The following is a 144,179-nucleotide window of genomic DNA, read 5'->3' on the forward strand; positions in this document are numbered from 1 at the left end:
ATCCAAAACAAACTAAGCAACTGGACCTTCAACCATCTCATGCTCTTCAAAAAATAATGACAGCTTTGCTGTCTCTACTGACCAGCTCTGTACCGAAGTGCAAAAAGCTCTGTGTATGTAATAAGGACCCAAAGATCAAGGTAATGAGTATGACATAAAAAATGATAGATAGCTGGATGGACAGATATCTCTTTATCATTTCTCTGAGCCATCCAGTTTCCCCAGGCACAGAGTACACCCTGGAGAGTTTGTTTTAAGGCAGAGAAAGCTTTACGCGATGGATTGAATGGTAGTGTAAATATGTAAATAAAGAACAGCTCTTTAATTTTTTATGAGGAGTACATTTTAGAGTCCTGTTTTGGCCTCCTTACTCAGACAAAATTACTACCTAAGAAAATGATAGTCATACCTGAACAAACGTAGCTACTGTCTACAAATAAAATATCTGTATAAAAATTAACTAATGACAAAATAACTGGATAGTATGAGGAAAAGAAAAAAAGTAGTGCTGAACATCAGGCAAAAATATCCTGACCTATGAAGTGCATTAGACTATGGAAAAATATTTTACAAGGCCAAATGCCACATGCTCACATGCTTGAATTCTAAAAAAATACTCTTCACATGAGGAAGATAACGGGATTCAAAGGTGAGCAGAATGTCAGAGCAAACCTATAGACATAGACGACACATCTTGGGGGAGTCTGTGAGCAGTGGTAAGGATGGCCAGTATATGAGACCAAGCTTTTTGGCGATGGGATTAGAGGTGTGTCTGCATTGAGTAGGCACCTAAGTATTGTTAAGATGCTGGGTCTTTGGTATGGCTTCACTGTGCTGGGCAGTGCGGTGAAGAAATGCCTGAGGTAGTGTTTAAGCAACAAGCTCCCCAGCTGGAAGCACCAGTGCCGCGCTGACACAGCGAGAGTGGGGCCCGACCTGTTTTGTGCCTCAGTCCAGGACATCCGTACCTCATGTCTGAAATGAACAGCTTGTGCCTCAGCGCACTACCTCAGCTGTCTCTGGTGCAGCTGGGCTTCACGCAGTCAGGTGTCTCCCATACAACTGTCCTCCTCTGTCATGTCACAGCTCAGTCCCTCGTGGCACAGAGGAGGCGGCACGCTCCTGCCTGCCTCCCTTCCCACATCCTGTGCTACCCTCACAGTCGGAAACCAGGACGGGAAGGTGGCCCCACAGAAGCAATGAAAGACACTTGGAGAGCTGCTTGCAGCAAGAGTGGCTGAGGTAAAGCAATGCAAGCAGCTGGGAACAGTCCTGAGCTGGTAGAAGCATCTGCTCACATGGGCTCCATTCCTGCCTCCCCCATTATCTCCAGCACAATATGAAATATTTCACACACTGATGACCATCATTCAAAGGAATTTTTTTTTTTGTCAGAGCTCTGGCTTTGCTCACTTTTGAGAAAAACCTCAGAACTGTTTTCCTGCAACAAGCCCAAGTGTAAATATCATCTACTAGGAGACACTCTGCCATTAAAAACATCCTCGTTTTGTTCATACCACCAAAGATACAATGTTCTGCCCAACTAAAGGTCACAAAACAGCTGAAATTTGAATATTCTCTATCCAAGAGATTTCATATAAAGCCTGTAACCCATTCAGTAAACACATATGCATACATACACATACATAGATATTTATGCACACATATATAATGAAGAAGGAACTGTTTTCTTTCATAACACTACTCTGTTGTGCGATAGCCTTGTTCAGGAAAGGATTTATTAATGAAGTCAACAGAAGCTGAGTAGTGTTTGCTAAGGCATTGAAAACACCCTTTCCTCTTTTTTCAGCTGAAATGAAACCCTCACATACCATCCCCACTCTCTCTCACAGTGTTTAGGTGTAAATAACACTTGGTGTGTACAAAGCTCCCCCTTTCATATTCATTACTGTCATAGCTCTGAAAGGAAAAAAACAGAGGTCATTTATTAGAGGTTACTTTTCATGCAAAACACCCTGTGGTTGCTGTCATTCAGAACTACTTAGTCTACGCCCTCAGTCATCTATTAGCAGGGCTTCAGGTCATAACCTTTAGTGGCATTTGGAATTCCAGAACCTCTGATTAGTGCAGAATTTACATATCCTTCAGTAAAAAATGTTCCGCTATAGAAATGCATGAAGTGTTGTAAATTTGTTTGGCCTTTTGTCTGGAATACATATGAACTCTGCATTCAAAGTAGGGTGCATTAAACTATATTTGTTTGTCATGTTATAGCTCCTCTATTAACATGGCATCAGTTAACCCATTAAAGACAAATTGCCCTTTCAAAATGGGCTCATAATTGAGCACAAAGAAGAGGTGGACTCTGGTGCATTTAATAGGTTCAGCTTACATGAACAGCTAGCATTTCTTTAGGCCTGCTATATTTTTCTCAGAGAGCTAGTTCTGTCTCTATCGCGTTTGATTTAATGGTCTCTGCTGGGATCGTATGGTGAGAATTCACTGGAAGGTGTGGGAATACTACAGAATTGCTGCATCAGCAGATACTAGGAAAATGTAACCAGTCATGCACTTTTTGAGCTTCGGTAGCACAGAAATATTGTTAATTTGAAATACAGGATCAATGCTTTTGTTGTTGTTGTTTTTGCTGGAATTTGGAAATAAAGCCAAATGACATTGTTCTTCTAATAGCAATAGCCTTATCAAGCATTAGCATGACTAATTGGTTGATTTAGCTTGGTAGGGAGGATTTTTCAAAAAGAACTAAATTGGTTTCCTTGATATTCAAGTATTTGGTGTGCTCCTCTTCTATATGCTCATATATTTGAAGGAAAGCAAATTTAAAGAGGAATAACATTCCCAGAGTACAACCATAATCAACCATTTGTGCATTTGAGAGGATCCAGCTAAATTCCTGAGTAACAGATAGTGAGAGAAGATCCATGTTTTATTCAATGACCTTTTTACCTGAATGTGAATTGCAATAACCATATTAAAAGTGATGGACTGGTAGTCAGTGCTCTTCTATGCAGTCACAGAGCTTGCACTAAGAAGGTGCATTCTCCAGGATGTCCCAACATCTTAGACAAATGAAATTCTACATGAAAAATGAGTTAGTTGGTGGTTATCCTACTGAGATAATTAATCCAGATGCCAGTGAGCTCCAGTACAAAGCAATCAGAATAAGACATTTTCCACATGTTCTGACTTTAGATGTCTCCCCAGCTAAAGCCTGAGACAGTTTACGGAACATATATTTAGGCTCTATCTGCTCACCCTAAATTGGCATGTGGTCATGCATACAAATTTGTAGGTAGGTTTGGCCCTTGCTCCCTCTCAACCTCAGTTGAGACATCATGAACTGTGAAAAAAGGAGAAGAAAGGAAATTGAGAAGCCAAGAGACAGACAAGCAAGGCATAACAAACCAGTGGTTAATGTTAAATGATCTTTCTATTTTACTGGGTTTTAGTTGTTGTTGTTTTTCCCTTCCATCTCCTGATAAATTATAGCTAAATTTCAGTGTCTCCCAGCATTGCCTTACACCTAAATGTCAGTCTCAAAGAAGTCCTTTGTTCAAGTAGTAATTTCAATCATTTTCCTGACAAATCATCATTCATGGATATTCCAGTTAGAGTACAATGTTTTGGGAATTAAATGCAATTGGAACCCCTTTATGTCCTGCAAATATCAAAACTGAAGACAGTCTTAAGTGATGCTCCCTGTGTGAACTGAGCTTTGACAGATCGATCTATCCTCAAAAAACAGGACTTCCTCAGCAGACTTATGATGTGTCTTAATACACAGCCAATTGTCAAGTTTCGTGGGTAGCCTTTGACTTGTCTGCAAGAAGCTGAGAATGCCTGAATGGCACAGTCTCCTGAATATAAAATTTGACTTCTGATACCAAGGCCATGCATTGTTTCATCCAGAGGCTGCAGTCCTGGAGGCAAGAGGTCTGAGGAAGAAAACATGTAAATGTGTCTCCTGGTTTACATTAAACTGAGTTATAAAGGGCAGAGAGACTCCCTGTTTGGATAATTTGCTGCAGTGGCTTTGAACCAACAAACCCTGCAGGGGAATGGGAAGGCACAATCTTACCTCTAAACTGGCAGTAATGAGGAGAGATTGCCTGCATATGAACTCTATCTGAGCTGACAGTAAACTTGATTTTTTTCAATTCAAAAAAGTATTCCAAAGTATTAGGGACTCGTAATGAGGGAACAGATTTAGTCATATCCAGTAAGAAAACCTTTGACTGGGCTAGTGAATCTGACTGAGCTCTCCATACTCTGTCTCTCTTACTGAGCAAGGGCTCTGCAATTGTAAGAGCCACCAAAGATTGCATTTGTGACAGGCAAAAGTCTGAAATAAATATCTACCTAGGAACTGTCCTTTTCCTGCAACATCAGGCCTGGTGGGTATGTTCATTGGTCTGGCTTCATCAAATTCAACCAGGTAGAATAATGTACACCTCATCTTATTTTACCTTTTACATAGCCAAGTGAACAGGAGAACTGGAGGAAAGGCAGAGAGAAATCTTCCATTTTGCAGGATCAAAAAAGTATATGATGCAGAGCCAATAATCATATAAGTGAAGGAGCAAAACTGCAAACCTTTCCTTTTGGAATTTGAAGAGGAGAGTGATCAATCATAGGGCATCCTCAGATTGAAAATAGCATCAGGGGTCTACTGCCTCTCCGACTTGTGGTTTGAAAGCCTAAAATGATGGAGATTCTCCAGCATTGTATTCAGGATCATAGGAGGCAGGACACTGCCAGGTGAGCATGACATATGGTACTCCTGATTCAGACAGGGTGGTCCTCAAGGATCCCTACTAGTCTCATCCACAGCCAGCATGGTCTCGTGCACACGTGAATCCTCAGAGTAAACAAAGCATAAAACATGCACCACTAGATGTTAAGGTTGCTCTGCAGGGGCATAGATGCAAGTAGGTTTTCTGCGCTGTTACGAGATTTCAGAAAAAGTTGCTAATTACAAAAGAAGTTTCACTCATGGGATGGTGCTCACCACTTGCAGAATTTGAGTCCTGGGGGAGATATCAAAGGTAAGAAAGGTTTAATAGTGAAAAGTAAATAGAGAAAAGCAACAGAGAAAGTAAGGAGCAGCAGAAGACAAGGAATGGGATCAAAGCAGTGAAACCAAGCAGTGAAATCAAACTAAACTCGTTCTCACATCGCTGGCTGAATGGAAACAGATGGCATATAGACACCTCTTGATTTACATGGCTGTTTGTCAGCATAAGTAAGGAGGCTAACGTAGAGGTACCTATGAGTCCGACAATTTCTGCCTGCCTGTGGCACACATTTGATCAAAGTTCAAACAGACAAGGGACCAGCACTGTATGGCAGAGGTGTTTCTGGTGATGAGAACAAAGAGAATTGGGCTGACACAACAGAGCCTATTCCACATGGGTCAGTTCTGTAAAAGATGTCTAGCCTCAACAATTCGTAAGGAAAATCAATTTCTGTCACTCGTTAAGCAGTTAAACCTCATTCATCAAAGCTTTCACACTAAACTTGGACTGCAGGAGATCAACAGGTCTTTAGTCTACCTTTAGTTAACCTGGAGGAAAAATGTTTTGCTAAAATCTAAGGAATCTTTTTACACAGAAATCAGGTTATGCCCTCATCAGTTATGCCATCAACTTCAGAAAAAAGAAGACTGGATCCAATGTTGCACTGTTGTAAACTGGATGAAAAATAAAAGGAATTTAATTTCTAAATTATTTTATTCAGATAAATATGGTATTCATGGTATCTTATACAAGTAAATCTTTCCGACTATCCCATTGACTATTCTTATCAATAGCCAGTTATATAAAACTGTAATATTCAGAAGAACATTTGATATAGTGTTCATGCTTAAAATGAAAATGATAAATAAAGTCAGGAGCTGGATAGTCACTGCTATTGAATGGGAGGCACGATGGCTGAGGTCAAAACTGGGAAAAATTTGCACAGGAAATTCCACAGAATGCTTAACATGTCCCATCGGTTATTCACAAATAGCAATGATGAATTTACCCAAGAGACGATATTTGTAATCATTTTCTCTTGGAACTTGAATGTGATTCAAATACCCACAATTAAATTAAAAATTAAATTCAATCCAATTTTGATTTTGATTACAGTTTTCTCCTGTAACTGGAAGTTTTGTGCCTGTATATGCAAATACATAACTCTATATTTATACATACAGTGTTTAGTGGACACTTCCAGTTGTGTATTTTACAGCTGCAGCATGTATGTTGTCTTTAAGAGCACTGTGACCTTCCTTCATATAGAGGGCTGTGAATGCAAGAGCAGAAGATATGTCCAAATGTTCTGTGCTTTTCCTGCCTCTGCTTCAGTACTCCCCATAGTTTGGCAATTGCTCAGACAGGAAGGTCTGATACTTTGCCTGTTTCACAGGTTAAGTCAGCTTACTGCATCACCATTCTCCAAAATTCACCAACCTGTCTGTGTTTCCACTGCATTGAAGTTAATTAGTTTCTCTGATCTTGGGTTCCATACTTTTCAATCCTTAAACTCTAGAGTCTAAGAGGCAAGAAGTGTCTTTTACTCCGTGTTTGTACAATGAGTGACACAGTAAGGCCTTATTAGTAGCTGAGATCTGTAGCTATTATGGCAACACCGCAAGTGCTGCTGTCATCTTAAAATCAAATACTCTACCACAGATGCATTTAGCACCTGAGAGTCAAATAAAGCAATAGGTCATTGACGTGCAATCAAGACTGGATTTCACTTGAAACAGTAACACTAAAGAAGGCATTCAGGTGTGGAAACTGGAGCTGACTTGAAATACAGCTTCTGTGATGTTTTGCAGGTGTACCCGAGCATTTTCTGCCTTTCATCTGAACTGCCCCATGTGGCTTTTTTGCCCTCCCACCAGATCAGCATGCACAAGACCGCATCAGTGCAGCGAGCAGCAGCTAATGTACCTTCAGGGACCGTTAGCTCAAGCTAGCTGTAGCCCTGTGTCTTTGGGCAGCCCAGAACATAGGCAGCATAGGCAGCATGAGTAACTCCCCAGACGTTCTTTACTAGGTTACATTTGCAATTGTCTTAAATTATCTCAGTAAGGAAATGCCTCTTGGCAAGCCAATATTTGCGAGCCCTCAAAAGGTAGAGTTGATTTTGGTGTGCCCTCCACTGATCCAGTTTGTGCTGAGTGCCAGAGCAGGAACCTGAATCCTTCTGAAGGTCTGCCACCCACCAGAGCTTCTTTCCTACCTAGTGGCAGTTTCCAACACACATCTACTGTATTGGAACAAACACACACACTGTTATGTTTATGCCCTTTTCTTTCACTATTCACAAAAGCAAATGCAGAATAAATAAAAAATCCTGCTCAAAAAAAAAAAAACAGTGACAATGCTCAGGAGTTATCTGCTGTTGTTTCCCCTTTGTTATACCCATCACAGGCTGGATAACAGGAAGGTGAAGATGGGAGAAGAGAGAGCAGCAGATGTTTAAAAGCTCCTGGCCAAGCGGTCTGGAAGATGTTTCACATCTGGGAGGGAAAATATTCATGTATGAACTGCAGTAGTTACTTAATCCCTATACCAAGAGAAAATTGGAGGAGAACATAAAGACTGAGGCAGCTCTGTTTGTTTCTATTGAAAGCCTCTGTTTTGGCAACGAAGAACTGAGCCTAAGTTGATATGTCCCATTTCCTTTTCCCCTTTCCCCCTCTCTCCATTTCCACTTCCCACTGATTTAAACTGGAAACCAGTCAAATGTTCTCCTTAGGCCTGCAAATCCAATTCTTTGTAGCTGTGTTTTCAGATGAAAACGCCTGGTTATGTGTAACATATGGGTTTTATAAAGGTGGCTATGTATTAAAAATAAAGTAGAAAAAGAAGGAATAAAGTTTATTATTTTATACAGTGAAGTGGACACCGTATATGGCTAATTCTTGAATTAAATGAGTTTTCCAAGAAAATGTTTAGTCTTTCATTGAAAAATTACTTTAAATACTTTGCCACCAAGAAACTAAGGCAGCGTAAGTTTTATGAACATATATTTTTTCCCTTCACAGAAACATTTGCTTGACTGACCCCTTATAGTTCCAGAAACAAATATGAATACATTTGCTTAAAATAACAAAACCACACACAATACTTAAGTCATTAGGATGATTTAGCAGTGGTTCAATATTTCTTTTGGCTGAGTGCTCTGGATGAAATCCCATGTATACATTTTTGCATTTTACACTGATACTTTTACTTCAGTTTATACAGTAATTTCTGTCAGACACTGTGCTTCTAGTAGTACAAAAAGATAGTTGCTTATAGACTGTCTCTGTCACAAGGGCATGTGCAAGATATAGATTTTTTAATTTGAACTTCTTTAATGCATTGCACTTTATGGGTGTTACCTCAGAGAATTAACTGAGATGGTCAACTTATATTCCCTACCACTTAAAGAATAAACACAGCCATTGGGTAATGGGATATTATGACAAATGTAAGGGGGAAAAAAATGCCTCATTTCTGGAGAAACTGCATCAGAATGTCCTCTTCTTCTTCATGCCTAACATACACAGAAATAGTATCTGCTAAACTGTAAATTTAATTACAAGTAACCACATAAAATGCACTAGCACAGTCTCTCTGTATCAAACTTCTATTGGCTTCACTTTTTACATGCCAGAATAATCCTTTGTGAGATTTCACCTTAACTATCTTTAGTTTATGCCTGTGTAGCTGACACTCATACCTAGCACCCTTGCAGTATTAAGGCAGCTGATGTAGCCCAAGTATTGCTGCACAAGCCTTTCCATCTGTAACTCACCAAATCCCCTACTATGATCCCGACACTCAACTGTCTATTGCTCAAGACCATGTATGTACAAAGACATTATTTTGCCTGAGGAAGGGTGGCAGAGCCTAGCCCTAAAGAGGCACATGTATTTACAGGTCTTAACCCATCCTTCTACAACTGTCTCCTGGCTTAAGTCTGGCTGGCTTAAGTACGATGGCAAGGCAGTTTCTAATTCTTCTGGTCACACTTTATTATAGTCTGGTTATTAGACATAATAAGCTTAAGTTTTCCCTTGCTTTTAGTAATTTTAAAAAATAAAGTAAATTTGTCCAGGAATGAGCTATACACTGAAAATAAATCTATCTTTTTTGTCAAAGAAATTGTTAGCTGGGGCTGATAATTTCTTTGTTCAGAGCAGATACGGATATTGCCTTGGCCTTCTAAATTGGTACGCCATGCCCCATGCTGTCTGCAAGTATCAGTATGGAGCCAGACACCGTAGATGCTGAATATACTATATAACGGAGAGGTCCCTGTCTAACAAAAAATTCTTTTTTTTTTTTTTTTAATGAAAGAGAAATAATGAGACAACCTCACAGCATTTTAGTCCACATTTCTCTATTTCCTTCCCATAAAAGGTCTCAAAGAAATGCAAAGCACCATTGAAGAGTTCAAAGACATACCTCAGAATGTGACTGCACATTCAAGGCACACTGACATATTTGAGATTGGATAGCTCTACTGGAGAAAAAAAAGAAAAGAGAGAGAGAAAAGAAAGAAAAAGGCTCAGCATACAAAATACAATACACAATATCCAGTTCTGCTGTGTGAAACTCAATGCATTCATTTTGCTCACTGAGCAAACTAGGTCCCAGAGCATAACACATACAATAAATCTATCCAGTTTTTCCATAGGACTGATTTCTAGAGAAGCTAAAAATTAGTTGGTGTAAATGATGCAGAGACTGATGCAGTCCAATTTATAAATTGGGTTGAAAAGTTTGACATGCTGAACCAGATTATACAGTATAATGCATCACTATGTAATTGATAAGTACATTATGTTCAAAGAAAGCCCTGCTAACTCAAGTGTAACTTATTTATTTATTTATTTATTTTAATCATTGTGTAACTTGGTCATCAGTTCATTGTCAGTTGCACAATTTTTCCAAAGGAGATTTGGTCCTTTATTAGCTGTCTAAAACTGAAAGTTTGTTATATTCTGGTACTCAAAAAAGAATTAATAATAATAACAAAGAAATATATTAGAGCTTTTAATGTCCATTTTGGGGGCTTTTTCCACTTAGGAAAAAAGTTTTCCCTATGTTTGGTGAAGAAATGTAAAAGTCCAAATGAAATATATGTGATGTTATCACCAGTTGGAGAGGTGATGGGGAATGGGAGGAATATACAATTTCCAGTCAGTCCTCAGTTAAGAGAAAACGAGGTATAACAGAGTTCATAGAAAGGTTCTTGGAGAAGAAAAAATAGAAATTTTAAAAAATACTCCACCAAAAAAGAAATCTTGATTTCATACTAGCTATTCAGTATATTTCAAATCTTCCACTGATGATCTGCATATATTTCAAAGGAAATGAAAGCGTTCCCTCTGTAATTACTAGAATATGTGCCCTGATCCAATGCCGATTACAGACAGGGTCTTAAATCTCTGTAATCTGTCTGAAATGTTATTAAATATTAGATTTCAGTGTGATTTGTTTTCTTATCAATTTACTTGTAACTTTACTGCCATTCCCTGCCAAGGGACCTTGAACTGGAGGCTGCTGCTTTAATCTCAATTTACTATACTATAATGCAAAATTAAAGAAAAATGAAGAAAGTTGAATATTACCGAGGAATGTGATTGATAACTTTGTGTCATTTTTGAGTTGTAATATTATAAACTGAATTTTATGATACTCTACCCTAATAGTGACATATTTAACATTTTAAGACTGGATATTATAATTTTATGGGGCAAAATGGGTATTGTTAGAAGATTATACTGTAGTGCTTTGTCAAATCCTTGTATATTAAATACCAAAACACTATGATAAAATGATGGTAAGAGTCTGACATCCTCTCAGAGAAGCAAGATAATCCATCCTTAAGTCTCATTTCTGCTTTGAGATGTCATAGAGGTCTCCGGTCAGTGAGAACTGTAACGCACAGCGTTTGCCACAATACTTAGCCATTAGGAATAATGAACATTACTCTTATGGGAGGGGGGTGGGTAATGGACATTAAAAGCTTTCAACAAACTGGCAGTTTTAACTGGAAAATGACAAAACAGAGAATATTTTTATATCCCTGCAAGTTCTGTTTTTCTCCTGGGCAGTTCCAGTTTGACATACACCCAAAGGATGCATATCAAAAGCGAACTGCCACGAGCGCGCTTATGGTTGCTTTTTCCTCCTGCATTTTGTGGTTGCAGCCTGCTGCTCAGACTTCTCCACATCTAAGCCCACTGATGCATTTCTGGCTTGCTGCTGATGGTGGTGCTTGTTGATTTGTGAAACATTTTCTTCTCTTGTTCTTTTCTCTACCTCTCTTCCTCTCAGTCCATCTTTAAACTATGGGAACCTGGAATACAAAGGAACAAGAGAGCCTAGAAACATGAGTTTTAGAGCAAGCTGCCTCACGGAGGTGCAGTATGGCATCGCATCATTTTAACGCTGGCACGCAGCTATTTTAGTACAGGACGACGAACTTTTGCCCTTCTGGAATGAGAATCTGGAATTGTATCCTAGAGTCAGGAATCTAAAGCTTAGATAATGCCCAAACTCAAAACAAAACCAAACGAAAATAATCTCTAACAGCAATAGACGGTATGACTGGAGCATGCAGTATACAAGTGGTATTAACTCTGAAAGATGCAACATAATTAATTATATGTGCAGAGTAGGGATGTACAAAGGGTGAGGATAGCACAGGATCTGCAACCTTGGAAATCTTCAAACTGGGATACAAACTAAGCAATTCCAATGTGTTTTGCCTGCCAGATCACTGTTAACTATCATCCAAGCAATGTTCCTCCTCAACAGGCTATCCCTAAAGTGCCTATAATAAAATGAGGCCACCGAGACTTGTACGTGTCTGGCTCTCTCTACTGATTGTAATTCACTAAGTAGAAATGTTGCACAAGGTCAGTTTATGTGGAAAAATTCATATCAGCAGAGGCACATGCTGACCCTTATTACAGGACAAGATGATAGGATTTCAAATTTGATTTCTTCATTAGCAGGGTCCCACAATCAGAATAAAAAAGTGGTGACTTTTTTTTACACCTATGTAAAAGATAGCAAAAGCTTTCAATACCAGTCTCACGGATTTGTTATTTATATAAGTCTCCTCTGGGACTGTGGATTTCAGAACTCACAAATTAAAAGGGCCGTGAGGTATGAATGAATTTTCAGACCCACTCTAAATGTAATAAAAACGGAGGATAAGGGTTTACACTTTGGATATGTCTGAATATGAAAAGATAATCTATTTACATTAGATGTTCATTAAAGGGTTAATCTTAGAGTTGGCTGCTTTAGGAAGTGTAGCAGTTCTGGTGACGTAGTGCTGCAAGCATGATAATTTATTCCTTAAATTTGTCATCTCTTGCTAGCAAGATTTAAGGACAGACTTCTACTAAGATCCTCTCCTCCAAATGTAGCTCAGCAAAGTTCTCACTAACTGATATGGTTTTTGAGCTTGCTTTCAGGTTCACATTCCTAATAATATCCTAAGCCCTTGACCATCTTCCTCTCCCTCCCTCATTGCGTTTTATTCACTTAAATACAAAAAGGGAAACATCCTTCATTTTATCCTGTCAGCATTTGTTTTCTTTTCTTTTCTTTCTTTTTTTTTTTTTTTTTTTTAATTCTAGAGAATCTTAGAATAGCAAAATGTCAGAATAAGATTTGGGAAAACTTGTGAAATAGTCTCCATCATGCCAATCATTACCAAGAGAATTAAACTAGAGATTGATTCATCTGATGTGAACAGTTTAAGCCCGTCTGAAATCCTAGCAAATGTTAAGGACGAACTTCACTGAGAATAGTCTGAGGAAGTTAAAATTCCTCCATCCATAGACAGTCCTGTAAAGAAAGGTCATGACCACATTCAAGATCAAGTTCCAGCTTCAAAATAATTTCTGAGACATTAGTTTCTAAAGTGTCTATTGCCATTATTGCCATTATCTCAGGTCTCAGTACAGAATAGAAATATTTATTTAAAAGAAGAGAGTTTTGTTCAAAGTGAAAGGCCATTAAAAATACTTTCATAAAAGAAATGGATAGCAATCAAAAAAACAATCTACATTTATACAATGAGAAGAGAAATAAAGCCTATCTGATCATACTGAAAAAATATGTGCACAGTTTGTTATCCAAAGCAAAGAAATCAAGCTGGCTAATACTCTGTGAGTTTTGCTTTCTCTCTTTTCATTAAAAAAAAGACCAAAAGGAAACAAAAAAACATGGGTGGAAAGCTGAGGGGAAAAAAGCGGAAAACCTAGCTAGAAAGATTCTTTTAAATTCCACCTTCAGAGATGTCAGCAAATACAAAAAAGATGCAACAGCAACAGACGAAATTATTACAAATATTAGGAGCTGTATATTTTGCATCGGGCAGAAGTCCCAGCAGATTTGCAATACCTAACAAGAAACAGCAATGAGCACTATGCAGGTCTACTGCACTGAAGCCATGCAGCCCTCACAGAGACATTTCACAGGAGTGCAGGGTGGCCAGGAGCCCAGGAAGGGCTCGGGATGGCCTCGGGATGGATTGCGCACTGTCTGCTCAGTGCACCGGCACTGCAGCGTGAGGAAGAGCACTCTGTGTACCCAAACACTGTAGGGTGCTGTTCTAAAAATGACTGCCCCTGACATATGATTGCTGTGACTTGGCTCACTTCTCTATCAAAATCAAAAAAAAAAAAATACACCTAATGGATGAGGTTTTCTTCTAGAAGAAAAAAGAAATCTGGTTATGTTTCAGCCTGGCAATACATTTAAACAGAAAAACCAAAACACCTAAGAGGCCTCTTCCAGGGCTGGGTACCCCAGCAATAATTAAAGGGAACATTTTTATATTATGACACAGTTGTGGCACAATACAGTCACAGTGTTTGGACTTGTCAAAACAAACAAACCATATTCAGTGAAATCTGTTGCACAAAAGAGCTAAACAAATTATGGGGTAGAGGCAAATGTGGCCACACCATCAGCATTCAAGACCTGAAGAAAAGAGTGGAAACTTTCAGGGTCTGAATGCAAGAGTGGAAAAGCTAATTGAGCACAAATGAAAGGATCTATTACGGCTGAAAGAATAAGTGAGAGTACAGGCAGGACAATACTCTCATTTATGATTCAAATATCCGTGGATAGTGGAGCACAGCTTTAAATACAATTTACAGCCTTGATTACAAATGACTATGTGCATCAACTTGGAAGGAATGCAAAGGCTATGAGCAAGAGAAAGAGCCAGCCTTGTCTGAAAGGAGAGGAAAGGGGATAAGTGAAGATAGAACTGGGCTGGACAGTCAGAGCAATCCGAATGTGCAGAATTATGAAATAGCGCTTTTAAAAACCTGAAGATGAACTGATTAGTGGGCAAGAAGGCTCACATTTAAAGTAACTGAATTGCCCAGCGATAAGATTATAAAGGAAGATTTATCCTAGATAATCGCAGCGAGATCATGGGAAAAGGAGTATCATTCTGTCCTTGTGTCTTCCAAAAGCAAAATATAAAATTATGAATGCAGTAAAAATGATAAGTACTGAAAATGAAGAGCAAGGGCAGACTTCTACTTTTATGGAAAGCAGCAGCAGTTTTCTTCCTTGACCTGCAGAAGATCTGAAACAGGTTTCAAACCGCCCAAGGTATGGATTACTTTCTATCCAGAATCTCCTTTCTATCTTCACTGTTCTGTTTCTAAAAGAGGCTTGAAATTTTATGGTGCAAAAATTACTTCTATTTACTTTTCTAAAAAAGTTTGAAAATTCTAAAAGTTGCATTAAATTTCTTTCAGGAATTTTGTTGTGTAGGAATAAAGTCAGGCTTTCACGGATGGTCATGAACTCCTAAGCTTTCACCTTTAGAGGTGATGGTCTCATCCTTCGTATCCCACATTCACCTCAAGCTCTCAAGGACATTAAGCAGCACAAAAGCTTGTAATTCTGAGAAAAAGTGTCGTCCATCTTCCACAGGTCATTGTTTCGCAGTTCTCCTGGAGCCTTCATGAAATCAGAAATTCACTAAATATCAACTGGTGGAAGCTGTATCTTGGTAAGAAGGAGATACAGAGAAGCAGAAGCAAACAGAAAAAAATCACGGCCTTCACACCTGCAGAACATCAGTTTGAGCACAAAACCCTTCTAAAGTCTTTACTGGGGCTGGCTCTATGAAGAGTAACACATAGAGATTCATCTACCTCTTCCTCTAGATGGTCCTAAAACTTTTTTTCTTCCAAGTGGGAATTACTTAAAATCAGGCTAGTTACTAGCTATGCGTCGTGAACACAGAAATGAAACCTAAATTTATAAAGCTTTCACTCCTAGTGCAAAATCCTGCAGCCCCTCAAGTCCATAAAATTAAGGCATTGTATGGTCATCACTAACAACATCACAAAAAATACTTCAGCTACCACTGGACATATTTCAGGAGTCATTTTCTAACTAAGGATGCTGCATCTTTCATGACTTCTGCATGTGAACGATAATCTATGAGACTATAACCTGAAGCAAAAACAAATGGTTCAAGACTATGGATCCCTCATTCATGAACATTAAAAGTAATCACAAGGACAAAAGCAAAGTCTTGCCCATTTAGTAGGTTTTCTTCATCACAATCATTAATTACGGGGGACAATAACACTGGGGCAAGTGTGGGCATTTTTACTGCTTTTATAAGGGTTCAGCTGTGACCTTTCTTGAGCAAGGCAATTAGCCAAAATAGTCAAACATACTACTATTTTCCCTTTCTTAAGGACATTGGTTTTAATATGAAACAAGAATGATACTATATAGTGTGTGCTCAATTTGGGTATGGAAGAAAATAATGGTGACACACTGCTATACAATTAGGCCTGTCTTAGAAAGGAATCATGTTGATGCTTTTCTAAGAAATGCCAGGTGGCTTATTCACCAAATAATGAAACATTAAATGCATCTGAAGATTCTTGGCATCTGGTAAATGCTTACCTTGGACTCCCTCTTCCACTCTCCAAGAAAGGGTTTGCTTTTCCCAAGAGTTTTCTTAAACAGCTTCTCAACCAGGATTAAAAACAAACATCAGTGGACTGAAGATTAGTTAACTTATACTTGTTTATTGATACAGCTAAGAGAACTGTAAATGCACATAAGATGCAATCTCTCACTGATTTAGTAAACAGCTTCAATCACCAGAAGACCTTGTTTTCAAGGCCCATAATTCTCTTTAAAAAAATGGGTTTTGTTTAACTTTTCCGCTCTTGATTTCTGCCAAAAATCCCATTAAAAATAATAATTTTTAGTAACATTTTTAGGAAGAGCAACAAAACATTTTTTTTTCTTTTAAATTACACTACATAAAAAAGAATGACAAACTCAGAAGTAGAAACACTTCTAGGAGTAAAACATGGCCCATGTCCATGACTGGAGTTAGTGCTCAACAACAGCAATCAATGGGAGATAGTCTGCAAACTTCTGAAGCTGAGAACAAAGAGGAAAGCAAATGTTGTGGCAGATCTTCTGCAGCTTCCTCACTTTGCATTTATGGCAATGAAAACCCTGTTCGTGTGGGAGACGGACATCAGCAGAAGAGCTGGAACCTGCCCTACCCCAATGCAGTTCTGCAATAGAGGGGCCATGGAGGTGGTGCCAACAAAGCCAGCTGAGTCATTGGGAGATTTGTCATGGAAATCTCCTAGGCTCCCATTAAGGATGAGAGTCCCGAGCTCTCGTAGAGACCATGGAGGAAACATCATCTCAACCAGCCCACTAGTCACCATGAGTTTCGCTGTACTACAGCCTCCACTGTGCTCCCCATCCCAGCATACTGCCCCGCACTCCGCTCAGCAGCTGAGTCCGCTCAACGGGGAGGAAGGCGCTCCAGCTCCAAACAAAACTAACCTGGAAATGATGCATCTCATATATACACACACAGCAACATAATGGAAAAGCTTGGGGCTTTTGAGGTAATCCTTAAGCGAAAGCTTCCCTGTTTTTCTCATGGCTTTAAATCAGTACACTGCATCTGCAGGGATGGGGTAAGCCCCATGGACCAGTATCCAAGTCAAGTGAAATATTAGCACCCAACTCAGTAATAGCAGCTGAATGTAATTCGGGATTAAGGGTCTGCAGAAATCTGTGATTTCATAAATACCAGGAGAGGACAAATTATCTGATGAATTTTTCTTCTCTCTCTCTTTTCTTTTTCTTCCAACTTAGGGAGCAAGAAAACAAACAAACAAAATAACAAAGTAAAAAAAAATATGTGAATAATTCTTCGTTCATAATCTCCTCTTCCAGATTTCTGGCATTTAAAATTAGTATAATACTGCTTTGGTCACCTCAGACCAAAGATATCTCTCATTTCAAGGAGATGACTACTCACTGTGAATATGAATTGGTATCTATGTAAAATTCTACATCCTCAAATATATCTACATAATAGTTATTTTCTAGAATATTCCCAATAACTCTAATTTTCAAGAAAAAAACGATTTATAACTCCAAAATTAGTATTTGAAGAAAAAATTGAAGCAATGCTCTGGTCTCATTTAAATATATGACAACTGTCTTTATAATGTGCAGAGCATTATAACCATTTATTCATGTGCCAAGTGATATATTACCAAGCTGAACCTAGAGTTTCCTTTTCTTTTGTTCCTGGTTCATAACCTTGCTGTATTATCTTCCAGAACTTTATAGCCTTGCTAATGCATAATTCAAGCCTCTTTATTGACAAAAAGCAGCAGAAAGAATATTTCAATGACACTTTCCCACGTAGATAGTATTGCTTTCACTTCGACTGATATCATTTCCATACGAAAGCCAAATCTTTTAAAGTACATTAAGTATCATTTTCATTGCCTCTTCATAGTTAATTCACTGGGACAACTACACCTGTTTACCTCCATCTTCTGAGACTGCTTTATTTCAAGTAAAAAAAAAAAAGGGGGGGAAGAAAAGGAAGAGTTTCCTGCCAAAGGCACAAGGTTCGGTTAAAATATTATGAGCCAACGTATGACATCAGCCTGCAGCTAATCTCTTGATTTAAATACAGCTCAGCTTCAGAGTTGGTGTGACAGTTTCCTCAGATGTATGTAGAGAGTAGGATCATTTTGGATCATTCTGCAATCCTTGTTCTAATTCCTTCCCTTCACAAAATAACTATGTAAATAGGCATATATTGAGTTTCAGTGCATCACTTACTGTAGGTCAAATTTATCCTCAGTCAGCCATGTAACTATGCAAAAATCCCAGTGATATTAATGGAGCTGCTAAGAAAACACTCAAGTGGGAAAGAGAACAGACTTTGCCCTTTTTCCATGTTTGAGAAAGACAGTAAGAACTGTGAAGACTTTTATCGTCTTCTTAGGAACAGCTTTCCTCTTCCTAATTGTACAAAAAGGATATGAAATCATAGATAGGCAGAATAATTTAAAAATGTCAGTTTAAGGCTCTAGAAACAGTTGTGTCAAACTCTCCACATCATTATCTGGGCAGGTTAAGACTGTTAAGACCTGCTCTCATGCCTCCGCAGACCCCCATAGAGCCTCCTTGCCTAATGTCCAGATCTATGTTCACCTGAGCTGTGAAATCCTCATCTCCCACATCCACATCTAAATTCTGTGCGTAAGCATCCTGCGCTGGGGCTCAGAAGCCAGACTGCCTGCAGATCCCACCTGCCTCATGATGAGCAGCGCCCATGACCCAGCCAGTATTATTTGTTCAATAACTCGGTTACAGTAAGGGCAGGTTGACCGAAGCCAAGAGTGCCAGGACCCATGAACATAGCAGGCAAAACGCCTTTAGAGCGCCATGCATGTCCCCTGTGCGTGGCACTTCTCAGAGAGGCAGCTAGCTTGCTTTACTGCCAGGGTCTGCGAGCAGGAAAGCAAAGTGGGCAGAAGAGGAATTTGCTTTCAAATCCATCTCAGGGTCATTTCTGCACAGCACCCTATGTGCAGTGTTAGCATGAGGAAAGGTCTCTTACAACGCAGTGCCTACACAGACGGGACTCTACCTAAAGGACACAGGGGAAACTGTAAACTTACAAAGAAAATTATTTTGCCAAAAGCAATGTGAGAAATGATCTTAGGAGTCCCTAAAAGAGACCTGTATTCCCTGGAATCACCTGCCATTCACCAAAATAGCTTTGGTAACAATATGGCCATGTCAGCATACAGCTGGGTCAACATAAAGCTAGGTTTACAGCCTCTGTGCTTCTTCCCGTGCCATCAAACCACCCATTTATTTCTTTCTAGTTCAAATTCCCAAAGCAGTGTGGTTCTGGCTACAATCAAAATATTTCTCTAAACTTATGAGCTTGTTTTTCTAAAAACTCGCAAAGTTGCAATAACGACTCATTTTCTGCAAAACGCTCACCCAGAAAATACAACTCCAGAAGCAGAATCCAAGAGGGTTTAATGGAGCATCCAGCTGTGCCTCATTTTAAAGTCACTGTTTATTTAGTAGGAAAAAAAAAAAAAACTCAGTTACCAAATAATTTCATGTCACACTCAGAAAAAGTAGTAGTTTGGGGCTGCTATACTGCTGCCACTTGGACTATCCCACTTCTGCGTCACCTTTAAAAGCCATGCAGTTTCTCACTTCTTAGGCCGTTGGAGGAGACAATAATAAAAAAAAAAGTTATTTTGCAGGGAATTCCTTAGATGTTTCTTACCTTGAAAGCACTAAAAATTCCAGGGGCAGTGTAGGAAATGAAGTAGCCTATAAACAGTGTGTCATGAAGTAAATCATCAACCATTCCAGCAGCAAGTGAAAAGTCTATGTCTTTTTTCGACGCTTGCTCACAACCTGCCCTTCCTGCTACCCTGAAGACTGTGGTAAATTGCCTTGTCAAACATCATGTGCAATGGTGAACAAAGACACTGATCTACAAAATCATCCATCAAATTATCTTTAGCAATAAAAAATAGTGAATTCACTGGAATTTCTCTTGGCTCTGTTTGGATTTAACCCTCGTGCTTTCATTAACCTATCTCAAAGTTCCCCCAGGCTTCCTTAGTATAACTCATGGACCCAAAGAACCTCCAGCCAAATGTTGTGAAGCCCTTATTGGCACATGGTGCAAGCCCATCTTAGACAGCAGGGTCCTTTGAGGTTCTTTCTTGGTGGACATGGCTTGCAGGACAGCTGGAGACGGCCGTCCCATCTGGTCACAAACGGAGAAGGCAAGTGCGGAGAGACAGGCATGCAGGGAAGAGGGTTACAGAAGTGTGTCACCCTGCTGGGAAGAAATCACCCTTCCAATGGGCAACAAGAGCCTGCCAGATCCCAGCTCACATTTCCAAATGCTCATTGTAAGCAACTGGAGTGCCAGGCCCTAATTCCAGTTAGCAAATTTCCACTAATCCTCCACTTGCAGAAGCAGCTAAAGCTGCCTGTAGACCTGTAGTTCCTGCTTCTGTGAAGTTTGCTTGGTAGTGCTCCTGCACAAAGCTTTTTTTAGACTGGTGCTGCATGTAAGTTACTATTATCATGATATTTGAAAAGTAAAAAGAGAGGATAAAAAAAGAAAAAAAGTAATTCCTACACCTGTACCTGCAGGAGGACACATCTGATTTGCCATCTGACACAGCTAAGGGGCAGAGGGCATGGGGCTTTTGGGAACTCATCCCGACATAAACTGTTCCCAGCTGCAGTCTCCACAACCCCATGAGAGGTTTCACTTCCTCAGTTGCGCCAAGGACCCGTCTGTGGCTGTGCTCGGAGGCTGGCAACCTCTGCAGGGAAAGGAAGCAATAAACATGTGGGAAACAAACAAACTGGTTGGTTGTAGCCAACAAACTGGTTACCATTTAACAGTCCCATCAAAATGGTCTTCCATGGGCAAGATGACTTCCCAACACTGGCTGCCATCTGGGAAAACGGATGTCCTGTACGCACAGTGCCAGTCATAAAAATCTCATAATGAAAGCAGGAACGAGTTCAGCTTGCACCCTACTTTCCTCGAGGAAGACCTCTAGCAGAAGTTTGGTTTCCAGAGTACCTCTCTGGAGCTCTGTGGCAGTCCACAGGTCTCGGACACCAAGCGAGACTGGTATTTGTACAATCCAGGTGGGCCACAACCTTTCTGTTTCCCAGAAAAGTAAGCTGAATTCCAGCTGACTTCAGAACTGAATTCCAGTTCATTCTAGAATGAACTGAAGGCTCTTCCTTGCCCTTTATAACATACTAGAACAAATAATATTTAGAACATAAATATTTTTTCTTTGCCTAGAAAAACATTCTAAAATTCCTATAGTACTTGGGTTGATGATGATGAAATACAACTCAGATATTTTCACTTTCAGAAAAGGGACATAGATACCTCAACATTTTCTAAACATGTGACAAGTAACTCACCTTTGTAGGTAGCACTGATGGCATGGGAACAAACAAATCAAGCCATCCATATCAATCTTACATACTTCATAATCTAAGTTTCGGATAAAAAGGATTTCACAAAGCAGACATCCAAGTTGATGAAGCCTTTTTAACAGTAGATATTTTTTTCTTAACAGCTTGGAGCATCCCCAGCTCTTTTATCCAACATACTGTGAGGCATCTTAAAATATGTTCTGTTAGAGAAAGCTATCTGAATGCACCCTCTAGCATCCTCACAGGATTGCTGCAGTTCAGCATCTGCTTAAAACACTATGCCTTCCTTCCTGGCTTTTTTTTTTTTCTTTCCTCCCTGTCCTTTTTCTGCTTTGGGCTAGTTAATAACATGCTCATTTCTCAAAAAGAGTAAATGATTTTGAATCCCCCGTGGGCATTGGAAAGACCCTTCAGTCCAGCCTCCGCCACTCATAATTACAGTCCTAACAGCGGTTCACTCACAGTCAAGAGGATACAGATCGAGAATGGCATTCCCTTTCTTCTGCCACATCACCACTTCGCCTCACACCACTGCAGAACACTTCCCAGAAAGAGCAGAAAGACTCACCCAGTTTGAACTGAAGTTTTCTAAGTTTCCGATTTGGCCATCGAAAGTCGCCCTTTCATCCCTTCTCTCTTTAAGGAGGACCTTTTCCAACAGGTATTTCTCTTCTAGTTAGGTTTCAGTTTCTGCTGCTTCTCCACATCCTTTGACCTGTGGATGTTGCCCTCCTTGGCAACTTTTCCATGCAGAGAGGACTTCTAGTCATTTACTTACAAACCTCTCTCCACTCCTGGTTTCCCCTTGCCCTTAATTTTGGCCATTGTAGACATTATTTTCTGTCTGTGAATTTGAGAGGGTTATATTCCACCCTTTCATGTGCTCTTTCCATATCTCTTTCCCATGGCCCCGCCAGCAACGTCCACCTCGTTATTCAGACCCATACAGGTGGGGGCATGGAAATGCTCTTGATCCCTTGTCCCAAGCTATACCCACAGCACTGTCTCTGCTATTCTTCCTACTGCTGTTTCTTCCTACACAATATCCTTTTCTATCATGCTCAATAGCAAAAAATAATCCCTCATTCTGATCAACAGCAGCAAACAGGAGATCAATTTAGAAATACTTGTTTCTAATAGTACCTAGTCTCGTGCCTTTTCCTTTTCCCATCTACTCACTCCTGCTTTGGCCTCATGAAGGAAAGATCAGCTGGTGGGGGAGGAAGTGAAGGAAAAGATCTCCAAAAGTACTATGAATTGAGCTGAATAAATAAATTTATAATAAAAATCACAATAAAAGACACATTCTACCCTGAGATAACCAGACATCAACACAGTTACATGGCTTCTAGAGCATGCAGCATATATTCAGCCCCATTGAAAGCAGGTCATAAGGCAGCACACATCCATGCTTTTTCAGCCAACTGTCCCCTTCTGTTTTATGGCTCCAGGCACAATCGTTTTATAATTCATGAAAAAATAAAGGCTAAGGTTTTCTTTGCATATATATTTATATATATTAACACGCTCAATTTCATTTTAGTAGCTCCCAATCTGGGGGACCAATGAGGCACTCCTCAGGTACAAGTTCTCAGCCCAAGTTTTGCCCCAAAATATACTTCAGTATGTGATGTCAGACCCATATTGACCCACAGCAAAAGACAGTGGAGAGAGCACGAGAGGAAGGTCACTCTACAATCCAATGCTTCGCATAGAGCTGCTTAAGAAATACTGGCTTCTGGGGGACAGGTTTGACGTAAAATGACATTTTTCCTAATTTTAACCCAATACATTTTACACAGCAGAAGACCAGTCATCCGCTCGCTTCAGACTTTGTTCCAGGCCTTCTCTGGCCACACACAGGCCTTCTCTTCCTTTCTTACAGGGGAATCAACTCAAGAGAAATTCCTATGAGTGTCAATGTACTCTAACAATGTACTCTAACAAGTGCAGATACACTTTAAGTAGCTCAACACCAGAAAAGAGCAAGGAGAAACAAAATAAAGCATGGGCTTGTTTGTGAATCCCTTAAACACGAAAACGAGAAAATAGGAGAAGGCAGCGCTCCCCAGCAGAAGGACATGGTTTCATAAAATAGTTCAAAACGTCAACTATACTCTGAAGCACCGAGCATGAAGAATTTACACATGCAGTGCAAAACGCACACAAAGTACGAGGAAGGCAACAAGTTTACAAAGATTGGCACAAACTATGCATGATGTCAAAGCCTGAAAAATCACTCAAGTGACAGATTTAAAGTGACAATTAGCTAACAGTGGAAAGCTTCCCCCTCCCACCCCCCCCGCCCTTACAAAATGCAAGCTGCTATCTTTCAAAGGATAATTTTCTTAACTAGCTGTTTTCATATAAGTGGTGTCTACCTACCATAAGACGGGGGCAGCAATTTACTAAGTACTTTAAAGTGGTTTTAAAATGCAAAACTAAAAACTGTTGGGGCTTTCTAATTTGCTTTCCATTTTGCAGTACACAACAGTTTATTCATGACACATTTGACAAAGAATTTCAAGAATGCAAACAGAATTATGACAATACGGGAGCTGATCGTCTCCGTGGGGAAAACGTTTCTCCAGGTTTGACTTTTGATCCGTGCAGAACACTCAGGAAACAAAAAATATCATGGCAAAGAAGGTCTTTCTTTCACCTGCTTTTTAGCTATAATAAAAAAGACAAAAACAGAAAGAGAGAGAAAGAGAGATGGCAGATACACTGAAAATCTGCAGCGTAGATAATCAAACCCTTTATTGTCTAAGTTACATTAGACTTGCAACACCATAAAAACTGTTAAGAAGAAGAAACAGTAGATTGGTAGAGGTAGTAGAAAGTCCCTGTAACAGTCATAAAAGGGCTTTACAGGAGTGTGTCATGCCAAAAAATTATCACGTTGTTTAAAAGAGCTGATCAAAGCCCATTGACTAAATAAATAAGGAACACAACTCATTTTAAATACTATGGCCTCACTAAAATAACAAATCAATAAGATACAATGAGAAAGAAGAAAAAAGAAATCATGGGATTCATTTCTGAAAACAGCTGGTCTTTAAGGTTGGCTTTCCTCCACCCACACTTATTTCTTGTTTAATTAACTGAAAATCTCATTTCTGTGCTATACACAGCATATAATTATTTAAACTGATTTGCCCTACTGTTGTTCTTCATGTAGCTAAATTATGATTGTAAACTTTGCTGATTAGTACCCTGGCAATAGCAGTGACAGCACTAGCTTCTCTGTCAGATATTCTGGAAAAAAAAAAAGCTCCAAAAAGCAGCTTTTGGCTCCAAATATTAACCAAGTTTTTCTATAACATCTTGAGAAAAAAAAAAGAGAGAAATTTTTAAAAAAGGAGAAATTACAAATGTACACTACACTTTGCATGCCATTTTGAGTACAGAAGAGTTTTTAATAACTAAAACACAAATAGGCTAAGCAACTAGCTTTTGTGCATTCCTGAACTGTTGCCATTACTTTCACTCATGGAAAATATGACTCAGAAAAGCAACAAAACAAAACAAAAAAAAAAAAGAAAGAAAAAGCTAGTGCAAACCCAAAATGATGATCAATCGTAAGCAACACAGCAAAATATTTCTTTTTTTTTCTCCTTTTTCTTTTTTTGGTGTACAATGGAATGTGTCTATGTGACCTCCCTCAAAATAACTTCACAAAACAGTTAATTACAGTCACTTGTAAGTATTTGCACAGACATTCCTATCTACACCAGGATTTACAGAGAATTCTGGTATACATCTGGTGTAATAGTATAAGGAAAAACTAGTAAAAAAATACATAGGAAAGTTAATTTGCATTGCTGCAAGTGTTGCAGAGTAACAAAAACTGTCAAGTAATTTTTAAAACAGGTAACAAGTACTATCCTGAATCAATCACTGACTAGATTTTTTTTTAAAAAAAAACACCCCCCCAACCGTTAGAACAGAAAGATCACGCTTTTTTTTATTAAAACAAATTTTTGTGTAAGAAGCCCATTTCTACAAAAACAGCACTATTCCATTTCTGTATTAAGTAAACTGTTGCTCTCACCTGTATTAAAGGTTAGCATCATTTCTGTACATGTAAAATTATTGCTTTTTTGAAAAATATATTTAGCATGCTAGGGTTTTTTAATCCATTTCCTGCCTTTACAAAATGTTACAAAAAAAAAAAAAACTAGTAAAGCTTTTGCAAAATTTTTCACAGAACATTTTCTTTCAAGGCAGCAGGTAACTTTTGATAATGCATAAAATTATATGTGCAAAATCTGAAACTCTCAGAAATATTACCATCACACATAGTGTCACAGCAATAAGAAAAGAAAATATTTATATCTGTGGAATACATTTTTTAATTGCTTACACTGCATGGTTTAACAACCTGTTATGTGCCGCAACCCCACCTTGAAAACTTGCAGTTAGAGAGTTACTGTAGAAGAGGTATATAAAGCTTTTTTTTTTTGCCTTTTTTTTTTCCCCAACACCACCAGTGATCACTAAGTACAAGACATGACACATTACAGGAACATTAACCTTCCACCACAAAAGAAGTTACTCGTCTTTCTGAGAGCATCACCAGGCCCAGAGGGGATGGGCAGCCAAGCAAGATGCCGGAGCTTGTGGTATCTCGAAGGCCAAGGTCTGCCTGAACTTGTTCAGTGACTCCTTTTTCTGTTATAAACATCTGGATCAGTGGCTTTCAACAGCTGAGCAATATTTATTAATGTTTTCTATACGCGAAGACTTCTTTTGTGATCAGGTCGAAGAAAGTAGCCCTGTTACAAAAAAGGTCCTGAGAGTAAAACACAGAAACCTGTTTTCCTTAGTGTTCAACTTGCTTTTCTTTTCCAAAGCAGAAGAGAAGCTGTGCTGTGGAAGTGTTTCAATTTCCATATTCACATACTATTAATGGTGCGCAGTCAAGAACAAGAGCACTAGAAATGCAAGTGGTCCCCAAACTGTAATGAAACAAACCATTGCAGAATGACGGTCTTTCTCCTTAGTCCCTTTAATCCTTCATCAAGCATTGCTTTTTCAGCACCAAATGCCACCTTTTCCCCACACCCACCCCTGCTCTTCCTCTTTTTTAAAAAAAAATTTGCTTTTCAGCGTGACAGGCAGTGGCAGTTTCATTAATTAATACTTCTCCAGCCCTCGAATCCACCGCTGTTTTTCAAACGTATCAAATAGTCATTGTGAGCATCAGGGAGGTTTTTGTTACAGTGCTTAACTTCTTCATGCTGTCCAAATCACATGAAGTTTAATTTTTTCCAGTGTCTCAAACTTCTCTTGATTAATATAGATGCCTTGTGCTGCCACAGTGCTTGCCAGCTCCACTGTTTATTATAAAGGAAATAAGGAACCAGGGGACTGATTAGTACGTCAATTTATATATATCTCGTGTAGCATCTTCATTTATTTCAACGTGATTAACAGTGCAGAGGCGATCCCCCTCGTCGCAGGGCACGGAGCGCTGCCGCCCGCGGGCCCGGGGAGCGCCGTGGCCGCGGCTCCGGCGGGGACACCCCGGCGGGGACACCCCGGCGGGGACCTGCCGCGGCCGCTGCTCCTGCTCCCGCTGCACCTCGGCCCTAGGTCCCCTTCCGCAGAGGCACCGTGTGGACAGCGTCCGCGCTGGGGTGGTCTCTCCCCTGCCAAAGAAACAGAGACGATAAGTAGGAGAGCTCTGTTCTTCTCGGCCTCCTTTCCCTTCCCTTTGCACCTCTGCTCCAGGCAACCCACCCCTCACCCCGAGCCTCTTTGGGGCATCAGTCACCTTTTATTTTCCTTGTGCGTGCTAATTGCATGTTAATTTTCACCTGACACATCATACAGATCATGCAGAGCATTATAAACATATATTTTTAATAATAATCTCCACCGAGAGCAAAGCATAGCAGGCCCCTATAACCTGGTGGACGGACTAACGTAGCACGGAGTGGTGTGCGAAGGAGCAATTCCGCAAAGGTTATGAACACTGAGGGAGGGAAGGCGGCAGGGAGGCCTCCCAAAAAGCAGAATTTTGTGTCAGCCGAAAGGGATTCGTGACAAGATCACAGTCTTTTAAAAAGACTGAAGTTTGAGGTCACAGTGACAGCTAAGAGAAGAAAAAACTTGAATTTTGTGCAGGTCTGTCAAAGGCTAAGAAGCAGGGCTCCCCACCACCACCTTCACTTGTCATCTTTATCTTTTTTTTTTTAAGCCAATTTCCATGAATAATTACTGTGTTGAAAAAAAATAGAAGGGATATTCTAAAAATCAAGTGAAATTAAAGATAAAATCGTGAATAAGTGGGAGCCTGCAGCTCCCGGGAGAAGCTTTAAAATGACATTTAGAACATCACTGTCGGAACAATGCAGTTTACAATCCTGATCCTAAAACAACATGGCAAGATTAATCTTACATAAATGCATTATCCTTAAGCTACAGTCTTGATGAAGTGAAACAGACCATTTTAAATTAATGCAACATAAAATACGGCACCCATGTAAAATCCAAGCAAGTTTCAAGCTGTGCCTATGGCAGCCCTAGAAATAGCTAAAGAAAGCCCAGATCTGGTTGACATAATGTATTAAGTGCATCTCTTTTGTTAATAGATTTAGAAAATTCCTAATTAAACCTGGCCCAAGATTCATGACATTTACCAGTCAAAGTTTGGTCTAAGTCGGAAAGATTTGCAACAAAATTAAAGCAAAAAAAAGCCTCTGTACAGATCGCAGTATATTTGAAATGTAGGAAACAGTAACTGAATGAGAGATGTGATAAAACTTCCTTAGTTGGATGCTGAATTTCCTGCAGTAAACTCGGGAGGATGCTTTACATTTTTGCACGGCTGCATCGCACCTGAGAGGCAGAGCCACGATCCCGTGAGGAGGCATTTGTCACCACAAGCTCCCTGCCGCCCGACCCTGTGGGACAGCAGCCCGGGAAGAGATGAGAAGAGGGACTGCCACCCCACCGGGAAACGCGCCCGAAACCGGGGCGAGCGGACAGCGACCCTGCGGCTCCCTCGCGTGCGTTTTCTCGGTATCTTCCCTTTTCCAAAAGGGACCAAAGCTTTGTTTTCCAGCAGGAAATTAAAACCTATTGCTAAACACCTGGCTTAAGCATACAGGGGTGTGCGAGCCTGTGTTTGAACCACCTCACAGACACCTGTACTGCGTTTTTCCTGAAGTGAAAATTTACCGCTGTGAAACGCAGGTTTTCTTCATTTTAAGAAAGGGGTGGGGGGGAAGCACAGCTGTTCTAGTAAATAAAACATAGAGCTTCCATGCCAAAACTGTCTCCATACTGAATTCTGGGGGATTTCACTAGTTAACTGGAAAGAGGATGATTTCACTTACGGCATTTTAATGCACTAGAAGCGGATTAACATGTGCCATTTAAATAAATAGCAGTGATCAGCTTGGAGCACGGATACTTTAGTGGTTTCTAGGCAAGGGGAAAACATTGGGACGAGAGCTGGAGCTCTGTCCACAGTGCTCATAAGCTAAGGGACACACAGTACCTACACCCTGCTCAAAGCCCAGTAGAGCCGCCTCCAGGATGCCTTGATTGTTTGCACTGTAATCTCCATATGTATGAACGAGACAAATTAGGTTGCCATTTATTTGTTCATTATCTATTATTTTGATTAATGGAATTCTTGTTCTCAGAATAACTATTTAAAAATAACATTTGCAATAATGAGGACTGAACTATTAATCATGATCTTTAAAAGAAACTCCACAAGAAACTGGGGCAAGATGCTTCACATGAACAAATGTCATAAATAGGACTTCAAACTGACAGTGTTAACATCTAAAAATGAAAAAAAAAATCAAAACAAAATGGAATAACCAGAAACCAATGGTTTAAAAATCTTTTTACTGTTTTTTCCTTTTCTTTTCCCCTCTCTCCCCAGCTAGGGGACAAGCCAGTACTGCAGCTGGCCTATATGAACATTAAAGGTAACGGATGTCCTCAGCCTTCCCCCAAGCCCCTTCACAACCTATATAGTGTTTTCCTGATGGTTCTTTGCAGTCTGTCTATTCCCTAAATTCTGACCCATTTACATTCATGTTATTTCAGCGCTGAACATTACAAAAATATTTTTGAATTGTTATTCTGCTGAGAATGAGGGCTTATGGCTCTGCTTCCTTAATGAAGATTGTATACAGCTCTCCTAACAAACTGTTCTGCTGTCTCTTTCAGTTCATGAGCTTCCAGAACTGTGCTATTTCCTTTTCTTTTCACTTAAAAAGAGTTCCCCTACATTCTACCATAAGAAGAGCTTCAGTCTGAGATACTCTGGATATCAATAGCTATTTTTCTCCTGGGCTCTAGCTCTTAATTGCTTTTTTTTTGGCAAGTTTCTTTTTTTTTTTTTTCTGAAGGGGAATAGGTTGGAGGTTTTTCTTTTTTCTGATTGCTTCACTTGCATAGAACGTGTATCTGAACAGAGAAATCTTTGATTGCAGCACTGTAAATAGACTTCACATATATATAGAACCCTAAGAAGATGAGCAGTTTTCATTGGTGCTAACCAGTAAATCATGGGCTTTGGAAAACCCGATCACTTGCCCTTTATAAACTTTAGCACATATTGTGCAACATAGCAGAGATAGAGGTTAAACTATACTATATATATGTATATAGTATATAAACTATACTCTCTCTATATATATGTATATGTATGAAATAGGCCAAGATTGCATGCACTTCTGAAAACGTAACACAAGGCACATGTCCTAGAAACTGTTGTTACCATTTTGTACAAGGAGACCACAGGATGGTTCCTGTGCCACGGGATGCACCTGGGAATTTGGCTTCTAGCTGCAGAAGCAGGTAACTCCTCTGAGAATGGAGAATTTTGCTCCGAGCATCACAGTGGCTTTGAGATGCATGCAGTCACAGGGACCCTTCCAAAAGGGAGCCAGCATTTGTCTTCTACTGCATAAGCAATTCAAGTGCTTCCAGAATTCATGCTTACTAAATCAGGTCTTTGGATGCTACTTAGTGTATTCCAAATTAAGATACATATTCATTGTGGATAAGCAAGCTTAATTATGGATATAGTGGGATATTTAGCATTTATAAAAATATTCAGAATATTCAGTACATCTAATATGGCACGATTTCAAGAGACTCTGCATGCCTTTGCACAGACTGTATTGACTTGGGGTATATAATGAGCATTTTTGTCCTTCAGAGACAGATTAGAAAATATTCTCGAGCTCAAAGCAAATTTATTTGATGGAAAGAGTTTGACTTTTTTAAGAATATTCAGGTGGAAGGGGAAAGCAGAAAACACTGCTATAAGGCAGACAACCATCTTATGTCCTATTTTTGTGTACATTCCATTGATGATAAAACATGAAATACTTCAATCCATTGCTATATTATTAAAATTGGATAGTCTTCTTTACACACCCCTATATGTGGCCTAGTTTACAGTGCTGCTGAACACCTGCATCTCCTGCTGGCGGTTCATTGCCCTAAATTAGGTTTCCTATTTAGATATCTAAATATAGATTTAGCTGGCTCGTTTTTGAAAAAGCCTGATTGTAGACCTTATTTTTAACATGTTGGATTTAAATTACTCTGTGAGAAGACAGCTGTATAACGTAGCACTGTTGTAAGCTACTATGCTAGGGAATTTTAAAAGCCTTATCTAATGTTCTAATGAGGGAAACCTTTGGAGGAGACCTTCTCTTGACTGCTGAAGGAAATGGGGGAACTATGATATACTAATGCTAATATTTTTACTCTTTAACAGACTACTCAAGGGAATATATTTTACCTGTAAGGAGGAAACATTATGCAAAACAAATCACATCCACTTAATGTAAAAGTACCCTTCATTGTAGCGCTACCAGCCGTGGTAGCTGTTGTTTCTTGCTGGGAGCATGTGCATGGCACTTCTGTTACTTGAACTGACTCTGCACTGTAAACTCTCATGAACAGATCTGTCCCCAATTAAGAAATGAAATGAAGACACGGAGTGACAATGTTTTAAGTGGGAAATAGTTATGTTACTAGAATGCTGCAGGCACTGTTCCCGGTGTGAGCTGATTTCTGTGCTTCTAAAGCTGCAGGTAGGAATGAAAGTATTCCCTTCGTAAAAGGTAGGGACTGTGTGGAGTCTTCTGGGGGAGCGTAAAGCCTGTTTGCTAAGAGAACAAGAAAAACAGCAGACAGCCGAATAATTTTAATTGACATAGATGCTGACAAACTGAGACAAAGGCTGAAATTAAAGAATGAACAAGACAAAGGAAGGAAACAACCCCCTGGATCATGCTGCAACTTCTGTGAAAGAAATGCTGATTGGCAAGAGAGGAAGCAATTCATGAACCTAACCTCCACCCAGTACCCTGCTGTACTGAGAGATGTTGTGATTTAATCAAATTCTTTGAAGACAGATTGACATGCCCTGAGACTGCGACAGCAAACTATGTTTGCTGTGGAAGAGGTTAGTCAATAAATTCTGGCATAGTGGTAGCTTACAAAGACAAGATTATGAGTAAATTTATTGTGCAGTAATATAACCTGAACTGTAAAAAGACTCCAACTGAGTTGTCACATCTCTCTTTGGACAGATATGGCCATTTCAGAATTCTCTGGAAATGTTTTTTCCAATTTTGACCTTACATTGTCTTTCAGAGGGCCAAAGCTCCAAAAACATTTCACCCTGCTATATGCTTTTACCAGGAAGGATGTCCTAGCACCATTTTATGAGATAAACCCCATAAAGAGAGCCCTTTTTGATGGGGCCAATTGCAGTCTCGCTCTCCTGTTCTCCAACTGCAGCGTAAAACTTTCCTGGTAGTGTCCCACAAGCACAAAACCAAGAGCCCCCACAACAACAACTGAGGAGCTGGGTCACCTTTGCAATACAGAAGTTCCAATTCAGTAGTAAAGGTCAGAAAACACTGATCCCATTCAAAACTCTACCACATATAGGAAATCATATTAATATTACAAAGAATTTGCATTTTTTTCATTAAGGTACAAACTCAATAAATAATTGGGAGAAGGGCATAATTAAGGTAGAAGGAACTTTCTGAAAAAAAGAGAATCACATGTAGGGGAAAGCAGTTATGAAAATAAATTTAAAATCAGAGCCTAAAGTCATGTTTCTAGTAGGTAGCACTATCTTATTTGAATGAGGAATAAAACATTAACATTATTTTTCTCAAGTTTCTCATGTAAATTCATTGTCATTAAAGGTGACCCCCTGACAGCACAAAAGAAGGAAACTCCAGCAGAGTCCAGGCAACAGCAGTACATCCCACCACACTCTAGTCTGAAAAGCATCCTTGGAAAGATTCAGGATTCATAACCATTTGAGGCTTCAATTCCCTTGCTATTGCTAATAAAAACACCTATTGATATTGGGTTTTGCAGTTCTTTAAAAACTGGAAAATGGGCTCAAACTTATGCCAAGAATGGTGAAGACCAGCCACACTCACTGCTTTAAGTCATGATAAATAACTATGTCGCAATGCAACACCGGATGTTCCTGTGGCAAAGGCCGGGTCTCCAGAGAAGCCTCCGGATGCCCAGGGGAAAGAAGAAAGTAAAGCAGGGAGGCCGCTTGGAGTCTCTATGAAGGACCTGGGCAAGGCAGTGGCATCTGCAGAAGATGCCTAAGGAGCAGCTCCTAGATCTCAAGAAGGCTCAGACTTGGACTAGCACCAAGCTGCATCCTCTCTAGGCATGGCCAAAATCATCTGCATTTGTTCAATAAGAGACAGGAGCACAGGAAAAGTGTGGTAGTAAAAAGGTAGTAGAAAATGTGGAAGGCAGAAAAGCAAGTGATACTTAAGGCACTCCAGAATGAAAGAAAACTGCCTACAAGAAGGTGTGGCCTAAAACCTCTTTGCCAAGTTGAAGATGGAGTGAGAAGGTCTATGTTATGACACTGGTCTCCAAAGGCATTAGGGCTACAAAATAAATTCAGTTTAATGGTTTTCTACGTAACAGCTTTGCCATGTATAATTCAGAGTGCTGAGAAGTGTTTGTCAAGATAGGAAGTGCTGTATATAGACACAGGAAAGCACATCACCACACAGAATCTGAGAACTGAAAGATATGAGTCTTTCAAAACAAGCTACAGGATATTGCAATAGGAATACTCCTCAGAAAAACACAGATGAGTGTTAACTGTATTGGTGCAGCAGACAAGAGATGAGTTGTAAAAGCAAATTATTTCCATAAATTCCTAAAATGCTATCTCAGTGTTATGTATAATGTGCAGTTACCTTTCCCACCCACTCCCCAGTAATCCAGTAACATCTTCATCTAAATAGCAGTTACCTGGTCTACAATTAACTGTCTCTCTACATAAGACTTTGATAAAAGGCTTAAAAATGTTACGAGCTAAAAATCAAGCAACACTGTTATTTACACATTTGATATAAAATAGTGCTTTACCGATGCGTATCACGGTGCAACTTTTTCCCAGCTACCCCATTAAAAACCAAACACCCAATTAATTGTAAAACATACCTGTTTTGGGGCATCTGCGGAGGTGGTGTGAACTTCAGTACCTCGGAGTCCATTAGACTCAAATACCACTGTGGGAACAAGGGGGCTTGTTAGCAGATGAACATTCAAGCTTCGTTAGTGTGTGTACATTATTTGAGACCATTACAGATTAACCACGTTCAAAAAAAGACACCAGCTACTAGCCTGTGGCCGGAAAATACCAATTTACCGTAACACTTACTGTAAGAGAGTGTGCTAATGGCAGCCTAGGGCCACTGCCCTTTTTAATTCAGACTTCAGTGCTGAAGAAAGCAATCACTGACAACATTAATTATCAGTGTATGTGTAAAGGGACCCTCTTCTTGCATTACTTACCATTTGGCCTCTGTCATTTTGCATCAGACTGGCTTATGTATGCATCATTCACACTTCCCAGGAAGAACCCGCCAGTCCCACTGTCTTGTGTAACGCTCAGGAGGTATCTCCACACCGGTAGCTTTAGCTTCCCACATTCCCAACGATTCACCACTCCCGGTTAAAAAGGGCTGCCAGGGGCTTCAGATCTTTGTAACTGACCTGTCTGGGGGAAATCTAGTTTCCTACAAAAACGTCCCTGTCAACAGCGATGATCAGGCAAAACAAAGCCTTATGTTCTGCTGAAAGGGGTACTTTGATTTCAATTTGTGCTGGTGGCAACAGAATTCATTAGCATATTCATTTCTGAGTAGCCTACTCTCTAATTAAAATAAAACATTTGCGAACAGACTTATCTTAAATGCATTGCAATTTTAGAGAGTCCAGGGATGGAGGGGGGAATCAGGTAAGGAACGTGTGGAGAACAAGAGCGATAGCCATAAAAATAAAGAACTAGCGCGTGAGATTTAGGTATTGGAATTACTTGGGTTAACATGGGATGTAAATGTTAATTCCTAGCATTTTGTTAGCTGGGTCAGAAAGAAGGAATGCAGGAAAGAGAGAGAGCAAGGAGGAGTGAGGAAAGCTACCTGCGTGAGACCTCTGGTGAGTCCTGAGGTGACTGGGCTGGTTAAAGCATTTTCCACATTCTCTGCAGACACAGTCTCCTTGGCGTGTTTGTGTCCTAAGCATCCCTGTAGTTGATAGGAAGGGAAGGGAGGAGGGAGGGAAAGCGGGAGGGGGGGGCGGGGGAGAGAGGAAAGTTGAGAAGAAAACATTATGCCAGAAGAAAACATCATTAGTATGTCTAATGTGTCATTATGTGAGGCTACCTTCAGGCCCTGGATGACAACTGTCAGCCTTCATCTAGGCACTGGCTGACAGGCCAGGCACACACAGGACTGCAAGAATGCATAAATTACATTGAATTAAAAAACGCTCCCCGTGATGTGCCCGCACCAGGACTGGCATGTCAGGTGTGCGCTTCTCCGAGCAGCTGGATCCACTTTTCAGCCATCACCCAGCTTTGTCAAGCAGTACATCAGGCAAATCAAAGTGACTCCAGCGTGGCGGAGACAAGTCACATGGATAATAGGAAGTGAGTAGGACCAGAGCCCGACTGTCCCCCCCGGGCGGCAATACCTTGGAGACAAATGCAGAGTGAGTGGAGCCATCACAAACTGATCAAACCTTTCGCCCCTGCCTACCTGCCTGCCGGTGCTGCTTTGACCTCGGACCTCCGAGGCACAGACGAAAGACATCTGTGAATGAAAGTGTCATCCCGGACATTTTGAGCTAGTTGCAGCACAGCAGCCTCCTACCAGCCCTCGGTAAACATGTTTTCTAGGCCATTAGCATTTGTGGAAAACCACTCAAACCTCTCCTTTTTCTCCAAAGGTCAGTTTACAGTATCTGACTTAAAGGGCTGGTCTTTGTCTTTTTACTGCTGATCAAAAAAGACACATTTGACTTTTATTGGGCTTTCTAAAAAAAAAATGCTTGAACATCATCTTTTTCTATTTTGGTAAAATGCCCTCCTCGGAAAGAAAGACTTGATGTTTTTATTTGCCATCGGAATGCTTTGGCTTTTAAAGAAATTCTCAGGGGCTTGTCAGTGGAAGTCAAGTTTCAGCTCTCCCTCCTGTGTTTTAGTAGAGTAAAACTGTGAACAAAAACTGGCAAAAAAAGGCAAAGCAAAAAAAAAAAACACCCCAAAAAGACAAAACAAAAAAACAACTGCAGGGCACACAGGGCTCATCCAAACTACAGACTGCTGTACCTGAGAAGGAAGGGAAAAGAAGCTGCTCTGCCATCTACCCTGCTGGTATGGCACCAGTGTCTTGTGATGGTTTCTACCACCATGTAAATTGTAAATAAACGTCTGTCTGGAAAAAAAAATCCTATTTATCTTATCTCCTTTTATAACAGCACCTCCTGTAGATGGCAGTACAGTCTGTATAATGCAGCCTAGCAGAGCCACTTCCAAGAATTGTCTTCTAGCAGTTGAATGCAAGAAGATCCATGATTTAGGGCCAAATCCAGATGCTCTATGCTCAGCAAAAAATAAAAATAAAATTAAAAAAAGGAAAAAGTGGGAAAAAAGAAGAAAAAATATCACATCAATTTCAATGATGACTTCAGAGAAATATAATGAGACGGATTTTCCCTAGTAGGTACTGCAGATTAAAGCAGACTTTCTGGCACATTATTAGCATCTTTGCTAACAACAAAAGCAGAACAACTACAACTGCAAGCTTGAAACCAAAGCTGAAAGAAGTGCACGAAGGGACCAGAACCAGGCCCTGTGACCAGCAGCTGAGCCCAGCAGCGGAAGGGCCAGGGCATCTCTCAGCCCAGGGACTCCCCCAGGTCCCGGAAGATTTAGGTTCCCCAGATGGCTCTGTGTGACCTCTGGAAAGGCATTTCCCCAAGTCTCTGCCTGTGAAAGGGGAAAATACTTTCACCAAGCCTTTTTTTTTTTTTTTTTTTTTGCAAAAATTCTGTGATAAGACTTGTTTTTTTTCTGCTGCCAAATGCAGTAAGAGCTTCTATTCACAGTCTTCTCTACATGTTTTACTTCAATAATAGGAACAAAATACACAAAGGCCTATAGAAATGGTCAGGCCTTTTCGCTGCTCAATCCGCACACCCTCTTCCTGGACGCCCATGACAGTAACTCACCACAAAACACCGCTTCTCGGAAGCCTTTAAATCTCAGTGCCCCTGCAAACTGGGGCGAGAGGTTAACCGACTAACTGACAGCTGCTAAGGGGCTAAAGACAAATACTGACTAGCCTGGTCCATGCTGCATCCCTAACAGGGAGGGCTTAGAGTATCGGCCCAAGCCACCTTGCGCTACACAACTGCAGAAGGTGAGAACGGGTCAGCACTTTCATCTTGCTCCCCCCTAGCACATATGTGGTGCAGTTATTTAGGAAACAGGTGGAAAAAATGGATCGCTTCCCGGTAGGTTTGCCATTGTTGTGTTTCCTAAGGAGCACCATAAGGCTTTTGGTATTTCAGAGCTTTGCTCTGTGGGCATCACTGCTGCAAGGCAATAACCCCGTGAGTCACTCAGGATATACTGTATGGGAACAAAAGAGGGTGGGTGGCTACAGGTGGTAGCAAATTAAGGTAAACGAAGGAGAAGGTGACTCTCTGAATGGGAACTCCTACGAAAGCAATATTCAGAGCTGGTCTCAAAGGAGCCCCAGGGAAAGCATGCATCTGCTGCCATCCTTTCCGAACTCCACAATTCATGAAAAGAATCCGAACATAAATAAATAGTCACTGTAAAATACGACAAAAAGATTTTCCCTAGAAGTGTTTTGGAAACAGTGCTAAACAAACTTAACCTCAGCACAGAAACCTTTGTGTTTGCTACTGGGTCGCGCCACTATTTACCACTCTCTTTCCCAAGGACACTAACCCTCTTAAAGAAAAGCACAAATGTATGAGGACCCCACGAAGAAACCCAGCCAATATGAAGAGAGATGGAAGCAAAGGTCACAATCCTGCATTACCACACGCTAAAATACCCTAGCATGATCCAGGACGGGGTAGTGTACTGAACGCTCAAGTAAAGTCAATCGGGAACGATCAGTTGGGAAAAGACATGCAACTAAACCTGTACTCAAGCCTTCCCTCAGACTTTTGGTTTTGTTTTTCATGTCATGATTACCATATTCATATTGCCACATGAAGACTTATTTGTATGATGCACCCTGACAAAGACTCAGAGGGCTCAGTCGAGGACCATGTGTTATTTCAGCAAGGCTCCGTTAGCCTCCTGCATTTGGGAGGGCAGGACCCTGATCCTTTGCCTGCAGCAGCTTTTTATTCTAGCATTATGAAAAATAGTCATCATGCCAATTGGTCTGAAAAGCCATCAACCTGGAAGTTGTATATACCATGAAGACAAGTTGCATAAACAAAAGGTTTCCAATTCTGAAAACGTGATGGCTATAAAAGCACTCTGAAAGAAGAGATTTTAAAGCAAAGATGAACACTAAATATCGTGTCCTGTCATAGTGATGTCTTTGGAAATCACTCCCCCCCAAAAAGAACTATTTGACAATAAAATCTGTTTTAATAGCAGATAAGCAGAGAATTCCTTGAATATCTTGCCCTTACACTTCTCATATACTTTCTGACACCTGTATTCATTGAAGTCAGCTCCTACTGCTTTTCTCTATCCCTGTTAACACAGCTGGGAGCTCACCTGACCAGTAAGATTGCTCTGAGCAGACTGACATGATGCACTATTAAATAACATCAGGGAGAGTTCACCCAAATTAAGGTACCCCAAAGTGATGGAAGAACAATTAGTTTTACTTAGGGCAGGCACAGTGATGGCAAAAGGAAAATCAGCTGTGGATTAATGGACACAGAACAGAGAAATACTTAACACTTTTCAGAAACAGAAAAGGTCTTTGTCTTGTGTATTTTTTTTAATAGGAACTGCATGATAGCTATAATCCATAATCTCCAATACCTGCAAAATGATACCTTTAATAATAATAAGTAACAATCAACTTCATTAAAAATAACAATTGCGCTCAAACTTCTCAAAACAGCAATACTTTTAACTGATGCTATAGTGGCTGGAAGTCCTTCCTCACGGACTATTTCGGATCGATCCTGCCTCCCTGCCTTCTCCAGAAGGCCTCCAACAAAGACCCGCCTGAACATTCACAGCCTTTCCTTGCCTCCCAGCTGCCGGAGCGGTCAGCTTGCAAGCCTGCACACCTGCTGGGAACTTGATCCCAACTGTCCTTAGACGATCAGCTTCCCAGTGTCCTGGCTCTCATCCCACTTACAAAAGACACTCGCAAGCTCCATTTCACACATTCCTTTGACAAGGCAGGTAGAGAGCATCACGCCTGCTAGGGATACTAGATGCTTGTAGGAAGAAAGGTCTGAAATGACTGCTCTGTGTACGTGGCATTAATTTCTTGCACAGCTTCTACTTTGACAGAAAGTACATGAAAAAAAGGTATGGTTTACAAATAGCATTGAGGTGGGACTGTGGTTCCCTTTCTCTGCCCCCACCCATCTCAGGAGTAGTAGATCACTGTGATTTTCAGTTTCCACTGACACAAAATAAATCTGGCAGATAGTCAAAAAAGCATGGTTTCAAAAACAAATGCATGTGTTTATTTATTTATTTATATTTTTAAACTTGGCAGCTGACTAGCAAGAGACAGACGGAGAGCTGCGGTACTCTTTTTAGTCCCTGAACTTTAAACCAGCTATTTGCATGATTGCCATTGCTGCTTATGTGAATTTGCAGCCACCTATCTGGCTTTGCCTCTCTTTAATTATAAGCATACAAACAGATCAAAAGCATCATCTGAAAAATACTATAGTAGTCTTTGATATGGACAAGGAAGATCTTAAGACTTTTGTCAAGAAAGACAAAGGACACTGACAAGTGATTATCTCTCTCTGTTGTTGGAAAACTTGTTTGCAGAGGAAATTGAACAAATCCTCCAAAATAACATCACAGATAAGCCCCAGAGGATGTTTATTTTGCCTGAAGCAAAAAGATTATGATGTGTGCCAGCACCAGCGTATCACGGGGATCTTCGTGTGACAGAACATCTGTGTAACTCCAGCCTGCTTGAAGCGGAGGGACAAAGGAGCAGCAATACGCCAGGTGGAACGAAATACATTTGACCTGTGATAGAAATGTCACCGTGCGTGAGCGGGGATGCTGCAACGTTAAGAGATACATAAACAAATCTACTCGAGCCTATCCAGCGATGGTAAAACAAGGAACTTACAATCCCAGCAGTTAAAAGGAGAGAAGGAAGGAAGAAACTGTAAAAAACACGTTCAACAGCTCAAAACAAAAGAGAAGCAAGCGAGTCGGCTCCACAGCGAAGCGGGGCCTGGGAAATCATACCTGCGTGATCCAGGACAGGGCTGTTGGCACCGCAGGTTTGGTACAACGAAGCAAGGTCCTTTGGAATGTACGATTTAAAAATATTTAAAATGTCCAAACGCTTTTCATGCCCGTCTGGTCCCAGTTCCTGCTTGCTGGAGTGTAAAGCCGGAGAGACTCCTACCGCGCTCGGCGGGGGCTGCAGGAGCGGACTTGCTCGCGCCACGGCACCGCAGTTTGCCAGTGTCCTCAGCTCATTGCCAGCCCTGATGTGGGACTCCCTCTGCGGCACGGGCGGCTCTTCGTGCTTGGCGTAGGGCTCGCTCTTGCACAGCGGGTGATACTGCGGCAGGGGGCTGAATTTGGCCTTCCCGGGATCGGCTGCGCAGTGCTTACCTGAGGGGGTAAAGCTGCTACTTCCTTGGGGAACCACATACTTTTCCACTGGCTTACTGTTGGTAGGCTGTGTGCCAGGCCTGGATATGACTGTCTGAGTAGGCGTTATGCTCCTGCCAAAGGCTCCCATTTGCATAAGTTTGGAATTTGCTTCATACTTATTTTTTAGGGGAGGCTGTTGCGCTGCTATGCCGTATTGCTCCTGGGAATGGTTTAATTTGGGCTGCCTGTAGCCATCAAAACCTGATACGCGTGGACCACAGTGGCCAAATGCATGGCTGTCCTTGGGCTGATGCATGCTCCCAGACTTAGGGGTCATCCCAACGGGAAGGGAGCTGCTTTTGGATCCTGGCAAAGCACCTGGCACTTGAGTGCGCGTAAATCTGGCGACAGGCAGCGGTTGGCATTCTTTACCCCCGAGAACAGGAGGGGGGCCCGTGCGCCCACTCCTTGCCAGAAAAACCAAGTTGTTCTTAATACTCTTGAATCCGTTCTGTTGGACCCAAGGGGGAACCATGGAGTTACAGCTGATTTTGTGCAAAATTCTTTTATGCATCCACAGGACTTCAGGGTAGTAGGTCTTGTGACTGCAGAAAGGACACGGGTAGATAATTAAAGCAGCCTGCAAGGATGTGTTCAAATTCTTATTGCATAAATTATCCCTTGTTGATTTTTCACTCAAATCGAGTGGGGCTACCTCTTGAGCTTCAGCACCCTTTTCTATGAAACGATGCTCCCTGCATAGGTCTGGCAAATTTTCTTTATGGCGACCAGCCTGTATTTCAAGCGATGTTTTCAAGCCCATGGCTACGTTTGAAGATGTTTGGCTCACACCTGGAGCAAAGTTAACAATGTGACTGGAGCAAGGAAGCCCTTGGCTGTGGTGAAATGCTGCCATCTTTACATCTGCAGAACCTTTCAGATCTCGGTATTTTGAAAACGGCTCCTTGATAACATTCCCCAGTGCGGACACCAGTGCTGGTATCTCTGGTTTAGACTCACTGGCATCATTTTCTCTGACATTGTGGCTTCCCAGCTTCGGAAGTTCATCCACCTGAGATGTTGCCATAGGTGTCTCCTCTTCAGAAAAATTGCAGTGGTACGGCTTTTCATCTGAATGGGAGGAAACAAAAAAACACAGTTATCGTTTCACGTAGACAGTAGCACAAAACACCAAGCAAATTTCAAGATTGAAATAAAATACATGCAGAAAAAACAAAAATCTAGTGTTAGTATCATAATGACATACTACAAACTAAATGCATGGTATAAGCAAGGAAATCACAAATGACACAACAGTTCAATTTACTCTTAGAGACCACTGCGAAGTTTGGATAAACTCTCTAATGCGGCATGTTTGTGACATTTTAAAGGAAAAACAATTCAGTAATATACTCACGCTAAAATTCTGGGAGTGTGAGAAAAATAAACAAATATGCAGCCATTTAATGCTTTAACAAAAGCAAAGATAATGGAGCCAGATAAGACTGACCTAGTTAAAGGTCTGTCAGCGTTTCCATTACAAGCCCCTATTTTCAAAAGGTTTATAACTCAGCAATAAAAACTGGCTCCACACTGAAACCAAGCATATAAGCAGATACAGCATACAGAATAAATTGCTCACTTAATGGACTTTTGCAGTGGCCCAATATAAAAGATGAGTTATGGAGAATATAAATTTTGAATTTTCTGTCTGTTAGTTTAAAGCAGATACACTTTTATTTTAACATATGTTTGAGTCAAACTCAGGTAAAGTTTATGACTGCTCAGCCCACTGAGAGACAGGGAATTCAACATTTTCGACTATTTAAATTGCTGAATTCAGACTTTCAATCCTTTCAATTTTCTTCTTCTCTTCTCAGCTCTCCTGAGTAATCTTAGCTAACACATGTCCTAGAAAGGCAACACACTGGGCAGTAATTAAAGCGGTTTGGGGGAAGCAGAACAGTACGATCTGTTTTGCTCAGAACAGGGCCAACCTCCACCGCTTCTCACAAGGCCGATCTCTCTGAGCTGCTGATGAAGTCGTTGAATCCCTCCAAATCAGTTCACAAATCAATTCCACCGAGATTTTCACCACAGCAGTAATGCTTACTTCACTGAATCCACTTAACATGTAACTGAATTGAATCATCTGACAAACTTTCAGTTTCAATTAACGTGCAGTTAATGAGCCACTGCCAGGCAAGTGTAAGGAGACTGCGTTCCATCTAAAATGTCACCAGTCCAAAGTGATCATGGTATCCGCAGGATGGGAAAGGAGTGAACTGCTCTGTAGCTGCATATCCTCTCGCATCAACTCATAAAAGCCAGTGCTTTAGAAAATCAAGTACTGTTCCCTAATAGAAGGCAGTGCCACGGGCATTATTCTAGACTGCACAATGGAAGTAGTATGTCTTCTGCTGAAGTTTCGCTGCAAATAAAGTCTATTTAGCCTCATTTTCAATTCAAGAAAAAAAAAAACTAAACTTTTGTTTAATTCAAGGTAATTAGGTTAAAAATAACCCATAGATTTGCAGTCTTGCAGGGCTGAATGTTCACTCTGATAAGACAATTTTCCTTTCAAAGTCTCTAAAGAGGCAAAGTTGGGGGAAAAATAACCCCTTATTTTTCTCATGTTGCAGGGGGAAGAGCCTTGGAAAAGCACATGCCTGGCACTACTAGTTAAATTTACAGTTCGAGACAAAGACACTGCATGCAGTAGTGAAATTTGACACTGCACATCTGTGTTATTTTCAAAGCACATCTGTCAAAGCCCCCCAAATATTTGCGCTCTTAAATAAGATCTCAAGGCTTCCCTTTACGATCACAAGGAGTGGGTCCTTTGATCATCGCAGTAAATAAGAAAGGAAAGCCAAAACAAATCATTCAATCGCAGCAAGCGCGCGGTGGGGACCGAAGGGACTAGGGGGCCAAGTGGGGCGCCAGGCGCGGCAGAGGGCAGGCCCGAGCGCAGGCCGAGCCTGGTTCGCAGCACCCACCGCGCTGGGTCATGCTCGGCACCTCTGGGCCCCAGCACACGTTTTGCTGGTACAAAGCATGGCAGGCTGAAGCTTTTCCCTAGCCCTAGCCCACTTTTTAACCAGGGATTTGGCTCTCCAGATGCCAACAACCAGGCTGAAACGCTGCAGAGCACTGTGCAGCCCAGGGTGGGCCGCGGCGAAGGCAAAAGCAAGAGGAAGGCAGTGCACGATCTGGTAATACAGTCAGAGCCTTTTTAGAAAAATAGTTTGAATTTATTTCTGCTTGCTCCCAGCCGCTTACCCCAGCCGAAAAGGGGTACTAACCATCCTTTTAAATCACTGGCATAAAATATTGCTTCGACCAGTGCAACGCAGGCATTACTGTCACCAGAAACTTTCGAGATTTTATTATGGCCAGGTCAAAGAAAAAAGCCATGAATGGGATGCCTTTTGCACGATCCCCAGGGACTATAACTCACAGTCCCCACTGAAAGAGTTCTTGCTCAGCATTCTCACGCTTTCTTTCCTTCAGTCTCTGTCATCATCCCATTTCTGTCTTAATTCCCTTGTTTCTTGCCCCAAGCAGTTGTGTTACCTGCTGTACTTCGAAGGACTTCTCAGCATTACTTTCTTTTCTTTTTTAATATGTATCAGTGATAACTGAACAGCAATTAAACCAGAGGAACCCCCTCAGGCCTCATCTCACACCTTCGGTTTGAACAGAGCTTCAAACACTGATGGAAACCCAGATCACAGGAGAGCAGAAAACATGGGACTTCAAGGGAAGCCCAGGTCTAGGAGCATAAGATCATTACAGATTTGACTGGCTCTTAAGAAACACAGAAAACTGCCATCACTTACACATCCTAGCCAAGCAGGTAAAAACTACTTCCCTTTCCCCTTCTCCTTCTCCCTCTCACATACATAAACTCCACTTGCTTCCTCTCCAGCTCTGTTCAGCACTAAACCAAAATTCAGAACGGGTTGCACAGCTGTTTTAATTCACAAGGCTTCCTATAAAGGAAAGCAGGCTAGAAGTCCGAGGACAATGCAGCCATGATTTCTATTCAGAAGAGCAGAACTGGCTAGAAAGTGCCCCCTCACACACCCTTTTTTTTTTTTTTTTGGCTAGCAGTACAAAACTGATGAAGGGAAAAGAGCAGATGTGATGTGATTGACTTTTAGGAAACATTTGATAGTGATTTGCACTTTTTTTTTCCTGTAACTTGATTTGAAAATCGACTGAAAATAAATTCTTTTAAATAAAAAAAAAAAAAGCAAAGGATAACATTAGAAGAAATAGAAGAAGGTACAATATTACAAAGAGCTATATGAGGTTCTATTTCACTTGATGTTTTCCTTAATGATCCAGAAGAGACTCTAGACAGCATGCTAGCTTAAATCTCCAGGAAATCTCCTCACATTTGGAGGAGCCAGAATAATAATGGGGACACAGAAATAAATGCACGGGGACTTAGAGAAAATAGAAATGCAGTCTGAAAATAATCAAACAAGATTCATTCTGGAAAAAAGCAGACTAAGACAAGAAAAGGGAAATGATCCAAAAAGCCCATGCAGTGGGAGGGCGAAATCTGGAAAGCAGCAATGTTGAAAATAACAGATGTTACAGTAGACACCAACTTAAATACGAGTGTATTCAGCAAGCTTTTTCAGTTTAACTTTCAGAAATAAAAGCACATTTTATGAAGACAAAACTACCCCTCAGAAGAAGATGCTTACATGATAACCATAGTGCTCACGTTACTATGCATATTAACTGCCGTACATATATGACAGTCAAGGGCAAAGTGTAGAACCTGAACTAAGTACAGCACAGCATGACACGGCAGGGGAAACAGGGAGGAAGGCAGGCCTATAGCACAAAATTGAGGTTATTCTATCAGGTGAAAGGAAGGCCCAATAAAAATATGCCAAACACCCAGAATATCTGTGCAGATCTGCAAATGCTGACAAGTTGGAAGGAGTTCAAAGAACTGCGACAGAAGAGCAAAGCAACAGACTAGAAAATAAAGATGAAGAGTTAAACGCCTCTAGCATCGCTCAAGAAGACGGCAGGGTGATAGGCCAACCGCCCGCAGACTTCTGAGGAGTGCCAGGTTCCCAACGAGAGAATTATGTCATCCGGAGCGCTGGAGTACATCGGAACAACCACACGTAATTGCATGTAGGAAAACTCGCAACGAACGGGGAAAACTTCCCAATTATGTATATTTGTAGCTTGCGGAATAAATGTCAAGGGAAGAGGTGGAACACCACATGGAATTTAAAACTTAGACAAACACTAAAAACCTATGAGAAAAAAAATCACTCCTTTTCATGGGATGTCAGAAAGCATGACCTGCTCTTCCCCCTTGCTGTACCCCACAGCAAATCAAAGCCCCTCATTAATTAATAACCACACACTAGAATTTCATTCTAGATCTAAGTCCAAAAGACTTCCATACTAATTCTTCTTTCCATACTAATTCCCAACACAGTTAGCAAAGGAAAGGAGTGCTGGAGAATTCACCCGTGAGTCTGCTTAGCAGTGGGTTTATCCTCCGGGTAGAGGTCAGGCTGCTCAGAGATCTGATCTCTCTGCTGCAGAGGATGGTTTGTCCTACACTAACTGTGGCCTCCCTCTCAAGCTCCTAGGTCTCTGCTTTTCTCACTCCACGTCCTCTGCTTTCTCCTCTCCGGGGTATTTTACAGCACAGCTCCCACAGTGGGAGAGCAGGAGCACGGTGAGGGGCACCTCCTACCCACCCTCTCCAGCTTTCTTACATGACCAGGCCATTTGCCGCACGCAATAGGAAAGCTCAGAGGAAAAGTGACCTGGTTTTAATAAGAGATGCTTCACTGGAGAGCTACACCAGCTCCCCAAAATTCAGAGGTGCAGCAGAAAGGGAAGCAGACTGAGGCGATGTAGGACGGGGCAGGCTCGCAGAGATGCGGGCAACACCGGGAGGTGAAAAGTGCACGATCAACTAATATTGCTGCTTCCTCCCGAACTAATTTTAGAAAGATGATGAGTGTTTCTGGCTGAGGCTTGAGGTTTTTAACAGTGCATAAACTGAACAAAGCTCTTAAGAGTCAGATGTTGACTAAAATATGTTTTATCAGTTAACTTACCCCTGCAGTGATTTTAATGCAGTTATATTAAAGGGAAAAAGGCAATAATGTAGTCCCTGAGACAGAGCCCAGGAGCATACACAAAACAAGTCCAAGGCTCTCCAAAAGCTCCTGCCTTCCCCCATCATCTGGTCACGAAGCAGAAGTTTGTGTTTTACACACAGCAATGCTTTTCCATATTACTTTTCTGTGATATTTTTCTTTCTGACTAGATATTAGGGAGTGACCTTTTTATTTCCAAGCTATTAGCTGTATAATATTTATAATAACAGTATACTTTCATCCTTAGCAAATGCATCCAGATGTCTGGGCAAAGGGAATGCTTGATTTTTCTTAATATGGGCATATTATTTTTAACAGATTTACCCCAAATAGCTGCCTTTTGTTTTCAGCCATGCTCGTGGTCTCCATTCTCCTCTTACATACTTAATCTTAGGAACGGAGAGTTCCTAAAATGACTTCTCATTTACTTTTTAATCTCATGGCTGACAACTTCAGGACAAGGATACATGACAGTGACTGTCAATTTTTAACCAAATATTTCTTGGGAAAGTGTGCTGACTAAGAAAAATTATGATCTCACAAGTACAGAGAAAGGGCTGTAGTTTCATATCACTTTTTCTTAGGAGCAGATCCAGGGAGGGAAAATTCTTATGTGACCAAGGCAATTTTAAGTCTTTTAGGAATCTTTCAGTAACAATATTTGGCTTTTTCCTTTCCATTCTTTTCTTCCCAAACATTATTAACACAGTTGCCAGGATGATTAAATGACTAATGCTTGGATCCCTTAACTCTACTTTTGCCATGGTCTTGTTATTTTTCAGTCATTTTCCTTGCACGTTTGTTTTCAGGCTTCACCCACGAGCTCCTTTTTATTCCAGCTGCCGAAACACTTTAAAAACGGCGCTGGCCAAGCAGCTCCGCAGTAACCATACCCCAAGTCTGGAGATAGCTCCGGCAGCCCCTTGTGCAGCTCAGCTCATTCTCTGGGCAGAACTGCGAAACATTCCCCGAGATGAATGAGAAAAATGCCAGCCCCAGTCACCACTCATAACATTCCCCCTTCCCAATCCGACTAATCTCCTTCGCTTTGTCCGCCAGGACACCTGCTGCTTGTGAAAACAAAACCCACTGAGCCCTCACAACTGGGGGAGGGAGCCCTGAATAGGCAACCATCAGACTAATTCAATCAAGTTTGTTCAGTTCTGGGCTGCCTGTGCTGATTTTTTTTTTAATTATTTTACATTATGATGATTGCAAGACTGACCGCGCCAAGCTCATGTTCTGGAAAGAGCCTGAAAGGCAGCCGAGCCAATCACAGCAAAACACAAAAATTTTAGTGGGTTAAACTTGAAACTGAACCTCTTAAGATGGGTGAAATCCAAAGCTGAGAACAGTTGTAGTGCAGCACACAAAAGACTCCTTCTACAAGGTATTTCCTAGCTCAGTAAAATTACAAATTCCTTTGCACAGCAGAAATGCTTTAGAGTTATGTCACACTTCAAGGATCACATTATTTTTTAAAGGGGCCTGAAACCATCCTCCATCCACATAGCTCCAGACACAAAAATCAGCAGGTTTATTAGAATTTGAAGCATAACCATCAAATATGCAGCAACAAAATAACTAGGGAATTAAGCGGGGAAGGGTATCAGCTCCAAAATCTGTCAGGCTGAAGCACATGTAACATTAGATGCTGGGAGGCGTGACGAAAAACTAGCCTGATGTTTATGGTGAACTGTTGCTTTCCAGCTACTCGCATGCTCTTTTTCCTTGAAGACTATTTGGCTCAGCTATCCAGGATCCTGATGCTGCAATCTCTCAAAGGCCGAGTGACTTCAAGAGCAGCTCTGTGAGCAAATTCCTCCATCCTCTCCTTGCACCCTGAACTTCACACAGGTGCCCCGCGTGTGTGATACGCTCAGTACTGAAGCCCTGAGGCCAACTCGCTCCAAGTGCTGGGTACTCGGGCATCTGTCTCCCAGCTCTCAGCCTCATCAGACTCAGCAAGGTGCTTAGGGAGGGTGAGGGCCAGAAGGCCGAGCTCGCCATGAAGCAAAAAGCGCGTGTGGGCAAAATGGCCGCCGCTGGAAGCCTGCCATCGCCGCTGCATCTTCAACACTTGCAACGCCTCTCCCTGCAGCAGCAGTGGGACTGTTATTGTATCATTCTGTACACGGCGCACAGTGGAGCCAGGGACATGTATCAATCCCTTCACCTCTGTGGTAGTCACATGGAGGGGAGCAAGGGTTGATCTCTGCCCATCAACAGAGAAAAGCGTAGTGAAATAACGTTCATTCGCCTTCTTTGCCCTATGAGCAGCGACCACATCCCACTCTCGCAAAAGCGAGGAGCTGCAGCTACAGCCAGGCAAAGGAAGGTGCTATGAATTCTAAGCGAATTACCACTCTCACAAAAAGCTTTCCGACTCTCACCCCCATGCCACATCATTTCAGACCTGTTTCTCTTCCTTTAGGAAACATAATAGCAAAGCACAGCGCTGGCCACCCAAGGAAAGGTCCATGAGTCCTGCCTTCACCGAGGGTGAATGCAGCAACCCAGCTGGAGCGGTACCACTGCGTCAGTTCAGAAATTTTAGGAGCCTTGATGGTCATTTCACCTGCTTGGATGGTGATAAGGAAATGCCAAGGGCTTATCAATGAACTATGGGTAAAGAGAGAAATGAGAATACATATACAGAACCCACACAAAACCACTTGCAGAGTCTGCTTGCCAAAATTAAAGCTGTACAGTTTGGCATTGCCTTAAGCATTGCTGATCATAATATACTTAAAGAAAACTATGGGATATAAAACCCCTGGAATGTTCTGCAAAATTAGGAAGTCATTAGGCCACATGGTATGAATTTACCTCTAACACAGCTTTGTCGCAGTTCCAGAGTGAATAGCAATAATGTATGAACTGGTCCAAAACCTAGGCCTAATACTTGCAGTAGCAGCTACTACATAGCTGCTAGGCATTTCTTTGTGTGTGGCCCTGCTTGTTAACTTTGGAGCAGGTAGAAGGAAGGAAGAAAAAGGAAGGGCATAAGATCATTAGCACAGAAGGATGAATAATTGAATTTGAGAGGGTTGGATTTTTTTTTTCTTTTAAATTCAGGCACAGAAAGAGAAGTCCATTTGGTTTTGATGCATGGAAAATACTTGCAGAGTTGATGGAAAATTATGACTCTTGTTTGTTTGTTTGTTTTTCAAAGCAAGCAGCAGACTGCCTGTACAGCACTCCAAACAAAGAATCAAACAGTAGTGAATCTTAGAGTTTTTTCTCTTTTATTCCAACGGTCAGACATGCCACCAAGTCTGCTCCAGAGCGTCTTCTTAACCAACACCTATTGTTCTTCCCTAAACTGCATCAAGGGAAAAAGGTCTTCCAGGCCCATACTGTGGACTGGCAATTAGAGCATGTAGCTTAACATTCTTCATTCAATATTTCACTTATTTCTCCTACTATTTGTTAAATGTTGACAGCATACTGCAATGCATCTTTAAGATGCTTACTAGAGATGCTCCCAAGCCAAAAACAGAGGGTACAGCTGTGCTGCACCTGAGCTATAGGCAGCGAGTTAGAGGGGAAGCACAGCTTTGGAAATGAAAAGCAAGCTCTGCATGGGCTGGCTTATGCTGTTTCTCCCACTGAAGGCCACGCCACCATGACGAGCACTGAAGTTCACCCACTTAAACATAGCCAAAGCCTCTGGCGACTCAGCGTGTCAGCTATCTCAACACAGAGTGGCATATCACTGAAGCATTTTAACTTAGATTATAATTTTTAAAGTATATATAATATTTCAGTAAAAAAACCTGCTTCCTTATGCTAAACATTTTTGTCAAGTTTTCAGAAGAAAGAGATCTTTGGAAAGTGAAAGTTGCTATAGGAAAGAGGTTAGATTAGATCTAAGATGTATCCTAGACTGAACTAACACCAAACGAAACTGGATGCAGTAGGCGAGGAGTGAGATGCCTGGATCACAGCTATGACTATCACTGCTACGACTTATGTGGGCTGTTCGCACAGGACTGCGAGTCCAGAGCTCATGTGAAGCAGCTCTCTCAGACCCATGAGCTGTGAGAAGTCCTACTACAAGCGTCTGTACCCACCACAGAAGCCAGGCTTCCTGAAGCACGTGCCAGGAGCTCCAGTTCTGGTGGAAGGGACAGGATGGGGCAGAGGAGGCACGCAGCCTAATTTTCCCAAGTGAGCCTCAGAAAAGTTAGGAAACGCAGAGCTACTGGATGGATCAAAAGTTGATTTTAATGGTTCTTTTTGGGTGGACTGAAGTGGAACAGTGAGGGAGCTAGTGTGATCACAGAGGATGTGGCTGCAGCCACAAGGTCAATCTCTGGCCACTCTGCCAAGGCTACAACTTACGTGCTGATTGCGGCGATGGCAACAGCCCTCACTAGGACTGGGTTCAAACCAATGCGTGGGCACATTGTACATGTGCCACAAAACCCGCAGCTTGGAACCAAAGGCCTCCAGGTGAAGGGTCAATGTGTTATATACCAGTCCTAGTTCCCCTCCATTTAGTCTCTTACAGACCAAGTATGGTTTGGTGTTTATTCCCATTGACCTCCTGTGACAGCAGTATTCACAGGTTGGTTAATTGATAGGTAAGTAGTATCTCTTTTTGTTTTCTTTCCAGTATTCTCCTTTTCTCTTTTGTATAAAAACAAAGGAAATGATAACAATGACTGTGGGAGGCATTTCCAACCAAGTAAAGGGCTTTTCAGATCTGGCATGAAGCAACTTTCTGACAGCCTTATGGAGACCACAGAGATCACTGAAGACATTGGTCATTTATTGGCAACTTCCATAATCCTCTTGGAGAGCTAACAAAGAATCCTGCAGCTAGTGCCACGAGCAAGAAAGCAGAAAAGGGAGTTATTTGTGGACGAACTGTGCTTTTAAAGGAATTTGGAGTTACAGTTTTTCTTTTTCACTGTGAATTTATCGCTTAGCACTACACCAAAGTTCTTGCCTTAAATTCTTAATAATCTGGAAAATGAGTAACAAAGTTTTTTAAGATGCAACTTACAAGACATAAGAAATTCCAGAAACTATTCATTTCTGAATCATGTTGGCTTCCCATTTTAAAGAGGAACCCTCATTTAGAGAAGGAAGTCAGATGAGAATCATCCACGGTGCATAATTCAGATCAAAAAGGTCAGTGGATGTCTCAAAGATATGCTGAAAGAAGAACCAGCTGTAACTGTTTTACTGAATCTTTCGAATAATAGGATCATTGTTATGCTAAGGGTGACCAGACAGAGAAATCAAATTCATCTGAAAAAGGCAATAGCAAGACATCATGTTTAAAGTAGGCGTCATAGAAAACTATGTATAAATACTACAGCTGTGAGTCATAATTATTTATATCATATACACTCATCTTCTTAACAGATACAGAATTATGTTAAAATTATAAAGCATGAACTGCATCCAGCACTTCGGAAATTTTCCAACTATTTGACTTAGTACCAAGGCTTAAAGCTCTAAAAGCAGGAGAAGTGAAAGAAATGCTGAAAAACACTGCCACAAGCTGGCCTAATCTGGAATTTCTCCTTTCAAAAAAAAAAAAAAAAAAAAAAAAAGGCTGTAAAGTACTTTAAATGTTTTCCTTTCCCCAGCCCTTGTTCTGATACAGATCAGGAAAGTTCAGATCAGAAAAGTGTGTCTAAGGGCAATTTTACACGCGGTTTGATAGAAACAGCGACAGACTTGCAAACACCACGCTGAACGGGTGGCCTCACTATCTTCACTGTCGTCCTCTGCCTCTGTTTTGAGAGCAAACCTGCAGGCAGAAGCACGGAAAACCCCTGTGCTTGTCACAGGTTTAACAATAGATATTAATATTCCAAAGATCTGCTTTCTAAATGAGGCGTCTGTTAACAGAAAGAGATCAACCACTTCCATGAAAAACACTTTTTTAAGCCGGGGGGGAAGTGGAGGGATGAAGAAAACAAGAGGAAAGGAAAAGCTCAGAGACGTTTCTCAGGCAAAGACTGTGGCCTGCTATTTTTTTTTGCCAAAAAGTGGGACCTCAAGGAGCAGTATCCATGTCCTTAAGGAGGAAAAGGAGTTATCCCTGACCACTGAGGTCTTACAGGGACCTGACAGGGGAAATTTAAGAACTCCTCCTGCTTTCCCAGCTACCCATAGTGTCACCAGCAACGCCAGTGGGGCTAAGAAACCAAACAGGGAAGGAAGGAAGAGGGGAACTGAGGTAACCAAGCTGCCTGCCAACCCCACAGCCCAAGGTGTGGAACAGCTGCAGAAGCTGCTGTTACGCACAGAAAACTCAAAGGAAAGAAAGAAAGAAAGAAAAAAAAAAGAAAAAAAGACAGACCTCCTCCTCAAGTCATATATATCATTAACTTGCCATTTATCCATATCCTCCTGTTACAGGAGGCACACATTTGCCTCAAGAAGAATGGGCCTAAGAAACAGATCTGGTTAATTCAGATTCTCAAAGACCAGAAAATAAAATAGAAAACCTCATCTTTGTAAAGATTTCTCCCCAAAGAAAGAGGTAAACCAGCACACAGCTTTTCCCCTCTTCCAACAACCATCAGAGAAAGAAGCATTAGCATAAATATCCCAGCAATGATATGGACAGAGCCAAAGTCAGGAGTGTTTTGAAAATCCCCCTCACAAACGGAATTATTCTAATAAATCTGCACCAAGTATATTTATAAAAAAAAAAAAAAAAAAAAGACTCTAAAGTGACTAAAAGCAATTATGACAAAAGTTAGGCAGTTAATTACCGGGAGTAACCTATTTTCTTAAATTAAGTAATATATTTTAACCCATTATAACACTAGTGTGTTTAAACTTAGAATACTTTATTTAACTTAAATAAGTTAAAATTTTACACTCTGAGTTTACCATCACTTGCAGCACATTTTATATTTCCTGCCACATACATAGTCTCTTTGGCCCAAATAGTGCAGTTACAGCAGATTTTGGAGGCATAATGACCATAAGAAAAGCCTAGTGTTTTCATGGTCATTAAATATGTTGTTGCTTTTCCTACATTCCAAAAATCAAACCTTATATGTATGCTTGTATAGAAAAAACAAAACAGTTTCACATTTCAAATTTGGCACGCATGGTAAAAGCTGAGTACTAGGTAAACTGGATGACTTGCATTTCATAAATCCACCTTCCCCGCAATTCTGCAAGCGTTCATCTAAAACTCCACATACTTCCCCTGCAGGACAACTTGCCTAACATCCACTTAAACTGCTACTTCCTTTAACTTCTTGCCAGCTTATCTCAGTTTTAAGGTCGAGCTAACTCCCATGCATGAGGAACCCTCCACGGAAAAAAAAATACAAGAGGAAAAAGAAGAAAAAAATAAAAATAAACAAAAATAAAAATTAGGGCAGGTTTCCCCATCCAGGGCTTTTTCTGGAGCGTCCACGGAGGCGCGCGGGGCGCTGCAGGTGGCTCCGCGCGCCGCCAGGTGGCGCCGCGGTGCCGCCGCTGAGCGAGCGCCGCGCAGCTTCGCGTAGCCGCGGCGGCCTCCTGACCGCCTGCGCGCGCCGCGCTCTCCTTTAGTTTTATTATGTGTTTTTTTTTTTTTTCTTTATCTTCCCATTTTCTTTTATGTATTTTCTTTCTTTCTTACTTTCTATTATTTTTTCCTCCAAAAAAGGTTTTTTTTTTTTTTTTTTTTTGCTACACTTTACACAGTGCCACCCCCAGTGTAGCCCAGGGTGCCTCTCAGTAGTGACACAACTCGAGCTGCCCATTGGGCCAGCGCCCTGCGCAGAAAGTCCAGGGCCAGCACTCCCTTACTCCACTTACACAGCTGCGCTGCCCCACTCGGGGGTATGGCCAGCAACAAGGATGTGTGGCAGGGATTAAAGGCAAACCCCCAGTGAAGACACTAGATAAAAACTACAGGTTGCTATCAGCATCTCTCACTTCTTCTCTGACCCTTTGGACCTAAAGAAACTTGGCTAACTTCCCCACTTAATAAAGGGGCAGGTTACAGGTGTGCTCACCAGTGGCTTGGCCGGGCCCAGGGGACACATCCGAGCTGTAAATCAGGAGCTTCCTGCAGAGGGGCAGGAGAGCGCTGCAGAACATGATGCAATTCTTGCGAGGTACGGATACATTTTCTTAATGAGATTCGCCCATGTTTCACCACCTGCTCGGGGGTATAGTACAGTTCCTGTGCTGAATTTGAGCTGATTAAATGGATTGTGCTGATAGAATTACCAAAACTCTTGTGGGCGCTCACCATTATACTTCAGAATGGGAGAGATTAAAGTGCTCTGCAAAGCTGAAATAGGAGAACTACCAGATGGGTTGAGGAAGGGTAAAAAGCAGCCCACACAATTTCATATTACACCTTTTACTGATTGCAAATTTAGGAAAACTGCTCTCTGCTTTGGAGCAGTCTCCAAACGGAGCTCCCTGCTGCTTTTAAACATTGTTACGTGTCCGTATAATGGGGACATAATTTGTTTCATCACAAAATGCAGGCTGTTTGTCAGCGCGGCGCTGCCGACAAGATCTGCGCTCTCTCCACAAACAGAAGACACTTCCTTGATGTTCCTGCAAGATGAGGAGGTGCTTCACAAAGATGCCCAACTCAGCCTAGGCTAAAGTGCTTACAACTACCCAGAAATTAGAGAGAAAGAAAAAGGAAAAAAAGAAAAAAAAACATATCTTCTGGCAAATGAGAACCTATTTGGGGTATAATTAGAGAAACATGTAGAAAGGAAGCACCAAATTTTGCTAATCTTTTCTACATGCTGTGTACTACATTATACTTTATGTTATTATTAATCAAAACTCTTTTGAAATAAGTAGGGACACCAGTTACTTTGTAGGACACATCAAGTTCACAAATGGTGCAAAAGCATTCATTTTAGCAGAAAAAAAACCCTTCCCAATATAGACGTTTTAACTTTTGTCTGTCTCTCCTGCTATTTAGAAAGATCTCAATCAAAACAGGCTGCAGTTTGTGCAGTCAGCAGTGGAATGAGGTAATGCCAATCTGTATCTCTCCTTCCATGGAGTCATTCTTGATGTATGGTAATCAGCCCACGTGCATCTCTGCATGAAAGTATCACTTGAACTTCGCAGAACAGACACCAGAAGAAAAATACACAAATGTGGGAGAAGGAAGTATAAAGACCTCACAGATTTAAAATCTTTGCCTGCAAAGTGCTAATTGAGAACACACTATTACAGAATTTTTCTAAAAAATGCCATTAGAGTGGGAGAAATTTCACTTACATGCAGCTAAGAGGAAAGTAAAAGAAATAACACACAACAATGTGTATAACAAAACAAATATATATGAAGATGGTATCCAACACTTGCAACCATATTGGCTTCAAACTAGTTTCTGGAATGCTGCCTAAGGACCAGTGCAGCAACACACTATTTAAAATATTTGTAGAGACAGAGTCATGAGGAAAAAAAAATATAGATCACATGTTCTGAACTCAACTTCAAGCCTAAACCAAAGACCAGGAATAGGATAAGTGGACTCAATTCTTCACTCCCAGCACAAAATTCCAAAGAATCAGGGGGCTGAGTTCCTGATTCAACAGCTTAGGTTTGTTAACACATTAAAGGATTTAACGTATGCTACTTTATACACTTTAATTAATACAGCCTTTCAGAATACAAGTATATATCAGTATATTCTGAAAATTCTGAATAAAATACCTGTTAGTAGACACCTAAAACACCTGTACTGTCATGGCGACTATTTCCCATTTCAACCTTTTGGATAATGGCAACAAACAAATGACTCTTTCCTAATGCTCCAATTTTCCATTCTCCCACTCTTCAGAAATCAAGAAAAGTAGTAAAGTCAGAACAGGGAGTATAAGGGTGCTTTATGACAGTTTAACAGAAAGAGCCACCTTCAAGCTAAATTCTCATAAACTGCCTCATATGAAGCTTTAGATTTAAATCATTATTTCGGAATGAAAGTTTCCTGCAAAAATTACAACACAAATGAGCCCAGAGCTTATGAGGGACTTTCCAAAGCTATATCTTAATTTTGTGTACTTGTTTATGAAATATCAACTTTCCCAAACTCATTGTCTATAATTTTCCACTATTTCTTTAAAAGAGCCTTTAAAGTTTTCTTTTGTCTGGAGTTCAGTACTTCTTTTCATTTCGTCCGAGTTTTTCAAGCATATTTTCTGCTCCATGAGAATCCTTAGTGGGGTTTCTAGTTCACCCTGCTGTGTATTTTGGGAATGTTTCAGAACAGAGCTGGGAAACCCACCACCCAAAGCAGCTGTGCAGGCCTCTTCTGCAGCAGCTTCTGCAGGGTGCAAAGCCGAGTCGGCTTCGCATCTCCACTGAGTTCCCAAGAAGACACTTGACACTGACAACACTTCTCTCCTTTGCCTCTCCGGCTTGAATCTTCCCATCCACCTTTTGGTATTAGCCAGCGCTACAGAACCTCTGCAGAAGAGCTTGCTGCCTATTTCTGGAAAAAAAAAAAAAAAAAAAAAAAAAAAAACACACACACACACGGCTTTTCCTTCATGAAAACCGTAGGGATGCCAGGACGCCACTTGGAGCTGTTCCCCCCAAACCTTTCCAGTACCTCAAGAATACATCCTTTTTGCCATACCAATATTTTTTCTCCGAATTTTATCTTGCTGCATTCGATGCTTCACAAGAAAATTGTATTGCAGTGAAATGATGGTTCTGATGTTAAAGACATTGACATAAGTTCCAAGTTAAAATTTCTGGGTTTACTACCATTTTAATTTCATAAATGACCAAGAGGAAGTAATTTAATCTCTCTGACATGGAAGCTGCCTGTCCTCTGAACTAGAAATACTGCTCTTTGGAACTAAGAGTGTCTCTCTACTCAAGCTCACATAAAAGTTTTGACCTGAATCTGTTCTCCATGTCTCTACTCAGACATTAGCAATAGCACTTAACTGTAAGATGCACTTTAAACTGACCACCTACCCTGGCTAGGGCAGGAAGCTTGAATTGGTGCTTTGCTGATGTTTGAGCTTGCAGTGCGGTGCAGACACACTCATTACAGTTCCTTAAATAAATCCAGTCTTCTTCATCCCCTACAACCTTTTATTTGGATCAGAGTTGGCACACTGAAGTTCTCTCTTCAGACTTAAGTTAATCAGTAAAATTTGGTTAACCCTAAGTTAGCCCTAAGTAAATAGGCAGAGAAAAAAGCCCCCGTCATTATAAAAATAAGTGTACATTTAAAATAGACAATGCTTAACATTCTCTTCACTTTACCCTCCTTCATTTCTCAACACCACTTCTCAGTTTTCCTGGACTTGTTTACACTTCTTACTTTTGAGTCTTTATATTTGTGTGTTCTTGTGAAAAGTGTAAGAGACTCCCCCAGGCAGTAATTCTTCCTTAAAAAACAAAACAAAAACAAACAAAAAAAATCCTCCCTCAACCTAAACATAAAATTCAGACTTCAATTAAACTACTAGGAATTTCATATGACTAAATTTTAGGTTAAGCATTGTACTAGATGTTTTCTTGCAGCATAGTTTAGACTTCAAAGTGAAGTAAAGTTTTACCCTGGAAGTCTTCTCAATAGAAACAGCTTAAGACATTTAAGACTAGAGAGTAATTTTAACATTGTGGTAAAATAAAGCCCTTGTTTTAAATAAATCTAAAGTGCAGCTCTTCTTAAAAAAAAAAAAAAAAAAAAAAAAAAAAAAAAAAACACTCTTTATTCAATTTACCTAAAAACACATTAAATTACTGCAATACTGTGCTCCTGTATTTTACAGCATGCAGGATCTTTAAAAAATGAGCTTATATTTTATGTATAACCCATTTATTTTGAAATTGATTAACTATTATTAGTGCCGAAGTTTAGCCACAATGTTAAGAATATAAAGCTATTTTTTTTTTAAATAAATTATTTCTATGTTTCCTGTAACTTAATTATCCAGGTTACTATCTGAGTCATCTTGTTACCAGGATGAAAAAAGAAACAACAAAAAATAAAGCAATACTTTGTAGCAACATTACTGAATCACTAGAAATGAATTATTTTCTGTGGAAAGTAGAACGATATTACAACCTTTAAATCACTGCTTCAAACAATACATTCAAAGTAAGTGTATTTGGAATTCAGACTCATTAAGCCTTTTCCCTAAAATTTTTCTACTCTAGATTTTAAAATGAAGTAAGAGAAATGTAATGTATCAACAAAAGCTCAGTTAAAGCTGCTTCCAAACTCTGGGCTGACAGCTTTTATATTTCAAGATGAAAGGGACCAGGAGGGGTTATAAAGCACCTCTATTCCTCTGCCAGCCTTCTCAATCCAGAATTCTTGCTGATTTAGTACTCTGCGTGCTGCAGACTCGCTGCGTGATGACTGTGCCCTCAGAACAGAGGCCGCCGCCACCACAGCAGTCTCACCTGTCTTTGAAAACAGCCTTTGAGGATGTTTTCCATTCCCCAGGCCCCAGGGAGACGCTGTCAGCAGGCCCCGAGATGGCTGTTGCGTTGCTGGCGGTGGGTGCCAGCCTACCTCTTCCACCAAGCTACTTCCTGCATCTAAGAGGATCTAAGAAATCCCTTATTTGGTGTGTTCTGTCCTCTAAGACGCGAAGACTGTGAGTGACAATGGGTCAATACAGTCTAAAGATAGATATGCCTGCCCTAACAACTTAATAGCTCGTTATGCAGAGCTGCCGAGCTTCATGAGGCGAAGAACAACAACTGGGCTCCCTATTGCTGGGAGTGGGGCCTCCCAGCCTGGCCACCAGCAAAGGGACACCTTATGTTTATTATTATTTTACTACTCAGTGTGAAGCCCCTTCCCCAGATGATGACACTACGTGTATAGCCAAGAACCAAAATTCACCACTCCAGGTTGCTCTGATTGAGAGGTTGAGGCCTGCTCTGTCACCAGCCCTTAGCAGAAAGGGCTCTCCTGCAACCTGCTGGAAACGGCCGCCACCGCTACCTCATCTCCTAATTATCAGTTTACAGGGAAAAGAGAAGAGCTGTGGGGCTGACAGCTCTTCCCCTCTCGCTTGCAACGGATCATCGGCTTAGCAGACTGCAGCAGGTCTTAACCCGGGAGCCTATGAAGCATTGCCAAAGAGGAGCCCTGACACTACTACGCGGTAGCCTCAGGATATGCCATTTGGGAAGAACGCATAAAGCTCAGCCTTCTTAATTAGTTAATTCCTCAAGAGGAGTTCATCCCATGGAACAAACAGTTCTTCCTGAGAACTTACACGTTTCTTGGAATAAGCAAAAATTATATTAAATCCAAAGAATCTAGAGGCTGGCGTGTTAAAATAAAAACTGTGTTATATTTAAGGGCCTTTTTCTTTCAGTGATCTCATCGTAGCTCATCAGCTTACGACCCCAGAAAAGGCCCAGATCTTCTATCTTAGGTCTCTAAATCACCATTAGATTTTCATCCATGATGTACGCAAACTTCAGGTTAGCAAAAAAAGTTTTAGATATTGCAGAAAAAGAAGCTGTAAAGGATGGGATTTTGTAGATGCAAAAATCCCACCAAGAATCAGAAAAGAAAAATACAAAAATGATGGCTCTGCTAGATCACTGAAGGGCTTGGACTCTGACTTCTTCCCATCTTCCTACCTTAAAAAAAAAAAAAAAAAGATATTTTGGGCCTTTTAAGAAATTCCAAAATTGCTTCTGTGTCTCCCCTGTGAGCAAAACAAGTCAGGAATAGAAATGTATGAGCCGCTGCCCCAAAAGCTCCAGTGGTACTTTGAGGGGCACCAGACTGTGCTGAGCAGCGAAGCGTCCCTGGAGCACTGTAACTGGGATTAGAGCTTGTAATTCAGAAATCTCCCAGTGACGCCATGATCAGCCCAGCACAGAGGAAACAGCCCTGCTCTTGGTATAGGATGTCAACAACTATTCAGGGAGCTTTAATCAGAAGGAATTTCACTGACCCAACAGCCGTGGCTCTCAGAGAAGGGCTGGGTACTTAAATAAATAAAGTAGCCGATTGTAAGATTTAGAGCAATAAGAAAATTATTACACTGAGACCCTTTAATTAATGCGTGCAGCAGAAGCTGTGATTTTTAAACCTTAATCTCCTTGTCACTTCAGTTTTTAAGAAATAGTAAGAAGCACCCATCTGCTCAAGCTGCCACATGAGGCCCAAAGTTCTGTTCTCACACCAGTTTTGCACCGGATGTCTCAATAAATTCACTGCTGATTTACATCAGCCAAAAAGGAGAAGAAAGCTGCTAATCTCCCCAAATTGCCCTGTGCAAAAATGTCCCAAACGCATTTTCCTGTTACACACACCACTTGCTTCTTAAGAGCAGGGGGCCTAACCCTTTTCCCCTTCCCCCTCCCAAAGCCCCATAGGGCATTATGAAAATCCTGACAGATGTTTAATTACAGAGGCACAAGCAAGCATTATTTTGATAAGGTCAAACACAGAGCGACTGTATGTGACTACCAAATGGCTTAGAAGTGTGTTCTCTACTACTAGCAAAGTAAAAACTTGGCTAATCCACATTTTGCTAATTCAAACACCTAATAATTCACACGCAAGCAAAAATTGTCGGTAACGCAATACTTCTGAATAACCATTTAATAGCAGGAATCTGCAGTGCAATCTCATGTTACCAGGGGATATTATGAAATACACTAAACAGCAGTCAGCACTATGTTATGAAATATCAAACCAAACTCTCATTCTCAACATCTAAGAACAAAGTGCCTATTGTAATGCCCTTTTTTTTTTTTCCTAAATGCACTTACAAATTCATGAAGTTCATCCATTTAAATGGGTCCTTTAGTCACCGATGTAAATGAACAGGGTTCCACGATACGTCAGGGGGGTTTGTAACAGTAGTAAAATAGATAGCACGGTGTTTTAAATCATTATTTCTGATTGTTTCTTATAAATTCCTCAACGATTCCCTGAAAATTTCTGTACTTGGTTCTATTTCCAAAAATTACACACAAACACACACACACAAAAACACATATAAAGACACCAGGACGTGTGAATAAAATTTCTTGGATTTGACTCTGCGTGGAGCAGGACCCGTCCCTGATTTGCTGACTCAAGCCCAGTCGGTCCTTACACGTTTTGCACCTTCGCAGCTGAGGGGGAAGCGCACACGCTCTGCAATGCTTTCGAGTTGCGCACTGAGCCAGCACAAACATGAAGTGTTTCACTAACAGATTTAAGCACAATGTGCCTCGAAGCACATTGTTCTGACAGCGCCTGGGTCTCCGTCATCGCTCCCCTAACTATCAATGATTCTGGTTAATTTTATAATCATGAGAGGTACAAGCCTCCATCTGGTTAGTCTACATGTTATTGCAGAGTTGGAATCACACTGATCAACAAAATATGCTAGCCAGTAACGCTTTGTTAAGGTGGACTGGTGAGCAGGGAGCTGCCGTAATTTAATACACACTACAGAGCCACCACGAGTAAAACAGCTCTGAGCACGAAGACGAGTCCACTGCAGCGAGGCGGCTGGGGACTCCCACGGAAGGAAACGCAGCCAGATCGGGATTCAGGTGTGTTGGCAGCACTGCCTGCTTACGTTTATTCTCCTGAATGCCCGCACTGTGTACAGCAAAAACGTGCTACAGCCTTGCCCTGGAAGGGAGGCACAAGCCGAGGGAAGAGATTCCCTGGATTCACGCACCTGACTGCGGCGACCCTGGTAGCATTCGGGGCAGAGTTCCCAAACCCCTTTTGTTCTGAGCTTTTGCAAATGCTGCGTCCCACAGCGCCCTCATCCATGGCGGCAGTGCAGCTATTACCACCTGAGAAGCCACCACAGATCCCTTCCAGGAGAAGTCCCTTGCAGAACGGCTGCAGCATCCCTGCTGGGATCCGCAAGCCAAGATTCCCAAGGCTGTACCAGTGCCCAGAGCCAAAATCATACACCCACAGGGCTGTCAGTGCGGGTGCAGATATCCTGCCAAGGCTGCTGCTTGTGTTACTACACTGAAATCTCCTCCCTCTACCCAAACCCAAGTTAAAATGACACTTTGCTGATACAATTACATCCACCAGACCTGTATTGATCAGGTCACAGCTCTGTAAAACCTAAGAGCAGGCAAAGTCTCCAACAGGGAGTTCACTGAGATCTCCTGTGAAGATGACGTTTGCTCATCTTCCAAGCTTCGGGCTGTTGTCATGGCCTGGGACCAACCATCCAGCCCCCTCACATTCTGCAACGTGGGCCTGGTCTTTCATTTCTTCCAAATTTCGCTGAACTTTATTCTTTAATTCTAAATATGCCATGTCTGTGAACTCTTGGTAAGCATTCAAATGCAAAAAGAAGCCTCTGTATATCTGCACCTACATCACACTCTCAAATTAGCAAATATATATATATGCCTCAAAGCACGTTATATACATATATATTACTGTATTCCTATTATTTATATTATATATTACATATATATATATTACTGTGCTCATAAGCTCTGCACTCCATGAGCACAATGAATGCAAAATTGAAGAGGATTTCCTAAGTTTGGACATTAGAAAACATTTCCAGTGGGACATGGGTAAACATTTAGATGCTCTTAAATCATCAACTCACACTGTAATGCTAAGTCTACATGCGAAGCTTTCCACAGCAATGGAATATACACCTATACAACTAAACTCCCTTATGAATATAAGTAGAAAACTAACTTGAACACTTAAATCCAGACAAACAAATACACACAGAATACAAGCAATGAGAAAGCACCCCTTCTTTCCCTTATTTTAGTTGATGAGAACTCCCATCAGCCACAGCACAAAATCCCCCAGCCATATGTTATTTCAATTGCCTAATGCTATTCTAAATATGTAAAGAAAGAAGCAGCAAGCTATGCCACTGAAGTGACCACTGAAGTCACTGACAGAGTATTGACCTCAAAGGGAAGAGAGCTGGCCTAAAGAACATGAATAGATAATAAGCAGTAAATTCAGAGCTTCTCCCAGCTCTGGACAGCAGAAGCTTTTGAAAACCCAGTGGCTCCACGGCATAAGAAAGGAAAAAGGTTATAAAACTCAGTAAGAGGAATTATTAAAAATGACCGCAAGGTCATCTGTAGTCTATCAATCACTGCATCGCTTACAGTTCATACTACAGGAAAAAGGTATGAACATTGCCAATGTTGTACATTGGTTACTCTAAATCTACCATGAATAATTGATAGAGGTTATCCATTTGAGTCCTAGACCATTATTAAAATCTCCAAACCTGCTGATCACCAACAGCAAAGAGCGCTCTAGATGAAGAATGGAGGGGAAATACTTTCAATGATGCAAGCAGTGATGAGGGAATAAAGATTATCTTAAAACAAGATTATCTTTCTGAGATGAAAAGCACCACCCCCCATGATGCAGCTAAACATCTCTTCTTATTGTGCACATGCAAGAATAAAATATACCATTTAAATCTAAATTTGAGGGTTTGGTATATAAATCTCTTAAAAGCTTAGAAGTTCAAGATGAAGGCAGAAAGGCATGTCTCATTCTCATTACCTATTTTGCATTAAGCATCTAGTATGTATCTTCTCGATAAAGTGCTGCTGACCTACAATCATAGAATAAAAAAATCTTACCATAATGGATATAGGCTATATTATCTTTTTTAAAAAATAATAATAATAAAAAGCTATATTCACAAGTTGCATCAGATACCCAAGGAAATAAAACTTGGTAAACTATCTATGCTGTATTAACTGAGTGAAACTTAGCCTACTGCTGGTGTTAATTCTAGTGACAGCAAGTGGCAGCACCCCCTCTGAAAATGCAGTAAGGGTTACAGTAGATTCTTGTTTGGCCTAAACACTGGCAGTCCCACCAACTACTGCCTTGTAAGACAGTGCAAAACATTCACAGTTCACCATGGCTGAACTAAAGAATCACTATTTAAAATTTTATGTAAAAGTATATACTGCAGGGCATAAAAGGCTGTAATTTCATCTTAGAGTTAAGAGGGGTATACTCACTAGGCTTTCTCTGTATAATATCCGAATAATCCTTTAGTGCACTTAAGTTGCATGGGATTGTCTAAAAACACTATCTCTGCCATTTGCTTCTTACGGCAGCAGCTCCTCAGCAGCATTTGAACAAGTCACGTTGTAGTGATGTCCTTTCAGGAACAACACCCAAAACAACTTCCTTATCTTCATACATCCCAAACACAACAGAAATCTAGTATTTTTCCAGAGACTGTGGAAAGTCCACGGTAGGCAGGCAGTAGAAATCAAGATTCCTCTGCAAGTTGAGGGACAGTAGAGCCTGCTTTTAATTCTCTTTGCTGAAAGGCAAGCCTCTGTCTAGACACCAGCCTAAGGCTCCCCCTTTGCATTTGAGGAACACTAGAGTGTCAAAGAACCAGTTTGGGCTTTGGGAAATCAGTATTCCACGTCTAAGCCTAAGTGTTGCTGTCTGCAGAAACTTAACGTCTGATGAACAAAACATGCCACAGACGCTTGACAAACTCCTGTTCTCCTTGCTGTAAGCACCTCTCCTCAAGTCAAGGCCATTAAGAAGCTAGGCCTAAACACCTTGATCCAAAGCTCCATTTTTGCCTATAAGGAGGTATTTTTTCTTTACTCTGACTGCATTTAGGCCCTGCATAGTTTGGTTTTCTGGACTTTAAGATCTGTAATATTGTTCCATACCAGACTTCTTACAGTCACCCAATCATCATTTCCACCAGCACATTTTAGACCAGGAACCAATTAACATCCTGCCATAATAACAAGACAGGAGTATCTCATCGCTCAGGCTTCATGTAAATAGTGAAGACCAATGCTGCTCCCATCTTCACTTTAAAATGTTTCTCACAGCAGGCTTTTTTTTACAACTACTTGCTTAGAGCAGCCAGGCTCTTGGTGATCACAAACACCTTACGAACCCGCAGTCACCAGTTACTTTTGATGGGGCAGATTCTAAGCTATTACACTCCTGAGGGTTTATGGATAAAGAGATCAAAGAAAATGGATAAAAAACTTCTTTGAAGCGCCTTAGTCATTTTGGCGACAGGAGAGTTGAAGATGCTGTGCAGTTTTCATTAAGAAATTTACAGCTGAACTGGTGAGGCCCTTACTACAGAAAAGAGAGAGCAAGAAACAGAGAAAAGGAAACCAATTTGGTTATGCACAGAGAAATTATTGCTAATATAACTCTGTGGCTTCCAAATAATTCCTCAGCTAGCTACAAAATCAAGAAACCAATAATATTTGATGTGGATAGGCAAATACAAACAGCAACACTTAGCAAATTAATTAAGATTAGCTTTGCCATACAACATCTGAGCAAAACACAAGATCTAAAGCTCAAATAAGTTTCATAATGTAAAAAAAGAAAAAAAGAAAAAAAAAACAAACAACTAATTGCACTTTAAAGAAAGCCTACGCCTATATACAAAGTTGCTGCACAATCAGACAGAAGTCATTTAATAATATGTAATGATCATATATTTGTGCTCTTCTTAGTTAAGCTTAGATCTGAAATATGAGCCTTCCATGGAAAGAAGCTTTGAAGACAGTCATTTATTTGGGAAAGCTTTTCCAGCCTTTTTGTTTCTCATAAATCATTCAAATGTTTAAACCATCTAAAGAATTTCACATGTAGGTATTATTAAAGAGATGTTGCCTTTTCTGTCCTTTCTATTTTTTTAAGCTCTTAGTTAAAAAGGCAGCTGTTAGCTTATGAACAATTCAAAAATAATACGTGTACGCACTCAGGCAGCCATTTTCACAAGCTGGCAAGTACCATATTTCCATAAATAACAAAGAATACCAGGTCACGATATCAGCTGTTCAGCAATTTAATAAGCCACAGTGTCTCCAATTTTGTGGTAACCATTTGCTGATTATTTAGGGCTTGAAGCTGCACTCAGAAACGCTGTCTCTCAGATTGTCCTGAACTTTGTTGTATTCAAGTGGATGCTTTTTCCCGGCTGCTTTCTGCGCAGACAGCCACGTTCCCCTCTCCGCAGGGTGCTGGGGTGACACCAGCCCACACAGCTGGGCTTTCCAAGGTTTGCCAGCATCACTGGACCCTCTGCATGCATTTGTGTGTACACACTGAATATGCTTTGGGTGATTTGCTCACATCCTGGGTCAGCTGCCCTCTTACCTGGCTCTTCAGACACATAACATTAATTAATTGCGTCGTACATCAGCTTTAGATAATTAGACACAGCTGTAGGTTTGAAAAATAGCAACGCAGTAGAAAATCCTGCTGGGAGATTCTGGTCATAAATGCTTTTCTAGTTCTCACATACACCACTAGCTATTCCTCAAGCCCTCATTTTAACCATTATTTTAGAGATATTTAACTTTTCTTAGGGACTTTGCCAGGCATTCCAATTGATGATGCCCTGACATTGTCATTTGTTCTTTAAAATGGCATGTGAAATAAGGTCATTCAATTTTGTTTTATTTTTTAACCCTCTCCCCTACTTACCCCAATAAAAGCTGATAATTTCTCCAAGTGTGGACTGGAAGCTCCACAAGCACAAAAAGGCAGTCTTGTCTCAGATCTGCTCAATTCATCTTGTTTCACAATCAACAAACTTAGAAGCCATGGTAGCTTATAACTTTCTTTTTTCCTTTTTCTTTTTTTTTTTTTATTTTCCTTTTTTTTTTTCCTCCTCTTAGACACAGTCTTATTTGCCTCATCATTCAGATGGCTGGAGAGATTCAATGTTACATTTGTTCAAAAAAAAAAAAAAAAAAAAAAAAAAAACGATTCCTGTTATTTCTCATCTTCAAAACACCAACAAGCCAGGCCTCAGATATTTTGAAAGGACATCTCCTTCTGTTTCTCTTTTTGGAGGGGAAGAAGAGAGGCATTTAAAAATTAACGGGAGAAAGATAATATTGGTGATCACGGAAGTATCAACAGTAATTGGGGCATAAAGGTACAAACAGACCTGTGCACAGTATGGTGAGAAATAGATATGTTTATCAGATCTGAAGGCATATCTGGCACCACACAAGCAGAATAATATTAATACTAGTAAACTAAATATTAGTTTTATTGATGTAATCAAGTGCTATCTCCAATTCAGATAAAGAAGACAAGACTATCAAGAGGGCAGTAATATTATACACAACCACCAAAATCAGAGCACACACTAGTCCTTTAATTTTCATCCATGAGCTGAGATTTTTTTTCCCTTTTTCTTCTCCCTAGCTACTGCTAAATACACTTTTTCTCTTCAACTTCAAGTGAACTCCCAGCTACTAGGGGATTTCCTCAGTGGGATTGCCCATGTTTTTTTAGTTCCTACTAGCTGCTTACAGTTGCACCTGTGACAATTTAACAGCACTGGCTGTCAGCTAACAGCAACCCATTTTGAGGAAACAGCCAATAGATTTAAGCTCTTTCAGAGGCAAAGTGCACATATGAAGTGCATCTTCAGGATGGAATTTCTTTCCTTTTTTTTTTTTTTTCCCTCTGTTTTGACTAAGGCAGGGAAGAACATCTAATTTTTAAGCAGGAGCAGAAGAGCAAAGCTATGCTCAAAGCCTCCCCATTTCATTCCGAGGGTCTTGTTTTTCCATCTAGCTTTTGCCGAGGTATAGGCACAATGCAGTGTGCAATTAACCCCTGAAGTAAGGAAATAATGGGAAAATGGTTTCCCTTCTATTCTCAAGAAAAAGCCTTTGGGGGGGAAGGGGAAGGGAAAGCCACAGCTTCAAGTAAAGTGAGGCATAATTAAGCTTTCATACAACATCTGTATGACATTTGCACATGCACTCACTTCCAGTGAAGAGAGAGACTTCAAAACTAATGGAGAACATCCCGACACACCGAGTACAGGAAGAACTGTAGAGCCTTCCCAGCTGTGCTTTTAGGATCTGAAAACGGGAAAATGGCAAAGCCTCCCATTTTCTCTTATATTGCTTTTATTGCAGTTTTTGGCCAGAGTCCTCCAGCAGATTTATCACACTGCCCTATGTGCTAGAAGAGACTTGCATACATCAAGACTACTGGAAAACAATGGCTACAGAACAAGCCTCATCATCTCTCGGCTGTATAGGCAATAATTGATTCCAGGGTCAACGCTGTGATGCCGCAACAAAGGGTATAGCTTAAGGGTAAAGAATAAACTGCAGGAGCTAATGCAAGTTCTTTTACTACATAAGCGTCCCTGAAATTTTATTTGGGAAAGAAAGGAAGTGCAGAGAGTAAAATACTCTATGTGAGCAAAACTCATTATGAATCTGATCTGCAGCCTGTCAAGTTGTTTACTGAGTTGAAGGAAAGAAATGCAACAAATGCTTTCAAGTATCTGTAACAAGAAAACACTGCCAGTGTATTCAATTTCAAAGCTGGTGTAATTAGCACCGATGGCAAGTACTGCCTGCATTTCACTGTGTTAAAATACAGGCAAAAAAAGGTATCTGGAATCACAGTGTTATTTACAAAATACTTACTACTGGGGCAGAGGAAACTTGTTTCAAAACACCATGTGTGATTGCTCCGCTGAATCCAACATCTGGGGCAAGTTACACATCTGACTTTAGCAATGCCTTTGAAATGTCATGCTACGTCTAAGCCAAGAGGTCCAGCCACACCAGCTTTAACAGTCATGTTTTCAAAGTCCATTACTTTATCATTCTGAATCTTCCCATTCAGTGACAATTCTGATCGAAAGTACTTATTTCCTCTCCCCACGCACTAGGAAAATGAAACAGATGTTCAAGAACTGCAAATGTATTCCTTAGAAGTACTTTTCCAAATGTAATGATCGCCTCAAGACGCTCAGGAGCTCACATAAAAAGGTACAAAGGCATGTAGTCATCCTGATGATTTACAGCATAAACGGGTAAGAAACGGGAAGTATCAAAACGGAATCCCTCATTTATATATTTTGCTGTTATCACTTCTCCTTTCTGTCTTTGTTTCCTCTGTTCTCAGTATCTTTAAGAAACTTTTGCTCGTGTTTCTGTCACCTGCTGTGCCTCCCTGCACTGCTAGGAGCTCTGGAATGGTTCAGACAGGGTTTTGGCTGACACACGTCCCCCATAAACAGCATTATGCACCTCTTGCAGCTCCTCCTTCCTTGTTGCTCTACTTCCTCTCTGTGCCCAGTCTGCATTTACTCAATTGCTCCCTTTAAAGATGACTCAAATTCTTTCTTCTGTGTCTTCATAGACTAATTCCCCCCAGGGTGGCAATCACCCTGGCACACGCTGGCCCAGGCCTTGGTTGTCCTCCTGACACTTCTCCCAATGGTAACCTAATGCCACAACACCACTTATGCAAACATAAAACACTTACCTCCAGTTTACTTCCTTATACCATTATTTCACCTTCACTTTCAATGCCCTCCTCAAGGTGTACACGTGCTGTCATTACTATATTAAGCACCTATGGCTAAGAGCTGACCATAATGGCTGAAATGGTTACCATCTCATTTTCTCTAAATAGATAAAAAATAAATGTTTAGCCTGCAAAACTGCGCGCAAGCTACACTACTAGACATAGCCAGGCACTTCCCACGTCGTCTCCCACATTCCTGTTGCTCCGTTTTATTATGTAGCCTAAATTCAGACCGAACCCTTTAAGCCAGACTCTCCTACCGTCTTCTTTTCCAGAAATGCCAAACCGCCTCGTTTATAGTTCACAACTACCTTTACTGTGTAATCACGGCAACAGGCTGGACCGAGTCCCAGCCTTCCCAGAAGCAGCATTCCCTGCCAGGAGCGCAGCCAGGGTTCCCTCACGCCACGGCCAGGTCGAGCAGCGCCGCCTCAGAAGCGCGGCCCTGCAAGGCAGCCCCGGGACACCCCGCTGCCAGCAGCGCCCACGGCAGCGCCACGCGCACCGGGAGCGCCGGCGAGGCAAGGTCTGCCTCGCTCCCGTTTTCCAAGCAAGCTGTCAACAAAGGAAGTCCGGGCTGCTTAGCTTACAACGTGTATGTGTTGAGTAACACGTTTGATATCGTGAATCAGACCAAACGCATCCATGTTAGAAAACAAATTCCTACACAGAGCAATTATTCTGAAGACCCTGTTTCTGGCTTGTGCTTTGCATACCTTTTGTTATCTGATATAATAGGAATCCCTGGAGGAATGTCAACATGTGAGGTCTATTTGGAAAAATTAATGAGCTTCCAGAATAAATTGTTTATAACATTTGGATGCATCCTGGGTAGCAGCAACATGCCAGCTCTTTCCCATTCATACGTATTAATCTATACATGACATACACACACACACATTTTGATTTTTTCCCTGGCTTTTCTCAAACCTTTTTCGGTCTGATGGAGTTTTTGATTATGTTACATTTCTGGCCCATTCTAGCCACCACCTCCTCAAGTATCAAATTTCTTTCCTTTTGTCTTCTCAAAGGAAGAAAGTTGCAAAACTGGACTTTGAGCAAATAATGCATGAGGAGGACTTTCCAACGATGCACTGCTTGAGTGAACTTGCAACTTACTGAATATATCCCAAAAGAGATTTTTTTAATCCTTGCTCTAACATAATTGACCAAGGAAGGTCAGTCTAGCAGAAAATTTTACTAGTGCTTAAAAATTTCATTAAGCATCAATAACACAGCATTTCCATTACTATTATTAATATTAGACTCTTGTGTGTTGGTAACACTAGATATAAAAATTAACACCCTCATCTGCAAAATAAATTATGTTTGAATTATAACAAATATTTATCCATACATAAATTATTGAAAGAATTTGAAGTCCATATGCCATGAATTTTTCAATTTTTCTTTCCCAAAAAAAACAATTTTTCCTGTTACAACTTCACAAACAGCGTGACAATTTTTTAAGGCTTCTCTAGACTTCATTAGTACTGTAAAACTGGTGTGCGTGTGGATGCAGGCATGCACTCAAACAAGAAACTTCTGTGAAGTATTATAAGGTTTTTAGAATTAATGGGTTCCATGTGCAGTGTAAGCTGTACTTCCTGAATTCTCTAAAGGACAGAGAAAGATCTATTTGCTTAATTATCTATTTTTTTTTTAACTGCTTACTACCTACTGAGCAAAGGTTGTATCACAGAAAGCTTCCAGCACCTTTGGCTCACTAATGCTACACAGTTAGCAAAACATGCAAAAAGTAAAGCCTGAATGCAGCATCTGTTTGTGGGGAACAGTGGGGACAGGAAAAGATGAAGCCTTTTATGCCCTATTACAGTCCTGATTCTTATAATACCTTGCACTCAAGTCCTTCACCATCATATGAGTGGCACAGAGTCTTCTACTCTTGAAGCACCAAGTATTTAATGGAAGGGAAAAAGATTTCTCGTTAGACCCAAAGTTCATATTTCTGAAAGAGCCCACATTTTCCCTATGGGTGAAAAAACTTCTTATTTTCTCTTTAATTTTTTCTTTTTCTGCAAAAATATTTATTTTTTGCTGACAGCAGCTTGCCTCAAATACTATTTAAGCAATAAGACATCACAAGACATATGCTATTCTGAGATAACACACACCTCTGAAGTACTGTTAGGTATAGCTGATGCCTTCAACTGCCTGATGAATTTGTTATCTCAAAGAAACACAAGGTCTGGGAGTGTCTTATACTATAAAATAAATCTAAATGTAGTCTTAAAAAAAGTTTTTGTATCCTTTCAGGAAAAAAGAAAAAGATCTCACTTGGAGTTTCACGAGGCTGGTATAACTACCTCTATCTTGTGGCTTCAAAACAGTCTAAAATTACAATTGTGATTTGACAATATAATCATTTTAAAGGCTATTTATTTTTCTCTTACTTGAAGTAATATACATAATCAAATATTACTTAAGGTTCAAGATCACCCACCTGGAAAGCAAAGTTCTAAAAGTGTGAGGGCAAATCTCTACAGGACTGATGACCTTGACAGTGAAGTTATCTCATTTTCTATATCCACATTAAGTATTCACAAGCATTCACAAGTATACAAGCATCAACTGAATTGTCATAAGCATCAACTGAGAAAGCGCTTTTCCCTCTCATGTGAATAATTCCTCAACAGAGATTCTACATGTTAAGAGAATCAAGCACTAGATTTTTGTTAAGGTTATGGCTAAACTGAAAATGAATCCATGAACAGAGTATCCATAAGACAATTCTAGGACAAGATACAAGGAAAGGGTAAGTCTTACTCAAGCTTTAAATATTACTGTATAATTCAAGACATAGAATTTACACTGGCATAGATTACAAAAAGAGAAGATTTGTCTAATTTTCTCTAACCTCAAGCCATTAGGTGCCAAGTAGTTCAACAAAGCACTTAACGATTCCAAACCAACCGCTCATGTGCTTAAAATCAAGTCAGTGGTTACGAGTTTTGCTGGATCAGGGCCAAAGCATTCAACAATTTGCCATTTCAAACCCATGCTGTCTATAAATGAGAAAAACAAATCCACCGTGAAAATAAGTTTCCTACGCGTCTACAGATGCATTCCGGGCACTGATAACAGAGACACAGATACAGACACCTCTTGCAAAACAGGGCACAGGAGCAACAGTCACACACCAAGGGCAGTAAGGAGCCAAAAGTACCATTTAGGGACTGGAAGTAATTCCAGGAGATAAATATTGAAAAACATCAACATAATGAAAATCTGAACATTTACCTTCAAAGAAAAATTATATAGTGAATAAAGAGTCACTGTAAAATTCCACTCTACCCTACTCGCCCCCCCCCCCAAAAAAAAAAAAAAACGGTAATAAATCTTGTAGGCAGTCAAGAGAAAACCAAAAATAAAATAAAGTTATTGATGTTCTCTTATCTGAAGGCAGTTAAGTTGCTCTTGACTTTCCTTGGTATGACTGCTATCACAATCATGCCCAGCAGGATGTCACAGCTTAGTGGATGTCAATTTAAGTTAAAGCGATTCAGTGTTTCAATCAAGTAAAGAAAAAAAGAAAAGTAATAAAGACAAGCGACTTCCGAAAACCTGTATTTATAAAATGAAGGTACAGAAAACAAACAGTTATATATCAATATTAGGTCAAACTCTGCAGTTTCCACATCTTGTGCAGCCCTGGGATCCCACGAGTTTCAATCCACCCCAAACAGAGTCTATCCACAAGAGAGGCACACACAGCATCTACTGTCAAATCTGATGCATTAACAAAGAAAACCTGACCCGCAATTCAGGATAGATCAGGGGCAAACTGTGAACCATAATGTTAAGAGCAGCAAAAAGACCTAACATCAAAGACATCTAACAAATCCCTTGTTAGCAGTCATTTACAGATCAGTAAAATCCCACTAAACACAGCTGCACTGCTACAGAAATATTTGGAAATAAGATTAAAAACACTATCATTACAATTTTCATTGTCCAAACCTGGTTTTACCAGTTGAGAGAAAGGGAGTTCTCGCTCACTAACCAGACACTGCAAGAAAATAAAAACACTGCACAATGTGATTTTATGACTATAAACGCCACAGAGTAGTATCTCACACACTACAGCATGTAATAGAAACATTCAGTACTTAGAAATGCCAGAACTGCAATACTGGCTTTTACAAGGCAGCAAGACTAGATGTCAACATGTGAGGCTTCGAGGAAGCTAAGTTATCTGCACCTGGACGCAAGAGTGCATGCCCACATACACTGATGGCTATGATACTTGCAAGAGCAGCTAACAACCTACTATTAAAACCGGACCTACTGTATTGTGATTTAAAGAGAAATATTCCTGCACATACAAACTAAAATTAAGACAAATAGCTTTCCATACCTGTGAACATATCTTTTAAAATGTTATTGTTTAGTAAGCCTGGAATGGGTATCGGCAACCGAGAACGGACTCAACACAGGCATAAGCAATCCTGACAAGCAGGTAATGCGACAGTAACATTTTCAAAAGCTGCTCAAGAAGCATGAAGAACTCGTCTTGCTTTGGGCCTCTCACATAAGCTGCAGGGCAAAGTTTCTCCTATTATTGCCTAACTTGAAGAAACAGCATTTGCCTCCTTGTTTTTTAACAAGGAAACTAAAGGGTGAGTACATTTATCTCTTCCTTAGTAGGTCAGTACAAATTTTCCTCCAAGCTGCGCCTGGAATTACTGCTTGACTAATACTACCATGCCTTGGTCTCTCATATCACACATCTACAGCCACAACATGGTGTCTAAACAAACACTCCGGTGTAACTGTGCCACTTGCTATCCTCTATGGCACCCCACCAGAAAAGGGGCAGCTAAAACGGAACACTTTGGCATGTTGTATCCAAGTACCTCACTGGAAATGCTACAGTACTCAAACAGGACCTCCATGAAAACATCTGCAAGAAATACAAACAGTGCAACGGCTGGATTAACAACTTCAAAATGCTGCGGAAGGAGTTCTCTGTCAGCAGCAATGAAGACTTAAACTTCTGGCGTGAGAAATCATGTATCTATTGAGGTATCTGAAGCCCAGGCAGCAAAAGGCTCCGTTTTGACTTGAGCTGACTCGGTGTTATCTACTCCTTATCACCCTGCTCCGTTGTGAGAGGAACTGGAATTACTGTTTAACATTCATGCTGGCCACCCACATTACACCAGACGGAGTAAAATGGGACCTAGCAACAAGGAGCAGGGTAATCAGCAATACTGTGGAAATCACCCAAGGTGCCTACAGGGCAATCATTAAATGTTCCCCAGTTAGTATGATGTCATAGTAATATATAACATTAAAGAGCACTGACTGCATTATCTCAAAGGGTAGCTGCCCCACTCCAATCAATCACTCCTTGCACAAGCATCTTCCAGGACAGCCCCCACCAGGAGCCTAAAATAAAAGGCCAAACAACTTGTTAGGTGTGTGGCACACATGCTAAGAAATGTTTATAACCACATCCCAATATGGCACATGGTTCTTCTCGCTCCTTGACACACTCTTCAGTGCTTCTGGCTACCAGTTGCGCGTTTTCTTGGGCTGATGAACATAATTTCTGTTTCGTCCTATTTCCTCAGGTCTTCTCTCCACTCACACTGACCCATAGTTAAAAAAGCAGAAGGCTGCTGGTGGAGCACCACTGGAAGGTGCTCATGTGCAAGAGACGGCTGCTGCAGGCCTGAGGAGTGGACCAGAGCCCCAAGGGGGGAGGAGGTATAAAGTGTCGCTGCAAAGATAGACACAAGCCTGCATTCATCAGTGATGCTTCCAGGAGCAGCGCTTTGCAAAGAAACTTCCAATCATGAGCGCACGTGCCTCAGGATTGGACTACATGCATGATAATGAGGTAGACAAAAGAAATTTATGCATGGTATTTTTAGATATATTCAAGCTTTAACTGATCTAGTTGCCATGCACTGAATTCATCTTCAGTGACCGCTTGAACTTTGCAAGGTGCCAAATGGTGCCTCATGGTCCCACTTCCGCAAGCTCAGCGTCCTTGCCGCTGTCCAACTTCCTTATGACTTGACTCATTGGCTTGATGTATTTGAAAGTCCTGGCATTCATCCCACTGGCATTAAAACCAAAACAATTAGCTTGGGTTGTAAAGGTGAGGCGTTTTTGTATTCCAACAAGTGCTCTTCAGCACTGTCAAAATTAACTGGTGAAGTATGTAATCATAGTATCAGTTTTTCTAATCTTTGCAGGCAAGAATCTACTGCAAGTCATTAACACTGTTCTTCCTTAAAACTGTTCAATTTTTGGAAGCCTAAGGCATTTGTTGTCCTCCACTGCCCAGCACAAAAACATCTTCCAATTTGTTATACATCTATTCTGCAAAATAAACATGCTAAATAATTTAAGCATGCTTAAGACTGTACATATAAAACAAGATCTTTCTTTGGTGTAAAATGTCATAACAGCACTGCCTTCAGTGATATATTGGTTTACAGTTAGAGTCAAGCATGTGAAATATCCTAGGAATAATCATCTTATATAGCTAAAAGAGTTTTCCCCAAAACACAGAGGAACATTTTTGCAAAACAATGGAAAATCTGGTATAGGACACTGCCAGATATATTATTCTGTGCACTTACACTTTGCAACTGAAGCAACTCTCTCCCTCTAGAGAAACTATACATTTTTATTTTTCAATTTCATTTGCTTACCTGTTTTATTCTTACGGTTCCTCTTCTCATCAAATTACATTTTTCTGCAAAGTTCAAGCAACTCTGGCATTTCTTTTTTGGCATTTCTTGGTAAAGGTTCAGCTCCCAGAATTGTTATTCTTTATATTTGAGCATGCCAAAGTCCAACTTTATTCCTCATAAATCTCTCCTAGTCTGAGGTATTTCACGAGACTTCAGTAAAGTCATTATGCTTCTGCTCAAACATTTCAATATGCACACAGAATGTTTTTATAATGTCTGTTCAATGAATGATATCTGCTACATCTTCCAGTTGCACAACCTATAAGCAATTAGTAGTGAACTGAAAAAGAAAGCTGCCTGATAAAGACAATAAATTATACAGACCCTAACCACAAATTCCGTGGAGTTTTTCAAATGAAACAAAAGAAATAAAAAGCTCAGAAACAGGCACTTCCCATCTTTTTTTTTCTTAAATCAAGACTCAAGAAGGAGCTGAAAGTGTGTTTCTTTGGTTGGTTGGGTTTTCTTTGGCACGTCCATGGTAACATGGCTCCTGATCCTCCATTCCGGGAGAGAAAACAGCCCTGGGGTCTCCCATCCTGCAAGCCCTTCTGCTTCAGCAGGGGACAACCCAGCACCCTGGGACAGCCTTGGTTCCTCAACACCGTCCGACCTTTCCCGTTAGCCTCCCCTTTGACACCTTCATCTTTTGGCCCATGCAGCTCCCTTCAAGATCTCCTAACTCCCGAAATTACCCTCCTGCTCTACTCTACCTCTCCTCCGTCTCTTTCTTTCATCCCCGCACCTTATGCCCATCCTTATCCCTTTTCTGGTCCTTTTCCTCTTCCTAGAGTACATCCTACCTTATGATCAGGAATCCCCAACACTGGCTAGGCATCGCACCCTTCACTTGGGTTTGGTACTCCACACTTTCTGCCAATCTGTGTCTGTCTTTGAGGCAGACCATAAGCTCTTCAAGTCTGTAACTGTGGCAGTATGGCGCCCTGCACCATGGTTTTCATCCTCAATCAGCATGTTTCTGTATCAGCCACAATAATAAAAACCAGCATGTGTTGAGTAAGAATGAATCAGTCTCCTTAAATTATTTCAAAAATCTGGAGGAGCTTAGTTTGTTTTTATTTTTGTCAAAAAGCAATGGATGGGAGGAGGCAGAAAAAAAAGACAGAAAATGGAGATGATTCTCATTGAAAGCAGCATCCCTTCTCTCCTTTTTCTTGCTCCCTCCCTCAATAAGATCAGGCTCGAAGAAGCCACATGCTTCCTCTTTACTCCACATATAATGCTTTTTTGCTTTTAGATTTATTATTTTCTTCCTCCTCACTCTGGCATTGACATGCAACAAGAAATAATTTTATTTCTCTTTACTTTCCCAAGATCTAGACACGGACATCAAAGGCCAGTCTTTTATCATGCATTTCCAGAGCACCAAATCGTTTCAAAATTGTTTTCACTTCTTTTCCTTATCTTCCCACCTACTAGAAGCAGGAGGTCATGTCCTCAGAATTTATACTTCCTTCTTGATTTGAGCGCTGAAATAGTTCATAATGCCTTCATGCAACAAAGTGTTGCATTAATTGCTAAATACACAGTGACGACACCTTTTTTAATAGGAAAGGTACACTGAAATGATGTACAATGGTGGGAAATAAAAAATAAAAAGATCAAGAAACAAACACAACCCCTGCTGCCTGTAAATCAAGATCCAGCCACAGGAAGAGCAAATCAGTGAACTCTTCTATTTTGTTTTGAAGGCAAGTGTAACGCGGAGATCAGCAAAACTGCTTTGCAGTATTCAGATCTTTAGTCCTCTCCATGGTGGGTGTCCACCTGAAGTCTAAAATCTTGTCCTTTTTGACCTGTAAGTATTATGGCCCACTGTATGAACATGCACATAATTATTGTACACTGACTTAATTATTTCTTTGGCCTACAAAATAGCATTTTAGGTATCAAGCTGAAAGATAAAACCAGAAAAAGTATTTTCCCTTCCATTATCTCTCTATTTTGTCAAAGCTGTGGATTTTTTTAATGAAAAAAATGAAATTCAGAAAAATCTGAATTCTTGTGGAATCATTTGGTGATTGATTTGGGGAAGTGATAAGCAACTCACTTGAAGATGGTTCAAACAGCTTCAGATTCACCTTCAGTGGAAAACCATGCACAGTTTGCTGGTGGCTTAAATGTCAAATAAAAAGGACGGCTTCATTTGGGGCCGGCAGAGCTCAAAACAATCCATAGGGCCGTTCTTAACAGATGGAATGTATTCCGGACCACCGTTTCCCATGTGGCCATTGCACAAAGCACACATATCTTACATGTACATAAGCCATATGATATCTTTATGTGACTGGTATCACATGATATTCTGTATGTAGAGAAGTAACATCAGAAAAATATTGCATTTTTCTCCTTCAAACAAGATGAAAAGCATCCAGCTAGCTCTCCCACCGGCAGCTGATAATCTGGGCTTGCAAACACTACCCTGGTGCCTGAGAAATCATTCTGTCACTCGACACAGAGCAGAGACAAATTACTGGTGTGTTAAAGGCAGGGACAGCCCACCCTGGAGGCTCTCAATCCCATTTCACATGGGAAGTGGGTTTTTCCCTCTTCCCTCTAGTAAGCCCCCCTGCACTTCCCCAGCTCCCTCCTGCACCCGCACATCTATTGGCCCCCATGAGCAGGAGGGACATCCCCAGTTTCCCTTCTGGGAGACATCAAGCAAACCACAGACTAGCCTGTGTGTCAGCAGGACTATTCAGATTTTTTTGTTTGTTTAAGTGCTAAATACACAAAGATATACTTTCAGGTGAATCACAAGCAGATGACATTCAACGATTGGTCCCTTTTCTGACCCAAAATAACCCAGTAATGTATCAAAGTTAGGGGGAGGAAGGAAGGTAGGAAATTGGGAAAAAAAATCTATATTATTTAAAATAATCTTAGGAGTAGCACAAGATTTTCTTAACCACAGTCTGAGTAAAAATAATACCATGGCAGGAAGGTCAGGAAAACGACCGAGAACACAGTTTGCCTGCATCCATCGGAGGCAGCTGCCATCCGTACGGCTGGAGCGCAGCTCTTGGCGGAAAAGGCTCACCAGCAAGAGTAGCTAAAAAAAGCCACAGCAGAGGAGAGCAAACCACAGCACTTCTAGGACAAAATGCACTTAAAGGCCATACTGAAACATCTGACTTTAACAAGAGTGTACATGAGGGGAGAATTTGGCCTATATTCTATAGAACTTAAGCTTTTGTTCACAGAGGAAGAAAAAGGCAAGCCTCCTGAGTTAAAAGGGCAAACTGCCAAAGAACAAATCCTAGAGCTTGCTGGACAGAAGGACTCGGGCCCTAGAAAACAAGGGCCATCACAGGAAATTTACACACAAAAAAGAAAACTGAGAAAATGAATTCACTCATCTGGGTTTATGATCATTCCTGCATTTTTTTTTTGCCAGCTTCTTTTGAATTAGAAACCCTTGTCACTTGTTTAGCAACTAAATACAAAAGTCCACTTCATTGCTATATTGATTCTATTTAAATAAATTGCACCAGAACAAAGGATAACATTGCCCTTGGTCAGTAGATTAGAAAGGCCCTTGTTAACCAAGCAGCAACCCCACTAATTTACCAGCTCTTCAACCAGTGAATATAAAATGCAGGGCCTACCCTCCTGGCCAATCAATGCTGATTTATCCATTTTCCGAGATGCTCCTCTCCCAAGGCTGATCGGTTTGCTGCTTCTTTGCTGCTCGGCAAAGAAGAACCAGTTTGGCACCCAAAGAAACCCAAGTTTCCAGTGCTGGATAGCAGCAAGGTTTAAGTCAGTCACTTTTAATTAATGTGTGAGAGAAACCGCTGTGCAACAAACTCTCACGTTTCACTGGTGGCACAAGGGCTCAAAGCTTGAACTGAAGGAAGATCTAGGACAGGGAAAAAGATAAGGTAGTTCCTCTCACTAAAAATGAAGTGTTTTATACCGAGAGCACAGAAGAACAGCTCTACTATCCAAACATCATGGGAAAAGGTTTTAGGTGTTTTCAGGCTGTCTCTAGAGAGGTGGTTTTCCATGGCCACAGTTTCCTTTGCACGTAAGACCGGTAAATCATGGCAGCCTCAATTACATGTGGACAAAGCTGCCGTTTTGTAACTGCATAATTGGCTCAAAACTGTATGGAGAGGTGTTTCAGGCAGCAGCTCATGGGTTGTCTCATACAATAAGTGCACTCCTTTTCTAATTTCCTAAATAGGAACACTAGATGGGAAAGTCCAGTTTTGAGCCTATTAATAATAAATAGGCAAGTAATCATAGCAAAAATATTTCAGTCAGTCAACTTGTCCTCAAGATTTCTTGCAGTTGTGGTTTATGGAAAGAGCAAGAAAGCATTAAAAAAGGTGGAGTTCTTGGTTTAATTTAAGTTTCTACTCTAGTGTGCACTCAATTTGTCCATTTGGGCCTTGATCCAAGTTGTAGAAAAAAATCAAGCTTAAGACCATCCTTTTAAGTTTTAGGGACAAACAGATGGGTTTCATTTTTTATAGTTTCAATCCTTTGGTTCTCTCTTCTGCCTAAGTCTTACATTTAGAAAGTTATATTGCCACACAGTGACAGCTCAAACTTCAGCTCTCCTAAAACCATGAGAATTTTATGAAAGCTGCTTAATGACAAAAAAAATTGCTTTGCCACTTCTATTCTTTTGACAAACACGCAACTATTAATACACAACCCTGGAAAATGTTGCTTCGCTGCTGCAGGATCTGTGACCAATGGAGAAAGCACAACATTAACTAAATCCTACAAGAACCTAACTAATTAAACCACCCCCACACCTCCCTTTCAGAAGGGTCGCAGCTTATTACTTCATCGGAGTACATCTTGAAAATTAGTTTAATTCTACAGGTAACTATGTTCATAGAGAAAAAAAAAAGAATAAAAAACACAGGAAGTAGTAACAGGTTGCCAAACAAAAAGGGAAAAAAAACAGCAAAACCAAGCACAAGGAAGCTGGAAGATTAGTAAGAAAGAATGGGTAACGTCACATTTCTAAAATGGTATTATAAACGAAGAAGAGTGAACAACAAAAATAAAAAATGATTCAGAAGTGCCTAACAGCGTTCTCTTAAATATTTACTTTGCTGCTATTTGGGGAATAATTTGTTCCATTTAGTAGTGCTGGGCTCAAAGGATTGCTTTAATCCAGAGAGATTAATTACAGAGCTTGGAGTTGCAAACACAAGTTTGGGAGGCAGAGCAGAGGGAAGGAGGGAGAAGAGAAATGCCTCTCGCACTGCTGATTAGCAAGTCCACGTGCTTTGGGGAGCCGAGCGCGTCCCGCACCTGAACACGGAGCGCTGCGGCGGGCGCCTGCATAGCTGCGCAAAAAGGGTCCCGAGACGTCCAGGGAAGACACCCCTATGCTGCAGCTACCAGGAGGGATAGCGGGGTTGCTACCGGTAACTAGAAGGCCTCTCAGGTGTCCTTCACCGAAACACAAATTTACCTGCACCTCGCAACGGCTGGCAGCAAGCTCAGTTTTATTAGTTAGACCAGAAACGCTGAATCAAGAAGCTGACGAAGTAAGCAGCGCCCATCAGGCAGAAGGCGTGATCCACGCCGCGCCTCAGCCTCCCGCATCCTTCCGCTTGCCCCTCGCTCAGAGTGCTCCTGGCGTGCCGGGAGGCGCGCGGACGCGCAGATCGCCGGCACCGGCGGCGAGGGGGGAAAGAGGGAAGCGCAGCGGTGGGAAGGACCTTACCTAAGGAGGGCTCCGCTCCTCCCTCCTCCGAGCTCTCCTCGGCCCCCTCCTCGCCCAGGCCAGAGGTGGCCGAGTCCTCTGGGGCAGACGCAGAGCTGGGTGTGCTGGGCCCGCTGACAGAGCCCAAGTCGCCCTCCTCGCTGCTGGAGCCGTAGCGGTCGGGCCGCGCGGGCGCCCCGCTCTCACTGCAGCCCCTGCGCTCCTTGCGGTGCACGCGCGAGTGCAGCACCATTTGGTGGTACGTGCGGAAGATCTTGCCACACTCAAAGCACTCGGTGGACTTGTTTTGGGACGCCCGCCGGCTCTGCCGCGACGAGGGCCGGTAGTCCAGGTCGCTCTGTGCCAGGAGGCAGCTCTCCATGGGCTGTGTGCTGCTGCTGCTCTTCTCCAGGCGCCCGCCAGCGCAGCTCTTCTTCTTGGGGTTGCTGGAAGAGCTGGGCGAGTCCTGGTCTCGCTTGCGTTTCTCCTGGTTGACGAGGATATACTCTCTCTTGTCCTTGTCATAAGTCACATCCGCATCAGCAAGAGCCTCGTCCCATCCCACATACTTCACATACTCTGATGGCTCTGCAACTTTTCCTTTGGTGGCCAGCTGCCAAGCTTGGTAGCTGCTGACTGGATCCAGCTCGGCTACTCTCTTTCCAGGCTGTCCTCTTGTAACTCTATCTATCCCTACAGATGGCCTTAGGTTTAGACACTGCAAGAAAAACTGCTTTGTTATGGAAGGGCTTACGTTCCCGTCAGTTAAGCCCTCGCCTTTCTCCATGGTGTTGCTCCGCCGAGCCTTGTAGTGAACGGCATTATGTGCTTTTAGGCTTTCCATGTTTGTAAACAGGTTTCCACACTTGGTGCAAACTTCATACAGAGAAAGGCCAGTCACAATCATCTCCTCCTGTATGACATCATTAATAGTGGCTATGAGCTCTAGATCGTTTTTTGGTTTGTTTTTGCTCCCTGTCTTTGGGCCGTGTGACTTCATGTGGTTCTTGAGAAACCAGGGCTCTTTGAATCTTCTGCCACAAATGTGGCACCCATGATCAAATGATCCCCTATGCTTTTTCATGTGAGCTTTCAGAAACCAGGTCTGACTAAAGGCCTGACCACAGACTTCACAAGGGAACTCGCCTGCACTCAGTTCACTCTTGCAGTTCTCTGTAAAAGCCTCCCCATTGGGGACCTGAGCTGTTATATGGTCCTTCTCTATGTGGTTTAACAGCGTCTCCTCCCTCAAGGCCATGTAGCTACACAATCTGCACTTGAACGGTTTGTGGACCTGATGCAGATGCTGCTCGAGGTCCTTCTTCCTTTCAAATTTGCTTTTGCAGAAGGTGCACTGGTGACCGGTGAGCCTGCCATCGTCTTCGGCAGGCACCGCCTCCGCAACCTCCTTCTTGCTGCTCCTCAGCAAGATCTTGCCATTATCCACCCGGGCAGTACCATTCAGGATCTTATTGCAGGCGGAGGTACTTTTAGTGGGGCTGGTGCACCCACCGAGGCCCTCCGCAACACCCACCTCCCCCAGCTGCACCTCTCCCATCTCCACCTCGTGTCCCTGACTTAAAGTGCCTGTTCTGTGACTGCGAATGTGTATCTTCAGATTGCCCTTTTGGGAAGCTCTGTGATCGCAGTAAGGGCATTTGTAGGGCTTCTCGCCCGTGTGCTTCCTCATATGCTGAGACAAGGAGCTCTGGAAAGGGAAACTTTTACCACAGATGCAGCAGCTGTGGCACATGGTCTTGTCTGCATCCATGTCACTCTTGTTCAGCTTGCTTGGGCTGGAGGATCTTCGTAATTCCATTTCCGCCTCTTTATTACGATCCATCTGCGTTACTGCAACATCAGATGAAGGGGGCAGGAGGACACAAGCATGTCCGACAGCTGAGGAGCGCTGGATTGCGTTTTCAATCATACGGTTGCACAGAGCAAAGTTTTATTTCTTCATTCTCCAGGTAACGTTTTTCCTTTCAACTACTGGAAAGAGTCTGAAGGACCAATTTATTTCTGTCTGTTCTGTAAGCAGATGGCATAGATCATCTGAAACAAAAAGAAAGATCACATAAACATACAAAAACATGTGTAAATAGGTTCTCAAATATATCTAAGCCGATCAGCATTTTTACTTCAATAGTTTCTACCACTAGCCCCACACACTAAAGCATGTTATACTGATTTGCTTCAACAAACAAGCTATAGCTTCTCTTTTGACTCAACAACAAATACCCAAAGTATTCCTGATAAAAGAAACAAAATCTGCACCCCCCAAAAAAGTCAAAATTAACCAAGAGAAAATAATTTCCATTCCTTGACATCTCCAAGAAAAAAATAAAGAAAAAAAAAGAAAATACACAGCAAACTTTAAAAATATCTTTTCATTTAAACTCAAATAGAAGTGGCTAAAAATACACCTTAAATGAAAAAAATCTTGAGGGAGTTATTACACTTTAAATCTGTGGCTTTACCATGATGTGCAATTTCATGTAAAATATTTACTTGCCAAAGATACAAGGCTTTGCAAGAGACTAGCAAATATCATATTCCTGCTGGCAACTGCATTACTTTGCATCTCAGATGGTTCTGCTGTGCTTGATGTGGCACGCACAGAACAGGCATGGAGACAGAGTTGGTACTTGGATTGCAGAGTCTGACAGAGTATTCAATAAAATTAGAACATGGACAATTAAGAAAATAAAATCTAAATATAAGATTTGGTCCCAACTTAACAAAGTAAACTAATATCTTGCTTAGATATCAACCAATCTTAAAGTGGGTAAATGATGTCAACAAAACATACAGGAAACCACAAGAGTACTTGTCTCAAACACAACCTTAACCAAAAATAAACAAACAAAACAAGAAGCAGCTTTGATTAACAAAACAGATTAAAAAAGACCTTATGGTAACATGTATGATAACAGCCATAATTAAAAGCAAGAGCAACTACGTGTCTCAGCAACATTGAGATACAATACACCAGCAACTCTCTGCCTCAAATATGACCAAAATGAATGGGTTTTTTTGTTTGTTTCTTTTTCAACTACCACAGCTATAAAACAAAAATCTTCCCCCTTTTTTTGTATCCTCATCAAGTATTACAAGCACCACACGAGGAAGATCAAACAATATTATATTCTCTAATAAACAGAACCAAAGTATTACTACAGTACTAAGAAAACATCGAGTTCTTAAGATCTAGCTAAACATATAAAGAACAATAACAAAAGAACATATATTTACACATCTGCCATTTCGGGTCTTTAAAAACAAAGGGCTGCAGATCCACAGATGCATATTTAAGGCTTCCCGTTGGATTCAACCCTGATTCTTCTTGTTATGTAAATGAACCACATCATCAGTACAAATCCAACAGAAAGCGAGGTAAAATCGTTTTCCAGTGTGTGTTTCAGTTACATACTATATAACAACTTTATTATTTTTAAACTAATCTGTCACTTTTATTTTCTATAAACAATTCATTCCTAGCTTAGATTTTCTAATCCTCCTGTATCCGCTTGGCATGTTAAGTGCTATCAGCAGTATCTATCCAGTCTACCTTTTCCCTCTGAGAATGAATGTCTCAGATGTGTTACAAGCGCAATTTCATCTCCTAAATGAAGCATTTTTATATTATGACTAGATTTGGAACAAACATATTAGCCTATCAAAGAAAAAAAAAAAAAAGAAAGAAAAAGATTACCAATTCTGCAGTTTATGAACACATCTAAATCAATCTCTGAAAATAGCAGTTTAGGACCGAGAAGGGGCAGCCTCACAAGAAACACCAGACTACATTATGCGATGGCAGCCACTCAGAAACTGGGCAGTTGTAGCTGTACTGGAAGGTACAAACATGCCCAACAGCAAATAACTGAGCTCCACCACAGTGTCCACTGCACACTGAGGAATGAAACAATTCTGATAAAATCCACAGGAGCAACATCCTGTGACGTTCATTTGATCCAGCCTCTAGCTCTGCCAAACCATACTGTCTCATAGTCAAAGACTTAAAACTCATTAAATACTAACGAGAGAAAAGAAAAAAAGAAAAAAAGAAAAAAAGAAAAAAAGAAAAAAAGAAAAAAGAAAAAAGAAAAAAGAAAAAAGAAAAAAAGAAAAAAAGAAAAAAAGAAAAAAAGAAAAAAGAAAAAAAGAAAAAAAGAAAAAAAGAAAAAAAGAAAAAAAGAAAAAAAGAAAAAAAGAAAAAAAGAAAAAAAGAAAAAAGAAAAAAGAAAAAAGAAAAAAAGAAAAAAGAAAAAGTGTAGGTTATTTTTCCACTTTTAACACAGTAGTATGCTTGAACAAGCTACAGAGTCTTCTGAAATGTTCAGGACCATGTACCAAACAAACACAACAAAAAAAACAACATTCATAAGCACTGGGAGCCAATTTTCATAGGTATTTTAAATGAAGTTTTAGCTGCTTTTTCTACATGTTTCACACCACTGAAAACACTGCTTGTGATAGCTTTTAGCCTTTCTTATTTTTAAGAAAGTGCCATTTTAGAATACAGATTTCTCTAGTATTTCTTGTCTGAGTCCAAAAACTTTCAAGAGCCAAACCCAGTGTGACAGGAGTGCTGTATGCAGCAATTCAGGCATATATAAATCCGAAGCTTCAGAGTCTTTGTTTATTTGGCCACAGCTTTCCTACGTGCAGTCTTCACAGAGTTCACTTTAATTATTTATAGCATTTTCATTAATGAAGCCTACTTATGAAAACAAGAATGTGAAGAAAGCATTATTTGGAAAAGGGATATTCAGCTACTCACAGAAGATTCCCTTAGCCATATATTCAATTAGGCCTGAGGGGAAAAAAAATGACAAGTATAAAAAACTCCTAAATGATTTGATTAGTCTAAAATACTTCATGGAGTGTACTAGTCAGAACATTGTTTCCACCTTTTTTCCCTCTCCCCCCAACTTAAAAAAAAAAAAAAAAAAAAAGAAAAGCTTAGCCTATTATAACAAAAAGTTGAAATAAGTATGTCTAAATAATTCTAAATTTAGGAGAACTTTAAAACTTACAAAGTTTTGAGACTTACTTCTCACAGGCAGAAATTCCAAGGGAGGAAGTGTTTACCAATCTCAGCTTTCTTTACATACTGCGTGAAGGTTCGCTTTAGGCTTTAGTAAATTGACACAAGCATATACAAATGGCTTAAACCCCCTTCCTCATATCATTTGAGCGCTACTTAAAAATAATTCTTAGAGGGGTTCTTTATAGAACACAGAATTCCTGTTCATCAAGAAAAAAAACAAAAACGAAACAGAAAAAAAAAAACTAGCAAATTCAAAATAAAAATGGCAACTTTGAAAAATGCTGTAGTTCTAAAGACTGAGCATAAAAGAGGAAGAAATCAAAACTTGATATTCCAATACCCGAAACAGCAGAAGCAATGAAAGGTGTCACCTGGTGACTCCAAACAGCACTGGCCAACCTATTGCAATGAGTGAGTGAAGTTTTCCAAAACCTATTTTTATTTCTTTCTGGATGCCTGCAATAACCGAAGTACTTTGATTTTGAGATGATGTTGAATTTATTTTCGAAAGAAACCAGGATTGCTCTGCTCTGGACAGGGCAGGCTGTGCTGACACCGGGCTCTTGGAGGTCCTCCGATGGTGCTTAACATCATCAACCCTTATACTCAGGTTGGCTACAAAAAGCAAGATGGAAGAGAAACACCAGCTAAGATCCAAAAGATTGTGGGAGGTGGCATCGGGGGATGTCTTCACACAGCCCAACATTTCTGTGGTAATACTTGTCCCTGCACTCACTACCCCATGGAGTAGTGGGGTGAAACACTACACAATTGAAACAGCACAGCGACCTGTTTTCTCCCATGCTTAAGCCAAGTGTTTGAGAGCACAGGCTCTACTTCAAGCATGTAGGCCTCAAAAATCAAGCTCCAGTTTTAAAACAAACTTGAAAGGGCTGTTGGCTTGAGAGACAACACACACATTGGACAAAAGCCAGCTTGCCATTCACAAGGCACCCCAGGTAAAAGTGTAGGGCAGCAACATTTAAAACAGTGCACCACAACACCACTCTGTAAAATACGTGTTATTCTGCTTTTTATGTCACCTATACAGTGCTTGAGGGGACTACATATACTGCAAGGACTCCCCACAGCCAGCCAAACCCAGACCTTTGGAAGGCCCTTTGGTGCCACTCAGAGAAAAATGAGTGGAAAAGCATTAAAAATAAACTATTTGAGAAACTTGAAAGAACAGAATACAACACTGGAAAAGCAATCCCAAATTGTCTTACACTCAGGTATACTTGTCTTATACTCAGGTACCAACATTTTGTGCAATTGAAACATAGAAGTTAGAAAAAAATTGCTTTTTGCAGGGTACAGAAAACTAGAAATTCTTTGGCTTGAAGTAAACATGATTTTGAAAATCATATTGTTTGGATTTTAGTGACAAGAAGGGAAAATGCTTCAGTAGACAATAAACAAATATATAAAATTTGGGAAGCTACCCAGAGCTTTTTGAATAGCACAGCACATATTTTAAAACAAACAACTTTCAACTCGGGTGCAAGTACTTCAAGTCGCATCCAAGAGATAAACGCTCTGTAGAAACAACACTCTCTTAATCTCAAAGAGGTCTGAACATACACTGCAATCACTCCATCATGTTCCTCTGCCAAAAGCAACGACGACTTAAAAAAAGAAAAAAAGAAAGACCCACCCCATGAGGTATGATCTTGTTGAAAGATCTTCCTGAAATTGTTTCTAGGTGAAGAAATGATAGGTCATGCAGATGAATTTGAGAAAGAACAGCACCTAGGAGACCAGATCTTCCTCAGTCTGGAAAAGCTCGCACATGGCTAGTTATGGGCAAGCACTAGAAGATAACTAAAGGAGAAAAATCATGGGTGAAAGAGATAGAAGAACATTTTACAACTGTCTTTCCACCCTTCCTGCTCACAAGGTTACAGCGACCCTTCTCGTCCATCATGCCCTCTGCACAAACAGGAGCCTCGTACCCACACATGTCCTGTCAACATCAGGGTAGGACACATCTTCTGAATGCCCAGCCCCACATGAGTCATTTGTCCATCAAATGCAACGGTCCTGAGGTGCTCACTCAGGCACCAGCCCTATCGAAATGCCACCTGGACAGTGTCGCTACTCCATCAACCCTTCCCAGTCTTGAAGGGATAACACCCTTTAGCCCACGATGGAGGGCAACTGGAAGAGCAAGTCTTTAAAGAGCATGGCCATCTCTGAACCCATAGGAAATCCTGGAGTTCTGTGACCTACAGTGCAAGCCTGCATTAGGTAAAGGCAGCACGGCCCTGAATCAATTTTTATGAGCATAACCTAAACTAATCCAGTTAAAAATAATAATAGTAATAAAAAAAACCACAGACACAGAAGCTGTTACAAAAGGCAGCTAATTTTCATATGCATTCAATTATTAAAAGTGGCAATCTTAACAAGAGACCGCCTGAAGTTTGTTTAAGCTTGCCAAAAATTGACAAGGGGCTGGGGGGAGGGCGGGGAAGCGCCTGGAAAAACAAACAATTTCTGTTAGCTTAAGTTCACTTCATCTTATGTTCTCAAAAATCCTTAAGCTGAATTTTGCAATACTAAAATAAATAAAATTAGCCCAGCTTTCCCCTGCAGCTGAGGAAGCTGTTCTCCTTTGAAAAGTTTGCAGCTTGAACACTGAAATATTATCCTGAGCTCCTCTGACTACATCATATGTTTTTTGTGTCTCTCTCTCCCTCCATGATCTAATGACATTTTGCAGCAGGCTTCAGAGGCGCAGCCAGGGCTGTGAAAGCAAAGTCAGGCCTCCCTGCACCAGCACCACACCCTTCACAGGGGAAAGAATACATAGGAATAAAGATAAAAACACCAAGGCTGGGAACGCTTGAGGTAGGTTTCTGCAGCGAGGTGAGCTCTCTCCAAACAGAAAGTCGGCGGAACAATAGACATGTCCCTAACCCAGTTTTCTGTGTTTCCTAAAGCAGCAGTTCGGGGGCGGGGGGAGGGAGAGGGAAATATCCTTTTGCACTGCTACAGGGTATGTTGAGAAACACAGAGCTGTCACCCACTCCGTACATATTTTGTGTTTTAGTGTACTGTGCGCGTTTGTGCTCTGGGAGACAAAGAAGTGTACTTTACTAGTTACACTGTAGTATTATAAGCAATGAATTAAAATATATCATTAACATCCAGGACAAGCTTTATCTTGCTGCCAAAACAAAGGGACCATTCTTTGAGCAAACTGAGGGGGAAAATCCCATAATGACAATGAAGAGTTCCTCTCCCTAAAAACTGTTCTATACTAGATTAACAATTACAGGCTTATATTCTGCAGACTTGGGTCGCAAATAGCTGCATGAAGTGATGCATTCACTATTGGGAAAGTAAGTACCATTGATGACAAGGCCTTGGGGCTTCTGCTGTTCTCAGACCAATCAATAATCCATTATGAACAAACTACATTTCCACTCTAATATGAAGAAATGAATAAAAGGGAACCAGTATCAGTAGTACTTTCATAGGAAAAAAAAAACAACGCAGAAATCGCAAAATGCCACCGTCACAAGACTTAAGCTAGTGGTGATATGCAACACTGACTGAACTACCCACAATAACCCTTTATTTTAGGACAGTTACTAGAAACCACTATATTATAGTTCAAAATAAAAAGCTTATTTTAAGGGCAAGACTCTTTCAAGAGTACTTACTACTTACTTATTCTGGCTGCAGGACAAAATAAAAAAAGCAACATTAATCTTTCAAGGCAAGGAGGAGAAAATGAACTTCATTCAAACATCTAAGGTATTTCAAAACTATTTTCTCATGTAACACAAATGAGAACTTTTAATTAGAAACATCTAAATGTCACTGGTCAACCCTAACTGGGCTTCACTGCAGCAGCTGTGTTATCATCCAGACGAAAAGCCCTGAAATGGTTTTCTCCTATTGTTACTGTCACATTCTACAAAACAATAGAGGATCCATTTAAATAGCAAAACCATACGAAAGTTCAGCATCTCCAGGCAAATTCCTCCCTCGAACTCTCAGTACAGCCCCCTAAGGCACAAGGGAAAAAGAGTCTCCTGAAAAAAAACAAAGTATAAGAAAAAGTCTGATTTTTGATGGGGTAGCAGTAAGTTAGATCCAAAAAGAACACCGAGACCAACATTATTAATACATAATGCAGTCTATGTCCTTTTTTTTTTCCTGATATATAAAGACTAGTAGTTAAAGTTGACCTCACAGGGGGTAGGGAGGAGGGGAATACACAATGTGATTATTGATCAGCCCTAGAAAAGCCAAGGACTGAACTAGTGCAGATGTCTTTTTTTTTTTTTTTTTCCTAGGGTCACTAATGATATATGTTGGAAAGTCAAAAGCACTTATTTTGACATGCTGTAAATACCATTGCTAATTCTGTATATAAACATCATTTTAGATTTAAAAATCCTCCAGAAAAGGCTCCATTTTACTTCACTTTAACAGTAAAGTATTTTCCTATTTTGCCAAGCTCAAGTGAAGTGAATTACTTTAATAAATACTTTCAGGCGCTAAAAATTAAAAGTGGAAGAGATGTCCACAATTCCAACAGTATCAAAATAAAAATAACTCATTTCCAAATATAAGAAAAGTCACCTCAATACTGTATATCACCTCCTTATTCAAATCAATAGCATTGACAGTGTCCATTCATGCATGTCTATGAAGATGCATACTATATACATATATATATATGTATATGTACTGCACAGTATTTTCCTTGCTTTCATAGTTAATGATCTTGCTAGAGTTTCCACTGCAAACAAATCTACAGAGACTTGTAACATGGCCATTTTGAATCTGCAACATGGAGGCTGATTTCAAACTGTACAAGCAGGATACTTTCCTACCAACACGCTCCGTTACACTTATATCTTTAGATTAAAAAAATCATGCATTGTCATGACAAAAGAATATTTATTATTTTCACACTAACTACAGCAAAATAGACTGGCTCCTCAGCTGACATAAAATGCAGCAGCTCACACGCATGCGCACACAGTTTCTTGATCTCATCTGCCCTTATCAAGGCAAACTACATACAAGCCACATCCTCAGCTGCCGTAATAGCATGTAGTGCCATGATACTAATCTGTATCAACTGAGAAGCTATGCCATTAGCTAAAACTGGAATGCCTTTGTGCTCTGTTAATCAAGATTTGAATGGGCAAAGGACATGTGCATAATTAAAAGTGAGCATTTTGAATTGTTTCTTTCCCACCCCAGCTTAGTTACCCGAAGCAGCTGAAGCAACGTTGTTGTTAAATGCCCAAATTCCTCGGTCACAACGAACAATTGCAGCAATGAGGAACAAACTCCCATTCCCCAGTACATACATACCGCACTGTGATAACTTACCCACAGTAGATACTGAATACAAGTAGTTAAGCATTTAATACAAAGCAAATTTACTGGCTACAGCTATGTGTACAGCAGGTCAATAGAAGACAAAGATTATTCCTATGATATGCTGCTATGAAATAAGCTGTGTGGAGAATTAAGGAATTCCAGGAAATAAACTGGTTTCTCTTAATTCATCCAACCACCCAAATTGCTACAGTAAAATCATTACGTTATAAATATAAGGGTTGCCAAGCATTAACCTGTTAGCAGATTCAGAATTACAGCACTGTTGCTTGCTTAACTATGAAAGCTTTAGTGCAATAACAAAGATTTCTAAAGTAACACCAGCAACTGGCAAGTAGTGTGATTACAATTCTTTTATGATACAGTATAGAAAAGTAAAGCACTGGGACAAGCTTTGGGGCTAACTTCCCCATCCCTTTTCAAAGTTCCATTTTTAAGAGTGTAAAAAAATCCCATTAAAATAAAGAAGAAATAAGAAAAAGAGGGAGAGGCAGAGTGAAGAACTGTGCCCTGAAATACAAGCAGCCATAATTATATGCAGTAAGCCATAAAACATCCTGTTAAACATTACCTTTTGAGGTAGCACTATTTAGCACAGAAAAGCAACACAAAATCTGCTCACAAATCACATATCAAAAACTCAGTTTCAGTTTTGTTGTTGCTGCTTTGGTTTGGTTGGTTCTTTTTTTTTTTTTTTGCCCGAGTATTTTATGGTAAGCTGTTGCAAAGCACAAAACAGAATGGACTAGGTCTATTTTAAGATTTCTTAAACATTTAAGAACTTAAGCAGGTGATTAAGACTTTCAATCGCATTTTTTTCCATTCTCTGCAACATTTCTGAATGTCAAGCATGCAGACTATGCCCACGGAAGAACACATCTCATTTCTGCGCACTTCAGAGACCCCAAACCCCTGCAAGCTGAATTTCAGGTCACATCAACAGCAAATGAGGACTCACTGCGCTCCAAACCACACACGGCTTTGGCTACATGACACGAGTCCCAGACCAGGAGAGCACAGTGCTGAAGGCGAAGCTGTAGATAGCCACTGCCTCAGAAACATTTTCATTTCACCCTCTTATTGCTAAAAATACAGAGTGCCTTTAACAATTACTTGATCCACAGGGCAACGCTTGTGATGAGGAGCTTGTCTTAGATTTGGTAGTAAGACAGATGATTACTAGTAGTTTAAACAAAGAATCCCAAGTTCGTAAATTCAACAGCAGTTTTGAAGACCAAGAGATGCCTGTTGTTTCATTATTCAATTAATTCATTTGAGAATTTTCCATAGTTCACATCATTAAAAACTATTTGTGCTGTGTATGTGCAAAGTACACTGAACTTGTACTGGCCTATCACTGTCAGCAAAGGAAAGCAAGCACGTATAACCTAACAGAAGCAATGTTACCATACAGAAATGGTCCTGTATATCAACTGAATACTGAGCACAAGATGACTTTTTGGATTTCAAAGCTCCCAGACAAGAGAAGAGAAACTGAACTTAAAACCAAATCTTTCAGTTGTCAGCTGGTCTACCAAAGCAGGGAGCCACACTGCCCTCCAAGATATAACAGGGCTCCCGTCAGCAGAGCTACATGTCTCCAGCCCCGATAACCCTGCTGTCCTTACTGCACGAGGCAAGGCACGCTTCACATTTTTGCAGGTTGAGACATCACAGATATCACATGATAACCCTCTTTTTTTAAAAAAAAAAAAAAAAATATGTTATGTTAATTGGGATAGATACTTCCCCTTTCTTCCTTGCTATGTAATTCGATACATAGAATCCACTGGACCAATCCCGTACAATGTACGTGTCATTTCCCCAGATATCCAAAGAAAGCCAGAGACTTACCCAGCCACAGGAATGATTCAGTTACATCCTCTACTGCAATCAAAAAAAAAAGAAGAAAAAAAAAAAAAAAAAAAAAAGCCCAAATGGGACATCCTGTCCCCAAACCATTCCCAATCTCATTTTTGGCCTTTCTGTCCAACTTGTGACACAGCGATAGGAATAAGGAATTATTCCTATTACACATTAATATCTTATTATATATTATTATATTATTTTATTTTATTACACATTAATATTCCTATTATATTGATATTACATATATAAATATTATAGGAATAAGGTAGAGCACTGCACTAAGATCTGGAAAATGCAACTATCCTTTTGTACTTAGGAACGTACGGGCTCAGTGACAAATACCAACCAACTGTCAAAGTGAAAAAAAAAAAAAAAAACACACAAAACACCACACAAAAACACACACACACACACAAAAAAAAAAAACCACACACACACACACACCTGCATAGGTTGTTGCTGGTTTGTTTATTTTTCCATATACTACGACTTCCGAGATAGATCTATCAACTGGCAAAACAAATATGAATTGCACACACCCTAAAATGCACAAAGTACAAATTTGTTTGCATCACTGAATATTAGACATTAATTATCCTTTCCAAGAAATGGGGCTACATATCATATATGCAACAAACCTTCCACTCTCAACTGCTCTTTGCAACAGAAAAAGTCAAGATAATATTATTACTATATATGCTTCGCTTAATCTTCCATTGTGGTATATAACCTCTTCCATCTCTCACACACAAGATTTCTTTGGCACTGACCTTCTTAATTCCACTTACCTACCTACTCCACCCCACCTTCATCATCCACACCGCCTCCCAGATCACGTTATCCATGCACACTGCTTTCCTGGCCTGGCTGCGAAATCCCTTCTGGATCCCTGGCATTCAGCTGCCTTCTCAGAGGTGCTCCTATCCCATTGTGAAAAGGCCCGTTTTTCACAGAATAGTTAAGCTGGGAAGGAACCTCTGGAGATCACTGCCCTAGCCTAACCCCCTGCTCCAGCAGGGACACCTGGAGCACAGTGGCACAGGGTGGCATCCAGGCAGGTTTGGAAGATCCCCAGAAGGAGGCAGGGGGCAGCCTGTTCCCGGGCTCTGTCACCCTCACAGTATTCTTTACTGTGTTCTTCCTCACATGGAGATGGAACTTCCTGTGTTTCAATTTGCACTCATTACCCCTTGTTCTGTCACGGGCCACCACCAAGGAGAGTTTCTCACATCCTTTCTGTTCACTCTTCACCCTCTGCTTTGCAATTCTGCTTTATCAGTTCCCTAAAACCTTCTGCTTCTTCCACAGGCACCTCTTCTTCCTCTCAAACCTGTTTGGGCCCTTCATGACTAATTCTACTGTTTGGGCTCTCCCTCCCCTGTATGGCTTCAATCCCTGCTCCCTGGCTTCCCATTCACAAAGTCATTTCCACACACACTTAAGTACTTCTGGATTCAGGGCCTCCTTGTACACAGCTTTCTTCCTCTTCTCTTTTTTTCCTTTTAGAAAACCCCTCTCTAAGTGCTACTCCCCCCATCTAATGCACTGCCAGCCATCGCAGAATCAATATGAAGAACTAATTAAGCAGCTTTTCCTCGTTCTTCCTCTATTACTGCTCAGCACCATACTACATTATCATGTCCCAAGTTCACAACTGGATTGTTCCATCTTCTGCTTCTGAATCCCCTCGGCCTTTGCAATCCTCCTTTCCCATTCTGCACTTTTCCCTCAAAGACTTGTCCATTCACTAGGAATTTCTGTCTTCAGTTACTCTGCAGCAACTAAAGTAATTTCTGCAGTCTGCCTTATATCTTACCCCCGCTGGCCTATTCAAAGACCCTGCTGCTAACAACATCACACTCCCCCCAAAAAACTGAAGGATGCCAACATCCAGGTCAAATATTTTGCATGTTAGGTTCAAGTGTCATTCTTCTCCTTCAAGGACTTCTATAATTCCGTCCTATTCTCTTTGTGTGGTCAGCAATTCATGCATCTTTTGTATAGTTTTCCCATTTATGTCCTTGCATTTTAATGATGCATTAAAAAACATTTTCTTTATTTTATTCATCCCCATAATTTTCCCCTATAAACAATTTAAAATTATCTTCCAAAATGAAACCTATCACATATTGCTATGCTTTAATTGGGATGTACATTCCTCAGGGCAGGAACCTGAAACCTTTTATACAGTGCCAAACGTTCTAACTTCAAATAATTTCTATGGGCAAATTATCATTATAAAGTCAAACTTCGCCTTTTCAAAGAGTCAAAGTTCTTCTTTTCATCTATAGGCAAAATTGAAAAACAAAGACTCTTTTCCATTATCCCCCACAGTAAACTAATCCCCTCTTTTGCCTACCCAGAATTCCTCTCTTATTCGATCCAAAAGGATAGGCATTATAAAGGAATGAGCAAAGCCTTAATCAGATGTCACTAACGTCAGTCCTTTCCTCCATCCTTCCTTCTTACATGGCTGTCTCAGACAAACCTCAGGGCTTTTCTCTGGACCTCCTAAAAAACCCTGGCTGAAGTGGAACAAGTGTAGTAATCACCCTACTAACCAGCCTCCTCCAGGAGAAGAAACCTCCTGTGCCGTTGCTTTTCCGAAACCTAGATTGCCAGTTTTCTCAAAGGTAGGTTTCCAGATAGTTTTACTCACTTACAAGAGATTATAATAATCAAATAAGAATAGCAATAACTTTGTTTAGTGCTGCTACACGTCACCAAAAGAAGCACATATCCTTTCTTTTTTCATATGTATATATTTTATTTCACAAGCAACTGGAAAAAAAAGATGACTAGGCAGAACATCAAATTAAAGATTTCTACTGGTGAGTGTCCCATAACTGATGTATTTCTTTTAAAGGGATTAGTCTTGTTCTATCCCTAGGAATATAATTTTGAATTAAAGGCTTTCTAAGCTAACTTTACTCCAGCATGTACATGCTGTTTTACATCACATATTGCACATTTAGGCAAATACAAATACTTATTTGCTCTTTAGGGCAACACATATATGAGTAGATTTTCCACTGCAGAAGCACAATATAACTGTGACTCTCTAATTCTGAAAGTAGAATTTGAGCCACACTGCTAAATCCTTAAACCTGTTACACAACAAATAAGCATGGATTACTGCATGACTGATTCATTATGGGATGTTTTGTGATTCTATTCCTAACATACAAACACAGTTTTTCTTAGCGATGTATGTAAGGAACAGCCTCGCATTTTTGGTTTCACTTTTTTTTTATATATATAGCTTTCCCTTCTGTGTGTGTCACCCATTCATAACTCACCTGTTCCTTTTCAATATACTTATATACCTTGGAGTGTGCTAAATAATCATGACCTGATAGTGTAATATTATATACTTGCTCTGTATCTAAATGACTGCTTGCTTCAGTTACTTGATGCTTCTTACTAACGAAATAAACCGTTTATAACTATATATTATCTTTAGTATTCCATGGCTACTTTACTGGCAGTGCTGGAGTACATAAATAAAAAGGAGCAAGCCGGGAATGCTATGCTGAAATAAAGGTATTTCTATTCCAGTAGTATCAAGCAAAACTAAATTGAAAATGACTGCCTAAAACACATTTTTAGGCAGGTATAATCTAATTTTGGCAAGCTTACAACTCACCTACCATATTTGCTAATATTTTAGAGGATCTTTTAAAAAAGCCTGTTAGCATGTCTAGAGAAGCATACCTATATTTACTTCTTGAAGTAGCATGTACTTAAGTTTGTCCTTATTGACTGAAGAGAAGATTTCCTTTCTACAAAATCCATGTCACATTAAAAAAAAAAAATGCAGTCTCAAAACTAGACTGGTGGTAAAAAAAATCCTGAAGAGCTTACATGAGATTATTATTACTCTGTCTCATTTCACAAATACAGTAGTATATCTATAATCATTTATTTTCCAGTCATAAATAATTCCATTTTTAACGGAAACATCTATTGTATTGGGCTTATAACCAAAAATAATTCCTTTCAATGTCACACTCAACATACAGGTTTACTATGAAATGCTAACCATGATTCCTCATTCCATCAGCCTCTCTACTGATAGACTTTCTAGTACCTCATGAACTTCCCACATGCTTTTAATTCAGTTTATTAGTAAGGTCAAGGTGTCACTTGAAAACACTATCCACCAGCAGGTATGTTTAAAATCTGCACATAAAGCATAATAAATATGATGATTATAGCACTGCCAGTTCCGAACATAAAATTCATGAGTCAAGCACTTAAGTATCATGAGATAGCCAAAGGCTCAAGAGTTTTTGAAAACATAGCATAGCTGTGAATTTTTATTTGCCTATTGAGCCTTTAGAGGAAACTCAATAGCATTTCATGCTTCTTCCAACAACCGCACAGTGTAGGCATATACCTTTTGATTTGCCATCACCAGACTGCAAAAGCAGAAGAGGTAGGGGGAGGAGAGGTAGTTTGGGGAAACAATCTTAGTGGTCTTTTATAAAATCATAACTGAAAACACCATAGGTTAACTAAGCAGATATGGTATTCCTTTATTCCTCCACCTCACACTGCTTTCTCATCTCAGAAGGCTAAGGCAGCTCGCCTATTAGCATCTAATGCAAGGGAGCAGAATAATCCCTTTACAAATTTATTAGGTGGATGTCAGAAGTACACAGCATACGTAGTCACCGCTTGCTTTCCAGGATTTGAGCATATTCAAAAAGGAAAAATAAATTACTTTGTTTTGTTTCCAAAAAGCTTGATTTAGGTATTGAATATTAGAGATCTGGGCTTGCAAATACTTCCCGTAATGCTTGCAACTAGACTTCATGGAATTAGGAAAGCTAAAGGTAAAATAAAATATTAAAAGCATCTTCACTTGATCAGCCTATATAACCAAGAAAGATCACCCCAATCACCGAGCTGTTTTAAATGCCCCAGGATATCTTCCAAGGCACTAGTTACCTCTCCTGATGGACGTGGGCCCTTTGTCATATCTGCCAGGTGCCGCGTGGTGTAAATGGGGCACAAATATAGCCAAGACTTGAATGGTGCTAAAAATACCCTGATCTTCTGCCAGAATGTTTCTAGCAAACTATAACCCTGGATAAAATTAGAATGATAGCGATAATGCCATGAGATTAAGACAATTGCATCTTCTATTCTGGAGAGCGTGCAGTACAGCAAGGACAGAGCAGACAGACTCGCCATCTCTCACAGTCTGGCACTTGCAAAATTGGCCTGCCTTGGGCATGGCAGCTAAAGGCAGCTGCAGTAGCCACTAGCACCAAAACCAGGAGTAGGAAAGATTTGGCCTGGGAATTACTTAGCAGTCCGTAGAAGTCGGCAGACCAATCCACTGTCCCAGTGATGGCAGAATATGATAAAGGCCTGGACCAGGTGGCATTTGGGCAGCTCAGCAGTCGCTCCAGCTCCCAAAGGCTGCTAGCAACAGCAAGGTCACTACACATCTGCAGCCAAAGTAGCGGCAATTTCCCAGCTGCACCCATTTCTCATAGAAACATGCCTAGAAAGTTCTCCACACAGGGGCTCATAGAACAGGTGACCTTGGAGCAAGACAGTACCTCCTGCATGAGGGAACTATTGTTGTTCTTCAGGAACCCATTTCTGATGGTTTTATAGAGCTCTTTTATTCCACGAGGATCTCTCATCGCTAGGCTAGCGGAGAAATCGCCAGCTCGTAGGAGCTTTAGGCACACTCAAAGCTTTTTTTGTTACAAACTATGAGTCAAATTCTAATCTGAGTCACATGGGTGTCAATCCAGATTTACTGCACTGACTTCAATGGAGTCACTACACATTTAAACCAGCATGAGAAAGGAGATATCAGTCCTTAATTTTTCTAAGTACAAGACAGCCATTTTATTTTTCTTGAATATTTACAATTATTTCTGTTTGCATCATGAAAATGCAAGGCTTTTTTTTTTTCTTAAACCCATACCAAGTTTGCTATCAGCAGATCAAATGGAATACAAGGTCCCCAAAATTATAAGCAATATATTTACTTTAAGGCTAAATCTACATTTCCTTACCACCTAATCAATTAAAAGGAAGCTCAGGAGCAAGTAGACAAATTCATGAAAGAAAAATCCATCCAGAGCTAAGAAACCAAAGATGCAGCCATAATCTCTAATTTAGGAAGTCACTGCAAACCCCTAAGATGAGCCCTATTGCTGGAAAACTGGTCAAAGTTGGGAGAGCATCCCCAGAGGAGTTACCATGCAAAAGGTTTGTCCCATCTCCCACAGCCCTTCCTCGAGTGTCTGGCCACTGAGTGCCACAGGAGAGAAGACAAGGGAGATGATCAACCTCCAGCCTAGCCCAGTTTGGACATTCTTCTCATGACTATTAATACCAAAACTTAAGCCATTTGTTGCTGTGTAAGATAAAAGGTTGTAGGCCTCTGGGTCAGTTCTTGTAGCACAGTCACTTCCGATTTAGGGGTAGGGAGCTGTTTTCACATATGACCAGATAATTTCCAGCAAGCCTCATCTTTAAGGGCCAGCTGCAAAACAGCAAGTATTACAGCTCCTGAGCATACATGGAGTATCTCTGGCAAAGTCAAGTGAACACACCTCATCAAGGCAAAGTTGGCTTGATGCTGTTCATTTATATGAACATATACAAATTGTCAGTGTGCAGCAAAGTTTCCAAGTAAAACTCTCAGACTGGGGAAGTCATATACTGACTACCCCAAACAGCTCAAATAATAATAATAATAAAAAAAAAAAAACCACCACACACACACACACACCACACATACACGTATCTTCCTATTGCAATGGCTACCTGGGCTGTATTACAGCTTGCTATGGTGAGGTTTGCAGGGGACACTGCTTTGTAATGCAGGACAAACCTGGAAAAGTATGGTCAGTGCTTCAGTCAAAGGAACCTCAGTTTTAAACTAAACCAAAATGCCCTAGAGCTGCAAGAGGTGGAAAAGGGAATCATGAGGGAAAAAGGTGTACCTATTTAATCACAAGACTGCAATTAAATTAGCTTCCTTAAGCAGTAGAATTTTAAAAGGTATCTGAAATTTTAAAGTGCTTCAATACCCAAACACCATTAGATTTCTGGAGTGAGAAGGGTACTACTATGAAAAACTGGGGAGGTTGCTTGGCGTATTTACACACATGCGTGCATGTGCCTGTGGTGCTTTCACTGCAAGGCCAACAGTTTCTCAGTTTGATACAGCAAGACTCATCTGTAGAGATGTTGTGGCTAACACAAACAATTTGATTTCACTTTCCAGCAACAATACAGCCATCATATTACAAACATTATTAAAAGAAATTTTAATTATTTCCTAGGAATCACTTGGTAGCCATTAATGAAGGCAAACTGTTAGGCAAATCCTGCCAAAAAGAAATAATGACCAGATCCATATCAGTGTAACAAGGTCTAATTTAACAAAATAGCTTTAAATCATTAAATCATTAAAAAGAATAGGACCTATTTATTGTCTTCATCTATCTGAATAGTAATTTTCAAGTATTTCTCCTAAGTGTTTTTTTTCCAGTCTTCAAAATAACATATATTTATATATTTCTTGACACAAACAGTAAAGATTTGAAAGACTTTCTAATTTAAATCTCAAGTTATTTTCAGTAACCTCTCTTTACAGCTTTTTCAGAATTTGTAATGTTTCCTGGAACCTAAAGTAAAACAAGCTGTAGAGATGACATAAAATTATAGATTTGCACTTTAATTATCATAAGTTAATAATGTTTGTCATCCATATTAACACTGCAAATGAAAACACCACATGCAAATTCTGAGAAGCATGTGCAATAGCTTTATGCACTTTACTGCCACACCTATGTGCTAGCAGCTAATTAAGGCAGCGAGTTATGTCAATACCCAACTGTTGCTAGGCTATGTGATACTACGCTATGACTATTTGTGTTGCAGAAGTATCAATTTATATTCCAGCTTAGTTTTAACTGCAGTCTGCAACTTCTTGAGGAAAAGAGAAAAAAAAAAAAAAAAAACTCGTATTTCTTTTTTTTTTTTTAATTAGATTAGTATTATTCACAAGCCTAAAATGAACCAAGTTTCTGTATATGTTAACTTAATTGGAAAGGGCAAGGGAAAGAACAGCTTGTATCACCTTACATTTCCTTATAAGGTATTTGCAAACCAAAAATATTTAAGCCAGCATGATACCCTTTTGTGATATAAGCACACTAAACTCAAAAGCATAAAACCACAACGTATCTTTAGCACAGCGCAAAAATAGTGAAATTAAAAGCCATTTCATTTGTAAATGCTTCTTCATTAGAAGAATGCCATTTGCTTCACTGACTCATATTCCCATGTCTCCAGTCCCTTGTTCAAATAAGTGAAACAACATCTATGCATTTTATAATTAAGTTATCTCCACGTTATTGTTATTGTTCTCCACTGGTGAAAGCCTAAAGGAAGAAATGCAGCTGCTGGGCATTGAAGGCGCTCCTCATTTGAAGTACCTCACCGAACAAGGGAGAACAAAGACTGAAGGCAAAAGTTGGTCTCATTCATTCAGTACAATAAAAATCTTTCCAGAGAGATTCTCCACAATGATCAAATACAAACACATACAAAATCAGAGTTCTTTACCCATCAATTCTAGCACTCGCAGGAAGATTTCCCAGGAGCGTTACAATTATTTTTGCTGAATCACTTAACCTAAAGAAACGTGACCAACAACTGATAAACTACACATTCATGAACGAGGTTTTATTTATTCTGCTAGTGTCTTACCATCAAGCTCGTTCTAACTTTTTTTTTCAGCTGGCCAAGAAAAAACGATTTATTCTGTTAATCTGAGTTCCAGTTCTGAGAAGCAAAACCCCAATATAACAAATCAAGTTATTTAAACAGGAAGCTGGCTTGCTAGTCCTGAATTCAGCTTTCCTGTGAAGGGAGAAGCAGCAAATCTGCCTACTTCTAATGTTCTCGTGTTTCATAACTGAGGAAAAAAAGGTTATGTTTGGTCTCTCTGGAATAGATCTGGAAGCAGTTGCTGGTTTAATAACGCTATTCTTCTATGGAGCATATGAGATAAGGTGCAGGGCAAACTTTTGTTGCTTTTCTAGAACTGCGGTGTTTGTTCCTAACATGAACTTGAATTTGCTCTAAGTCAGCCTTTGCAAGACTGAAGTTAATCAAGTGCAAGCGCTGCCAGGTCACCCAGTGGTGACTGCCATATTCCTCCACACAGTTTCAGCAGCACTGCAAGGATCCCCGGCCTTACACCAGCTGAGATAGAGCCTAGCTGCAGCAATAATATTTTAAAACAAACTTTTGAGTAAAAAGTTCATACCCTGTTCATACTGGGTATTAAGATAACGAAGCATGCACAATCACATGAGCTTCTTAAAATCTGAGCAGCTAAGAGCAGTGATTCCTAGGAAAAGATAATTTTCTAAGAGCATCACATCAGCATAAAAACAGCCTCAAGAGATCAGACCAATGGCCCCAAGTTTAGAAGATGCAAAATAAGCCAAAAGTAGGCAACAAGTTTTTCCTTACAGAAGTGTTTTCCTGACTTAATGCTTTTATTTGCTGTCTTATGCCATAAAGCTTATGTCATAACCTCTTCATAAATTACCCTGTTTTACCTTGATAATAACTTGCCGAGCAAGTTCCACGGAGCAAGCGTCTGAGAGACCGGTTCACTCCTGTGATCAGCCATACGAGGGCACATCTCATTTCCTATATAATCGTGAGCCAACCTGACCTTTTAATTCAGACATTACTCCACCCTCATGAAATGTTATATGCAATACTAGTTTTGAAAGCAAGTTAAAACACAAAATGTAAGGCAAAACACAATTAAACTTAAGTTTGATTCTAAAACAACCTTTCTTCAACTGCCTACATTTAATACAACAGGGTTAAAGTAAATCAGTTATAATACATACAAGGTTTATATATATGCGTGGGCACAAAGGCACACAATAGGTATGCAGATGGACAAAGAATGAATATAAATTGAAAATTTTGAAGTAACCAAAGAGAGTTAGGGACATAGTTTTAAAGATTCCTATGAAAACTTTGGCTATGCTCTTACACATCTTCTCATGCTTTTTTTTTTTTTTATTATTGTATAAAAAATAACCTCATAGTGCTCATAGTATAGTAACAAGCAAACAGCAGTGCATAGATAGAGAGGAAAGATCTTTTACACCAAGGCAGAGGAAGAGGCAGGAAGACAAAGGGAGAAAGATACTGAAAAGGGTTTTTTTGAAGAAAATGTTTTTGTCTACCTCTTAGTGTACTGAAACCACATTCAGTAAGCTTTAATTGCTACTTGGAAAATGCCCCGTTTTGTCTGCAAAACAAGCCAAAATGTGTCCAAAACCACTAAACTTCCAGGTAATACCCAGAACAGCTATTTAAATGGATTCATAGTGAATCCTGCTTAAAATTCAAAAACAAGATTTTAGATTGTCTGAGGAAATGATGAGATCCACTGTTTCTCCATACTGAATGGCAGTATCATGGTATGTATTTAAAACTGCTGTTTTATGAATGCATTTTCAAAAAAAAAAAAAAAATTAGTCGTTACATTTCTACATATTTTGTTGTGCATTACCTGAATGAAAATAAGTGATGCACATAAATTATAGTGTATTAAAGTGCCCTAATCTGTCTCCTCATTCCATATAGAATCATATAAAAATGTTTATGAATGTATCCATTGTACCAGGGATGAAACTTATAAGGCCAAAATCCATTCTATTTCCATGTTACTCTTTTTACTTCTACAGAAACAAAAGATGATCTAAAATGACTTTTCTTTTCAAAACTGAATGCCTCAAGTATGCTGTGCTGTAAATGCAGGTTTCCAGATATTTAAAAAAATTAAGAACTAAACAAAAACAAACTTAAGGAATTAACTGAAACTTTACACAAACACCAATTCTGCAAACAGTTACGCAACTCAGTAACTTCATACAAAAAAAAAAAAAATCTGATTAAGTCCATCTTAAGTCCAGTCCAGCTACTCACATTTTCAAAGCTACTCATATGCATGTGTTAAGTGTTAGTGGAAATGTGTCACAATGTGCTTAACAAAAAGTGAATGAGAGATCTCTATATGAAACGTCACGATTTCCTTCAGAAGGCAACATGTTAAGACACAGTATCAAATTTTACTCATCTGCTCTAAGCAAAAAAAAAAAAAAATCTTTAAGGCTTAAATTTTCAAATTGATGTGCAAATATTCTTCTAATTATTAATCAGCTTTGGAGACACTAACTAGGTTACTAATTTAGATGAACACTTTTGAAATCTCAGGTATCTCTATAAAACATTACATTTAAGCACCTAATGAAGAAAGCCTGGTTTTCAAAGTGCTTATTACTGCAGTTCTGTTGACTGCAATGGGATTTCTAAGTATTCAGCTCTTCTGAACACAGGAATATTTAATATCAGGGCACAGGACTGTATATGTAGGAATCTATACTTAGACCATCCAGATTTTACAGCTTTTGTCCAAGTAATGTGTGCATTGTTGCAGAGATAAGTTATCACACATAAAAAAAAAGAAATTATGATGCAGTACGTGGGGGGGAGGGTGGAAAACACACACACACACTCCCTTTCGAAGAATCATAGGAAAGGATGCCAACAGGCATCTGGAGCTTTGATATTCTCTTTTAACAGACAATACTCATAGTAAGTGCAATGGCAGAAACATTCTCAACCTTCCAAGCATATCCAACCAACACTATGAGATGCCAGCATCCTCTGAACGAGTATTAAATGAAGGTTGACTTGACCTAAGAAGTCCTTTACTTCTTCCTATACTACTTTGTTGTCTAAGCACATATCAAAAACCTCCACATCATACTTTTCCCTTTATCTGTGAATGGCATTTTCAACAGTTTGGATGCAATAAGCTGCAGTTCATTTTTCAAATGTAGAATCGATACTATTAAGTGGAAGTGTCTTTTCTTCCATGTTGTATGAATGCTTGTAACCATTATTGAATCATTTCTCATCTGCTATCTTGCATAATGTCAGTGTTTGTTTTTCAGTGTTTTCTTTATTTTTGCTGTATCTTCACTTTCTGAACCTGATTCTAGCCTAAATTTTGGAGGCATTTACTCACAGCACGGTTGTAAAATCGTTTCTTTGGGCTATTCATTTTGTGCTGTGTTAAACAAACAAAAAACATACTAAATATTAAAAGGCAGACAAACAGACTCCCTGACACTCTTATTTATTTGCTTCTCCTCAGTTTTAGGGTGTTACTGAGTGAGCTCCCAAATGCAACTAACACTGCAAAGTTAACAAAAATCTGTTTGTATCTTGCCAGCTATTAAGTGTTACGAATGTTTATGTTCAGAATTACCTGTTTTCAATACTTTAGCCCTTTCAATCACTTATTTCCTAGCATAATACACCCAGACAGATAACTGAAAGACAGATCAATAAAAGCCTGATAATCACCAAACATAAATTGCTCGTTTATCGTATTGATCAGCAGCTTTTCCATCCGCAATAGTTTGAACGCGTAGCAGGCAGTTGGCAGTATCAACACCGTGTTGACAGAAAGAGAAACTGGCTGGCTTGCACGTAACAACATGTCACTAGATACCACGTCCATCAAAAGTTGACAGTTTGGCAGATCAAGCTCTCTCTGCCATAATGTCATAATGACTTCAATTCACTTCTCCACAGTACCCAAAGGCTGCGATTTCATCAGCTATCCAACTCTCTCCTTCCAAGAACCAGTCTCTGTTTCTTAAGATTTGTGACAGCTCCATATATTTCCTTAAAGTTTCCTAGCAGGCGTAACAAGAATGCTAAGAAACATGATGCTGTTATTGCTTTCCTTACAATTTATACGAATAACAGAAGTTTCACTTAGCAACTGAAATTTCAAGTCAAAAAAATGCAAGCAGCAACAAGTTTCAAATACCTCATTCTAAAGAGCAGAAACAAACAAAAAAAGCTGTTAGAAGCCACTGGGAGCCTAAGGTAGGTAGGGCTGCAGAAAACTGTATTTGGAGATTAAGATGGTAGTGAGACATTAAGAGATTTCCTTCTGTCTGCTGAAGACAGAACACTAGTATTAATCAAGGAAACATGCCCTGGATCAAAAGCACAGAGGGGAAAAAAAAGGAAAAAAAAAAAAGAAAAAAAAGCTTTCATTCACCTCCACCTGCTGAAGGAGTAAGACAAGGCCAGCTGTACACATTTAGGACATAACTAGAGAACATGTATGTCAGCTGAAATGAAACTTCTGCCAAAGCTTTGATAAAAAATGTTAGAAGATCCTACACTAATGGGACACTGTAAAGGTAGCTTTTCTTCCTTTGCCACCTCCCAGCTCCCTAAGGTTTTCTCAGCTTGTCAACATAATTAATCAAGTATTTGCATAGAATCAGAGAACGGTTGAGGTTGGAAGAGAACTCTAAAGATCATCTAGTCCAATCCCCCTGCTCAGGCAGTAGGGGTTTTCTTTTAAACTTCATGAGTGGAACAAACCAGGTACATCAAATCTGTCTGGATGAAAGAAAACAAAAACTCAGAACTGAGAACTCAAGACAGGTTTCTAAGTGCAATTTTTGTTTTCCACAGGAAGTATTTTCATCCTGTGAAGTGGCAGCTAAGTCTACATTTCTTGTAAAGTGTAGGTAGCAAAACCTACTCACCTGAAAGCAAAGACAAGGGCAGGGGAGGCAGTCTTTCCATCAGAAGATTTCAAAGCATTCCCCAACTCAGAAAGGTCTCAACACTTGTAGCTGAACCAAACTGCAGCCTCGAAGTCTTATCACCTGCCCTGTTTTCTGGGCACTGCTGCATATAAGGGGCATCTTCACTAGGATACCTACCACAGTCGTGATGGGCCAAGACAAGACAACACAGGGGACACTGGGTATTTCATAATGCATTTGGTTGCTCCTGAGAAGACTAACCCACAGGGCTTGAAAGGATGAATGAGGAATGCAAACTACAGCATTAGGCATTCAAGCAAAGACACAATTCAATGACAAACTGCAGTAAAATACAGTGCTTTGAATGACCTGAAACACCTTCCAGGCTGTAGAGTCCCCATAAATCAAATGTTTTTAAATGTTTTTAAAAAAATAAAACCAACCAGATATCCTGCTAATATTAAAAAACAAGCGCACAGACAATTAAGGAAAGCAACCTAAGAAAAGTTCATATAAAGCAAATACATCAGCATAACAGCTCTTTATATAAATACAGAATTGCTGAGTTTTAATCCCCTGCCTCAATAGACAGATCTTGCTAATCTGAAGCAGCATGCGAATTTTTTCTTGTTGTTTTTACATTAACTGTAGTGCTTCTCCAAGTTATTACATCATTACGGTAACAAACTCCATGAATTAACTCAAAACATGCATTTGCCATGCATGATGATATGCTAGTCACTACCACAGGATCCCTTGCCTGTTGGCATCCTAGGACAGCTAAATCTAACTGTACCTTGGTAAATATAGCCTTGACCATACTACATTTATGAGCATGTTTGAAAGCCACTACATCCTAACCAAACCCTTTCTTCCTCACGCTTGCAAATTCCAAGAGGACATCTAGCATGCTAAGGAAAGGGTCTCAGCTGACCCTGTCTTCACTGGTATCAGTGTCAGAACCACAAAAGGAACAAAACATAGGGACTAGAAGAGAACCCTCTTGGTATCAAGTACTCCATAACAACCCTTTCCTTAAGGGTTGTTATGAAGGATAGGTTATATGAGGCTGAGGAAGAGACTAGGATCAAGATTTGTGTTAGAGTTCTGCCCACCAAGTCATGGTACGGTGCCTTTTCTGTGCCCAAGTAGATACTGGCAGGGGAAAAAAATAAAATAATAATAATAAAAAAAATGTTGTCACCACATATGCACTACTTCTGGCTGGGTAAGAGGGTGCATTTATTATCCTCTGAAAATCACCTTGGAGTTTGAACTTCGCTTTCAACACCAGATAGTTTTTCATTCATGCAGTGGGTAAGCTTCCATGTTCGTAAGTGTCTCTGAATATTGAAAATATGGTCTTGCAGACCCATGCATCCTACTTACGAGTTTAGGGTTGGCACCTTCACACAGAGGCCATGCAAATAGGTGAATCTGCCAGTCTATGAAAAAATGAGAGGCTTGGGTATGCTGGACACCATAGTGAGGACAGTTTTGAAAATGCTAACACACCGTTTTAGACTAAGCTGAACCTTTCAAACTTGCTAATTTGACCTGCTTCACCTGGAGCTTTCTAAACTATGGTTGTCTGATATTTAAAACAAATACACCTACTCACCCTAAAACCAACATTGAAGCACTCTGATCTTTTCATGAAGAGAGTTATTTATTTAATACTGACTTGCTTCCCTCTGAATTTTCCTACTGCACACCAGGGAATGAGAGTCATTTCTGTGATGTCACGACCAACACGGTGAAGGCACACGCAAGTGGGTAGTGTCAAGAAAATGCCTCCTGCAAGGGGAAGGAAATTTCTGTCTGAAAGACATCTGTATAGGTGTGGGGGCACGGGGCCTGGGGAAGAGAACCCCGGCCAGCCAGACTGCCACCAGCTCTTCCCTGCATCACCGCTTGGGCCACACACCAGGTCACCTGGGGCAACCGAGAGAGATCTCACCTAGGCTGTTAGCGGTGCGTCCGTTTAAAACTTTGTTTCATTTACCCAGATTAATATTTTAGCTTTCCTAAACCTTCTTTCACCTTCTCCGCCTCGCTGCTTTTGAGGAAAATGCAAAACAAAAGCTGCCACTGCTTACATTTCTGATTGCGTCCTCATTGCAGAGGTTCTTTGCTCATCTGCAGGCTTCTGCATAGAAACATTGGTTAAGACCTAGGCCCCCCAGATCTTCAGCAGCCTGTACGTTATTATTAAATAGCATACGTAACTATGCTTTTAAACTGGGCAGGGATAAAACGGTCAGGCAGGTGCCATTTTGAAGTTGACAGTCTCCCCTAAGATAAAGGGCAGCGCTATCATTTGGGCTGCCTGAGACTCTTCCGACGGAGCATACATTACATTGGGAAGAATACGGAGCTCCAGAGCTCCTCGAAAAATACAGCCCATAGGGAGCTGTAAGAAGTCAGACACTTTACAGATACGAAAACAAAATCTGAGCATCAAGTGCTGAATCTAACACTCAGGGACACCGTAGATTTCTGGCAATTCCAGGAGGACTCTGAATACATAAACTGATGGATGGATTATGCTGATCCAGAAATACAGCAGTTCTGCGCAGCATACAGAGCTGTTTCTCCTATTACTTGATGTAAATTACCTCTATTTTTTTCACCACAGTTATGGACATCCCAAAGAGAAGCAGTTTCCTCTCTTGAACGTATAAAGCAAATATTTGAACTCTAAAATTAGACAATAGTGATTTGTTAATTGTTTCTGAAACTAAACCCCTGCTTGTGCAGACATGAGCAAATCTTTGCAGTCACTTCAGTAGGTTTCCGAGTGGCCACTAGCATCTGCCTACATGGATCAGCTTGAGAGATTAAAGACAAGTATTAAATTACAAGCTTTGTACTTGCGGCAAGCATGCTCATTAAAAAAGTTGCATTCATTTTAATAATAGAAGCAAAGCAACCCCATGCAAAAAGTTCAAAACCTATTGAATTTCAAGTTCACTTTAATATTAGTTTAAAAATATCAAATCGATAACATCCTTTAAAAACAAAACAGCTACATTTATCCCTGGTTAAACTCTGCCAACACTGGAAATGAACCAGAGATTAATTTGGTTCAATGAATTTGGCTTTTAACCTGGACAGTAAAACTTACTTGTGTAAAAGCTCCCAACTGGCAATGTAAAGATGCCTGAGGGTACATTCTGGTTCTTGCCAGCACCACATATCCACCTTTATAGCTTAAAAATAAACCTGTGACATTTTTTTCCATGTGTACAGACGTATACTACCGTGCTTATATTAGAAAAAATGAACACAGATTTGCAAGGATTACTGTTATGAAGCTTGCTCATACATAACCTCAAAACTATAGAGAACTACAAACAGCCTTCTCCCGCAAAACTGGAGGTAGTAAAAAAAGGAAAACCTTTTGTTCTTTATCAAGGCAAGAGAAGCAGAAACACTGAACTGTAGGGTTCTTAAGTCACTATTAAATTGCATTCTTGCCTTTGGCATTAACTGTATTGTACGCTCACTGCTATTCCATCAAGCAAGTCCATTTCTTTAACGACATTTAACAAGGCATGCTTTTGTCATATTCAAGTAACTACAAAAATATACAGAATCTCTGTATCTGCCTGAAGATGTCATGAGGATAATATTATCTTGATTTCCCTGGTACCTAAAATACGAGTTCCAAGACATGTACCATTTTTGTCTTAACAGCTGAATTGTATTTTAAATAAAACATATTCACAGAAATTGTATGTATTTCCCTGAATACAGGGTGGACCAACTCGGCCAGACTTGCACCCCACACTTGTGGGTACAGATAGCATATGATCAGGGAGAATTTGATACACAAAGGAGACAAGGGGACAAACAACACATTACAGCGCACTGCCATATAAAGCGCTCAAAGTGATTAGAGAGCACCAAGGAGACATTCCTCCCTGCAACATTAGAGGCAATATACATGTTTGATCAGTTTTAAACAGGTTGCCTGCTTCAGTAGCAGAAGTGAAAGGGGCAGTGTCATGTTTTTCAAGGCACAGCCTGGCAGTACACACACCTCCTTTTGGGTGCCAGGAATACCAAGCATAGGATTACCCAGCAAATGTATCACCCCTATGGGGACACCCTGGGCCACCACTGCCAACACTGGTGAACTCTTGCTCCGGAAAAAGTGTCTCTGAAGCCAGTGAGACTCCTTAGATGAGCAGTAAGTGCTCACAAATGTCAGTACGGATTACTCAGTGAGGACTCTGAAGATTACATTTCATGGTAGTGCGTGTGCATGTACATGCACAAGAGCTGTATCACTACGTAGAAGCAATGAATTCATCACCAACCTACATGGCAGTACAAGCGACGGAGAAATGTAACCAGAAAGTGAGATAAATGACCCCATTGTGTGACCTGGAGGGAATCAGTGTAGGCTGTGCCTACCTGTGCTTGCACTGAGCTTAACTGTGGGAGTACAAGGATTGAAAAAGTATGCAGAGGCTCAGGATACATTTCAATAACATCTCTCCTTCAGTTAGCTGTTTTTCTCTCCCTCTTACGCCACAGTGCCTATTTAGCACACTGAATGCTAACCCCTGATCTCACATACGCCGATGTAAATTTAAATTAATGTGACGGAACTCAGTGGAGAAACACCAATAAAATCCAGAGTAATTGAGCAAAAGTTAGTCTCTGCACTCAAAATGATTCAAGTTGCTAAGGCAATTCAACTCTTCTCATTTTCTGACCAGTGTATAATAGAAATTATAAAAACATTTACGTGTCCATAGGACATGGCACTACTTCATTGCCACCTGCATTGCTCAGAAAACACATAAAAGTGAGTTTTGCATACATGCATATTAACTGTACAGGTCTTACTAACATATTACAAAAAAGTCTCCACTGGCAATTGAAAAGGCAGAGCATCTTTGCACTGAAGGAAAACTGCATGCCCAATGCCTTACCACCTTGTGAGCGTTGCACTCATACAGACACATCCATGGTACCTCAACAACGCAAGTCTCCTTGGTTGCCCCCATGTCTCTCCCATAACTTTTCACTGTCACACTTTACATCCCTTCTGTGAAAGGTCAGTATATGGATGAACTACCTTGATTTTTCCAGGTAATTAGCAGGCTAATTCCTTGGACAACACAGATGTGCTGGCATTAGACAAGCTCTGCCAAGGAAGAGCAGAGCAGCGCCCCACACAATGCTGCATCCCAGGATGGGGCCCGTGCTCCCTGTGCAGACTGAGAGCAGCCCCCAGGAGAGCAGAAAGCATTTCCACAGCACGAACGCACACACACAAGGCGCTCAGTACCACAGAGCCTCTTGCCAACTTTCTGCCAAGTGTTGTAGCTACACAGTCAAACGCCAGCTGAGGATCAAATGCTGAAGTTGGCTTCGCTCTTCTCCTGTAAAGTGTGCAGTAAATGTAATTGTGATAACTTGTTATTGCGAAGAGGGTTATGATAATTAACAGACATTTATTAGCATTTAACTTGATGGCAGATATGCTTTGAAGAATGTTAATGACCCATTAATGAATCCATATAACCATATGCACACACAGAAGATACAATCAAGGCCAGGACTGATTCCGGGTGCTTGCACACTGCCCAGAACAACAGAACTAGATAATCGTTGCAACTGGGTGCCACTGTATGACAACAGTTATGATTTATCAAGACAATATAATTATAGCCTTTTGTAAGTCTAAACCTCTGAGCTTGTATCGGATAAAAGCAGATGCCTGATGTGTTACCATGCACCTTTATCGTGATCCTCACATTGTGGTTTGGTTTATAGGATGAAAGACACTGTTACTAAAAGACACTGATTAGTTTTACAAAGAACCTGCCAGGAACAACATTTGTCATCTTTTAAAAGACAGTAACAGCTTAATGTTTTAAGCATTGTAAAGGAGATATAATGAGGAACTGTAGTAGTTTCTTCTTCCAATCTTCCACAGTTTTGAACAGAGTTAAGGTAGTGATGGTAAAAGCCACATGCAGACAATGCACGTTCAGAAGAGATTCATAAGTATGCACAGAAAGACAGGTAGAACAAGACACTTCCATATTAGATATATTTTTTTCTAAATGTCTGGGTTTGGTGATACACAGCTTCAGTACATCTATATAGTCTAACAAACTCTATCCATGAGAACTTTTTCCTTTTCTGAGGAAGTTTTAGGTGACTGCTACTATCTTCTCTGCGCATACCGCAGCTTCTCAGCCTAGTCCCATTCTTCTCATAGTGCCCCTGCAACACTGATCTCTCCCACTTTCTTCCTCATACAAACCTGTTCCACTTCATATTCCTCCTCCAAAAACTCGTATGCCCGACACACCACATCTACCCACTCATGCCAAGTCTCCACCACATTCAGGTTTTAACTGCTGACACTGTCATGTTCAGAAGTGCACAGCGGTCAGAAATTAGTGATCACACTGTAAAGCAGAAATTGAGCAATTGGTGCAATAGGATCCAAGTATTAAGGTCCTTAAAAGTAACTACACAGAAGCATTAATTCACACAAGAAATGCATGCTCTGCCCACTTCTTACCCTCCTGCTTCGTATATCCTCTCCTTACTCTCCCTACCATTATTTGTAATGATTTTTTTTCACAGAACCTTGGTGATGGAGCAGCCTTACACAGCACTAGACAATCTACAAACATCAGTTCTCTCCCCATTCCACCCCTACACAGCTCTTACCATTTCCCAAGTCACTCTTCTGCTTCTGAAAGGATGGCCAAGAGAACCAGGCAGGACTGTGCCATGGAAAATAAGATATTTTATGCCATTCCTGGCAGTGAAATCCTGTAACTCCATAGTGGGCACAGAGACTGAAGGGCTCCTCAGCTGCCAACTCAGCCTTGCTGCTCATGAAGAACCACCACCATGAGAGGAACAACACAACTTCTCATCTCCAGTCATCATGACAGGAGTCTGCCTAAGCTGTTAGAATAAGACACCCACCTACAGAAACCAAGTGTCTTTAGTATAGAGGAAACCTCTTCTCTGCTCTGTAGAAGTCTTTCTGGACAAACATGACACACATTACTATGTGGAAATTCCCTTACGAGGAAAGGCTAAGTGAGCTGGGCCTATTTAGCCTGGAGAAGACAAGACTGAGAAGGGATCTTATCAACATGCACAAGTATCTGAGGGGAGAATGTAAAGAGGACGAGGCTAAATTCTTCTTGGTAGTGACCAGCAACAGAACAAGGGGCAATGGGTTCAAATTGAAACACAGGAAGTTCCATCTCCATGTGAGGAAGAACTTCTTTCCTCTGAGGGTGACAGAGCCCTGGAACAGGCTGCTCAGAGAGACTGTGGAGTCTCCTTCTCTGGAGATCTTCAAAACCCGCCCGGATGCAACCCTGTACCTCATGCTCAAGGACTAAATACTCTCTAGATGTCCCTTCCAACCTCAATCATTCTCTAAATCTGTGATTTTTTTTTTTCATGTTATTGCTGGGTGGTCTTGTTACATCCTACTTTGCTCTTTCCTTCCTGCTTTCCTCACAGCCTGCTCATTTTCCTCTTCTCTAGCTTTCACACTGACTGCTGCCCACAGTAGCCCTTCACTGCCTCTACAGAGACCAATGCTCATGCCAGCTGCAGAACAGCCGGGAGGACTTCGCGAGTCAACTAGCAACTCTTGGCACTGCTCCACTACCCCCAACACAAGGTGTAACCGTAGGGCTGCAGTTACACAAATGGAGATCTATTCGTCAGAGTCCTGAGTGGCTGTAAGCCTGGAGGAGAAAAGTTTGAGATAAGGCTCTTGTGTAAAGAGTATTTTTATGGCTCCTCTTAGAATTATTTAAGTATATTTTTGGAATATATGGATATGGAAAAAACTACACAAATATTTTCCTTTTTAAATATTATAGAGAAAATATAATTATTGTGACACACCTGTAAATTTCATTTTGGATACTAGATTGTAAAAGGGGGATTTCAGCCCTCTACACATGGCTGTATTCTTCAAAGAGCAAAATACACTCAGCAAAGCAGAGCAAAATCAGTCTGAAAGAACAGTAGCAATCTGCTTCGCGTCTAGCATACTCTTAGCTATCAGACTCACGCTTGTGATCATTTCCTCCTTTAGTCTGAAAAGTTAAACGGAGTTTAGTTTAAGAGAAAGTATGTCTCCACGAACACCCTGGGAGAAGGTGGGTTCACACCAAACCAGACAAACTTGGTCTTCCTGCCACTGCCCCAGCCCGCTCCAAGCAGCTCATCTTCTACCACTAGTCATTACGCTCTGCCTCATCTCCCATTCCCCGGAGCTCCAAAACTCGCACGCTGTACCCAAAAGAGCAGTGTTAAGAGGATAACCATTTATCTTGCTCTGCCTCTGGTGATGCAAGCCTTGACCCCAGAACACCAGTTGCAGAACCTGCAGGAGGCTTTCACAAGCCTTTTGCAGGGGAGAAAAGGAGATGGGCTTTAAAAGGGTAAGGAATTAGCTTAATTTCTAACATCTTTAGGAACCTGTTTTTTTCTCCTTTTTTCAGGCTTGCAGACTGGCTAGTCCCCTGTGGATTACCTATTTAACTAAAATCTTCCATCCTCTTTTCAAAGCCGTTCAGCACTTCCCCTCTTCTTGTTCTCCTCCTCATTTTCCATCTGGGGCAATGAAGTGAAAACAGTTACAAGGCTCTCCACCAATCTTTTTCCACTGTTCCACATCTAGCTAAAAAGCTACCAAAATCTTCCTCATGTGCTCTTTCATTGCATTTCACTTGGCAAGTATTGAAAAGCCAATAAATCTCACTAGGTTATCTCCAGCTGCACACTAGCACAAGGTAGCAAAGGGTGTGAAAGCAAGAGCATCGCCTGAGTTAGATAGTGGCAGGTAAGTCAAATGTCTAAAAGACTTCTTTGTGGCTATCATCTTTTGGGAAGACTCAGAGGGAAAGCCCTAGTTTGCAACACTATGCCCAACTCGGAGACAAATGCTTGACCTGAAACATACAGGCAGCAATTAAAGGATTTTATTGCAGAGGGGAACATACAAAGAGAGTTCATTTGCAAATTAAATATGAGATACAAAAGCAAAATATCTACCACATCACCCCTTTGCCTAAGTGGGCCTCCATGGAATGCCTCTCTCATATCACTGGACTAATTCCCCCTCTACACCACGATAAAAGAGGGCAGTAGTCACCACCAAGTGGTCACAACCTTTTTGACCTTCCTACGATCATGCCTCTCCCTTCCACATCACATATATTATGACCAAAAAAAAAAAAAAAAAAAAAGGATTAAGGTCTTCACTTACTGTTTCTTAGTGTAAGAGACACAAGAGCAAACATCTTAGCAACAGGCATTTGAAATTAAGCACTTAAAGTGACCTGTATGAATCTTACAGATTGTGATATTACCTTTGCTCCATTTTTCAGACCATTTGCAAGCCAAGCCATGCCTTTACAATGCTCTGGCCCCTTAGCCATCCACTTTACAGCATCAAAATCTAGGAGGAGAGACTTATCACAGTCTAGACAATAGTTTTGAGGTCTGGATGTTGAAGATACAAATGCCTTTAAGTGTATGAAACTTCAAACTGTGAAATATTAGCAATCCTAACCTCTTGCACTGCTTCCTTTCATGGTAAAAATACACAGCAACCTATAATCCCTAATCAACCTAGAAAATAAATGACTGATAAACCAATCTGCTTGTAACTCCATTAACAGATTCTGGCTTCAGTATCAACAGGGTAATTTGCTGAGACTATTTTTAATCCCTACTGCTAAACCATTAATCCCGTAACTTCCACACAACAATTTTTCCTGTAAACTTACCCAAGATTTACCTGCAACTTTGCAACTCATTTAAATATAACAGACAGATAAACAGCATTTGCAAATATACGCTTCCTGGCATGAAGAAGTGAGAGACTCCAATTACTCAGCCGACCCCTTCAGAGCCATTACTTTCTAATCGGAAGGAATCATTCAGAAGTGAAGCCCTGTGTCTGGCAAGTCATTTGACACCTGGTATGTACCACTCATGATAACATGAGCTCTCCTCTCCACTATGCTTGCCACAGGGAGTAGTGGTGAATTATTTCATCATAGTGCTTACAGTCATGGTTCTCTCTACTCAGATCAGTTTGAACTTAAGAGGACCAGTGCTATCAGCAATAATTTTAAAGTTTTCTCAAACTGGCATGATAACATTCTCCAAGTATGACTATTAACATCAATATAAACTATGCATCAAAGATCATAGCTTTCATTACAGAAGTAAAATTTAGTTATACAGGGAATACTGCAAAGGAGCTGACGTGAAAGTACATAAAACTGGTAGTTTATTCAAGGATATATCAATGTGACGGCATAACAATCTGGAGGACAGACCCTCGATTTCATCTAAGCAGCTGCACACTGGAGGAGAAATTGTATTCAATGCTGGAAGGGCAGTGTTTACTGCTCCTTTCAACTTCTATAAATCACAGCATTTGCCTTATCCAAATGTTAAAAATTAGTATTCAAATATCACATTGAAATTAGGAACTAAGCAGCTTTTAAGAAACACAGTTGCAGACACTCAGCATCCAAATAACCTTGTTGGAGTATTTTTCTGCTCCGAGGTAAAAAGACAGGCTTGTGGGAGACAGATGGTGAGCAACTGGTATCTCACCAAGGAGCGCCACTGCCTGCTGGAACTCCTCGCACAACGCGCTACGGAGCTAACTCTTGCAATTTACTGCGGATCTCGGCACTGCTGATTAAAGCTCCATCTCCCGAAACCCAGAAATCCAAAATACACATGCTTACCACTGAAAACTGTAAAAGAAAAGCCTAAAAATGCAAGTCTATCGGGCTCAATGTAAAGGAAAATTTTAAAAGTCAATCCTTGGGCAGGCTGATTCATGGTTTTATCATACTGCTGCAAGCTCATCAATGAAGATACCTCATGGTCTGCTTCAAGGGAGACCAACACACACTGATTAAAATAGGCAAAGTCTCAGGCAACGCTGGGTGGCGGAGGGATAAGGAGTAGGGGAAAAACATCTCTGCAAGCACATCCTCGACCATCAAAGCAGCAGCTCCAGTTTCAGCAGGCAGAGCCAGCAACACCTCACCTCGCAATTCTTTACGACACGTCGTGTCCCTGGCTATTGTTCATAACTCTTCCCACAAATCATTTCAACATTCAGCACTGAGCTATTTCTTAAGGAAACTATTTCAGAAAGGGGGGGGGGGTGGAAATGCTTATTCATGAACCTGGTATCTCTGTAACAAAGAGGCAAAACAGCTAAAGACACCGTAACGTTACACAACTTTAAATGCATCATTTATTGTACTAGACGTCTGGAGAAAAAAAAAAGAACATTTTGAAACACTAAATAAATCAGAGCTTAAATGTGACTTGTTGTCAGTTCATACAATATGGGTTAAATGCTACCACATGGTGAGTGAACACACATTGCCCTTTAAAAAAATAACACAGAACATGAAAATTTCTTTTGCAAGCCTATTTTTAAGAAATAAATGTGATTATTTTAAAATTAAGCAGCAACTGTGACCAAAAACACTTGTGAACTCCTCAGTCTCCACCAGTCTCCCCTTCAATATTTCCTGAAAACTAACACCACTTTACTGCTCACCATCTTCTACGGGGGCGGGAGGGGAAGACACTACTAAAGCAGTTTTATCAGCGTGGCAAGCAAACATGAGCATTTCAACAAGCCAACTCCACTGTTTTTAACCTGTTCAAAAACAAAAGGATATGTGTGTTTGGAGGACATTAAAACTTGCTGATATATGATCTGCTTTGCAGCAAACACTGCAGCCGGAACCACCTGATACGAAGGTCTCATTTTCTCTGCACCTCCTCTAGCTATCATGAAACTTAGTCTCATTAAATTCCCCCAAAAAACAAAAAATAAAGGAAGAAAAGAAAGAACAAAACACATATGACCTAGATGTGAAGTAGCTGGAGCAAAAACTGTTGGTTTGGAAACCGACTGTCCCTCTGTACAGAGTATTTGTTTTTATCATTATACTATGAACTAAACATGTCGGGATTCTAAAAATAGCTAAAAATTGTAATTGCATATGCTCTGTACTTTCTATTTTGCTTTGAAATGAAGATTAAAAGCTAGATCATTTTAGAAACTGTCCTTAAAATTTTGGGGAGCCACAAAATTACCCTACTTGGCAATTTGGGATATGCTGCTGGAAAACACTTGCTTTGAGACACAAATACGACAGTCATAACATGAGTAGGCAAGCTGCAACGCCATGCAGCAAGATGGCAAGAAAATGGAAAGAACAAAGAAGGAAACTTTCTTGGAGATCCGAGGAGTGCCTGATTACTCACGTAATACTATAGGCTTTAATTAGGAGCTAAGTGCTGCGTGCTAAATTCTGCCCCACATACAGCCCTGTAAATTCAGAGTAACTCTACTGAAGTTACATTGGTTTATGCTGCTTGTACAACAGCAACCTCTGGCCTGCGGCTTCTATAGTAGTCGATAACAAAACACGGATTTTGCTGAAAAAGTATTAACTCTATGATATCCTGCTGATACAAGTTTCTTCTCAATGAGCACACATTTTAATGAAAGGCTTGCAAAAAAAATGGATTTTAAATAGTGATCAGAATGTAAGTAATTCTGAGTCCACAGTGAAAGCTGCTGCTCATTCATGCTGTAGGACTTTAAACAGTTTACGGCACTGACACCAGTAACAAATCTGAACATGTGACCTCATCATCATGTAAATAGCTACTTTCCCAGTATCCCCACGCAACACACAGTATCCGAGATGTGAGCTCACAACAGAGAGGCAGTAAACAAATTATCCTGGAGCAGCTAAGTGCTACTACTATAAAGTACCTGCTAGAACATATTAGGCAATAAATAGTTTGGCAGCAACTTAAGAGATACACGTATTGTCCATCCATGCACTAATTTAATCTCCAAACATATGCCTAATACCGTGAGTCTGTTTGCATAAGAACTGTTGCCGTAATACAGCTTCTGGAATGCTAAGAGAAACTGCTAACCTGAAAGGTGCAACCACGCTGATGTGGCTGCGCCGATAACCAAGAAGTAAACAGCATTGAAAAAATGAATAATCAACGTTGGGCAATCCTTGCATCAAAAAGGAAAAAAAAAAAAAACACACAAAGCTCAGCGGCTTCAAATAGCAAAGCAGGTTCAGCAGATCAGGAGAGAGAACATTTGCTGACTAACAGGTAATGAAAGTAAACATTTGCACTGAAGTCATCACCCTAATGAAAGCAATGGCAGCGCTAACTACCTGGACCATGATCCACTAGCACACTTCAACGCAGGCTCCCTGACAGTATTTATGGAAATCACTTCTGCTGGAGAGGAAAGGGACTGTCACTTACTTTTAAAATAAGAATTGAAAACATAAAAGTGTTACTCTTTGTTATGTCATTGTAACTCAGAAATACTCTACTGATGATGCCCACAGAGTTCTTGCACAGTTACAGTGGGTAACTGAAAAAAACAGAATTTTGCCTTAAGTGATTGAGTCATAACAGCTTTATCCTAGCACTGAATTGTATAAACATTTGCAGCATGTAAGATGTCTGCTTGGAAAAAGCAACATTGCTCCAAGGCTCAAATATTTATACTGCAGATATCTAATCAATAAATAAACGTAGCTTTTGTCCATTTTTGCCATGCAATGATTAATTATCTGGATGAAGTTTATGGCTTCAGAAAAGCAAAGAACACCGAAGTAAAGTTTTAGCTGCTAAACTATCATTATTAAGGACTTCAATCTCTGCTATTCAGATACAGAGGCCGTAACTTCGTCCTGTTGGTGCCTTATGCACCTCCCAGTAGAGGCAATGAGAGTGAGGGGCCTGCTTATTTGGGGACAACATTATGTTCACCAACAAGTCAATTGGTTCACCAACAAGTCAATTACAGGCTAGGCTGTATATGCTCTTACCCAACTGAAGAACATTGAACAGTTATGAAAAACAGTAGTTAATTTCCTTAAATTCTGTTCCTGCACAAAAATCTAATGCCCGTTCAGGCTTAGGAAACAAATTCATACTTGTGTCTCAAAAACTGAAACCAGCACATTTCACAAGCAAAATGTGCAAGCTCAGACGAGTTCCTTCCTGCAAAATGCAATCACTTTGTATTTCAGCTTTCTATGATGAGGACTTTAAGGAACAACATGGTCAAACACATTTTTCCTGCTCTTAACAGGCATCTACAGACTTTGCCACTGGTTTCTCAAAGGTTTATGCAGTTACCCATTTTACCTACCACATGGAGTCCCAAGGAAGTCCTGGGAGGACCTGACTACGCATGAATTTAAGTAGTTATAGGAGTGAGATCTTTCAAAGTTATGAAACTGACTGGTTTGGGATTAGGCCTTTTATAAGCAGGCTAATTATAGATTCCTCAGTCAATAGAGGGGATCTCGGTCTAAGATTCACCAGTTGAGATCACTGGTGGCTATAAACTAGTTAACTAAGGTTAAGCCACTGGCATGTCAAGACCTTAAAAAAAACACACAAATAAATACACTACCCACAGTTTAGGAGAGTTAGCAACTACACCACTCATCTAAATGCCGTGGGGGACAGACTGGAAAAGTGTTATCAGGTACGCAAGCACCCACATCAAGGCACATGTCAAAAGGCTCTCATTTTGCAGCCAAGTGAAGCAAACTTCCCTGCTTCTGAAGCAGATCTGTAAAATGTTAACACATAAATACCTTTGTTTGCTAAGATGAAGGATGACTGCACTTAAAAGCAGTTTAGCAGGCAGAGATTCAGAATGATGGCACAATCATTTTCACCTCTTTGGTGAGTACTTTTGTACTGATAATTGGTATTATTAAATCTTGGTGACAGTGCGATACTATGACCAACTATAAAAACATATGATGAATCTAATTTTTAAAGCAAAAACATTAGTCACTGTCACAGGGAAACTTTAATCTGTAAGAGAAGTCACTGCTACTGCTCCATTCCAGCCAGTTACTCTGCTGCTGAGGTCACTTGCAAATAACAATAGGTAGCTTTATATTAGTGATGTAAACTATGCTCCCATTCTCTGATGTACAGAGCAACAGCCCTTCATATTTATAGAGGGACTGCATGCAGCTCGATGCATATTTTATCACACACTGCATTTTGGAAGGTCACACTGAGCTTAGGCAGAAGTCATGCTAGCAAATACCACTCATCTCTCTAAATGCGTGGTAGATATTCCTTCTGTTAATATCACTGATTGTTTTAAGATGATATTATTCTTAAAAATGAGAGAAAAAATAAGCTTTTTTTTTGTAAGCATTATCTTTGCATATTAAACTAGCAGTTTAGAGAGGAGTTTCTAATGCCCTACTTTTTACACGGGGTTAGGTAGAACTCAGCTAACTAGGTAACACTTTTCCATCACTGGAACCAAGGTCATGAAAACTCACAGCAGGAACAAAAAATCATCAAAGTGGGAAGCACTGGACATGGCCACCTAGAAAAGGTGCACGCAGTGCCAGCCGTGCCCAGCAGAGCAGCTCTGCGCACAAGTGGCTTTAATGCACGGAGCGTATTCAAGGCGGCTACGACAGTTGCTCTGGTGAAACTGAAAATGTCTCCTTGAACAGCAGAGCCGCGATACTAATGTACTAATTACAGCACAGGTGCTCCTGTCTAACTTCAGCCTCCCGCCTCGCTGCAGGGAAGGCGCAGAAGAACACCACTGCCCATCTCCCCTCAGCATCGCGCGGGGCACGCACAGGTAGCCCGGTGTGTGGAGGGAGCGAGGGCCGGCACCAAGGAAATCCATCAGGAGAGCTTGGAAAGACAGACCTCCAAAAAGCCTCTCATGTTTAGCTCTTCAGCTTCTGCTTTAAAACCATGTTCTTCTCCCTTTTAGAGGAAGAAAGGGGAGGGGGCAACCGAATATATGGTTGCCAAGTCGAGTTAATGAAAAACCCTTTCGCTGTTAACTCATTTAGTGCAGCAAGCATGAAATAAAGTCCATGGCACAGGGCCAGAGCACAGAGGAGCTTCCCTGGGACCTCCTGCATCCCTTCTGGGACCTCTCTCTCCAAGACTACAAAGAAGTCAGCCCAAAGCAGAAGGGGTAGTTGTCACAAGAGAAAAATACATAAAATAAAAAGCACAGGGAGAAGCTACTAGTGAAGCACCCAGGTGCCCACACAGTGAGGAAGAGCCTGGCTGCAGCTGGGCCCTGGCTCAGGACCCGCCTAGGCCGGTACGAGAGCGGATCAGGGATCACCTCGAAGCAAACTCGGGTGGTGGTCAAGCCAAGCACCAAACGTGGCAGGGCTCACACCAGGCGCTCCTCCAGGGACGGTGCCCACTGTGCAGTACTGAAGTGACCACCATTCACAGTACTCAGAGTACGTTGGCCGGCAGCACTTCTATGCCAGCAGCTGCAAAGGTTTCGACAGGCAGATTTGCACCCAAGCTACATTTTAAACATCAAGCATCCACATAATGATAACGGTAATAACAATTAGACACACCATCAGTTTGCCCCCCTGCGCCTTATCCTACAGAGCCCCACAGCATTTTGAAGCTGTGCACTTTCCCCCCTCCCCCAAAAATCAATCAATCCGCCTCAAAATCGATTTTTACAAATCGCCCAAAGATATTTGCATAAGGAGGGCACTTCTGCAGCCACCTCCAAAATAAATAAATAAATAAATAAATAAATAAATAAATAAATAATAAAAGAGGAGAGGCGGGGGGGGGGGGGAGCCCTCCGCGGCGCGGGGGTCACGGCGCGGCCCCACGCGCGAGCCCCGCGCAGCCGCCCGCGCAGGGGCCGCCCCGCCGGGGCGGGCAGCGCGGCCGGGGCCGCCCCCGGGGGCGGGCGCTGCGCGGCGCCTCCCGCCCCACTCCGCGCCCCCCTGCGCACCCGCCCCCGCCCCGCGCAAACTTCGCCGCCCCGACGGGGAAGCGCGGCCGGGCGGGGCGGGGGGGACGGCGGAGCTGGGGGGCACCTCGCGGCGGGGGGGAAGGGAGGAGAGGGAGAAGCCGGAGAGTTGGCCTCTCCCCAAAAGGAGACTTTAACCTTACGCTCCCATATATCCCAATTATATACAAACATACATATAAACATATAGTTTTATATATATATATATATATATATATATTTGTCCCAGGTCAGGCTATAACGCACGCCGGCAGCATCTAATTTATGAACTCATCAGCCTAATTTCATTATTTAATCATGCGCCCAGCAATCGTGTTTCCTTAAGAAAGGACTGACCTATTTTTGGCTGGAGATAAACGATCATGTTAACAGATGTTAATCTTGTAATCTGTTTTTCCTGTAAGCACTTCACATACCCGCGTTTCAGACATTAAAAAAAAAAAGTCTTTCCCAAACGACTTGACGTCACGATTCAGTTCTTATTAAAAAAAAAAAAAATCTCGCAATGGTTTCAAAGACATTAAATCTTTTTCACTTTATAAATGCTGATTTGTTCTGCCTCAACTCCCACAGGCTTTTATTTGCATTTCAAATTCCACAGGTTACACCAGTCGCCTTTTCAGAAAATGTAAACCAACAATAAGGCAGCAAATGTGGGTTGGGGGGGGGGAGGGGAATCGTGCATCTGGATTAAATAAAGGCCAGAATTGATGTTTAGAAAGCAGTTTCGGTAAATCTATATTTGCACATCTCGTGCCCCAATCCCCCGTATCTATCCGCGTACCGTAATGAATAAGCGACGGCCACACAATGCACATTCCCCAGAAGATACTTGCCTGCTGCTGGGAGCTTATTAACACTCCTAATAAATGGTGCTGACTCCTAACCAGCACTTTTGAGCTTAAAATGCAGGCTCTGCCTACCGTAGTTAATTGCAAAGGTTAGCTGGTTTGGGAGCAGAAACAACGGCTGACTGTCACTCTCCGGCAGCCTCCGCACACGTCCTGCCCATTTCCATACCCCACCTTGCTCGCTCATAGCAAAGTTCACCCGCACAAACTTTCCTCAACTCGCCCGAGTACTTTACTCGCGTCGCGATCGCTGCTAGCCCGTATGCTAATTACCACGGGAGATAGTGGCGGGGGGAGGGAGGAAGGAGGAGGAGGAGGAGGAGAGCTTTTATAGCACAAATGTCTGTGCTATATGTCTGGAACTGCATTATTTCTATTCTTCTTTTCACCCTTTCTTTAGCCTTCTTTTTTTCTTCCCCTATCACGTACATTAAACTGCCTCCCTGGCTCCGCACCCCACCCGCATCCAACGGGCTATTTTCCCCTTGTGGCAATAACTGCTGCCGAGACATTGTCCTCCGAGCCCTTCTTCCCTGCCCGCGAAGAATCGTTGTCTCTGCCCACCCGCCCCCAACTTCCTTTGATAAACTGTACTTCTTTAACGGGGAGCACTGGGCTACATACCGGCAACGGAGGGGAGAGCGACTAAAAACAAGGGGGGAAACGCGCACGCACGTACCAGGCATTTCAGGCACACACCGAATCAATACTACCAGCGGGAAAAAAAAAAAAAAAAAAAGACTTAATAATTTAAGTGGCTCCTCGGGGCTCGCCGGCTTGAGGAGCCATCACCCACCTTCGTTACCGAAGCGTTTCACTTTAAAGTGAGCCAATTTGTTCTTTGTTTCTTAACGGCTTAGCCCGGCGCTGCCCCCCCGCGCCAATGACGAGCGTACAAAGCCAAAAGACTCGCGGCGCCCAGAGCCCCCCCCCGCCCCGCGGCACCGGCACTGCAGTAAAAACGCTCCCCTGCGCCCAAAGTTACCGCTTCGGGGCCGCGCCGGTGGCCGCGGGGCCACTCGCCCCCGCCAAGTTTTTCCCGCGGGGCCCCAAGGAGACCCCCCCCCCACGCGCGCAGCCCTTCCTCCCGCGGCTTCACCTCATCCTCCTCCAGCGCCGCCGCTGCGGGAAGGACGCGCGAGCCCAAGGTGCCGCCGCGCGCGCCGCCGCGCGCTGCACATGATCCGCCGCGCGGCTCCGCGGAGCCGCCCCCGCCCGCCCGCGCCGCGCCGCGCCGCGCCCCGCCGCTCCGCCCGCCCGCGCGCGCCCGCGCGCGCCGCCCCCGCGCGCCCCGGCGGCGGCAGCCGCGATGCGCGGGGCGCGCTGCCCACTATTGTCTTGTATTGACGGGGGGCTCCGCGCGGGCGCGCGCGCCGAGTTGCGCTTGGGCCGCCCCGTTCCCACCTCGCCCGAAAGGTGCGCGCCGGAGCTGCCCCAGACGCATTTCTAGCAGGAACTTACTTCTTTTTTTTTTTTTTCCTTTTTTTTTTTTTTTTTTAAGCAAATTCCGCCGGTGAAATATTTATGGAGGCATCGAAACGCACGGGGAACAACAACGTTAAAAGTACTCGGTCGACATCAAAGAGTAATACTGTTACCGCAGCCACGCTGAGGCGGGGGGAGTTGAAAGACCTCCGAACAAAATCAATCTACCATATGGCTTTTTTTAAATAATAATAATAATAATAATAAAGAACCTAAAAAAAAAGAACGCACGGTCCCTATGTCCTAAAAGTTCAATTCTTCTTTTCCTGTGTGCTTGCGAAGCTCGCTTTAATCACACCAAATATGTGTGCCATAGGCGAGTGGAATATGTTTAGTCTATGGCTGGAAACCCTAATTTTAATCTGCTAAAGCTCGGTACTAGACATCAAGGGTGTGGAGGAGGCCTTTTTCTTCCTTTTTTTTTTTTTTTTTTTTTTTCGCTCTCCCTTTGTCTAGTAATGTGCGATGACGTCGAATCGCCACGGAGCACTTTTGGGGAGGGAGCCTCGGGGTTATCTCGACGCCCCCGAGAGCTGCGGAGCGGAGCGGGCGACTCCTCCCGGGGCGGCCCGAGCCCCCCCGGCCCCCGCGTGCCCCTCCAGCTCCTCCTGGCACTTGCGATAGCAGCGACTGCAGCCCCCCTTCGAAAAAGAAGGGGGAAACATACAGGGCAGTGGGGGGAAATGTCTTTAAACCCTGCCATTTCCAGTGCTTTTTAGCAAAACTCTCCGAATAAAGAAAGGAGGGAGGAAGAGGAGGGGGGAGAGAGGGAGCAAGAGGGAAAGTTGGTAATGAAGGATACACGAATCATAAAATGTAAGCTATGTGTGATTAATGATCGGCACTAATTTGAATAGCAGGCGTGTTAAAGGTCATTGACAATTGTTGCTGCTTTCAGCATGAATGCCTGAGTGGGATGTATTTGGGACAATCAAATTTCATTCTAATTCATAGAAAAATATATATATATATATTCGGATGCCCATAGAAGCTTTTCTGCACGTGAGGGTTCGAACAGCAGGCTTTAAAAAATGCACTTCGCCTGTCCTTCAATGCAGCCTCATTACATTAAGGTAGTGTTTTTAAATGCTGCAATGGTAAATAATGCATCTGGAATGTCTGGATTTTGTTCCTTGCATATCAGCATCTTTACTACACTTTGTTTTTTGTTTTTTAAACCCCAGCTCCAATTCTGTGCTCAGTCGCTCCAGACTTGCCCTGTTGTAAGAATGAATGCCGAGTTCTGGATTTGCGTAAGTAAGTGTGGACCAAAGCAGGATTCACCCCTCTAAGCTTGAAGAATTCACCCCAGGCACACACATAGCACAAGGGCGTAGATTTTCTAATCACAGTTTATATAGTAGTTCAGCATTTCTTTACACAAAGAGTGAAAAAAAAAACCATTATAAATCAGCATTCCTGGGCAGTATTTAGAACTACAGTATTAGGCTAATAATTTCCATATGGTGAAAATTGACAAGTTAGAGCCATGAAAGGTGCATGAGACTTCCAAACTCCTCTACATAAAAATGTGATTTTCATGACCTATCCCTTTCTCTCTCTCAGTCTGTATGTATAGATCCTCTTCATTAGACAGTAAAATGGGAGCACACTCAACACTGTGCTTGCTATATTACTCAACAGAGTCCTTAAAATACTTAATATTTTCCATATTTGCTTCCACAGGGCCCAATCTTGCACTCCCTGTTCCCATTAAAAAAAAAAAAAGACAGAGAACAGCGAGCTACGGGGTGAAAAGACTGTAGAACCAGTCTCAAAACTAGTGAACGAGGGGTTTTCCCCTTTAATGGAAGGGCAATTAAAAATTCAGGAGGTGCAGAGACTTTAAAAACAATCAAGCAGGATATTAATTTCACAGAAAGTCACTACTACTATGTCCATGTAATTTTAAGTAGGAGATTTTTCTCACATTCCTTCTGATGATTCCAGCACTTCTGAGCTTTGAAAGCAAAGTCACAATGGTATAATAACTCTTATACTTAAAAGATTTGCAAATGGTATTTGCATAACACAACTGTGATCATTAGAAATTTCAGGTAAGGAGGGCATTCTTAATTTTAAAATTATTATGAATGTATCATTACCATGTGATTAATCTATTTACAGATACTCTTTACCTATTTTGTCATTGCCAGAAATCTTCCTGGAGATGTCCTCCTGTTCCGAATTCTTTAAATTACAGTATTTTGTATGAGAATGTCAGTGATATTAATGGCTCAATACATATTTTGCTATTTATAGGTCCGTCTGTATAATAATTCTGGCTAATGAAATACTTAGAGCAGGAAAACATTTATTTACTTTTGCAATAGTCTAATAAATTATTTGTTCAGCATTTGGGAACTAGGCTTTTTCAAGTTAAGGAAAATGGCATTTTGATGAAAATCTGTGCAATGACTTGTCTGCATAACTTAGCCTTAGGAATGATTGGTGGAAGTTTAGATAAGAAAGGTTCCTGAGAAACACCATAATAGAATGGCAAGCAAAAAAAGGCCATGTCTCTAAAAGCAAAGTTGAAAGCATATATAAATACTGCAGGGCAGGCAAACAAGCCAAGTTTGGATTAAGTATTATATGTGTGTGTGTATGTGTATCCATGTCACACATACAGATATTTTCAATGAAGTGTAAGTAGAGGCGTTAGTTGGTTCAGGTCTCACTGCATGCTTGCACAGAGTTACTCAGTTTTTGTGCTGGTGAATATTTTTGTTGTTATGGACCTGCCTGATATTTAGAAAATATATCTAAATAAGGATATTAAGGATTCTATCCTTCCATCTCAGGATTCCTGCTAGCATTTTCCTTGGTGCTGCCCATATGCTCCTTAGTAAGCATACCCCTCAGTTTTCATTAGTTTTTCAGGTGTGCCAACAAAATTATACATAATATATATATTATCCAAAGCAGAGATTTCTCTAGCAAATAATAATTATTTTTTTTTTTTAAATAAAGCAGACAAGTACACAAACTGACAACAGATAATCTTGTACTGGTCTTCTACATTCTAGAATTGACTTTTTCATAGTATATAACTGAAAATAGTGTGTGTAAATTTTGCAAACTGAAAGGTATAAACAGCTCTAATACCATGTGTATCTGCAGGTCACTGCACAGAAACATTCCCATCGACTTCTTTTCTTTAAGAAACAAAAATTTCTGGCTGCAGTTAAAATGGGCTATTCTAACACTCGTGTGCTTTCAGAGTTTATGTGGATGGTGCCAATTTCACTCTGAAACAGAAAGAAAAGGTTTCAATCAATAATAAACATATTCTCTTTGATAAAAACGTATTAGCTTCTTATCTGCAGCACAAAGAAATCTTTATTTCTTCCTCAGTCATGCCTCAGTAGATCTAGAGTGTCAGGCCGCTGCTGAAGTTTGTTCTATGAAAACGCTCTATCCACAGTCCAGCAAAGTTTTGCACACAGATGCGCTCTGCATCTGCTGGGATTGAGGTCAAGCTCTATTGCCCTGTTAATTTAGTCACACACAAATACAGCAAACAGATTTTAAAATAGTTTTCCATTCAAAGAACTTCACGTATTTCTGGTTCTGAAAAATCTATTGACATGTAACTGTAACAAGAGACTTGGGCATAGCTGATGACAAACTGTATGAGGGTATCAGGATGTGGTCATATCATTTTTACCTTACTCATACAAGTTGTCCCGTTGCTATTAATGGAATTTCTTTAATGATAAAAGATGATCAGGGTTTAGCCCCATCATTTTACTTGTGGTATATAATTAACGTTTCCTTATGGCTGAAATAATCTGCAGAACTTTCTTATAGAATCAACATTTTTAATGTCTTTCATATTTACCCTTACTGTCAACACAGTTGCTGTGTTATAGACTGATTTCGATTCCGGTGCTGTGATCTTCTCAAAAACACTTTTTTTTTTTTTTTTTTTTTTTTTACATCAAGTTATTTAACACTGCTTTTTCAATGACATTAGGGAAGAGAGTAGGAAAAGTTACTGTTGCAAAGAAAGCGTACATGGTATTTTGGCTTCATGCTAAATGCTGTATGTCATACCAACTTTTCCAGCCCTGGCAGTCACATTTTCTCACCCATCTGTAGTTTTATAAACTACATCACGGCTTCGCAGCAGGTAGGGAACCCACAAACCTGTTCTTAATTTCAACTTAACTGAAAGAATCGCAGCAGCAGCTGCTTTCTAAATAGCTGATACAGAATTCCACAGATGTGGCCCATAATAGGTTCAGAAATGAAAAGAACTAGGCCACAACATAGAATTAATTTCAAGGAAGACAAATTCAATAACGAAGCCACTTTTAGGAGTTTTTCTATCTTTGCTAGGGCATCTTTCTGTGGCCTTTTTATTTTCTTTCTTTTTCGTGCCGTCTGCTGCTTATAACACTGGAGTGTGCCAGTCTTCCAGCAAGCTGACCCCACCATTAACATGCTGCACCCGTCTCAAAGAAAATTAACGAGCTATTTTTGATAAGCCCCCAGTTCCCCTACGTCCGCTCTGTTCCTCCAAGCATAACTGATGGTACTGGAGTATTTGTGCACTTTTCTAACTGGACCAAACAAAGCGGTACAATAGCTAGCAGTGACCTCTGACACATCAAACACACCTCTCTTAATAAACTGAAGAGGCTGCTTGCTAGGACTAAAACGGTGTATTATTTGGTGATATTTCAGCAGCTTGCCATGAAAGAGCACGGGGGGGAAAAAATGGTTACACGAATGTTCATTTCTCAAGTTCGATAACTGGAATGCTCGGAACAATTTATATAACAGCATGACAAATTCATTGATGTACTCTCTTCTGCTGAATAAAAAAATCCCTCAAAAGTAAAAGTGGAACAAAAACGTCACTTGTTCTTCCTAACAAAATTTCCCTTGACATTCTGTGCAGTGGTCTAAGTGTTTGAATAATCTTAGTTTATACGGTTTTTCAGCTCAGGCATGCGAGGAAAAAGGAACTTCAAAAGGAGAATATTTTACCTGATGTGTACTATTTTAAGGCTTCAGTAATTAGAGAACTGCAAAGGTCAAAATAGCCATCAATATCAAGAGCAACAGAGTAGAAGTAACATGTTTAAAAGGAAGTTAGTTTGTTGGCCGTAATATAATATGCCATAAGCACTAGGATGTGGGCCTGCAGTGACCAGGAGCAGACGGAGCAGAAAACCCAAACCACTATCAGATTTTGCTGAAAACACAAGAAAATTTGCAAGCAAGAAGTGGAGATGCTCCCAAGTCTAACTACCAGATTTTATTATCTCACTGCACAGACACTACAGCCAATACTGAGGTCTTCCATATGGATCCATTTGCAGACTGGAGCCAAAATTTGCCTGTGGCTTCTAACTTTCTGTGAGTCAGGCTAAAACTCTGGATTAAAAAGCTCTTGAACTTTCTTTCTTTTCTCTCTCTCTCTCTTTTTTTTTTTTCTCCACATCTCGTTCAAATCAGAAATGTGTGGCATTAACCTATTTTTAGTGAACTACTGCCTACCCTTAAAATCAAGTCATCAAGTATAAAATTAGTGTGGGTAGTTAAGATGTTGTTTTACATCTGCTATTCCTAAAACCATGTGTTGCAGCCTGTACTTCTGAAATGGCATGAATTAAAAATGAGTAAAAGTACGATGATTAAATCCGAAGATACAATAGTTAGAGCAGAGGTATTAATAAAAGTCATGGTAAAGATGCACAATTCCAGGGAAATTATTCTGAGAATGGGAACCTTTCCAGAAATTTCCCACTATTTCTTTCATAGCTGATAGACCATTCTTCTTCCTGTACATTTTTATGCCAAATTGAGTACTTTTCTAATTTATCCATAAATCATACAAAATTAATGACTCTTTTTTTTTCCCATATTTGGGTCCACAAATCAGCCAGGTGGATTTTTTTTTTTTTTTTGGTACTATGAGAAAGAAGCTGAAGCAAACACTCAGGATTATTAGTCCCAAAGCATCCTTCCTAACTTTTAAATGCAATTGCAGAAGATATCTAGTTTGCTGATTCCATTTGGTGTGAAAGACCAAAAAAAAAAAAAAAAAAAGTCTGCCCACTGCAGAATTTTTGAGAGGCATTTGCTATTTTTCCCCTGTTAAACTCCAAAGCTAATAAATCCAGAGCATTCAGTAACAAGGGAGGTACTCATGTCAACAAAGGCCTTACTTAGAGACTGCTAGGTTGTCTGCAACTTCTGTGGTGAGGATTTGAAGATATTTTAGTAATATGCCACATACTCGGGATCCGGGCATGCTCTTGCGCTCCTCTTTCTGACAGTGCAATCCCATTTGCCCCCGCCCCGGCCCCGCACTCCAAGACGAGCACAGAAAGGGCCAAGTGTTAAAACTACAATATACAATTGTCCATTAAGTCCACAAATTCTGTGCAAATCGGAACGGGCTCTTAGGCAGCCGGGGACGGTGTTTGGATCTCTGTTTTAGCCTGGAACCCCGCTGCACGGCAGCGCGTGGGGAACAGAGCCGTATCGGGCCAACAAAAGCCTCCTGACGCGGGGAGACCTCCTCCCCCTCGGCGCCGAGGAAGCGATGGGCAGAGCTCCTGCTACCCTAATTGCTTGTAGAATAGCCAAACCTGTGCGAAACCAGCTCTGTGCACGGGCGCGCTGCGCTTTTATTCCAGTTTGCTCACTCCGCTCGCTATGAAGCTCCGCAAGGGCGTTTGAGTGGTGCTTCCCATCTCTGAGGGTTGTTCTTGTGCAGCAATGCCTCATCTTCGCGTTTATTTATGTGTGGTTGGCTTCTCTAAGATAAGTACCCGCTCAATAAAGCACTTACCACATACACACACCAGCAACTCTCAGAGCACCTTAAATATCAATCGTGCCAGCATCCTGTTCGCTCATAGGGTCTGTATAAAACAAAAAGGGTCATGCTTAATAAAGTAAGATGCAGTAGATCTGCTCTTCACATCACTAGCATGATGTTCTCATAACACAAGATGTACTGCTAGTCATACTTTTATTACTATGCAGTATGTTGTCATGTAATATTTCAGATATTTTCCCCTAAGACATTAGAACGTTTCATGCCAAATCCCTCTAACATCTAAGGAGTCCAGGATCCTATTCATTTCTATGGGAGCTGGTGCAATAAAAATAATATGTTGCAAAATAAGTGCGGTGACAATGCTGCCAAAAATGCTCACAGAATGATGCTGTCAGTGCCGTCCGCGCCAATGTTTTGTCTCTCCAGGATGCATAGGAGTGCATACTGGCAGCTCTCTGGGTTTGTCTGCAGAGACGCTACAGCTGAAGTTTCTGCTTGCTTGTTTGCTTGCTCTACAGCATTAAAGAAACCAAGGCTCACAGGTCAATGCTTAACTCCCGGAAAGCTCCACTGGGCAGAGTCTACCTAATACATCAGCTATACATTTTTTAGCCTATAGGACCGCCAAAATAAATGCAAAGTGATTGAGGGATGGTGGTGCACATGGTGAGAGAAGCCGCTTGTGTAACCCGAAGCCATGCATGTATCAGGGCCACGTCCATGCCAGGGCAGCTGCAGAGCACTAACTGCACTGCGTTATTTCAGTGTATATCCCCTTTCACCTGAGCAAGAGAAGCACAAGTGCTTCTGCAGAGGGTACTTAGCTGTCTTAGTTTTACTTTGGGAAGCCTCCTGCTCCGAGTCCCCACCTCTCTGCCGTAGGGCCAGTGTAGTAGACCTAATCCTGTTAAAAAAAGTGCCCGTGAATGGGATATTTGCATGAATGACCTCATTTTTCACTTGCTCTCTAGAATATATTTTGAAAGGAAGTATTTGCTTGGTTGTTAGCCAAGTGTTTTCTCCTTGACTACCAAGTGTGTTTAGTCCATATCAAGGGTAAAATTCTCCCCATAGTTCACTGGTAGTTTCCAGATCCTGTAAGATTAGCATTCAAGAGACTGACAGCAACATTCTTATTTAATCATTTCCCACCATATTCAAAAAAAAAAAAAGTGTTATTTGAGATCCTCATGATTTCCAAATTCAAAGTGGAAAATCTCCAAACAAGGCATTCGTTCAACTAATGCCTTTTATTTAGTGCACATACAATCTTTCTTCAGCTTTATCTAAAACAAGTGAATGTGTAGTCAGTGTGTGTAATTGTTCAGCAGCTTCCTCAGATGTATAGTTAATAAGAAATTCTGTGAGTTTTGCACTTAAACTTAATCAGGGTTATGAATAGAAACATAACACCATCAAAACCATCAAAGTGGCAGAGTCCACCACTCCCTGTCCTTTGGGCCCATAAACCCATGAATGAATTACATTCATCCATATAATAGTACTTTTTAAAAAAAAAAAAAAAATCAGTGATGCAAAACATGTTTAGAAGTCCAACTATTAATCTAAGTATAATTTCATGCAAGCTTTATGCTAGTAGGTATACATATAAGTCTGAGATTCACTTCTGTGACTGCAAAATGGGCTGGTACTTTCAGAGAGCTGTGCTTACTACTGGAATGATTTTTTCATGACATATTAAGTGGCCATTTCTGATCCAAGCAGAGGAAAAACAGCGTGATGCACTCCCTGTACCTGTGCTTGGAGTTCTGTTTTAGCGTTTTTATCTAACATAGAATGCAGCAGGATTATATCAATGCAGCAATCTCTGCTGAGGCATTTTTGTGCCTTCCTTGAGTTGGCTACACAGCAGAGAGAAGCTCTCACACAGCAAAAAGAGAACATATTTTGAATGGAATACAGTGTCTGTCCCATAGGCAAGCTAAGGGTAGACAATAACAGAGAAAACAGAGTCTAATGGCAACTCGGTACAAGTTAATTGGGTTTCTATCAGTACTCCAGGGTGGTAAATCAGGAAGGAGTAAGCTGAGAAGTGCCCACTCAGATAAGTACTGTAGACTAAAGATAGCCCCATCAATACCCACGGAACAGGAACCAAAAGATTCAGTGGAAAGATTGAATTATACTTGGGGATTTTCTCAGCAGAAAGGTAAACTTTATTCATGTTCAGATTTGGGAACTGAGTAAACAGCACCTAGGGGAAAAAAAAAAAAAAAAAAAAAAGGGAAGAAAGAAATGTCTTCTTCCATGCTGGTTGATACGATTTGATGTTGTCATTAAAAAAAAAAAAGTAACATCAGACACACTCGTGTGCCAAGTTTCGACCTGATGCAATTTGATACAGGTGAGATATCAAACCCCGACGAGCAAGTTAACAATGAGTGAGCAATAGGCTCTTAACTGCAGCAGGGCTAGGCAGTGACTGCCCTTACAATAGTAAGTTATATGCTTTTTTTCATGGCCTTGTGGAACAGCTGATAAACGGTGATCCTGTGTGCCAGCTGATTTTAGTAAGTGCAGTTTGCTTAGCCAGCACTGCTCCAGCCCTGACCTTGTGTTTACCAATAAATTGTGTGAGTTACTTGGTCATGAATTAGAGCAGTAAGCCAACTAAAATAGTTTTAATATCAGGAGTATTTCGCCTCATTTCTTCATTGTCTTTGTAATTTAAATATCCTGTTGTGTAAGTATAAAGACAGGAAGTGAGCTATACAAAACCTTACAATAACAGTATTAGGTTTCAGATAAGCCAATGTGCTCAGTGTTGTTGGGTATATTTTTTTCCTGGGGTAATATAAGTTTTGCAAATGCTAGAAGAGATTATGTTTTCTCCCAGGAAAACATTTAAAATCTTTCAAAATAAGCTTTGTCTGCTGTGCACAAATACTCTCTCGATAACAATAAATGACTTTGGTCCGTAATGCCAGGCTTTAATTATTTAGCTTCATGCTTTATTTGTGCCTCTGCTATGAAACCAAAACCTTTTCAGCAGCCAGACGCAGGGTGCTGGGGTAGGTGACTACCTATACACTCTTTCTTTGTTTTCTCTCCAGTTCAGCACTGTTTTTATGCAAATCAAAACCTTTGTGCATACATAGCGAGCACAGATATTCTTACACTTTACACAGATCCCAGTTGGCTCCCCCGCTGACGCTGCTGCCGAATTGTCTCATTTCCTCTGCTGGTGATTACATTTGGCTCGCTCTGAAAAAAAGACAACAAGAACTTCTTCTTTACAGACTAGAAACATGAGCCTCTTTTTGTGTGTGTGTGTGTGTGTGTTTCTTTTGCTTGTTTGTATTTTATATATATATATGTATGTATGTATAGCTGAATTTATTTGCCTCAAGAAAAATATTTGGTAGAAGGTAACCCGTAGAACTTCTCAAATTAATCATTTGAGCAAGCCAAATACATAATGAGCATTGCAAGCCCTAAGCAGTCTGCATACAAACTTCCTACCATTGCAGCCCTTAACAAAAGTAGGATGTGATTTCTGCATCTATTCTCCTTTAATAAGATTATAATCCTGACCGTCCTGTTCTCACTGAAGGCAGTGTCAGTGTTGCCACAGAGTGGCTCATGAGCAGTGGACTTGTGTGCTTGCATAACTGATATCAAATTATATATCAGTGACTATCAATATTTGATAATCTTGAACGTGACAAAACTTTTGATGTTCACATATATTCACACAGCACATTTGCACCCGCATATGACATAGAGAGTTCTATCACATGCCCAACATTACATTTAAACACATTTTCACATTTGTGTATATATACAATGCCAAGGGGATCAATTGCCTGGCACTTTCCCTTTTATAGCCTCTCTTCCCAGAGAGCTACATTTTATCAGAGTTTAGCCATTTCAGCTGTAATCTGAACACAGAGTGGCTGTTTCAGGCTAAAGTTTTAATTAAAAAAAATCAGCCCAGACTAAGTAGCTGCTTCTGAAAATGATGTTAACAGAAAGCAGGTTGTTTTGACCATCTTTAAAATTTCCTGGAAATTTTAGCACCTCCACATTTGAAGCAAGAATCTAAAAAATCTTAAAAGGTTCCCTATAGGATGGATTTGCCTTTCGCTATTCGTGATATATATTTGGCTGTGCTATAAGTCTGTGAAACATCACAGCTTGCATATGCTTCATCACTACTTCTTCAACTTTAGTTGCTAACTTCTAAGAAGATTCTGGTGTCGCTGAGGATGCTCAAGTTTCTCACAGCTGGTAGCAATGACTGCACTGCTTGCCTTGTCCTAGACACAGACTTGTGGCCTCACTATTCTACACCAGAATATACACCAGCATAAGTTACAGGGGCAAAGCCCAAATTTCACTACACTGAGAACTCTCAGCAGCATACCTGGGGGTGAATTTCAACAGCAGCTGGCAACAGGGAGGTTAAATAATTTCTGTTTATGAAGCATTAAAATATTCCAGAGCTGGTAACCTCAGAAAATCTCATGAGGAATTTAATTACTCTTTCCTGAGAGAAGCGTTAGCACAGCATAGAGTAAATAAGGCATGGGGTAATGCACTAAACTTTGAATTACTCATGGCTCATCCCTACACAGACAAAAGGCTTTATGCCAAAATAAGTATGTGGCCATTCAATTAAGGGCACATGTAAGGGGTTGACATCTGTACATATTGTACAGACGTCTTCAATATCGTCATTTTCTCTCCTATTTGGACTATGTGGCTGAAGATCATAGTAGTGAACATAGCTCTTTTAATGTGTATTGTGTTTATACAGATGCAATTGTGGAAACGCACATGCTTATAGATACCTTGTTTCCAGTTCAAAATAATAAAATATTGCTGGGTCACACAGTGGTTAATAGTTAATTGCATTTGACAATATATAAAAATATATTTAAAAAAGCAGGAATAACTAATCCAAAGTTATTAGAGACAATGATTTACTAGACATTATGGTCAGCATATAGTATAAACCTTTTAGCTGTCCCACATTGGAATACTAAAATTTGTAATAATCAATGAAGTATGAAGTGAGGTTTTATGGGGTTTCTCAGATAGCTCTAAGCAGAGCAATGAAGGAGAATTTCCTGCAATAAACTTCTCTTTTTCTTCACTTCTTTGAGTTGTTGTAGGAGATGAGTTCCATTTTCAGCTCCCCGATGAACCATGATTTTTCTCTGTACAAGGGTTTATTTCTGCAGCCTACTTTGAGTAATGAACAACTATTAACTTTCAAAACACACAGAAAGATATATATTTTTCAAAACACCTCCTGTTTCCAGGAGCATGGGATATAAACTATTTAAGTGAAAGAAATTACAGAAATCAGTGTGAGATAATGGTACAAAATTGTTCCTGATACACAGTCTTTCTTCTTGCCTACCCCTGTAATTATATATGTTGGGCCTGATTCCCCGATTTAATTTGAGACCCCGTAGAGGAAAACAGGAGTAATACGTTGGAGAATCATGTTCTTTAACTGAGATTTATTTTTATTTTTCAAGGGACAGTCACAGAAACTGCGTAGCATATGAATTACCTCTCCTTGGCTGGCTCAGAAGTGGAGTATAGTACTGGCAGTACATCATTGTTTATTGATATTCCATTAAGTAGGTTTTAGTGTTAACTTAAACTTCTTAATAAACTTAAGCACAACATCACATTTTATCTGGTTTTGCAGATGTCTGGAACTTTTCATGTGGAATTAACAGATCTCTGTCTTAAAGCCTAATGAACTCTGATAAAACTCAGCAGGATGTCCAGTTAGAAAGTTGGGGTATTTTTTGTGTACAAAGACAGCTCTTCAGTCTTTTTTTTTTTTCATTGTATTTGTTGACTTGTCGCAGATACTAAACCATTGTAAACCATCACCTCTCTTATTGATCTGTGCTAGAGTCACTGGAAAACATAATTTTGAAAGCGGTATTTCAGCACCTATCCTTGTTTGATCTCTTTGCTGTGGCACATGCACTAGGAAAAAAATCAATGCATTTTTTGATGCTTAAGAACATATATTCATTTAAATCTTTACCTCTGCTTAATTGTATTAAAAAAATCTCTATATGTTATATTTTTCTGCTTAATTAAAATCTGTGCTAGGATTCATGTCCCTCCACCTTAATTTAGCTACAAATTGATTCTTAAAGTATCACACTTAATAGCCTTTGGGGTTTGATGCGCAAACTATTCTGACGTCTATTCATAGACCTTTATAATGGGACCCTCTCCAGTTTATCCCTTGAACTGTCAGGCTCTCTGGGAAATAATAGCTCCTGACAGTTGTAGAGTTAAAATATAGGATTAATGATCAGCTTTTAATGTGCAAATGGGGTATTCAGCTTTCCTCTTACCCATCTTATTTAATGCAAATTCACTGTTAAAACAGGTAACATGAGTTGGTTCTCTAGCTAAACACAGATTAATCTATCAGGGCAAATTCCTGAATCAAAATAGAAATTTAGCTATGCACCACAAAGCAAACACAAGGCCCTGCATTTATGCTGACTTATAACCTTTTTTTTTTTTTGCCAAATCCATCATTTATTTTTAAGGCTTCAAAACTTCGCTTTCACAAAACAACAATAATAAAAATAACTGTGCATTGCAACAACCAATTTAACCATTATGAAGGAGTCTACCTTTCTCTATTAAGTACAGCTCTAGAAAACCCCATGGACTCTGATTTAATTGTTTTCAATAGGGCAAAACAATTTGCTACCTGCACTTAGTAAAAAGTAAAAAAGAAAAAGAAAGTGATTGCTATGGTGAAGCATGGAGCAGTTCACATGTTTTCATTTGGAGATTAATGACATGTTCACAATAGTGGGCCTTAAGAATTGTATGGTAGTTTTTGATTGTGGCATCCTATTAAAAAGCTGCCTACGTATACAAAATAAGACTATTTGTTTAGAAAATGTTATAGGCTTATGTAATTGGAAAATACATTTTAACCTACAGTATAATAAGAAGCATTTGCCCATTACATTCTGCAGGGAGAAGCACTCTTTATATCTAAGGAGTAGATACATGGGAGGGGAATGAGCTTAGAAGGATATTTAGACAATCTTACACCTTTCCCAGAGTATCTGGGAGAAACATGATTTGTGTGAAAGTCAAATGAAAGTCAAAACATATAAAATAAAATAAACATTGAATCACTCTGAAAAATCTTTCATTTTTAAGCCAGCCACACACCTGTCCATACATCTCTAACAACCACAAGCTTTCCCAAGAGCAAGGAACAGAAGCGTGCCCCTGAAAATACAAGGCTTAATCCTTGCAGTACTTCAGCACATTAAGCTGCCAATAAACCAAACAATGGTGCTTCCTAAAATCGGTTGTCTCCAATTATCCCTTTGAAAGTGGGAGCATCAGTGCAGTAGGAGTATATAAGTACCCTTATATAGTGCAGTAAAAATGAGTAAAATGGACAAGGAGGATACACAGCACCATTACGTATGTGGCTTAGTCTGTTCTGTTATTACTGCTTGTGCCTCTGTGTACATGTTTTAACACACTAACAGGAAGAGTACAATTACACTATTTGAGAAACCTGCTTATAACGAATGGCTTCTAAATGGCCTCCAGGGTTTTCTTTTGTTGTTTTGATAACAATGTCAATTTACTTGGATACCACTTGTTTCTAACAATGCAAAGCCATATATCATTAATAGCTCTAGAGAAACGTAAGCTAAATTTAATTTAACCTCACTGACATTGTTTATAACATCCTTAGCTATTCCGTTCCCTAATTTTCCGCCGCCTTCTACCTTGTATTCACAGCTGTGCAAAGCAAGCCAAGACAGCAGCCCAGCAGCGGCGTTCTGCAGGCGTGCTGCGTTTGCCCTGCTTCGGTGTAAATGAGGGACAGCAGAGAATTAGTGGTTGCAGGCTTCTGATTAATACATATTGAATAACCATACCAGGAAGCAGGTCTCTAGATGGACTATAGCTGCAATCCGGTGCTCCATGGGCTACAGAGGGTCCCTGAGCTGCCCTGGGCAGTGTCTGGCCCTTGCTGGCAATACTGTGTCCTTCCCGCTATGCAGTAGGCAGAATAGGGAACCTGGTTCCATGCAGAAAAAAAAGAAAAAAAACAGAAAAGAGAAAAATTGAGAAAAAAAAGAAAAAAAAAATACCAGTGAAATATAGAATATCCTAGCCCTGCCAGAGACCCGCAGTCCATGAGAGGCAGCGAGGCAGCGATACAGATGGCTGAAACTCCAGCCTGTGCGTGTCTTGCTGCTGCTATGTATTCCAGGCTTCCCTGAGCGGGAGTGATATTTTCCCAACATAAGGTATTGTTTGTGCTGCAGTCCGTACACAGTGAGGCAGTTTATAATCAGAGGTGGAGCTTTAATTTTCAACATCCCAATGTTTTTGGTTTACACTGGCTCCAGAAAGCCTTTGGCTTGCAAAACGGCTGCTGTGCTCCGTGGAAGTTAAACCCACAGGTTCTAAATTATTTGCCTGTTCTTTGGGCTCAGGGGGAATTTTACTACGAGACATGTTTTTAGATAACAAGGAATGCAAGACTCCGCAGAATCCTTTCAGAGTTCACTTAAACAAAAAATTACCGCTTGCTTTTATCGAGTTTAATCTATAAAACTTCAAGCTACTTGGGGCTAATTTGACTTCACAGTTACAGCCAGTAAATATTCATATTTCCTTTCTGATTTGCTTGTTTGGAATTTAAAAATGCAGTTCAAAATAAAATCCCACAACAAAACAAAGAAGTTTCTACTAGTTTGGTGAGTGGAGCTTAACAGAGCTTGCAATTTAACTAATCAAGGGGACGATCACTGGGAAATATGAACCACAGTATCTGCCCACAGGTCACTTTGGGGAGGAGGGAGGGAGAAAGGGCTCCAGAGAAGGAAACGTCCTGACGGCTCTGGAGACTCATCCATCTGCAGTGACCAGAGGACAGCTACAGCCGGGCTGGGAATCACAACCCGCTCCCTCCCTGATTTATCAACGTGCCAAAACTAGAAAGGCGCCTTTGGGAATTAGAGTGTGCTGAATATTTCACTTAGTCTTCAGCCTAGGTTTTGGAGCTTGTGTTTGTGGAAAAAAGGGCAAAAGATGGGCCTTTTGATAGGGCAGACAGGTCGCTTGTCCGCCAGCGCAGGCAGCAGCACTTATTAATAAGAGCGCTGAATCATTTTCAGCAGTGGAAATTCCTTTTCCCCAGTGGGTGTTGTTGTACCAGGATAGAAGAACAGGTCACATACCTGCTCTCGAGCTATAGGGGTTTTTTTTTGTTAGTTAATTTGTTTTCAGGTCAGTTATTAGCCTAAAATTAAGGAAATAAGGATACAAACTTCTGCTCTGAGAGGCTAACCCCCATCTCCACCATCCCTTGTGTAACCACTGCCCTAATTTCGCATGGCTAAGGGGGCATGACTGAAGCGAAAGGCCTGCTAGCCCACAGTTTTGTCCTAGGGCCAATCAATTGCCCAGCTTTTTTAAAACTTTTTTTTTTTCACTTCCTTGCATAACCTTAAAATGGCCATGCATAATTTTTTGGACAGTCACCACTGGGGCCGAAACCCTTCTTGACAGCTTCAGCAAAGACCGAAATTTAATCGATGCATTTCGAATCCTGCAAAATTGGGCTGCAAAGTGGCAGTGCTCAGGTATCGATTTCTGCACCACAAGAGCGGTAACGGTGTGTGCCCAGCGTGGGGCATTTGTGCTCATCTGCAGCTTTATTACCATTTTATGTGGCATTTAGAGATAAACCAGGGGTCCAATTTCAATCCCAGTCAGTGCTCCCTTATGATCATAGGAACCTCGGAAGGAGATCCCATTCTGGAAA

General features: G+C 40.7%; 1 protein-coding gene across 1 annotated transcript; it reads right to left on the reverse strand.

Moving 5' to 3' along the window:
- Window positions 1-26,885: 26,885 nt before the first annotated feature.
- Window positions 26,886-84,395, reverse strand: ZNF516 (zinc finger protein 516). Its single transcript, XM_010214370.2, has 5 exons — window positions 82,366-84,395; window positions 40,123-41,610; window positions 34,805-34,909; window positions 33,822-33,889; window positions 26,886-26,983 (listed from the first exon to the last, which is right to left on the reverse strand). The coding sequence occupies exons 1-5, from the start codon at window positions 84,272-84,274 to the stop codon at window positions 26,924-26,926; spliced, it is 3,630 nt and encodes a 1,209-aa protein (XP_010212672.2). The 5' UTR covers window positions 84,275-84,395; the 3' UTR covers window positions 26,886-26,923.
- Between the last annotated feature and the right edge of the window lie 59,784 nt (window positions 84,396-144,179).

The sequence above is a fragment of the Tinamus guttatus genome, unplaced genomic scaffold, assembly GCF_059628265.1.
Source record: "Tinamus guttatus ecotype Peru unplaced genomic scaffold, ASM5962826v1 Tinamus_guttatus_pri_ptg000639l, whole genome shotgun sequence".
Classification (NCBI taxonomy): Eukaryota; Metazoa; Chordata; class Aves; order Tinamiformes; family Tinamidae; genus Tinamus; species Tinamus guttatus.

Coding starts and splice junctions, on each gene's coding strand:
- ZNF516 (XM_010214370.2), bottom strand. CDS start 84,274: ATGATTGAAAACGCAATCCAGCGCTCCTCAGCTGTCGGACATGCTTGT. Junction 34,910..40,122: donor CCCTGTCCTGGATCACGCAG/GTATGATTTCCC, acceptor TATCAACTACAG/GGATGCTTAGGACACAAACA. Junction 33,890..34,804: donor TCACCAGAGGTCTCACGCAG/GTAGCTTTCCTC, acceptor TTGTTCCCACAG/TGGTATTTGAGTCTAATGGA.